This window comes from Callorhinchus milii, unplaced genomic scaffold, assembly GCF_018977255.1.
Source record: "Callorhinchus milii isolate IMCB2004 unplaced genomic scaffold, IMCB_Cmil_1.0 Scaffold4, whole genome shotgun sequence".
In the NCBI taxonomy this organism is placed as follows: Eukaryota; Metazoa; Chordata; class Chondrichthyes; order Chimaeriformes; family Callorhinchidae; genus Callorhinchus; species Callorhinchus milii.
The window spans coordinates 2,958,128-3,092,556 of NW_024704745.1; the positions used below are offsets into that span (position 1 = coordinate 2,958,128).

At 49.0% G+C, this 134,429-nt stretch overlaps 6 protein-coding genes and 1 non-coding gene across 7 annotated transcripts in view; 4 read left to right on the forward strand and 3 right to left on the reverse strand.

Annotated features, from left to right (window-relative positions):
- gabpa (GA binding protein transcription factor subunit alpha) overlaps positions 1–1,829 on the forward strand; it is a gene marked incomplete at its 5' end in the record, with an annotated part of 11,463 nt that extends 9,634 nt beyond the window's left edge. The window contains 2 exon segments of the mRNA NM_001292531.1: positions 1–70; positions 1,136–1,829. The exon segment at positions 1–70 is cut by the window's left edge and continues 123 nt beyond it. Of these exon segments, the coding sequence (NP_001279460.1) occupies positions 1–70; positions 1,136–1,364 (299 nt within the window). The 3' untranslated portion in view covers positions 1,365–1,829.
- A 16,127-nt stretch (positions 1,830–17,956) lies between these two features.
- Positions 17,957–30,964, reverse strand: LOC103188600 (microtubule-associated protein 6 homolog). The gene is given in 6 exon segments (XM_042333989.1): positions 17,957–18,043; positions 18,046–18,159; positions 19,013–19,247; positions 23,254–23,558; positions 23,561–23,632; positions 30,608–30,964. Coding segments are annotated over 6 exon segments (1,008 nt in total). The 5' UTR covers positions 30,803–30,964.
- A 5,222-nt stretch (positions 30,965–36,186) lies between these two features.
- On the forward strand, positions 36,187–57,768 carry LOC103188599 (2-acylglycerol O-acyltransferase 2-A). The gene is given in 7 exon segments (XM_007908634.2): positions 36,187–36,416; positions 44,015–44,193; positions 54,336–54,540; positions 55,104–55,278; positions 56,116–56,177; positions 56,180–56,314; positions 57,516–57,768. Coding segments are annotated over 7 exon segments (1,005 nt in total). The 5' UTR covers positions 36,187–36,322; the 3' UTR covers positions 57,671–57,768.
- A 3,184-nt stretch (positions 57,769–60,952) lies between these two features.
- On the forward strand, positions 60,953–84,309 carry dgat2 (diacylglycerol O-acyltransferase 2). Its single transcript, XM_007908633.2, has 8 exons — positions 60,953–61,170; positions 66,633–66,761; positions 67,723–67,830; positions 68,223–68,293; positions 78,132–78,336; positions 81,893–82,067; positions 83,211–83,413; positions 83,867–84,309. The coding sequence occupies exons 1-8, from the start codon at positions 61,131–61,133 to the stop codon at positions 84,019–84,021; spliced, it is 1,086 nt and encodes a 361-aa protein (XP_007906824.1). The 5' UTR covers positions 60,953–61,130; the 3' UTR covers positions 84,022–84,309.
- Positions 84,310–93,633: 9,324 nt separating this feature from the next.
- Positions 93,634–121,658, reverse strand: LOC103188608 (remodeling and spacing factor 1). The gene is made up of 16 exons (XM_042333990.1): positions 121,437–121,658; positions 110,723–110,814; positions 110,126–110,218; positions 108,504–108,709; positions 106,844–106,998; positions 103,931–105,900; positions 102,673–102,852; positions 100,983–101,087; positions 100,316–100,395; positions 99,718–99,772; positions 98,106–98,191; positions 97,238–97,305; positions 96,232–96,439; positions 95,409–95,623; positions 94,693–94,878; positions 93,634–94,230 (listed from the first exon to the last, which is right to left on the reverse strand). The coding sequence occupies exons 1-16, from the start codon at positions 121,597–121,599 to the stop codon at positions 93,644–93,646; spliced, it is 4,449 nt and encodes a 1,482-aa protein (XP_042189924.1). The 5' UTR covers positions 121,600–121,658; the 3' UTR covers positions 93,634–93,643.
- On the reverse strand, positions 103,621–103,694 carry trnat-cgu. The gene has a single exon. It is a non-coding gene; the product is annotated as a tRNA-Thr (tRNA).
- Positions 121,659–129,931: 8,273 nt separating the features above from the next.
- LOC103188606 (protocadherin-16) overlaps positions 129,932–134,429 on the forward strand; it is a 40,678-nt gene continuing 36,180 nt past the window's right edge. The window contains 4 exon segments of the mRNA XM_042333991.1: positions 129,932–129,988; positions 130,594–130,680; positions 131,926–132,114; positions 132,526–132,757. Of these exon segments, the coding sequence (XP_042189925.1) occupies positions 129,932–129,988; positions 130,594–130,680; positions 131,926–132,114; positions 132,526–132,757 (565 nt within the window).

The following is a 134,429-nucleotide window of genomic DNA, read 5'->3' on the forward strand; positions in this document are numbered from 1 at the left end:
TGGCCCAGAAATGGGGCCAACGCAAAAACAAACCCACCATGAACTACGAGAAGCTGAGCCGGGCACTTCGGTGAGTGAAGCTGTTTATTTATCACAGGTTATGTCTGTGTGGGGATGAGCCCATTCCACGGACCCACTCAACACTTCCCGACAGCTCCCCAGTTGCAGAGACCAATAGAGCCCACCAGTGTAACACTGAACAGTACAGTACAATACAAAATGACACTTGTACAGCGCCTTTCACGTTGGGAGGACATCCCATTGTGCTGAAAAGGTTGAGTATAGAATGGAAGGTTGCAGGTTTGATCACCAGTCTACGCCAAGTTAACTGTTCACAACCACAGCTGGGAGGTGGGGGGGTGGGGGGTGTGGTTATATTGGCTTCAGTGCTACCTGGGTTAAGGAGGAGAAATGTGAGCTGATCATAGAATCATAGAATATTACAGCACAGAAGGAGGCCGTTGGGCCCCTCGTACCTCTTTGGAAGAGCTGTCCAATTATTCCCACTGCCCCCGCACGTACCTCACAGCCTTGCAAATGTTTCCTTTTCAAATACCTATCGAATTCCCTTTTGAAAGTTGATATTGAATCTGCTTCCACCATCCTTTCAGGCAGTGCATTCCAGACTGTAACAACTCTCTGTGTAAAAAAAAAAAAATTATCTTCATCTCCCCTCTGGTTCTTTTGCCAATTATCTTAAATCTATGTCCCCTAGTTACCGACCCACCCGCCCGCCAGTGGAAAAAGTTTCTCCCTGTCTACTCTATCAAAACCCCTTGTAATTTTGAACACCTCTATTAGATCTCCCCTTAACCTTCTCTGCTCTAAGGAGAACAATTCCAGTTTCTCTAGTCTGGTGATGTGTGTGTGGGTGTGTATATATATATACACACACACATATATCAGAGCGGGATTGGATTGGACTGAACCACAATGCTGCATGCGATCAGTTCATCTGCTGAGTCAACATTTTTTATTCAATAATAAAGGTTAATTGTCAGGGAGGAAGGGCAGCTCAGGGGGCTTTGGGGGATAGAGATGTGATTGAGTTTCTAACACGCAATGGGTGACTCTTGTTTCACTCCTGCCCCCCACAACCCCCCTCCCCCCGCCCGCCCCCCACTCACGACTCCAGATACTATTACGACGGCGACATGATCTGCAAAGTCCAGGGGAAAAGGTTTGTCTACAAGTTTGTGTGCGACCTGAAGACGCTGATCGGCTATAGCGCGGCCGAGCTAAACCGCCTGGTCACGGAGTGCGAACAGAAGAAGATGGCCAAGATGCAGATCCACAGCATGGGCGGGCAGCCTGTCACCACAGTAACGCTGGCAGCAGCTTCGATACAGGAGAAAGACGGGTGAAGAAACATGGCCCCACGCACACATATACACACATACACACACACACCCTCCCCCCTGAGTTTGCGGAGGGAGGCGTTGCATATAAATATATATATGTACATATATATATAAAAAAAAACACTTGTTATGTGCAGACCGACGAGGGACAACTTATTTTCTGGTGTCCTGGTCGGGTCAGAACAGGCTTTCCTCTTCTTTTCACTTCTGAACTGTGTGACCAGCGTACGCCTCATGAGTTGCCCCAGAGGCGAGGCAAAGGCAGATCAGGGACTCTACGCAGACCGAAGGGTGATTTCGACAACCCTACATCGGCAGCGAAATTGGAGCCAGCTTTTCCGCAGACTTCGTGGTATGTTAAGGGAAAAAAAAGTGTACCTGCTTCACCTTCTTCTCTATCAAATTTTGAGTTATTTTTGCAGATATTTTTACCCCTTATGTGAATTTTCAATAAAAAAGGTATACTCCAGCCTTGAAGTGTGATTGATTGATTGATTGATTGATTGATTGATTGATTGATTGATTGATTGATTGATTGATTGATTGATTGATTGATTGATTGATTGATTGATTGATTGATTGATTGATTGATTGATTGATGAATGATACACCTCTTGGTCACAGAGGGAGAAGGGAAATCTCGATCAGAATACTGAGCTGAACATTGTCCACTTGTGTTTGTCATCTAAAATAGCCAAAATGACTCCCTCCGAACTCAGTGACCTGCTGTAGCCTATTATCATCCTGTCCCCTCCCTCTGCTCAGCGGGCTCCAGCCTGCTCCACATCCCCCACCTCAGTGGTCGGGCCTTCAGCCTCTGTGCCCCCACCCTCTGGACCTCCATCCCACAGTCCCTTCACTTCGCCTCCTCCCTTGCCTCCTTCAAAGGCGCATCTCAAGACTCTCCTCAGCAGCCCTCCTACCCCTTGCCCTCCAATCCTCCTGAGCCCAATCCCCAGCTCGGGCCCAAATCCCTGACTGTCCAGCACCTTGGGACATCCTGCGCTGTGTAAATGTAATTTTGTATTGTGTCTGTCTGTCCCGAAATCAAATGTGGGTTCCTGTAGTGTAGCGGTTAGGGCGCTTGCCTCACGAACGAGAGCATCCGGGTTTGATTCCCAGGCGAAGCAAAACCTCAGGCATCTTTCCTTACTCCACACGCCTGTGTTCATCTAGCAGTAAATAGGATCCCTGTTGTTCGTGGATGGCAGAAATGATCCAATTTCCTTTAAGAATCTTTTTATGGATTCTATAGGTTGGATATTCTCCACTTCTAGGCAACCCTGTGCATGCGTTTTGTTTTTTAGATCACTTAATTTATTCTTTGTACTGTACTTGCTCAGTAAAGCTTCGCTGCCCTCTTACAACCGGAAGGCAAATGTGTCTATGTTACCCACAGCACTCAAGATTTTTTTCATATTATGATGGTGGGCTGCAAATGTTTGCTCTTTAAACACTAGGTTTAAATGGAGTCCTGTAAGTCAGTGGTTAGAGCACTCACCGCAAGTAAGAGACCTGGGTTTGATTCCCGGACGGGCGGGGCGAAATGTTGGGCAAGTTTCCTTACTCCACACACACGCCTCTGTTTACCTACCAGTAAGTAGGAACCTGGTTGTTTGTCAATTGGTGGATCGCTTTTCCAGGGGTAATCCTTCAAATAAATAAAAATAAATAATAAATTGGTCAGTCCATCTTGTGTGTGGGACGCTGCTGCGTTTCACCCACTAAATACACAATTAATTCACAGTATATTCTGTGAAGCACTTTGGGACGTCTGAAAGATGTGATAAGGCGCTATATCGAGTGCAATGATTATTATTATTTTTATTAGGTTGGTGGAAAGCCAACAGACCACATTTTCTCATTTGACCAGCCTTTGCAGGCCTCTCGTTAAACCATCGGGGCATCGGATAGCTGTTGGAATACATTTTCTGAATGGCCTGGTTGTTGAGATCAGCAAACTCTGTGCAGACTGGTCAATGGAACCTGGGAAGCTCAGTGAACTGTGCCAAGTCCCTTGCACTGCTTGCCCACTGAGCAAACGGGGCGGGGGCAATATCGTCCGTACATTGTACTGGACATTTGATGCGCTGTATGCCTTGTGGCTTAGCGATTAGAGCAAGCGGGAGAACCTGGGTGCGATTCCCGAGCCGGGCGAAGCCTCGGGCAAGTTTCCTTACTCCACATGTGGTCACTCGTGTGAACGGTTTGTGGGACGCTGCTGTGCACAATTAGCTTCCAGGTTTCGCCCACAACATATACACTCGATTCACTTTCCCAGTATATTCATTCCGTGAAGCGCTTTGAGACACCTCGAAGATGTGAAAAGGCGCTATATCAAATGCAAGGATTATTATTATAACATGCTGACACCTGAGGATCTGTGGGATATTATAATCTTTGGTCGCTTTATAATGTAGGTCATGCTTGACCAACCTCATTGAATTCTTTGAAGGGGTATCAGAAAGAATAGCAAGGGTCATGCGGTAGATGTAATATATTTAGATTTCTAAAAGGAGTTCGATAAGGTACCACACAATAGACTAATGAATAAGGTCAGAGCAACAACAGCAACAACATGTGGAATTAGAGGGAAAATAGCAAAATGGTACAGCGGATTACAAAACAGAACAGAGTAGGGGTAAAGGGTAGCTACTCAGACTGGCAGGGGGTGGACAGTAGACAGTTAATACAGAGGAGACTGCAACAAATTACAGCAAGACATTCATAAACTTGCTGAATGGGCATTTAAATGGCAAAGGTATTTCAATGTAGAAAAGTCTGAGGTGGGACATTTTGGTAAAGGAATAAGGAAGTCACATACTTCCTGGAAAATAAAAACCTAAATGGGGTAGAGGAGCAAAGGGACCTAGGGGTACTGACTTTTGAATTCTATGCCCCTATTTATAAAACCCGTATGCTTTTTTAACAGCTTTATCTGTCCTGCCAGCTTCAGAGATTTGCTTATGTGGACCCCCAGGTCTCTCTGTTCATTGGCCCCCTTTAAGATTGTATCATCTAGGTAAGGGGTGACCTGATAGAGGTCTTTAAAATGATGAAAGGTTTTGATAGGGTAGACATAGGGAAGATGTTTCCACTTGTGGGGGAGACCAAAACCAGTGGCCATCAATACAAAGTAGTCACAAATAGGTCAAATAGGGACGTTACACAGAGAGTAATGGGAATGTGGAACGTACTACCACAAGGAGTTGTTGAGGCAAATAGCATAGATGTATTTAAGGGGAAGCTAGAGAGGTACATGAGGGAGAAAGGATAGAAGGTTATGCTTGAAGGCTTAGTTGAGGAAGGGCAGAAGGGGGCTCATGTAGAGCATAAACACTGCCATAGACCAGTTTCTGTGCTGTATATTCTAATGGATTCTAATGTAGTCCTGTAGTTCAGTGGTTAGAGCACTCGCTTTGCAAGCGAGAGACCTGGGTTCGATTTCCGGCAGGGAGAAATCTTGGGCAAGTTTCCTTACTTCACGCACCTGATAATCCCTCAAATAAAACCAATAATAAATTGGTCATTTCAATTCACGACTGTTTGCGGGACACTGCTGTGCGCAATTGGCTGCCGCATTTCGCCCACAAATATACAGTCAATTCACTTTACAGTATATTCTATGAAGCGCTTTGAGACGTCGAGAAGCTGTGAAAAGCGCTATATCAAGTGCAAGGATTATTATTATTATTATGTATAAGATGTTCCTGATTTATACACTTACCGATCGCTGCATTAGAAAGCATAGCTTTGAAATGGTTTGCTGTGAAGGCAAAGCCGGCAGCAAATCTGTGCCAGCAACACCCCACACTCACACTCACAAACACTCACAAACACACACAGACACTCACAGACACAAACACACAGACACACACATAGAGACACAAACACATACAGATACACGCAAACACGCACATAGAGATACTCACACACAGACACACACAAAGAGACACAAACACATACTCACAGACACACACAAACACACACAGACACACATAGAGATACAAACGCACACAGACACATACTCGCAGACACACACACAGAGGCACTCACAGACACACACAGACACATATAGACCCACACATAGAGACACTCACAAACAACAGACACACTTACACACACAGACATACACTCACACACACACACTCTCACAGGCACATACAGACACACACACAGAGACACGCACACACTCACACAGACACACCCACACAGATACACACTCACACAGCGAGAGAGAGACAGACAATCTCATCAGCGGCGGCTCCGAGTGAAGCCCATTTCCCGCTTGCGCCGCTCCACGCATGCCCGTCCGGAGCCCTCCCCCCACCCACCCACCCACCCACCCACAGTGACGTCAGATAAACAGCGAGTGGCCCGTGGGCCAGGAACCTGGTGTTTAGCGGGTTTGCAGTGGGTTCCGTGAGGAAAGTGCGGCCGCCCTTTTCTATTGACCCGGGACATGAGGTAAGAGGCTGATCTGGTTTTACTGGTGAATTGGGAACAAATTCCTTGTTCAGCTTTAATGTCTAACTGAACAGGTGCAATGATGGGCAGGTGGCAGGTCCAAACCTCTGACCGTATGCTGGGTGCCAGCTCATGTGCTAGTTTGGCCCTTGAAGACCTTACTCCAGCAACCGACCCACTCCTTGGGAGGTCTTTCTGAAGCGAAATGCAGTTTGTTGATGTTCTTATCAACTCTCCTTTCCTCCCCACATCCGCTCCACGACCCGCTCTGCCTTCCCCCACCTCCGCAACGTTGCCCGGCTCCGCCACTGTCTCACACCGCAGGCCCCCGAGACCCTCACACACGCCTTCATAGCGTCCAGGCTCGACTACGCAAACTCATTGCTTGTCGGCCTCCCCAACTCCTCCCACCCCAGGCTGTGGATCATCCAGAACTCTGCAACCCATGTCCTCTCCCGCACCAGTGCTCCGTGACCCTATCAGCCCCACCCTCGCCCGACTCCACTGGCTCCCCATCACACGGAGGATACAGTTCAAGATCCTGGTCCTCACCATCAAAGCCCTACATTGCCTTGCTCCCCCCCCTACCTCTCCGACCTCCAAAACCCCCTACTATCCTGCCTGCTCCCTTCGCTCAGCGGGCTCTGGCCTGCTTCAATCCCTCCTCGCCCGCCCCACCATTGGGCGGGAGGGCCTTCTGCCACTCTGCCGCCAACCTCTGGAACTCCATCCCGTAGTCCCTCCGCCTCGCCCCCTCCCTCGCCTCCTTCAAGACCCATCTCAAGACCCTCCTATTCTACTGTGCCTTCGAGCACCATCCTACCCCCCTCACTACCCTCCCCGATCCCCACCCCCAGCTCGGGTGCGAAACACTGATTGTCCAGCGCCTTGTCCGCCCGATGGGAAAGGCGCTTTATGCATGTAATTTCGTTGTTGTCGAATTGTTTTTTTAGAGAGTCCACACAGTTGGCCAAAATGCTTTCTGCGCTGATGAAATTTTCTGTTCCTGCATAGGGGGTGTGGCGTGGGCGGGTGAGGGTGGTGGGGGCGGTGGGTGGGTTTAAGTACAAAGCCCTCTATACACTTGTAGGTATTCCGGCAATTTTAATTTATATAAGTTAATGGAAGGCAGCCAAGAATTGTAGAAGCTAATGATTACTAGAATTTTGGACTGATGGCCGATTGATCGCAGCTGTTTTGACTCCCCCAATCGCCTGGCTCATATGGTAGCACTCTCATCGCTCGAGTCCCTGAGTCAAAGGGTTTGGGGTTCAAAGACCCATGTTGGGGCTTGGAATTCATACAGAGTGGTCTAACCTTTTGGCTGCTGTGGGCTGGATTCATTATTTGAGGGGGAAGGGCGGGGAGAGAGAGGATTTAGATGGGGAGCGAGAGGAGATTAGCGGGCGGGAAGGAGAGAGAGAAGGGGATGGAGTGGGGGAGAGGAGAGGGAGAGAGGTGGGGAGAGAGATGGGAGGAGGGGCGGGGGAGACAGAGAAGGGAGATAGAGGAGAGAGGGTACTTGTGTGAGAGAGGGAGCAGATGATGATTCGGGTGATAGAGGCTGTGGAGACAGCGATGGGGGAGAGGGGGGAACGCAGTTTTCTGGTGTCGATTGACCGGTATAAATTGATTACAATAAAGGCTCCTGGAAGTTGGGTCAAACAACTTCTGGTTACAACAATCTGCCCCTCGGTCGTTAACCCATTCACTCCCTCACTTCCCCTACTCGCTCCGTCCCACTTTCCCTCAACCCACACTCCCTTCATCCTGTACTGTAGTGGTTAGCGCCCTCGCCTCACAAGCAAGAGGACTCTGGTCCGATCCCCGGGCGGGACAAGTTTTCCTACTCCGCGTCCACGCCTCTGTTTACCTCGCAGTAAATAGGAACCCGGTTGTTAGTCGATTGGCGGATCGCTTTCTGGCCGGTAATCCTTAAAAAAATAGTTTGGTCACTCATTCCTCGACTGTTTGTGGAACACTGCCGTGCGCGATTGGCTGACGTGTGTTGCCCACAAGGTACACAGTCACTACACTTTACAGCATATTCTGTGAAACACTTTGAGAGTTTTCTACGGCGTGATAAGGCAAGGATAAGTCAAATGCAAGGATTATTATATTATAGCGAGCTCCAGTGGGGGAGTAAGCACCAGCACAGACACGATGGGGTGTGATTGGGTAACCTTAGGTATCTGAGGAGGTTGTTCCATGGTGTGGCCACACAGTGGCGGTGTTTACCGCAATAATAATAATAATAGTAATAATCCTTGCATTTGATACAACGCTTTTCACGTCTTCTCGACATCTCAAAGCGCTTCACAGAATATGCTGCAACGTGAATTGACCGTATATTTGTGGGCACAGCAGTTTCCCACAAACAGTCATGGATTGAAATAAATGACCAATTTATTATTCTTTTGTTTTTTGAAGGGATTATTATTAGACGTGTGGAGTAAGGAAACTTGCCCAAGGTTTCGCCCTCTGCCTGGGGGAGAAAGGACCAACAGCAACCAACCTCCCTGAACATAATTATATATTTAATTGGTCAGCCGGCTGTCTGACACATGCAGATGGCAATCCAGAAAGCAATCTGCCAATTGACTAACAACCGGGTTCCTACTCACTGCAGGGTAATCAGAGGCGCGTGTGTGGAATAAGGAAACTTGTCTAATGTTTTGCCCTGTGCCAGGAATTGAACCCTGGTCCTCTCATTTGCGAGACGAACGCTCAAACTATTAGGCTATGGGACTCCTGAATCTTCTGTCTCAGCGTCGAGAGTGTGAGTGAACAGGCCAGAGAGACATCTGTGCTAACACCTGGTAAATGAGTGGGCTCATGAATAAATACAACACCCACCCCTCACACACAATGCAATCTCTTCTCAGATTAGTCCCATAGCATAGTGGCTAGCGCCCTCGCCTTGCAAGCGAGAGGACCCGGGTTCGATTCCAGGGCGAGGCGAAACCTTCGGTAAGTTTTCTTTCTCCACATGCCTCTGTTTCCCAGGTAATCGTCTGTTAGTCGATCGGCGAATCACTTTCCAGGGGTAATAATTCCTCAAAAACCAGTCTGGTCACTTAATCCACGACTGTCTGTAGGACTGGGACACCGCTGTGTGCAATTGGCTGTCGCGTTTCGCCCACAAAGTACACAGTTACTCCACTTTACACCTTATTGTGCGAAGCGCTTTAAATGCATCTCGACGATGTTATAAGGCGCTATATTATGCAAGGATTCTTATTCTATTAATATAATAATAATAATAATCCTTGCATTTGATATAGCGCTTTTCACATTGGGAGGAACGTCCCAAAGCGCTTCATAGAATATACTGTAAAGTGAATTGATACGAATTTTATACGAACGCGGCAGCCAATTGCGCACAGCAATGTCCCACAAACAGTCGTAGATTGAAGATGACCAATTTATTATTGTTTTTGGTTTTGGAGGGATTATTATTAGGCTCTGTGTGGAGTAAGGAAACTTGCCCAAGGTTTCGCCCTCTGCCTGGAATTGAACTCAGGTCTCTCACTTGCAAAGCGAGTGCTCTAACCACTAAGCCACAGGACTCCACATATATATAATATAATATTCGGCGTACAGTTTCTCCCCTCTATTCCTCATCTCACGGTGTCAATGGTAAATATTTGCTGCCGAAACCATTTGTCTGCCCTGGAGCCATCTGCTGTTCTTCCTTCATCCTTTAATCCTGTTTCCTTTCATGTCTCTCCCCAGAGAAATGGCCTCAGCCTCCAACCAGTGACTCCAGAGTAGAGTCAGATATCTGCGCTATATTCCCAGTGTGGGTGGGAATGAAAATAGTGTGGAAACACAGGTCACTCTGCCTTTGTGATCCTGTGCGTCTCTGACTCTCTATCTCTGTAATTCTGTGTATCTGCCTCTTTAAGAGGAATAATAATCCTTGTGTTTGATATGACACCTTATCACATCATTGAGACGTCTCAAGCTGCTTCACAGAATATACTGTAAAGTGAATTGACTGTACATTTTGTGGGTAAATCACGGCAGCCAATTGTGCACAGCAGTGTCCCACATACAGTCGTGGATTGAGTGACCGTATTATTATTATTTATTATTACCCCTGGAAAAAGCGATCCGCCAATCGACTAACAACTGGGTTCCCAATTACAGCTAGGTATACAGAGGCGTGTGGAGTAAAGAAACTTGCGCAACGTCTCGCTCTGCCAGGGAATCAAACCCAGGGCCCCTCGCTTGCAAGGCGAGTGCCCTAACCACTGAGCTACAGGACTCCACGAAGTTGGTCCAAAGAAAGAGAGAGAAAATTGAGGTTGAATGGGAAGGCTGGAGATGGACACTGAGGACCCATCTGCCTGATGGACTTCACCATCCTTCAAATCACAGAACATTACAACACAAAAGGAGGCCATTCGGCTCGTCGTGCCTGTGCTGGCTCTTTGGAAGAGCTGTCCAATCAGTCCCTACTCCCCCGCTTTTTTTTCCCCCCCATGTTCTCGCAAATTTTTCCTATTCAAGTCCCTATCCAATTCCCTTTTGAAAGTTGTTATTGAATCTGCTTCCACCGGCCTTTCAGGCAGCGCATTCCAGACCGTAACAACTCTCTGTGTGTAAAAAAATTATCTTCATCTCCCTTCTGGTTCCTTTGCCAATTATCTTAAATCTATGTCCTTTGATTACCGATCCGCCCACAAGAGGAAACAGTTTCTTCTCTCTATATTAAAACCCCTCCAAATTTTGAACACCTCTATTAAATCTCTCCTTAAACTTCTCTGCTCTAACGATAGGTTCTCTAGTCTCTACTCTACATAACTGAAGTCCCTCATCCCTGGTACCATTCTGGTAAATCTCCTCTGCGCCCTCTCCAAGGCCTCAATATCCTTCCGAAAGATGAAACATTAAACCGTCAGTGCCTCTTCAGATGGACGTTCAAGATCTCCCGCGGTGATGTTGGAAAAGAGAAAGGAGTTTCTCTCTCTCTCGCGGTGTCTTGGCCAACAACGCCCCAAATAAAATCAGTCATTCACTTCACTACTATTTGTGGATTTGCAAATTGGATGCTGCATATGGCCACAAATACACAGTCACTACACTTTACAGTAAAATCGTGAAGTGCTGTAGGTTATTGGTTAGAGCACTGACCTTGGAAGTGAGAGGACTCGGGTTTAATTCCCGGGCAGGGCGAAACCTTAGTGCAAGTTTCCTTACCGCACACGCTTCTTTTTACCCTGGTTGTTAGTCGATTGGCGGATTTCCGGGGGTAATAATCCCTCCGAAAGAAAAAGAATCAGTCCACGACTTGTTTGTGGGGAACGCTGCTGTGCGCAATTGGCTGCCGCGTTTCACCCACAAAATATACGGTCCATTCACTTTACAGTAGAACCTGTGAACAGCGCTCTGAGACGTCTCGAAGACGTGATAAGGCGCTGTATCAGATGCAAGGATTATTATTATTAAAACTCAGTGAGCTGCCCTCCCTCCTCCCTGTTGGGGACTGCAGTGTGTCTGGCTGTTTGCATTTATCACACACAGTGAGCCCCTCGGAGACACACCCTTCTTGCCTCAGTCACTGCGCGCAACAATAGTGATTAAATCAATCTGTCCAGGCAGACGGGGAAACTCAACCAAAACCTGGTTTGGACTGAAGCATCCCAACAGGATTAGGATTGAATAAAGGGAGCCAGGCTTTATCCCATCGTCGAGACGTCTCGAAGCGCTTCTCGGGATACACTGAGAATGGAGTCCTGTAGCTCAGGGGTCAGAGCCCTCGCCTCGCAAGCGAGAGGACCTGGGTTCGATTCCCGGGCAGGGAGAAACATTGGGTAAGTTTCCTTACTCCACACACACGCCTCTGTTTACCCAGCAGTAAGTAGGAGCCCGGTTGTTACTCGCTTGGTGGATCGCTTTTCCGGGGGGGTAACAATCCCTTCAAAAAAAAATGCGGTCACTCAATCCACGACTGTTTGTGGGATACTGCTGTGCGCAATTGGCTGCTGTGCTTCACCCACAAAATACACAGTCACTTCACAGAGTAACATGTGAAGCGCTCTATCAAATGCAAGGATTATTATTATTACAGCACCGCAAGAGGTCTCTTTCACGTCCACCTGCACAGACGGGAGCTCGGTTTAACATCTCATCCGCAGGACTGCATCTCTGACAATGCAGCGCGCTCTCCCCCCAGCACTACCGACCTGCGTAGCCCCCATTCCCCCACCCGCTGCCTCCGCTCGACTGGCTCCGTCTTCCTGTTCGTCCCTTGTCCTCTCCGCTCCACCATCGGTGGCTGTGCCTTCAGTCACTATGCCCCGCAACTCTGGAACTCTCTTCTCCCAGTCCCTCCGCCTTGCCCTCTCCCTCTCTCCCCACTTTCAAATCCCGCCTAAAGACCTTCCTGTGTGATCGTGTCTCCTGTATAAATATAAATATGTGTTGTAACTATAGTAATATTGATCATTTAGACGTCTCCGTCAATACCTCTCCCCAAAAGCCGCTGAAACCCTGGTCCACGCCTTTGTCACCTCTCGGCTGGACTACTCTAACGCCCTCCTCGCCGGTCTCCCATCCACTACCATCCACAAAATTCAGATCATTAAAAACTCTGCCGCCCACATTCTCACCCGCATCAAACTCTGCTCCCCGATCACCTCAGTCCTCGCCAGACTGCACTGACTGCCTATCCCAGAGAGGATCGACTTCAAGATCCTCACCCTTGTGTTCAAGTCCCTGCACTCCTCTGCACCCCCCAACCTCTCTGACCTCCTCTCTCCTCAAAACAGTACCCGTTGCCTTCGTTCCTCCGGGTCTGGCCTCCTCCTCGTCCCTCGAGTCCTCCGCTCCACCCTCGGCGGCCGTGCCTTCAGCCACTATGCCCCGAGGCTCTGGAACCGCCTCCCTCACTTCCTTCGCCTCGCTCCCTCTCTTCCTATTTTCATGTCTCTGCTGAAGACCTTTCTTTTCGACCGCGCCTTTGGTCACCTTCCTCCCCCTCCCCCTCCCCCTCCCCCCGGCTCGGCCCCGGGATCCGTTACTGTGAAGCGCTCTGAGACGCCCTTGGATATAAATCCTTGGATTGTTGTTGTTGGGGAAATCCCTGCCACTTAAAAAGGGTTTGAGTTTCTAAAAGGACAAACAGCTCTTATTTAGTTTAGCAGAGGCATCTTTGGAGGCATTGAGTCTGGGATCTGCTTAGATAGACATTTACATTCTTTCCTGCCTGAACACAACAGAACATGTGTTGTATAGGATGGAAAAACCCACACTGATACTTTATTTGAAGGGATGAGCCAGATGGCTTACCTCGAGGACGCTATCTTTTTGCCCAACAATCGTTGAATGCCTGAACTTGTGGGAGACGACCTCCAAGTCAAGATTGTTTTTATTATTCTTCACTAACCTTAGTGATCGCTGACAGTTATCATAGATCCGCGGGTGAATTTTAGTCTGTCTCTTTCCAACGTTGTGCTTATTCTGAATCATTGTGGCCTGGAAGTGAGTTAGTAAGACATCCACACAGCTGTCCATAGTTAATAAACATCAGTTTATACTGTCTTTGAGTCTCTGTTATAGTATCCTTAGGCGGGGAGGTAGAGAAAAAACACACTAAAGCAAGTAGTTGTTGTACTTAGTGACCTGGTAGTGCGATAAAGCACTTGGGGAAATATTTCGATCACGGGGGCAGTAAGAGAATTGGGAATACCTGTTGTTGTGTGGCTCCAAATAGTCAAATTCCTCAAGGTCAGGCATTTGCGCTCACGGAGAGTTAGGAGTTAGTACAGAGGCCGCTTGATACACCTTGTGTTGCTGACATTCACAGAGGTGTCACAATCGCGCTTATGGTCACCTTTCCCCCCCACCCGCCCGCCCTCCCTCTCCCACCGGCTCGGAGTCAGACTTCGCCACTGGGCGCTACCCCAAGTGAAGGGCGCTATGTAAATGCAAGTTGTTGTTGTTGTTGCCGGGCACTGGAGCTTCGGCCTAGACTGTCAGCGTTTCACCCACAAAATATACGATCATTTCACTTGACAGTGTATCCTGTGAAGCGCTTTGAGACGTCTCGGTGACGTGATAAGGCGCTGTATTAAATGCGAGGATTATTGCATACAGTAAATTGTATTGTGGTGAAGATAGGAGACTCCGCAGTGATCAGTCTGAGGCTAGTTTAATGCTTCGCCGGGTGGGAAGGTTACAGTGTGGAGGTGAGTGTGTTATCGCGGTCGTACGCGCACTCGACATCTCTTCCACATCTCTTTCTTCCTCTCCCCTGCACGCAAAGTGCTTTCAGCCTGTGAATAATTCACCGCTGTCTATTTCAGGCCGAACGTCATGGATTAAACATGAGGTTATCTCCTCACCACACTCCCCATCTGAGGTGTATTGTCTCCCACTGATTGCACAGTCTCCCTGCAGAGAGAGAGGGAGAGAGAGAGGCAGAGAGAGAGAGAGAATGAGAGACACACAGAGGAAGACACACGCACACGCACACAGAGACACACACACACACACACACACGCGCGCACACAAGAGAAAGACACACGCACACAAGGACAGAGAGGCAGAGAGAATAAGAGACACCAAGAAAGACACATGCACACAGACAGAGAGACACACACACAGACAGAGAGACAGAGACCGAGAATGATAGACACAGAGAGACATACACGCAGACAGAGACAGAGAGAGGGAGATGCAGAGAGAGAATGAGAGATACCGAGAGACACACACCGACCGAGAGAGAGAGAGAGAGAGAGACGCACACAGATAGACAGAGACAGACAGACAGAGTCAGAGAATGATAGACACACTGAGAGCGACAGACAGAGAGAGAGACAGAGACACAGAGAGAGCGAAAGCAACAGAGAGGACACACACAGAATGAAAGACAGCCACACAAACACGCACACGCACACGCACACAAAGTAAGACGGAGATATAAAGGGAAACAGAGAGAGAGAGAGAGAGCGAGAGAGAGAGGGGCACGACTGAGATTTAGAAAATTTGTACACATAACGCATGGGACTGGCAATGGGGAGTGGCAGTGTGGGCTGGATATGACGAGTGGCAGCACACCAGGCTCCGTGACCTTATCACTCCCACCCTTGCCCTCGCCCTGCCTGGCTCCCCATCCCCCCCAGAGGATTGAGTTCAAAATCCTCGTCGTCACCTTCAAGGCCCTCCGCGGCCTTGCCCCTCCCTCCCTACCTCTGCGACCAGCTAACTCCATATCGACCTGTCCGCTCCCTCCGCTCGGCGGGCTCCAGCCTGTTCTACGTCCCCCCCGCCCGCTATTATTTGGAAACTCCACAAATTTCACCCCTGCCTGCTGGATCTCCCTCCCTAAATCACTGTCCACCACACCCCCCCCCACCCCCCACACACCCCCACCGAAAATGCGTCTTAAAAACCTGCCACTTGGGACGATGACTTCAGCCACCCCCTCCCACCACTTCCAACTCTCCAGCTCCCCTCCCTCCCACCCACCCCCCCCCACCCCTAACCTCAGTCCTCACTGACATTGACGGTTGTATAATAATAATAATCCTTGCATTTGATATCGCGCCATATCACATCTTCAAGTCATCTCAAAGCGCTTCACAATATACTGTAAATTGGAGTGACTGTATTTTGTGGGCGAAACGCAGACAGTCGTGGGTTGAGTGATCAGATTATTTTTTACATTTTGTGTTGAAGGGTTCATTTACCCCCGAAAGGTAATCCGCCAATCAATCGACTAACAACAACCGGGTAAACAGAGGCGTGTGTGTGGAGTAAGGAAACTCCCCCAAACATTTTGCCCCCACCCGGGAATCGAACTCAGGTCCTCTCGTTTGCGAGGCGACTGCTCTAACCACTGAGCTGCGGGGCTCCACGAACTCAGGTTTTGCAGCTATTCTGCGCCGCTCTCTGGAACTCCATTTCGGAGTCCCTTCCTCTCACCCCCTCCCCGGCCCCCCCCCACCCACCACCCACCCCACCAACCCTCCCTCGCCCCTCCACGCACAGAGAGACATGGTCAAGTGGAGCTGTTTGCAGTTTGCTTTTATTGATAAATAAGAGCAAGCGAAAGGTCACGAGCACGTCACAATGCTGAGGGTCTGTGCCCCCGCCACCCACCCCCTCCCCGACTACCCCTCCCTCACTCCCCCAACCGCCCCTCCAACCAGCGGGGGTGGAGTTGTTAGCACCAGGTGTGGTAAGCGCAGAGCAAAAAGGCAACAGTTCGGGTGGGGGGAGGTCAGCCAGGCTGTTGAGTGTGTGTGTGTGAATGTGTACGTGTGAGAGGGGGTGTGTGAGTGTGAATAAGTCCGCGTGTCTCTGAACGTGAGAGGCTGAGGGTGTGTGTGTATGTCAGTGTGTGTGTATAAGAGTGAGGGAGTCTATGAATGTGTGATTGTGTGTGTGAGTGATTGTGTGTGGGAGTGTGTGTGAATGCGCGTTTGTGTGTGTGTGTATGTGTGTGTGTGTGTGAGATGGTGTGTTTGAGCGTGAGAATGTGTGTGGGAGTGTGTTTGTGACTGTGAGTGGTGTAGGGCTTGAGCGTGAGAATGTGAGTGTGAGAGTGTATGAGTGTGACAGTGTTAGTGTGATGGGGAGATATAGCGGAGGAGTGATAGAACATGAGAGATAGAGGGAGAGAGATAGCGGGGGAGAGATAGCGTAATCTATACTGAGAGCATGTTATAGGCTGGAATATTAATCCAGGGGGTTGGGGGTTATATAGAGAGTAATGTGGTATTGTTAGGGTTGCAATAACTGCTGTGTATGTGTGAGTGAGGGGGTGATGTGTGTGTGTAGGCAGGGATGATGTGTGTGTGAGGGGGGCTGATGTATGTGTGTGTGTGGGGGGGGGGATGGTGATGTGTGTGAGGGGGAGGTGACGTATGCGTGTGTGCATGTGTCTGTGTGGGGGTGTGATGTGTGTGTGTATGTGTCTGTGGGTATGTGTGGGTGATGTGTGTGTCGTGGGAGGTGGGGAGAGAGGGGTATGTGTGCGCGCGTGTGTGTGTGTGTGGGTGGGTGGGTGGGGTGTGGGGGGCGGGGAATGTGTGCTCTTTCCCTTTCCCTGGAGAGAGGGAAGGAGAGAGGAAGAAATTTGAAATTGAGGTACAGATCAACCGTGATCTAATAGGATGGTGGAACAGGCTCGAGTGGCTGAATGGCCTCCTCCAGTTCCTATGAAAGGGAAGGAGGGAGGGAGAGAGTAGAAACCCGCTGCTTATCTGTGACCCGCTCGCTCCCTCACTCTGCAGGGATGCAATTTTTAGAGTCAGGTGAAACGTCATAATTGAGAAGAATAACAGCAATGGGTTCAACGGGTTCAACTGGTGTCTTTCTCCTCTCTCTCTCTCTCTCCCTCCCTTTCTCTCCCTCCCTCCCTCCCTTCACTCCCTCTCGCTCTCCGCCTTCATTCCCCCTACGCTTCCCCCTCTCCCTCCTTCTCTCTCCCTCCCCCTCCCGCTCCCCCACTCCACCCGTCCAGGCAGACCCCCTTCCCCCAAATCTCCCGCACCGAGGTGGTGAATGAGAGCGCGTGATGGAGCGAGTGACTGGGGGAGAAGAGGGAAAGGGAGGGAGCGAGAAAAAGAGAGGGAGGAAGAGTGTGTGTGAGAGAGAGAGAGAGAGAGAGAGAGAGATGGAAAGGAAGAGAGGGAGAGAAGGGGCAGAGAGAGGGAGGGAGGGAAGGAGGGAGAGGGGGAAATGGAGAAAGAGATTCTCCGCTCGGGAGAGAGGATGAGAGAGAATGATAGAGTGTAGGTGTGGGGGGAGGGAGAGGGTGAGAGGGAGAAGGTGAGAGAGGGAGGGAGTGAAAAAGGGAGTGAGAACGGGAGTGAGGGGGAGGAAGGGAGTGAGAGAGGGAGGAAGTGAAAGAACGAGAGAGGGAAAGAGTGAGAGAGGGAGGGAGTGAGAGAAGCAGGGAGAGGGAGAGAGGGGCAGGGAGGGAGGGAGAGTGCGAGAGAGGGAGAGAGGGGGAGGGGGGAGTGAGAGAGAGTGAGTGAGGGAGAGAGAGAGAGAGAGAGAATGAGGGAATGAGTGAGAGAGAGTGTGGGCGGGTGGGAGAGAGAGAGGGAGTGAGGGAGGGAGTGCGTGTGATGGAGCCCGGTGACCTGGAGTACAGGTTACTCTTGTAGCTGTTACTCTTTCGCTTCGGCTAGTTTGTTGTTGATCTCGGGGGTCTTGACGGGCTCCTGGGGTGGGGGGTCCGGGTTCACTGACTCCCCCCGGCCTTTTTCTTGGCCGCTCTGCCTCCCCCCACCGGCTTGTCCTTGGCTTTCCGTGGGGCTTTGTGGCTGGAGGCCTTTTTTGGTTTGGAACTCGTCACGGTGGGCTTGTCTGGCTGTGGGAGAGAGAGGGTGGGAGGGGAGAGAGGGGGAACGGGGAGAGAGGGGACAGATAGAATGGGAGGGGGATGGGGGGGGAGAGAGGGAGGGGGCGAGAAGGGAACAGGAAAGAGGGAGGGGAGAGAGGGAGGGAGAGGGAGGGGGAGAGAAGGAGTGGTGGGAGAGGAAGGGGGAGAGAGAGTGGGAGGGGGATGGGGCGTGAAGATGGAGGGGAGAGAGAGGGGAAGTGAGGGGAGATAGAGGGTGGACAGGAGAGAGGGAGGGGAGAGAGGGAGGGGGGAGAGAGGGAGGGGCATTGGGAGGGAGACGGCGAGATAGATAGGGAGGGGGAGAGAGGAGGAGGGGAGAGAGGAGGAGAGACAGAGAAAGAGAGGGAAAGAAAAACCGTGACAATAATATTAATCCTGACATTGAATACAGCGACTTTCTTTCACACCAGGAGGACAACAACAATAAATGTACATGACGGGAGGACGTCCCAAGGCGCTGGAAAGTCAGGGATTTGGACCCGAGCTGGGGGTGCGGGGGGTTGGGATCAGGAGGCGTGCAGGTCAGGGAGGGTAAGGGTAGGAGGGTGACAAAGGTGTGGTCGAAGAGGAGGGTCGTAGACGTGCCTCGAAGGAGGCAACGGAGGGAGCAAGGTGAAGGGAATGTAGGATGCAGTTCCAAAGAGTGGGGGCAGAGAGGCTGTTGGCCCGATCGCCAACCGCATGGAGCAGGTTGAGGGAGCGGACAGGTTGATATGGGGTCAGCAGGTCGCAGAGGTAGGAAGGAACAAGGCCGTGGAGGGCCTTGAAGGCAAATAAACAAACAAACAATGATTTATTGGAGTAAGCCTCCAGTTGGTACCCTGCTAGGCTCTATATACGCCTCCCTGTAGAGACTGCGCATCCTCCTTCTCTCGGAGACCTTGTTGTCGGCAAGGCCAGGGCGGATGATTTCGGCACGTTTGCTGAACTGCCCCCTGAAGGTGGTGTTGTAGCTGGTTTCGTGAGCGACCTTGTCCTTGGGCGGGTGGTACAGCTGCTTGGCTTTGGTCACCTTGCTGGATTTGATGTCTGCCGTCCAGGGCTTGAACTCGTTTCTGGTGGTGGGTGGGGGGGGAGGAGAGGGGTGGGTGGATCACACCAGGCAGACCATGAGCAACACAGCAACACGCGCACACGCGCACATTGCACACACAACACACACGTGTGCACACACACGCGCGCAATACACACACAGATGAAACAAAGAGCTATAACATCATCAACATCAAGAATAATAAGAATAATAATCCTCACGGTTGATACAGCGCCTTATCACATCGTCGAGACGTCTCAAAGCGCTTCACAGAACGTACTAAAAACTGAATTGACTGTATGTTTTGCGGGCGAAATGTAGCAGCCAATTGCTCACTGCAGCGTCCACAAACAGTTGTGGATTGAGTGCCCACAGTTTTTTAAATGTATTTTTGCTTTGAAGGGATTATTACCCCCAGAAAGCGATCCACTAATCGACTAACAAACGAGGTAAACAGAGGCGTGCGTGTGGAGGTAAGGAAACTTGCCCAACATTTTGCCCTGCCCGGGAATCAAACCCAGGTCTTCTCGCTTGCGAATCGAGGGCTCTCACCACTGAGCTCCGGGGCTCCATTATCAACATCAATTGCTATGCGCAATTGGCTGCCGTGTTTCGCCCACAAAATACATACGGTATATTCTATGAAGCGCTTTGAGACGTCTCAAAAGACGTTATAAAGTGCTGTATCAAATGCAAGGATTATTATTATTATTATCAACATCAACAGTTACAACATAAGTAACATCATCATCAACAATATCAAGGATGATAATAATATTATTAGACAGTGCCCTTCACGTGGGGTAGCCTCTTGGAGCGCTTGACAGTGGCGAGGTTCCCGACACCGAGCCAAGGGGAGAGGGAGAGGGCGGGGGTCGGGACCGTAAGCACGATCAAAAAGGAAGGTCTTTAGATGGGATTTGAAGGAGGGGAAGAAGGGAGGGCGGGGGCAAGGCGGAGGGATTGAAGGAGACATTTTGGGACGTAGTGGCTGATGGCACGGCCACCGATGGTGGAACAGAGGAGGGCACGAGGGACAAACAGGAGGCCGGAGCCAACCAAGCGGAGGTGGTGGGTGATGGAGTGGGCGGGGGGATGGTAAGCAGGTCGGAGAGGTAGGGAGGTGCGATGGCATGAAGGGATTTGAACACGAGTGAGAGGATCTTGACATCGGTCGGTTCGGTGATTGGGAGCCAGTGGAGCCTGGCGAGGACTGTTGCGATGGGGCGACAAAGTTTTGTGCAGGTCAGAATCCGGGCAGCAGCGATTTGAGTGAGTTGAATTTTGTGTGAGGTGGAGCTGGGGAGACCAGCGAGGAGGGCATCGGAATAGTCCAGTCGGGAAGTGACGAAGGCGTGGACAGAGGGTTTCGGCTGCTGTGGGTGTGTGGTACAGACGGAGGTGGGCAAAGTGACGGAGGTGGAAGAAAATGCGGAGCACCAGCAAAGGCATGATGGAGAGAGAGAGAGAGCAGGGGAATGGGGTTAGAGTAGGGAACTCCAGGAGAGGAGAAAGCACCAGCCTCCCTGAACAGCAGTGCCCTGGAGTAAAGCAACAACAACAACAACAAGATTCCATTTATTGAGCGCCTTTCACGTCGGGAGGACGTCCCAAGGCGCTGTACAGTTGGGTCAGGACCCGAGCCTTGGGGGGAAATGGTCAGGGTGAGGGGAGGGAAGGGAGGGAGCGAGGAGGTGGGAGATGGTCGGGGTGAGGGGAGGGGAGGGACGGAGCGAGAAGGGGGGAAATGGTCAGGGTGAGGGGAGGGAAGGGAGGGAGCGAGGAGGGGGTAGAGAGTCGAGAGGGGAGCTGAAGGCACAGACGGTCAAAGAGAAAGGTCTTGAGACCGGCCTTGAAGGAGGAAAGGGAGGAGGCGAGGCGAAGGCACTGGGGGATAGAGTTCCAAAGCATCTTAAATCTGACAATAATTGCTGTATTGGCTGGCATTTTGTATCCAGATCACACGTTTATGAATCTCTAGGCTGCACCCCTCCTCTCACAATTCCTCTCCCCCTCACCCCATCGCAGCTCGCACCCCCCCCCCCCCCAATAGAAAGAGAAGCCAGCTTTCCTTACAGCTCTGCCTCTTTCGCTCCATGACTAATGGAGACGGGAAGAATTTGCTGTCTTAATTAAATTCAGGGGAAACGCTTTATTTAATTTGTCTACCAAAGCACAGGGCTGTTCCTGTTGTCTTGTCTTTCGGGAGTGTTTCCAGGTCTAATTTACCAACTTGATCCAATAAAAGACCAACCACGCTGAGACGTTAAACCGAACTCCTGCCTGTGCTCACAGTCCAGGCTGATGCTCCAATACAGCGCTGGGGGGGAGGGGGAGAGAGAGAGCACCAACTTGTCAGAGACGCCATCCTTCAGAGGGTTATTAAACCTCACTCCCTGACTATGCCCTGTTCAGGTGGATGTTAAAGATCTCCCGCAGCCTTATTGGGAAAAACAGAAGGGAGTCTCTCTCTCTCTCTCTCTCTCTCTCTCTCCCGGTGTCCTGCCCAACAATCTCCCCCAGATAAAATCACTCGTTCACTTCACAACTGTTTGTGGGACGTCGCTGTACGCAAATTGGCTGTGTGACAAAACACACAGTCACTGCACTTTACAGTAAATCCTGTGAAGCACTTTGAGACGCCCTCCCAGTCATATCTTTGAGATCTCAAAGCGCTTCACAGAATAGAGCTTAAAGCGGAGTGACTTTTTTTTGTGTGGGTGAAACGCAGCAGCCAATTGCGTACAGCAGTGTCCCACAAACAGTCATGGATTGAGTGACCAAATTATTATTATTACTTTTGAAGGTATTATTAACCCCGGAAAACGAACCTCCAGTAGACTAACAACTGGGTTCCTACTTACTGCTGGGTAAACAGAGGCGTGTGGAGTAAGGAAACTTACCAAAGGTTTCACCCTGCCCGGGAATCAAACCCGGGTCCTCTTTCTTGCGAGGCGAGAGCTCTAACCAATACGCTACAGGACTCTACAATTAATTAAACCTCACTTTGACTGTGCCCTGTTCAGGCAGATGTTAAAGATCTCCTGTGGAGCTATTGGAAAAGAGAAGGGAGTTTCTTTCTCCCCGGTTGCCTGGCCAACAATCCCCCAGATAAAATCATTCGCACACTTCATGGCTGTTTGTGAAACATTGGCTGCTGCATCTGCCCACAAAATACACAGTCACTACACTTTACAGTACAACAGCAACAAAAACAACTTGCATTTATACAGTCTCTTCACCCGGGTTAGCATCCCGGAGCTCTTGACAGTGGCGGAGTCTGACCTCGAGCCAGGGGGGAGAGGGAGGTAACCGTAAGCACTATCAAAAAGGAAGGTCTTTAGCTGGGATCTGAAAGTGGAGAGGGAGGGGCAAGTCGGAGGGATTGAGGGAGAGAGTCACAGAGCTTCGGGGTGTAGTGGCTGAAGACGCGGCCACCGATGGTGAAGCGGAGGGGACAAGGAACAAACAGGAGGCTGGAGCCAGCGGAGCTGAGGCAGTGGGTGGTGGAGTGGGGGCTAAGCAAATCGGAGAGGTAAGGAGGTGCGAGGGCATGAAGGGATTTGAAAACCAGGAGCCAGTGGAGCCTGGCAAGGGCTGGAATGATGGGGGCACAGAGTTTTGTGCGGGTGAGAATCTGGGCAGCGGAGTTCTGGGGTGGTTGTGGTAGGTTTAAGAGAGAACCCGAACCGATTAGGCGCAACCTTAAAGTATACCAGCGGAAACATAAACCAAAGTATAATAGGTCTAACTCCATTGGTGGGAGATAAGGAAACTAATATTGCTCATAAAGCAAAAGGGAAAGGTAACGAACAATGGAGCTGTGGTCGCATTAATGCAAGACGTCTGGCCAACAGATGAGCAACCTGGAAGGTCTTGCAAGAGGTGACAGATTGGACATTGTTAGCGTCACAGAGCCACGGTGGAATGATTCCAATCCTGAATCTGAAGGATGAATCTGGACATGAATCTGGAAGGATTCAATGATGCTACACAAGCTGCAGAAGTATTAAATTAGTTTTCTTTACCTGTAGGAGGTGCCGGTCCCGGTCTCTTGTTTGATCTGCCGGTTTAAGGCGTCCGCTGCTTTGCCCTTTGCAGGGGGGGTTGGAGCAGGGATTGGGGTGCCCTCCTCCCCCCCAGGCACATGGCCCTGGGCTCCCCGCTCTGGCTTGGGGATCCAGGGGTGATCTCTTTTGGGGATGGGCCAGGCTTTAAAATCCTTCTTGTACTGGCTCTCCTTCTCCAGGGGAATGTCGGCTGGGGTGTACTCCTGCTTGGGTTTACAGCTGGGCTCCGGACGCACCTTCCAAGCCCTGTAATCGTGTCTCATCACAGACTCCCTCCTCGAGCCGGGCGAGAGTCAGCCAGCGATGGGGGGACCTCCCCTGTGGCCTCGGAGCCAGCCTGTAACCCAACAACCACAGCAGCCATCAACCGGCTTCCTCACACCAACAACAACACCAACAACAAACCAACAACAACAACAATTTGAACGTGCTTATGCAGCGTCTTCCACGCAGGGCCAGCGTCTCAGAGCGCATAACAGTGGTGGAGCCTGACTCCGAGCCAGGGGGGGGAAGGGGGAAAATGGCCATAAACAAGGTCGAAGAGGAAGGTTTTCAGGCGGGACGTGAAAAAGGGCAGAGAGGGGGCAAGGCGGAGGGATTGAGGGAGAGCGTTCCAGAGTTTCGGGGCATAGTGGCTGAAAGCGCGACCTCTGATGGTGGGGTGGAGGGCGCGAGGGACGAGCAGAAGGCCGGGGCCAGTCGGCACAGCAACAACAGCAACAACAACTAACCACACACCAACTACAACAACTAACAACACACCAACAACAGCAACTAACAACACACCAACAACAGCAACTAACAACACCCCAACAACAGCAACTAACAACACCCCAACAACAGCAACTAACAACACCCCAACAACAGCAATAACACACCAACAGCAACAACACACCAAGAACAGCAACAACAAACAACGGCAGATAACAACACACCAACAACAGCAACTAACGACACATCAACAACAGCAACAACAACAAAAATTAGTATTAAAATTCTTGCATTTGGTATAACGCTTTATCACATCTTCGAGACATCTGAAAGGGCTTCGCAATATACTGTCAATTGAATTCACTGTATATTTTGTAGGCGAAACACAGCAGCCAATTGCACACAGCAGCGACCCACAAAACAGTCGTGGATTGAGTGACCAAATTATTATTATTATTTTAATTCACACCAATAACAACAACAACTTGCGCCCTTTATACAGCGCCCTTCACCCGGGGTAGCTCCTTGAATGCTTGACAGTGGTGGAGTCCGACCCCGAGCCAGGGGAAGAGGGAGCACGATCAAAAAGGAAGGTCTTTAGTTGGGATTTGAAAGTGGGTGAGGGATGAAGGGTCTGAGGCAGAGAGTTCCAGGGTTTCGGGGTGTAGTGGCTGAAGGCACGGTCACCGATGGTGGAACGGAGGGGACAAGGGACAATTAGGAGGCTGGAACCGGCCGAACGAAGGCAGCAGGTGGTGGAGTGGTGGGGTAAGCAAATTGGAGAGGTAGGGAGACGTGAGGGAATTAAGTGACTTGAATACGAATGAGAGGATCTAAAATTGATCCGTTTGGTGATTGGGAGCCCGCAATAACAAAGAAAAGGCAAAATACCGCAGATGCTGGAAATCTGAAATAAAAAGAAGTCGCTGGGAACACTGAACGCTGGGAACCTAAAACATTAACTCACTTTCCTCTGCGGTGCGAGGCAGTGGCAGAGCCGGGCGACGTTGCGGAGCTGAGGGAAGCCAGAGCGGGTCATGGAGCAGATGTGGGGTAGAAAGGAGGGTCAAACAAGACCCCAAGGTTCCGGACTGGCTTAGCAAGATGGAGTGTGCAACCATGGATGGTGATACTGTCAGCACCTGAGGTGTGGAGGCGCTGACGGGAGCCAATCAGGAGCACCTTGGTCTGGTTGACGTTCAACCAAAGAAAGTTAGCTGTCATCCAGGACTTGATGTCTGACAGTGGTCCTGGAGTCAAGGGTGGAGGTGGAGAGATACAGTTGGGTATCAACCGCAACCATGTAGAAGTTGAGGAACAGCACACGAGATGTTGCGGGGGCTAGAGGAGAAACCATTTGTGAGATGAAATGGAGGCGGTGTGAGGTGTACGCTCTGAACCAGTCAAGGACAGAATCATGAAGGTGAGAGGAGAGGTGGTGGATAGAGTGGTCAATGGTTTCGAAAGCAGCAGAGAGGTCAAGGAGTACAAGGAGTCAGAGGGATCCCTGGTCGCAAATGGAGAGAATGTCATTTGTCACTTTGACCAGGGCTGTTTCTGTGCTGTCAGTGGCACAGAAACCCGATTGGAGGGGTTCGTGAAGGGAGTGGCGAGAGACAAAGGAGCGAAGCAACAACTTATTCCAGGACCTTGGAGAGGAAAAGGAGGTTGGAGATGGGGCGGTAGTTTGAGAGCAGCGATGGGTCCAGGGAAGATTTTTTCAGAATAGTAGTGATGACAGCCATTTTTAAAGGGTGGAAACAATACCAGTGGATAGGGAGAGGTTTATGATGTCTGGGAGTAGAGGGGCAAGGAAGTCAAGCTGAGAGGTAAGGAGATGGGTAAGGATGGGGTCAAGGGAGCAGGTGGTCGGTTTCATGCGGGTTATTGTGGTGATGAGAGACAAGTTTAAAGGAGTGGAGGGAGGGATGGGTAGGGGCCAGGGTGAAAGGGGGAGATGGGGAGGGGGTAGCAGACGGATGGGCAGAGACAGCTGAGTGGATCCCCTCGACTCTTGGATTTGAGGAAGTCCAGCATCGCCTCACAGTTAGCATTTGAGGTGAGGATGAGTGAGGCATGAGAGGATAGGCGGAGGAGTTGGTTGGGTTGGAGAAGAGGAGCCTGGGGTTGTCCTCGGCCTCCAAGGTTGTCTTGGAGTAGAACGACGATTTGACAGAGGCGAGGGCGGAGCCGTAAGATTTGATAAGGTCCAGCCAGATCTGCCAATGGACTGTTAGGTTCGATTTAAGCCAAGTTAATTCAGTGGCATGCACCACAGAGGCACGTAGAGTAAGGAAACATGCCTAAGGTTTATCCCTGTCCGGAAATTGAACCAGGGTCCTCTCTCTTGTGTGGCGAGCATGCTAACCACTAGGCTACAGCACTCCCAACAACTGCTAACAGTACAGCAGCAACAACAACTTGCATTTATAATAATTTCTCCCTATTGACGCTATCAACCCCCTCCTCATTTTAAAACCTCTATGTGGTCACTCCCCACATTTATCTACAAATGCACAGTCACTACGCTTTACTGTAGCATATTAGTTAGAGCACTCGCAAGCAAAAGGACCCGGGTTCGATTCCCGGGTGAGGCAAAACCTCAGGCAAGTTTCCTTACTCCGGTAAGTAGGAACCTGGTAGTTAGTTGAATGGCCGATTGCTTTCTGGGAGGTCATAACCAAGGCAAAAGATATATATATTTTTGTGTTCGTCATTCAATAAAAACTGTTTGTGCGACACTGCTTGTGGCAATTGGTTGTTGTGTTTCGCCCACAAAATATACAGTCAATTCACTTTACAGGACATTCTGTGCAGTGCCTTGAAACATCTCAACAATATGAAGACCTTCATCACATGAAAGGATTATTATGATTATTATTACACAGCGCCTTTCACATCAGGAGGACATCCCAAGGATGTCAGGGATTTGGACCCGAGCTGGGGATTGGGATCAGGAGGGATGGAGGGCAGGGAGGGTGGGGGTAGGAAGGTGGACGAAGGCTCAGTCAAAAAGGAATGTCTTGATACAGGCCTTGAAGGCAAGGGGGCAAAGCGAAGAGACTGTGGGATGGAGTTCCAGAGGGGGTAACATTTATCCAGCGCCCTTTGCGCAGGTTAGCCGTGGGGCGGGGGGGGGGAAGCACAGTCAAAGGGAGGGGGCAAGGTGGAGGGATAGAGGAAGAGAGTTCCAGAGTTTCGGGGCGTACTGGCTGAAAGCACGGGGACCGATGGTGGAAAGGAGGAGACGAGGGACATGGAGGAGGCCGGAGCCAGCCGAGCGGAGGAGTGTGGTGGGGGTGTGGGGGGTAAGCAGGTCGGAGAGGTACTGAGGTGCCGGGGTGTGAAGGGATTTGTAGACGAGTGAAAGGATCTTGAAATACCAGCACCAGTTACTGAGGCTTCAGTCAGCAAACTCGGCCACACCACACCCTCAGTAGGAGCTGAGGAGAGCCACGGTTTGTCTAATAAAAACTGGCTCCATTATACAGACTGCAGACAGCTATTAGTTTTCATAGAGCGACCCTTCTCCCCCCACCCAGTAATATTTTATTTTATTCCAGTGACTGAGGGGGAGAGCTGCTAAATTCTTCCTGTTTTGAATAAAGAAAAATCCCACATTCCAAACAAAGGTAAAATCAATGATCAATTATTTATCCTGGTTTATTCATCAATCCCCCCCTCCCCCCACCCGGGTGTCTGTCTGTCTGTCTGTCTGTGGGGATGACTGTCTGGATGGGATTTTTCTGTGTGTGTGAGAGAGAGACAGTGAGATACAATGTGTGTGTGTGTGTGTGTGTGAGAGAGAGAGAGAAAGATAGTGAGATAGTGTGTGTATGAGAGATAGTGAAATACAGTGTGTGTGAGAGACAGGGAGATACAGTGCGTGTGTGTGAGAGATAGTGAGATACAGTGCGTGTGAGAAAGATAGTGAGATACCGTGTGTGTGTGTGTGTGTGAGAGAGATAATGATACAGTGTGGGTGTGTGTGAGAGATCGTGAGATATTGTGTGTGTGAGAGAGATCGTGAGATACAGTGTGTGTGAGAGATAGTGAGATAGTGAGTGTGAGAAATAGTGAGATATAGTGTGGGTGCGTGTGAGAGAGATAATGAGATACAGTGTGTGTGAGAAAGATAGTGAGATACCGTGTGTGTGAGAGAGAGATCATGATACAGTGTGGGTGTGTGTGAGAGATCGTGAGATATTGTGTGAGAGAGATCGTGAGATACAGTATGTGTGTGCGAGATAGTGAGATAGTGAGTGTGAGAAATAGTGAGATATAATGTGTGTGTGTGAGAGAGAGGTAGTGAGATACAGTGTGTGTGAGAGATAGTGAGATACAGTGTGTGTGAGAGATAGTGAGATACAGTGTGTGTGAGAGAGATAGTGAGATATAGTGTGTGTGAGAGATAGTGAGATACAATGTGTGTGTGTGAGAGAGATCATGATACAGTGTGGGTGTATGTGAGAGATCGTGAGATATTATGTGTGTGAGAGAGATCATGAGATACAGTGTGTGGTAGAAATAGTGAGATACAGTGTGTGTGAGAGAGATAATGAGATATAGTGTGCGTGAGAGAGAGATAGATAGTCTGTGTGTGAGAGATAGTGAGATACAGTGTGTGTGAGTGAGAGAGATTATGAGATACAGTGTGTGTGTGTGAGAGATAGCGAGATACGGTGTGTGTGAGAGATAGTGAGATATAGTGTGTGTGAGAGAGATAGTGAGATAGTGTGTGTGAGAGATAGTGAATAGTGTGTGTGAGAGAGATAGCGAGATACAGTGTGTGTGAGAGAGATAGTGAGATACAGTGTGTGTGAGAGATAGTGAGATACAGTGTGTGTGAGAGAGATAGTGAGATACAGTGTGTGTGAGAGAGATAGTGAGATACAGTGTGTGTGAGAGATAGTGAGATACAGTGTGTGTGAGAGAGATAGTGAGATACAGTGTGTGTGAGAGAGATAGTGAGATACAATGTGTGTGAGAGAGATAGTGAGATACAGTGTGTGTGAGAGAGATAGTGAGATACAGTGTGTGTGAGAGAGATAGTGAGATACAATGTGTGTGAGAGAGATAGTGAGATACAGTGTGTGTGAGAGAGATAGTGAGATACAATATGCGAGAGAGAGAAAAAGAGAGATACAGTGTGTGTGACAGACAGTGAGATACTGTGTGTGAGAGAGACAGGGATATACCCAGGTTTGTGTATGATAATGAGATGCACTATGTGTGTGTGTGTGTGTGTGTGTGAATGTGTCTGCGGGGTGTGGGGCAATTAAGCTGCTATTGTTCAGGACTGGAATCCAAACTGTGGTGGTTTCCTCTCTGTCTCATTCTCTCTGCCTATTGCAGGGAACAGGTAGAGATGGGGAGAGTGAGAGAGACAGAGGGGATGCAGGAGAGAAGGGAAACATGTAATAATAATATAACAATAATCCTTGCGTTCGATATAGCGCCTTATCATGTCTTTGAGACGTCTCAAAGCTCTTCACAGAATGCACTGTCAAGTGAATTGATTGTATATGTTTTAGGCGAAACGTCAAACATTAATAAATGCAAGAAGGGTGTGGGGAGAGAGAGAGAGAGAGGGAGAGAGAGGGAGGGGAGGCGAGGCTAGACAGACGCCCAGAAACACGTCTGCCAAAGCCATGACCCAAAGGAATTAGAACAGAAAAGACATCCTTAAATGTGCATTTACGTTTTCAGTGTGTGAATCCTACAATGGACAGATTGCATTATTGGAGGGTGTGGGGTTCTGTATACGAGTGTGTCTGTGTGCTGGGAGGTGGGGGTGCGGGAGAAGAGAGCTTTAATTAAAGACTGAGGCGATTATATCGCCTTGATAGAAAATTCCCAGTCCATTCATCACACGAACCAGGGTGTGCATTCTGGGGGAGGGGTGTGTGTGTGTAACAAATGGTATTTACACACACACACACACAAGAGTTCTAACCAGGAAAGTCAGTCTCCTTTTTAATTCTGTGGGTTTTGGTTTTTTTTGTTTGGGGTGAAAGAGAGAGAAAGAAACGCCTTTGCAAAACAAAATATATTTCCTAAACATAATATATACAAATATACAGACTATACACGCACAATATATATGTATTGATGCAACAATATGTATTATATATAAACACACATACAATATATACATACACTATATATAAACATGCAATTATAAATGTGTGTATCATATATGTATTTAATGCGTGTGTGTATACATACACAATAAGCACATACATATACACAAGATAGGCAAGATGTATATAAATGTAATATATATATATACACACAAGTTATGTATTGTATATGCAGATATCTATACACACACAATGTATAAATATGCACTATATATTTATATGTTTAAATGATAATATAAACATGAAGATATATACTTAAGAGGAACATATATACACAGACACATATAACATGCATCTACATATACATATACACACACATACAATATGTATCTACATACCCACGTGATATGTATCTACATACAGATACACATACAACATGCATTTATACATAAGATGTATCTCTCTATATATATATTCACACATACATACACACACTATAAAAAGACATAAAACGGTACCTCGGTCGCCTTGGCAACAGCATCCTGGCTGGCTCTGCTGGGATGTGTGTCAGCGCCTGGGGGCCGGGGCTGAGGCGGGGGCTCGGTCACGTCCGAGTACTTGGTGTAGACCAAAGGCACAGCGATGTCCGCCTTGTCCAACTGGCTCCAGAAGCGAGCGATGCAGCAAGCTCGACTGATACATGGCCAAGCCATGGTCCCAGCCCAGCCTTGAGCACCCCAACCTCAAGCTCAACCTCGCCCTCTTACACCCAACCCCCAACCACTGGCCAATAAAACCCAGCACTGTCCTAGGATGAGCAATACTCTATCACACCTCTTTCTCCCTCCCTCCCTCTCTCTCTCTTTTTTTCTTTCTGTGATACAGATTTCTCTCTTCCCCCCCCCCTCCCCCCCACCACCCCCTTCTCTCCTTTCCTCTCCTCGCCCCCCCCCCCAAAAAAAAAAAAAATATGCCCTGAATCAGTGAGAGCTTCTCCTGTTCACCAGACGAGACGAGACAAAAAGAGGGAGGGGGAAGAGGGAGAAGTGGCTGATGAGAGGGAGAAGGTGGAGAAGGAAATGGACTAGAAAATGATTGAGGTCGTCATTGTTTGCCACCTGCAAATCCACCCTCAACCCCCCCCCACACACCCTAACCCCCCCCCCACCCCCCCAAACACACACACACACACACAAAGCCTCCCGCACGCAACACCAGCGTCTTAAGGATGGGTTAGATGCAGATATATTTGTAAATCTCTGTGACTGTCTATCCGTCTCCTCCCCTCTCTCCCTCGCTTTCACCCCCAATGTCCTTTCCCAGACTTGTCACCACGCCGGCGTGTAAAACTGCAGAGGGCGGGTGGGTGGTGGGGGGGGGGGAAACAGGCTGTGTCGTTAACTGTTTCATTGCTGGAGCCACATAACTGCAAATCCGCCTCTCTATTCCCCACAAACCCTTTAAATCATTCATCCAGCCATTACTCCTCATTGGGTGAAATTCCGGTCAGCCTCAGCCCCGCTCACACATGTACAAGACACAGTCACTCGACTTTACTGCACTATATTACAGAAGTCCTGAAGATCAGTCCTGTAGTGCGCTCGCCTCGCAAGTGAGAGGACCCGGGTTCGATTCCCGGGCAGGGCGAAACCTTAGGCAAGTTTCCTTACTCCACACATCTGTTTACCTGGCAGTAAGTAGGAAACCGGTTGTTTGTCGATTGGCAGATCGCTCTGTTGGAAAAATTAAGGGAGTTTCTCTCTCTCTCTCTCCCAGTGTCCTGGCTGCTAATTCCCCAGATACAACCCATCATTCACTTCACAGCTGTTTGTGGGGATGTTGCTGTGTGCAGACAGGTTGCCAGATTCATCTACGCACAGTCACTACACTTAATAGTTCACTGTTCGGATAAAGTGATGGAACAGGTTTCAGAGGCTGAAAGGGCTCCTTCTCATCCTTTGTTTTGATGCTGATATTGCCCAGGATTACTGCGGTCCCACCACTGGTTCCTGAGCCAGGCAGGGCCGTCGTATTCCAGGGCACTCACTGCTGATGACAGGACAGGACAGCCCGGCCTGGCTCATCGGCAGGACCTGGAAGGGCAGACCAGTAACTGGGGGCAGGAAGTCATCCCAATCGGCTCCTATTAACCCTGCAAACCGAAGCCCTAATGGGTAGGGTGGTCCTAGCTGGACAAGCATTCCATTCCCACAATCTATCTCTGGGATAACTATGTGTAGGTGGGACGTATGGAATTCTCAGTGTGGTTTGGAGACTCTTAAGCACGGTGATGGGTTTCCGCATGTGTCATAGACACTCGGTCGACTAACAAGAAATCACGCTCCTACCTCTACCCTCCCTGCCCACCATCCCTCTTGATTCTAACCCCCAGCTCGGCTGCCAAACCCTTGACTATCCAGCACCTTGGGGGTCCTCCCGACGTGAAAAGTGCTGCGTGAATGTAATTTGTTGCTGGTGAAATTGAGGAGCTGAGCGCCAGGATGTGATTGACGTGGTTTTCCCATCGGTCCAGCCCGGAATTGGCATTTATTGGGAAAAGGGAATAATGTGAATGGAATTTCAGTCAGGTTATGAATTATTGAAAGTAATTGATTTCACCTTTTGCAGATGGCTAGTCTTAAAAGGGCAGGCCCGCCATACACGCTGAGTGCAATCTGCGTCTGGAGTGAACACTGGGTGAGTGGATCTCACTTAAATCCCGGCAGAACTCGAAGACGGGCTCAGTCTTTCAGCCTCTCTCCTCTGAGTCAGGAGATTGTGGGTTCGAACCCCCCCCATCCCAACTCCTCCTCCCAAAGGGGAGTCTGAGCTCACAGTCCAGGCTGATGACCCAGCGCAGCGCTGGGGGGAGAGAAAGCGCCACATTTTCAGAGACGTCGTTCTTCGGATGAGACGTTAAACCTGTCTGTGCCCTGTGGAGGTGGATGTTAAAGATCTGTTTCCCCAGCAGTAAGTAGGAACCCGGTTGTTAGTTGATCGGCAGATCACTTTTTCGGGGGTAATAATTCCTTCAAAACAAATAATAATAAATCGGTCACTCAATCCACAGCTGTTTGTGGGGACGCTGCTGTGCACAATTGGCTGCCGCGTTTTGCCCACAAAAATGCACAGTCAATTCACTTTACAGTATATCCTGTGAAGCGCTTTGAGACGTCTCGAAGACATGATAAGGTGCTGTATGAAATGCAAGGATTATTATTTATTATTATCTCGCTGTCGGGAAAAGAGAAGGGAGTTTCTCTCTCCCTCCTGGTGTCCTGGCCAACAATCCGCAGATAAAAATCACTGGCTGCTGTGTTTGCTCACAAAATACACAGTCACTACATCTGACAGTAAAATCCTACAAAGCACTTTGAGATGACTCGACAAATTTATCAATAAATAATTAATTTGTTCCATATTGAAGTGAAGGCAGTGGGGGTGGGCGGGTTATAATGATGATGGTGTTCCTAGCGCCTTATCACGACTTTGTGACATCTCTAAGAGCTTCACCAAATATACTGTAAAGCGAATTGACTGTGCATTTTTGTGGGCAAAACGCAGCAGACAATTGCGCACAGCAGCGTCCCACAAACGGTCGTGGTTGAGTGACCAAAATTGAGTGGGTTGTTCAGGAATAAAACAAGCCCTCGGTAATGGAGGGTGTGCTGGAGGGGAGAGCAGGGGAGGGGTCGATGGGGGAGTGGGGCGGGGCTCAGGCAATGGTGGAGTGGGGGTATCAGGTAATCGGGGAGTGGGGGGGGGTCAGGCAGTGGGGCAGTAGGGGCTCAGGCAGTGGGGCAGTGGGGGGGGTCAGGTGATGGGCGAGTGGGAGTGTCAGGCGATGGGGGAGGGGGGGGGTCAGGTGTTGGGCAGTTGGTGGTTCAGGTGATGGAGAAGTGGCAGGGTCAGCCGATGGGGGAGTTGGAAGGGGGGGGTCAGGCGATGGAGGAGTTGGAAGGGGTCAGGCGATCGGGGAGTTGGAGGCGGTCAGGCGATGGTGGAGGGGAGCGATCAGGCAATGGGGCAGTGGGGTGGGTCAGGCGATGGTGGAGGGGAGGGTTAGCAAGCGATGTGGGAGTGAGAGAGGTCAGGCGATGGTGTAGGGGTGTCAGTTAGTGAGGACCCCCAGGCTGGGTGTCATCGCATGGCTCACACTGAGCTGTCACCCCTGGCAACCTGTACTCACCATTAGTCCCACATATAACTAATTCCCACTTAATGATTGGTTTCCATCTGGTGGGGAATGGGAGCAGCTGTGTTTTCTTTGCTAATGGAGAAATAGCATCTCTTTTTCACTCCCTCCTTCCTTCCCCTCCTCTCTATTCCTTTTTTTCTCTCTATCCCCTCTCCCTTCCCCTGCTCTCTTTCCCTCTTCCTCCTTCCCCTCTCTTTTTTCTATTCCTCTTTCTCTCTATCCTCTCTCTTTTCTCTTTCTCTCTCTCCGTTCCCTCTATTTCTCACTTTCTATTCCTCTCTTTCTCATCCTCTCGCTCATATCCCTCTCTCTTTTTCTCTATACCATCTCTTGCTCTCTCTATCCTCTCTTTTCCTCCTCTCTCCCTCTTTCTCTCCCCGTTCCCACTTTTTCTCTTTTTATTCCTCTTTCTCCTACTCTCCCTTCCTTCACTCATCCTCTCTTTTTTCTTTATACTCTTTCTCGATCCTGCCCTCCGCAACCCCCCCTCTTTATCTGTCTGTTCTGTCTGTCTAGCTAGATAGCTAGAGAGAGAGTGTGTTGGGGGTGACAGAGGGATGGAGTGTTTGAAGTTAACACCAACCGAGGGAGAGAGGGGAGCGATCCCTCCCCCCAAAAAATTGGTCACTCAATCAACGACTGTGTGTGGGACACAGCTGTGCGCAATTGGTTACCACGTTTCACCCACAAAATACAGTCATTACAGTATATTCTGTGAAGCGCTTTGAGACGTCTCATAGACATAATAAGGCACTCTATCAAATGGAAGGATGATTATTATTGTCACCCTCCCCTCAAACCACTGAACTCAGGCTCAGTGATCCAGGATTACTGTTGATTACACCACAGGCCCTTAAGTCTTTCCTCATTGATCGTCCTTCAGTAAGGGAGCATCTCAAAACCTACCGCCCCGACCCCCAACGTGAAATGTCCAGGCTGGCACCCGATGTACTGTGGGGTGAGCAACGGTTAATCCGGGGTCGGTGGTGTTGGGGGGGGGGGGTGGGGGGGAGAAGAAGAAGAATCTTTGCACTTGACACAGTGCCTTTTACGTCAGGAGGACGTCTCAAAGCGCTTCACACGATTCTCTGTAACGTGTAGTGACTGTGCGATTTGCACAAGGACATAGTAGTCAATTTGCGCACAGCAACGTCCCCGCAAGCAGCCATGAAGTGAACGAGTGATTTTATCTGGGGGATTGTCGGCCAAGACACCGGGAGAGAGAGAAACTCCCTTCTCCTTTCCAACAGCAATGCAGAGAATAGGGCACAGACAGCAGGGAGTGAGGCTTAATGTCTCATTTACAGTTTAAGAACTTGCAAACGTCAGGACTTGGAATCATACAGTCTAAGCTGATCCTCCAGTACAGCACTGGGAGGGAAGTGTTGCATTGTCAGAGGAGCCTTATTGGGAGTTAAAGTCTATGTGTGTGTAGGAATATGTGGGTTTATGCGCGCGTGTGTGTGTATGTGTGTGTCCGTGAGTGTGTTTGTGCATGTTTTTTTTGGGTCAGCCGGGTGTCTGACACGTGCGGAAACCTATTATACTTAAGAATCTCCAAACCAAACTGACAATCCTACGCATCCCACTTACACATGGAAATCTCAGAGATAGATTGTTGAAATACAATGAACACTCTCTCTCTGAAGGGACGCCTCCTGCTTACTTAATTCCGGAAAGTATTTGGCGCAGTGAATTATGAAATTATTATGAAAGCATTATGAGTGAATGTGTGTGTGAGGGAATGTGTAAGTGTGTGTGTGAGTATGTGTGTGAGTGAATGAATATGTAAGTGAGTGTGAGAGTCAGTGTGTGCATGTGGGTGTCAGTGAGTGAATATGTGTATGTGTGTGTAAGTGTGTGTGAGTGAATGAGTGTATGTATGTGATTGAGTTAATGTGTGTGTGTGGGGGGGATGTTGCCACATTTCCTTAAGCCGGTTGCTGGAGACTTTGCCCTATGAAATATGAGTGAGTGAGAGAGTGAAAGAGTGTCTCATTCAGTCACTGAGCTCAGTGCTGAGAGCTTGTCCACGATGTGCATCGAGTTTGCTCCCCTCAGGTTGCCCTTGGCTCGGAGAATCCAGACCTTGGCCGTTCTACAATGGGTCTTCTCCTTCCTCGGTCTGGGTGAGACAATCCTCTTAGTCTTCCCCCTCCTCCCCACCTCTCTCTCCGACCTCCCTCTCTCCACCGCCCCCCCCCCCCCCCCCCACTTCCCTAATTGAGATCTCCCTGTGGAGTCACGTAAGCGTAGTGGTTAGCGCGCTCACCTCACAAGCGAGAGGATTCGGGTTCGATTTCCAGGCGGGAAAGGGCAAGTTTCCTTACTCCACACGCCTCTCCACTTGAGCTAGCAGTGAGTAGGAACCCGGTTGCTAGTCGATTGGGAGATCGTTTTTCCGTGAGTAATAATCCTTTTAAAAAAAACAATCTTAAGAATAATAAATTGGTCACTCAACCCCTGACTGTTTCTGGGACACTGCTGTGTGCAATTGGCTGCCATGTTGTGCCTACAAAATACACAGCCACTCCATTCTACGGTATATCCTGTGAAGCGCTTTGAAACGTCTCAAAGACATGATAAGGCGCTGTATCAAATGCAAGATTATTATGTGGACGAGATGTTGTAAACACAAGGTAAAGGGGGGGGTGGGTAAGGGCCTGATCTTAACGACAGGTCCAGTATGGTGAGATGTAATTGAGGCTCCAGTGCAGGGATGGGTTGGGGGTGGGTGGGGGGAGAGAGATAGCGTCACATTGTCAGAGACGTCATCATTCAGGTTAGACATTAAACCTCAGTCCCCATCAGTGCCCTGTTCAGGTGGACGTTAAAGATCTCCCGTGGCGCTGTTTGAGAAGAGAAGAGAGTAACTAACACCGCACTTTATAGTAATAATCATTACGTTCGACCTTTCTCAAAGCACTTTGCAGGATTCACTGCACAGTGTCGTGACTTTGTGTTTTGTGGGTCATGTAAGGTTTGCCGTGATGTAAGGAACTGATGGAGTGGAACAGGCTGGATGGGCTGAATGTCCTCCTCCCCACCCTGTCCTCCTCTCTCTCTCTCTACAAAGGAGTGATTTAGTTGTCGCAAACTTCCTGTCTCGATGACACAGCTTAAAACACACCCGATTCATCACTTCTGCAAAACCTGTAGCCTAGTGGTTAGAGCACTCGCCTCACAAGCGAGAGGACTTGGGTTTGATTCCCAGCGAGGCGAAACCTTAGGCAAGTTTCCTTACTGCACACACCTCTGTTTTACCGAGCAGTAAGTAGGAACCTGGTTCTTAGTTGATTATAGTTCACTTTGAGGGGTTAATAATCCCTTTGCAAAATTTTTTTTTAAAAAACGGTGATTTGGTCACTCAATCCACGACTGTTTGTGGGACGCTGCTGTGCGCAATTGGCTGCCGCATTTCACCCACAAAATATACAGTCACTTCACTTTACGGTATATTCTGTGAAGGGCTTTGAGACGTCTCGGTGACGTGATAAGGCACTGTAACAAATACGAGGATTATTATTATTGTTGTGATCATTTCACTGAACCGATCAGCTGTTATTCCAAAGGCCCATCTCTCTCACAGGCTTTAACAGAGGGAGAAATCAACGAACATCTCGAAATTCACCCCAGTCTCAACCCCGAGACCATTCCAACAATCTATTCTGGGATTTTCAATGTGTAGGTGGGATGCATGAAATTCTCAGCTTTGTTTAGAGACTCTTAAGCACGGCGATGGGTTTCCGTGTGTCAAACACCCGGTTGACCAAAAAAAAATGTCGAGGTCGTTGATGATAATGACGATGTTGATTTTGAAGATGTTTTTGATGATGTTGTTGCTGTTGTTGAAGATTTTCTTAGTGTTTCAGAGAGTTTAGACGTTTGGCAAATTCTTAAAACACACTCTTAATCTTGAAGTCGTTCATCTGTTAAAAGTTTCTATTAAGGAATAACAGAAAAAAGACCAAAGTGAAAGTTAAGACTCAATTCAATGATTTGCCAAACACTGAAATACCACATAAATAAATCTAGACGCTGGTGTGATTTCTCTCCAGGAGTTGTCCTGCCTTCCGCACCTTATATTGTAATCAAACAAACCATTACTACTTTTATCTGATACAGAGGGAGTGTGGGAGGGTTTGGTTCTGAGCTCAGGAGAGGCAGGTGAACAGACAGTTCAGATTGAATGACTTTCCCCAAAGACTGTAGTGATAGTGTGGGGAACTGAGGCAGATTGCATTTGCTGTGTGTGCTTCTTATTGCTGACCTGGGAGTGTGGACATACAGTGTAGATGGAGCTTCACTGCATCTCTAACCCTGACCTGGGAGTGTGGATGTACAGTGTAGAGGAAGCGTTACTGTGTCTCTAACCCTGACCTGGGAGTGTGGACACACAGTCTAGAGGGAGCTTTACTGTATCTCTAACCCTAACCTGGAAGTGCGGACGCACTTGCCTAAGGTTTCGCCCTGACCCGAAGAGTTGCGAGGAAGAAATTTAGAATTATTATTATTTGTATGTCAGCCTGGCTCAGTCTCTCACACTCTTACATCTGAATCAGAAGATTGTTGGCCCAAACCTCACAATGGGGGTTTTGAGATCACTGTCACAAGCAGCTGGAAAGCTTGCCAGACAGCGCTATCAATGGCAGGCTATGTGGTTTCAGCTGGATAGACTCCAGCAGTTATCCCAACACAAACTCTGGGGTCCATCAACAAGTCTTGGCTCTTGCCAACCTGCACCTAATACTTTCCGGAATTAGATAAGCAGCATGTGTCCCACCAGGGAGAGAGAGTGTGTGTATATTCTATTCCAAAAATCTATCTCTGGGATTTCCATGTGTAGGTGGGATGCAGGGAATTCTCAGCTTGGTTTGGAGACTCTTAAATATGGTGGTGGGTTTCCACGTCTGTCAGCGGCTGACCGAATAAAAAATGAGACGTTAAACTGAGCTCCTGTCTGCGCCCCGTTCCGGTGGACATTAAAGATCTCCTGCGGTGCTATTGGGAAAGAGGAGTTTCTCTCTCTCTCTCTCTCTCTCTCCCCTGGTATCCTGCCAAAACAAATGCCCTACAACCCTTGAGATAAAACTCACTCTAGGCTGTAGGTGTTATGTTGATTGAGAAGTGAAATTGCTGAGACAGCATTTTAGACGGACCTGTGAGACCCTTGAGATTGCCTGACTCAGTCATTGATAACACAGGGAGAGCTATTGTAGATAGGGTAGAGCAGTCAGTGGTTAGAGCACTCGCCTCGCAAGCGAGAGGACCTGGGTTCGATTCCTGGGCAGGGCAAAACGTTGGGCGAGTTTTCTTACTTCACACACCTGTTTACCCAGCAGTAAGTAGGAACCCCGATTGTTAGTTGATTGATGAATTGTTTTTTCGGGGGTAATATCCCCTTTGAAAAAAATTATAAATTGGTCATTTCAATCCACGACTGTTTAGTGGGACACCAATTGGCTGCAAATTCACTTTACGGTATATTCTGTGAAGTGCTTTGAGATGTCTCAATGACGTGATAAAGGCACAATATCAAATACAAGGATTATTATTATTATTCTGTGTGTGTGCGCCTCTCTCCCTGGGAGATAAGGAGCTCAGCAATGTGGGCTGTGAAGGAGGAGGGCTTAGGTTAAGGAGAGAAAAGATTCTGTCACAGAACACAGTGTGAGGCCTTCTTGTTGTATGTCAGCGGTGCTCAGCTCTTTACTCTATTCACATTAATTTGTGCCATGTTTACAGCTTCTCAATACGTCAATGCTTAATTAATTATTATTATTTTGAACAATAATGATAACCTTTGCATTCGGTAGAGCGTATTATCAAATCAAAACACCTCAAAGTCCTTAATGGGTCTGATAAAGCAGAGGTCTAACCAGCTAAAACCGCATAACACTGTCTGGCCAAGCTTTCCCCAGCGAGGACCATGCTATCCGTTAGGGCTTTGTTAGGGCAGGAGCTGAGTGGGTGGATTCCCTGTCCCCAGTGACTGGTCTGCCCTTCCAGGTCCTGCCGATGTGCCAGGCTGGGATGCGCTGTCATCAGCGGTGAGTGCCCTGGAATACTGAGGACCTGCCTGGCTCATGAGCCGGACAAGAGACCGCCACAGAGGGCTGGCTCCATTCCGACATTCCTTCGCCAGGCATGTCACCTCGGAGCCAGTTCAGCTCCACTTAGCTCCCTCTCCCGAGTCCGTCCTTCATGGGATACGCTGTAAATTGTAATGACTGTGTTTTCTTGTAGGTGAACCCGGCAGCCAATTTGCACATAGCGGCGTCCCCACAAACAGCCATGAAGTGACCAAAACAATTGTATTTGGGGGATTGTCGGCCAGGACACTGGGAGAGAAAGAGAAACTCCCTTCTCTTTTCCTGACAGTGCCACGGGAGATCTTTAACATCCACCTGGGCGAGGCGCAGCTCGGTTTAATATTGAAAGACGGCGTCTCTGATAATGGCCTGTCACCCCCAGCAACGCACTGGAGGTTCACCCTGGCTTCCTGCCATGAGTTTTGTGATAAACACGAAACAAGAGGATAATAGTTTCAAGCACCAAGTAGAAAATCCCAAATAAAAACCTCTCCTCACAATGCATATCCCCCCAAAAAATGGTGGCGCTGGGATTTGATAACAACAACAACAACAACAACAACAAGATTCCATTTATAGAGCGCCTTTCACGTCAGGAGGACGTCCCAAGGCGCTGCACAGTTGGGTCATGACCCGAGCAGGGGGGAAATGGTCAGGGTGAGGGGAGGGAAGGGAGGGAGAGAGGAGGGGGAAATGGTCAGGGTGAGGGGAGGGAAGGGAGGGAGCGAGGAGGAGGAAGAGAGTCGAGAGGGGAGCTGAAGGCACGGTCAAAGAGAAAGGTTTTGAGACCGGCCTTGAAGGAGGAAAGGGAGGAAGCAAGGCGAAGGCACTGGGGGATGGAGTTCCAGAGCCTGGGGGCTGAGAGGCTGAAGGCCCGACCACCGATGGTAGGGCGGTTGGGGCGGGGGACGTGGAGCAGACCGGAGCCAGAGGAACGGAGGGTACGGGCAGGTAGGTAGGGGGATAGTAGGTTGGAGAGGTAGGAGGGAGCAAGGCCGTGAATGGCCTTGTAGGTGAGGATGAGGATCTTGAAATCAATCCTCTGGGGGATGGGGAGCCAGTGGAGGCGAGCGAGGGCGAGGGGGAGGGTGAGGGCGAGGGTGGGAGTGATGTGATCGCGAAGCCTGGTGCGGGACAGTACACGAGCTGCAGAGTTCTGAATGACCTGCAGCTTGTGGAGGGAGGTGGCGGGAAGGCCGGCGAGGAGAGAGTTCCCATAGTCCAGCCTTGAGGTGACAAAGGCGTGAACCAGGGTTTCAGCAGCGTGAGGGGTGAGGTAGTGCCGTAATCTGGCGATATTCCGGAGGTGATGGAAGGCGGTGCCAGTTGTGGTGCGGATGTGAGGGAGAAAGGACAGCTCAGGGTCGAACAAAACGCCGAGGTTCCTGACTGGCTTTGAGAGGTGGAGAGTGCAGCCTTGGATGCTGATGGTGTCAGCGCCTGAGGTGCGGAGGCGCTGACGTGAGCCAATCAGGAGGGCCTCGGTTTTTCGCACGTTGAGCTGAAGAAAGTTGTCTCTCGTCCAGGACTCGATGTCGGACAGGCAGGCTGTCAGGACATCGGTGGTCGTGGAGTTGAGAGTAGAGGAGGAAAGGTAGAGTTGGGTGTCATCCGCATACATGTGGAAGTTAACCCCATGTTTGCGGATGATGTCACCAAGGGGGAGCATATAGAGGGTGAAGAGGAGGGGACCGAGGACAGAGCCCTGAGGGACACCACATGAGACAGTACGGGGGGTGGAGGAGAAGCCATTCGTTGAGACGAAGTGAAGACGGTGGGAAAGGTAAGAGCTAAACCATTCAAGGACAGTGCCTTGAAGGTTGAGGTGGGAGGACAAGCGGTGGAGTAGGATAGCGTGGTCGACCGTATCGAATGCTGCCGATAGGTCGAGGAGGACGAGGAGACAGAGGGAGCCCTGGTCACAGATGGTCAGGATATCATTGGTGACCTTGACCAGGGCAGTTTCTGTGCTATGGGCAGCACGGAAACCTGACTGAAGGGGTTCAAAAAGAGAATGGGTGGAAGGAAAGAGCGCAGTTGGGAGGCGACAACTCTTTCCAAGACCTTGGAGAGAAAGGGGAGGTTGGAGATGGGCCGGTAGCTTGATAGCTGCGACGCATCAAGGGAGGGTTTTTTCAGGATAAGAAACAATAACAACAAATTACCTTCTGCGGTGCCTTTCATGCGGGGAGGCGCTGGACAGTCAGGGATTTGGAGCCAAGCTGGGGGTTGGGATGGGGGGGGGAATAGAAAGAAAAAGTGGGAGGGTGGGGTTCAGCACTATTGTCGTCGTTGTTGTTCCTCATCAAATCCCATCATCGCCAATTTTGTTTTCACTCTTTGTGATAATTGTTACATAACATACCGTATGACCCCCTCTCCTCCCCTCCCGCCCCTCTCCTCCCCCTCGCCCACCTCTTCCCCCTCTCCTCCCCCTCCTTTCCTCCCCCTCGCCCACCTCTGCCCAGCCTCCTCTCTCCCCCACCTTTACCCCTCTCCCACTCCCCCGTCTACACCTCCCTCCAGAACCCCTTCTCCCCCCGTCTCCGCAGCTCCCTCTCCCCAGCCCCCTCTCTCCCCCACTCCCGACTCTCCCACCCTCCCCGTCTCCCCCCTTCTCCAGCCCCCTCTCTCTCCCCCCCCCTCCCCAGCACCCCCTCTCCCCTCCTCCACCCCCCTTCTCGCCCCCCCATCTCCCCTCCATCTCTTCCCCTCCCATCCCTCCCTCTCTCCCCTCCCTGGTGTGAGGTTGCGTTTTGTACGTTATGTTATATAGGTCATTCAGAACTCTGCAGCTCGTGTACTGTCCCGCACCAGGCTTCACGCCCACATCAGTCCCACCCTCGCTCGCCTCCACTGCTCCCTATCCCCCAGAGAATCCAATTCAAGATCCTCCTCCTCACCTACAAGGCCATTCACGGCCTCGCTCCCTCCTACCTCTCCGACCTACTATCCCCCCACATACCTGCCCGTACCCTCCATTCCTCTGGCTCCAGTCTGCTCCACATCCCCCGCCCCAACCGCCCTACCATCGGTGGCCGGGCCTTCAGCCTCTCAGCCCCGAGGCTCTGGAACTCCATCCCCAGTGCCTTTGCCACTTCCTCCATTTCCTCCTTCAAGGCCGGTCTCAAGACCTTTCTCTTTGACCATGCCTTCAGCTCCCCTCTCGACTCTCTACCCCCTCCTCGCTCCCTCCCTTCCCTCCCTCCCCTCACCCTGACCATTTCCCCCCAATGCTCGGGTCCTGACCCAACTGTCCAGCGCCTTGGGACGTCCTCCCGACGTGAAAGGCGCTCTATACATGCAATCTTGTTGTTGTTGTTGATGCTGTATGTTAATTTTATGCTTTGTTTTTCCCTCCCCCTCCCTCCAAAACTCCTCCCCCTCCCTCCAAAACCCCTCCCCCTCCAAAACCCCTCCCCCTCCTAAAACCCCTCCCCTCCCAAACCCCTCCCCCTCCTAAACCCCTCCCCCTCCAAAACCCCTCCCCCTCCAAAACTCCTCCCCCTCCAAAACCCCTCACCCTCCTAAATCCCGTCCCCTTAATAAACCCTACCCCTCCGAATCCCCCATTCGCTAAACCTCTCCCCCTGTAACCCCTCCCCCCCAACCCACCACCACCACCCCTCCCCCAGCTCAGTGCTGTGTGGTCCTGTTTGCGGCGTTGCTGTTCACACGGTTGTGGCCGCTGGGGTTACTGTATGTGACCTGGTGGTTTCTGGACCGGGAGACACCGTGTCGGGGAGGCCGGCGATCGCTCTTCCTCCGCAGCCTGAGAATATGGACCCACTTCAGAGACTACTTCCCCATCCATGTGAGTCTGACGCGGTTTTGAATCCTGCCACCACACGTCCATATTATATGGAATAATCTTCAAAAGAAATAATCAATAATTTGAGCTCGTGGCAGGGAAAAAACCTGACGGATTATTTGGGATAATAAATCATATTATTCCCGTAGCGTAGTGGTTAGTGCGCTCACCTAGCAAGCAAGAGGACTCAAGTTCGATTCCCAAGCAGGGCAATATCGAACCTTATCACGCCTTTGAGATGTCTCAAAGCGCTTCACAGAATATCCTGTAAAGTGAATTGACTGTGTATTTTGTGGGCAAAACGAGGCAGCCAATTGCGCACAGCAGCGTCCCACAAACAGTCATGGATTGAGTGACCAAATTATCATTGTTTTTTGAAGGTATTATTACTACCCCTGGAAAAGCGATCTGCCAATCCACTCACAACCGGGTCCCAACTTACTGCTAGGTAAACAGAGGCACGTGGAGTAAGGAATCTTGCCTAAGGTTTCGTCCCGCCTGGGAATCAAACTCAAGTCCTCTCGATCGCCAGGCGAGTGCTCTAACCACTGAGCTGCAGGACTCCACAAATCATCTTAAAAAAATGAAACGATTGAGGAAAGCTAGAAACACACCAATAAGTTTAAATAACACAAAACTCCTTTTGCAATACATCCATTTGAGAGTCAATGGGAGTGGAACAGGTTTGGTTGGCTGCAGCCTGACCTCTCGTAGCTACATGTAGGCAATGCAATGTGTTTGTTGTGTCTGGAGAAAGGATGCTCAATGCTTCCCCTTGTGGCTCAACCCACTCATAATAATACTGTAATAATAATAATAATCCTTTCATTTGATACAGCGCCTTTTAACGGGTTGGGGGTGAGGCAGGGAACGGAGGCAAAAAAATAATAAGAAGAATGTGGTTACTCAATCCACGACTGTTTGTGGGGTGGCTGCTGTGCACAATTGGCTGCTGAGTTTCGCCCACAAAGTGGAGTCAATTCACTTTACAGTGTATTGTGTAAAGCGCTTCGAGACATCTCAACGACTTGCGTTCCACCATCAGTGGCCGTGCTGTCAGGCCACTACGCCCCGAAACTCTGGAACGCTCTCCCTCTGGTCCCTCCGCCTTGCCCACTTCCTTCCCCATCTTCAGGTAGGTCCCGCCTGAAGACCTTCCTCTTCGACCCGGTTTACGGTCACCTCCTCCATCCTCTGCCCGGCTCGACGTCCGCTATTGTCCAGCGCTCTAGGACGCAACCCTGCATGAGGGGTGCTGTGTATGTTGTTATTGTTGTGATAAGGCGCTCTTATCAAATGCAGAGATTATTATAAGTTGTTGCATCACGTCCCCTTAACCTTGTTTTGGATCCCTCAGCCAGAGGGAAAAGCTTCCCCCCTTACCCCTCCTCACATTTTCTCACCCCACTCCCTCTATCTCACTCAGGGTGTCTCTCCCTCCCTCTGAAAGCTCCAACCTTCCAATCATCATCCCACCCCCACCCTCCCCCTCTGCACTGCACTCTGTTGTCTTTCAGTCAACAGACTATGTTTTGATTTAGAAATAACCCTGACTCTTTAGTGATCTAAACCACCCCCCACCGCCCCCTCAGAAATTTTGTTTTTGACTTTTCCCCTTCGCTCCCTCCTCTCCGCTCCCTCTGTCCCAGATCACTGACAGTTGATAGATCCAAGGTAATTGAGTGAAGTTTGATATATCACACAACTCTCTCTCTCTCGCTCCCTCTCTTTCGCTCCCCCTCTCTCTCTCTCTCTCTCTAAAGTCAGCGATGCCGTTTCGCAATACCACAGGGAAGCCACCAAGTGCAGTGACTGTGTGTTTTGTAGGGAGGCAGCTCCTCGACCACAATATTAGTCACCCTCCTACCCCCACCATCCCTGCTCTCCACCCCTCCTCCTTCCCTGCCCTCCACCCATCCTGATCGCAACCCCCCCCCCCAGCTCAGGTCCAAATCCCTGACAGGTCCAGCGCCTTGGGACATCTTCCCAATGTGAAAGGCGGGGTGCAAATGTTGTTGTTGCTGTGGTCATGGTTGACAACTTTCAGGAAATCAATGGGAAATTGAGACATTTCAGAACAGTTAGTGCAAGGCATGTCATAACACAGGCGCAGTGTTGTGAAAAAACAACATTTTTCCCCTGAAAATGGGACGTGTGTTCACTGGAATCACAGAACACGATTGATCTGAGCGTCACAGAGTCCGCACTCCACCGAACGCTCTGCCTGGCAAGGTGCCCACTTCCCGTTCACAGGCACCGTCTTGCTCCATTCAGTAGGGACCAAAACTCCACCTAGTCTCAGCCTGTAAGATCATATTTGTCTCGCAACTTTGTGGGGGGCTCTGAACCACACGGAAACCCGTTACCGTGATCAGCCAGTGATCAATGTGTGTTGTAGGGGCAGGTTAAATAGCTGGAAGTGTCAGCCTGGCTCAGTTGATAGCACTCCTGCTATGACCCGCTCTGCCTTCCCCCACCTCCGCAACATTGCCCGGCTCTGCCACTGCCTCACTCCTCGGGCCACCGAAACCCTCGTACGTGCATTCGTCACCTCATGGCTCGACTACGGAAACTCCCTCCTTACCAGCCTCCCCAAGTCTTGCCTCCACAAGCTGCAGATCATCCAGAACTCTGCAGCCCGTGTCCTCTCCCGCACCAGTGCTCCGTGACCCCATCACCCCCATCCTCGCCCGCTTCCACTGGCTCCCCATCCCTCAGAGGATAGAATTCAAAATCCTCGTCCTCACTTTCAAAGCCCTCCACACTCTTGCCCCTTCCTACATCTCTGACCCGCTGACGCCCTATCAACCTGTCCACTCACTCGGCTCAGCAGGCTCCAGCCCTGCTCCAGCTTTCCCGCCCGACCTGCCCTATCTTCGGCGGCTGAGCTTTCAGCCTCTCTGCCCCCACAATCCCTTTGCCTTGGTCCCTCTCTTGCCTCCTTCAAGACACAACTCAAGACCGTCTTATTCAACCGTGCCTTCAGCCGGCCTCCTACCTCTCTGCCCTCCCTCATCCCAACCCTGGCCCCCCACACTCGAGTTTTGAACTCCAATTGTTCAACGGCTTGGGATGTCCTCCTGACATGAAAGGCCCTTTAAAAATGTAATTTTGTTGTTGTTGTTATTTCTGTTTCTTCAACAACAACAACAACAACAAGATTACATTTGTGTAGCGCCTTTCACGTCGGGAGGACGTCCCAAGGCGCTGACAGCATTTCAGACTCGAGCTGGGGTCAGGGGGAGAGAAGGGAGGGGAAGGGGTGTGGCTGATATCAGGATCGAAGAGGAGGGTCTTGAGGCGGGACTTGAAGGAGGCGGAGTGATTAGGGGATGGAATTCCAGAGGTTGGGGGCAGAGTGGCTGAAGGCTTTCCCGCCAATGGTGGGGCGGGTGAGTCGGAGGATGTGGAACAGGCCGGAGCCGGCTGAGCGGAGGGAATGGACGGGCTGATAGGGGTTAGGAGGTAGCAGAGGTAGGGTGGGGGCAAGGCCATGGAGGGCTTTTTGGATGAGGACCAGGATTTTGAACTGAAGGATAGGAAGCCAATGGAGTCTGGCGAGAATGGGGGAGATGGGGTCACGGAGTTTGTTGCGGGAGAGGACACGGGCTGCAGAGTTCTGGATTATGTGCACTGTGGGGAGAGGAGTTGGGAAGGCCGACAAGCGGGGCATTTGCTTGGTCGAACCTGGAGGTGATGAAGGCATGAACAAGAGTTTCAGCGGCCTGAGGGGTGAGGTAGTGGCGGAATGTTACGGAGAAAGGAGGTGAGGAGAAATGTTTTCACACAGCGAGTTGTTTGGATCTGGAATGCATTGCCTGAAACATTTAAGAGCGAAGTAGATAATTATTTGGGGAGGACAAGTTTGCAGGGCTATGGGGAGAGAACGGGGGAGTGGGACTGAATTGGATAGCTCTTTTCAAACAGCCGGCACCAGACACGAGGGGCCGAATGATCTCCTTCTGTGCTGTATAATTCTATTTTATGATTCTATGATTAGGACTTTGAGCCCCGTGCAGTGCTGGGGGAAAGTTGCATTGCCGGAGATGCCATGCTTTGATTGAGCCATTAAACCGAGGTCATGGCTGATCCAGTTCAAGTGGACATTGTGTTGTATTCTGTTGTGTCAGTGTGGAGTCCTCTAGCGTAATATATAATAATAATGCTTGCATTTGATATAGCACCTTATCACATCATCGAGACGTCTCAAAGAGCTTTACAGAATATACTGCAAAATGAAATGACTGTACATAGCTCATAGCAGTGTTCCCGCAAATAGTCGGGAATTGAACTGACCAAATTTTTCTTATTATTTTTGCTGGAATTATTACCCCTGGAGAAGCGATGCGCCAATCGACTAACAACCAGGTTCCGACTTACCGCTGGGTAAACAGAGGCGCGTGGAGTAAGGAAACTTAACTAAGGTTTCGTGAAAGGCGCGATACAAATGGCATTTTGTTGTTGTTGTTGTAAGGTTTCGTCCTGCCCCACTACACTCACCAGCGTAGTGTTTAGCGTGCTCACCTCGCGAGCGACCAAATGCTAATTCAATTCCCGGCAGGTCGAAACCTTATGCAAGTTTCCTTACTCCACACTCCCCCCCCCCCCACCCCCACTCTGCTTACCTAGCAATAAGTAGGAACCGGTTATTAGTCAATTGGTGAATCGCTTTATGGGGTAATAATTGCTCCAAAAAAATGTGGTCACTCAATCCACGACACTGCAGGCGCAATTAGATCCAATTAGCTGCTGCGTTTCGCCCACGCAATACACAGTCACTCCATTTTGCAGTGTATCCTGTGAGGTACTTTGAGATGTCTCCACGATGTGAAAAGGCACTGTTTCAAATGCAAGGATTAATATTGTATATTATTGTGTTGTGTTGATTGCTGCCTGTGTGTGGGACGTAACTGGCAGAGATCAGCTGCCATCAGGACAGAGTAACTGATTGCACTTTGAGACACTGCGAGGTGATAAGGCGCATGTATCAAAGGCTAGGATTATAATTAGACACAGCAACACTAGCTGTATCAGCAAGGACCAAAGGGCATCCAACCCTTCAAAGACAGATTTGTAGTTTGTCAACAAAGAGCACAGTCACTACGCCTTCCCGTGTATCCTCGTAAGCGCTTTCAGACTTCAGCCCCCACTGTGTCTACCCCCACAGTCCCTCTGCCTCACTCCCTCTCTCGCTTCCTTCAAGGCCCATCTCAAGACCCTCCTCGACCGCACCTCCAGTCACCCTCCTGCCCCCACCCTCCTTGCCCTCCGCCCCTCCTGATCCCAATCCCCCTCGGGTCCACATCCCTGACTGTCCAGCACCTTTGGACGTCCTCCTGTCGTGAAAGGCGCCGTGCAAATGCAATTTGTTGTTATATTTGTGAAAGGCGCTGTATCAAACGCAAAACTTATTATTTATCCTGCAAGTTTATCTATCCCTCTCCACTCTCTGTCAGAAGCATGTCAGCCTGGCTCAGTCACTCACACTCTCACCTCAGAGTCACTCCCATCACCTCCACCCAGGGACTCTGAGCTCACAGTCCAGGCTGATGCTTCAGCGCAGTGCTGGGGGGAGAGAGAGAGCCCCATATTGTGGGAGGTATCGTCCTTTGGATGAGATGTAATTGAAGGCGAAATTGGCAGCCAATTTTTGCGCACAGGAATGTCCTGCAAACAGCCATGAAGCGATTTTATCTGGAGGATTGGCAGCCAGGACACCAGGGAGAGAAACTCTCTTTCTGACAATGTAACGTATATTAGACACCCGGCTGATCACGGTGATGGATTTCCGTGTGTGTGTGTGAGACACCCGGCTGATCACGGTAATTCACTTTGAGACTGTCACGGGTGAAAGCTCGCTGTGTAAGTGTTATACGACATTGTTGGAACGGGACTGGGAGTTTCTCCCAGTCTCCAGGGCGACAATGTGGCAGATTTAAAGCTAAATCGGTCATTCACCTCCAGAGCAGCTTGTGGGACTTGGCTGTGCGCAAATAGTTCTCTTGAGTCTGCCCACAATAAACATTCTCCCCGACACAGAATAATTACTTGTGAAGCCTTTTGAGTGGATTGACGTGATATTATAAAACTACCCTTATAATAATAATCATCCTTGCATTTGATATAGCGCCTTACCATGTTGTTGAGACGCTTCAAAGCACTTCACAGAATATACTTTAAAGTGGATTGACTGTGTATTTCATGGGTGAAACATGGCAGCCAATTGGGCACAGCATTGTCCCACAAACAATCGTGGATTGAGTGACCAAATTATTGTTATTATTTTCCTTTGAGAGATTATTACCCCCGGAAAGCGATCCATCAATCGACTAACAACCGGGTTCCTACTTACTGCTAGGTAAACAGAGGTGTGTGGAGTAAGGAAACTTGCCTAAGGTTTTGCCCTGCCCGGGAATCGAACCCAGGTCCTCTCGCTTGCAAGGCGAGCACTCTAACCACTGCGCTACAGGTCAGAGCTCACAGAGAGGAAGGAGTGGGTGAGTTGGTAGGGTTTTAGAAGGTCACAGAGGTAGGAAGGAGGAAGACCATGGAGGGCTTTAAAAGCGAGGACAAGGATCTTGAACTCAATCCTCTGGGGTTGGGGAGGGGATGGGTAGCGTGAAGCGAGAGAGGACACAAGCTGCAGAGATCTGGATGGTCTGTAGCTTGTGGAGGGAAGAGTTGGAAAGGCCTCTGTCTTTCACATAGTGAGGACAATCTCAGAGTCTCCCACTCAGATGAACGGACTAGCTGTGACTGAAGACACAGTCAAAAGGATTGTTTTTTGCTCACAGCCGGGCGTCTGACACTTGTGGAAACCCATCACCGTGCTTATGAGTCTTCAAACCAGACTGAGAATTCATAGCATTCATAGCAACATAGGAACCTCAAGCCTGTTCCACCATTGTATAAGATCATGGCTGATCAGTACCTCAAGTCCAATTCCACCCATATATTTTTTCCACCAAAAAAAATAATAATTTGGTCACTCAATCCACGACTGTTTGCGGGACACTGCTGTGCTGCGTTTCGTCCACAAAAGTATAAAGTCAATTTACTTTACAGTATATTCTGTGAAGCGCTTTGAGACATCTCGAAGACGTGCTAAGGGGTAATATCAAATGCATGGATTATTATTATTATTAATAAATTGCGGAGCGAGCGAGGAAGAGAGAGAGCAAGGGGAGGGAGAGAGGGGTGGGGGGGAGAAATAGAGAGGGGGGGGGGAGAAAAAGAGAGAGAAAAAAAGACAGAGAGAGAACAGAGGGTGGGAGAGAGCGAGAGAGGGAGAGAGCGAGCAAGGGAGAAAGGGAGGGACAGAGAGAGAGAAAGAAAGAGTGAGGTAAACACAGCTCCAGAGGGCAGGGGTGGGTGTGGTGGTTGAGATCTCCTCCATCATGGCAGAGCAAGGGTTAAACAGCGACAGCCTGCTTGAACGGCTGAAAAACAGGCAGCGCATGTTACCATGGCTCCCAGTTTGACAGAGAGAGGTCCCAGCCTGGTAAACACGGGGACACAGAGATGGTTCACATAGAGAGGAACAAAAGAGAATTATTAACTGCTGCGTAATCCAGGGATCCTCTATATGCTGCTGTGAGGCAGCTCCTTCCCTCCCTTCTCTCTCCCTACCCTCCATCCCTCCCTCACTCCCTCCCTCCCTTGCTCCGAGTATGGTTAGGGTGGTCCTAGCTGGATAAGCAGTGGGAAAGCTTGCCAGACAGGGCTCCCAATGGCAAACTAAGTGGTTTTAGCTGGTTAGATGCCTGCAGTTACCCCAACGCACACTCTAGGGTCCCCCAAGCCTTGGCTCTCGCCAACCTGATGAAAGGTACCCAGCCGGCATTGTCAAACACTTTTTGGGATTGCCTCCTGATGAGAAAGGCACCGCGTAAATATAAATGATATATTAATCTGGGGGGGTGAGATGAGATGGGCCGAAGGGCCTTCTTCATCCAAACCCAATCTTGAGATCATCTGAAGGACTTTGTGCTGCTCCCACCCTTTGGAACTCACTCCCACAGTCCCTCCGCCTCACTCCTTCCCTTGCCTCCTTCAAGGCGCATCTCAAGACAACAACAACGTCGGGAGGACGTCCCAAGACCCTCCTCTTCGAACTCAAATTGGGTCACGCTGGTAACCCCACCCTCTCTGCCTTCCACCCCCGCTGATCCCAACCCCCAACTCGGGTCCAAATCCAGCACCTTGGGACGTTCTCCTGGTGTGAAAGGTGCTGTGTAAATGCAATTTATCGTCGTTGTTGTTGCCACCTAGTGATCATGTTTGTGGTAAACACTTTTGTGTTCAAATCCTACCTACGCCACAAAGCTTATCTTTGTGTTAATTAACATCACCTATCGCTGTCAAGCGGCATAACTGTATTTTGTAGCCAGTTGCACATAGGGCAGTGTCTCACAAACTGCGACAAAGTGAACGAGCGATTTATTTGCCAACCTGTACCGAATATTCGTCGGAACTTGGTGAGAAGGGGTGGAGGGAAGAGAGAGAGAGAGAGAGAGAGGGAGCACTTTCCATTCCCAAATCACAGAGAAATCTCCGCGTGTAGGTGTCCTGGCCAACAATCCCCCAAAATAAAATTGGTCGCTCACTCCATGACTGTCTGCGGGACACTGCTGTGTGCAAACTGGCTGGTACATTTCGCCCACAAAATATACAGTCAATTCAGTTTACAATATATTATACTCTGTGAAGTGCTTTGAGACGTCTCAATGACGTGATAAGGCGCTGTATCGAATGCAAGGATTATTATTATGGTTAAACATATGTGGAACTCTCAGCCTGGTTTTGATGCTCTTAAGCACAGTGATGGGTTTCCGTGTGTGTCAGACACCCGGCTGTTCACGGTGACGGGTTTTCCTGTGTGTCAGACACCCGGCTGATCATGGTGACGGGTTTCTGCGTGTGACAGACACCATCTCGTTCTCTATCTCTTGTCTATCGCCCACTGTGAAGGGGCGTATGTTGATGGAATATTAAGCTGTTAAAGATTAATTTATGGCCTTTTGACTCTTGGTATCATTCCAGTCATACCTATCATCTCCATTACATTACTGCCTTCGCCTGTGATTTCTCTTTATGGAGTGGGAGGGGAGGGGAGGGGGGGAAATCGATCGTGTTGTTTTTGAGAGGGGAGTTTGGGGCCCATGAGGGGAATGTTGGAATCTGGAAAACTTATTTTGGGGGTGGGGTGATTTTTTCCAGCCCGTCACAAACAAGCTTGTTTTACACAAACAACACACTACAGTGGAGTCTTGTAGATCAGTGGTTAGATCACTCGCCTCGCAAGCGAGAGGACCCGGGTTTGATTCCCGGGCAGGGCAAAACCTCAGGCAAGTTTCCTTACTCCACACGCCTCTATTTACCTCGCAGTCAGTAGGAACCAGGCTGTTAGTCGATTGGCGGATCGCTTTCCGTGGATAATAATTCCTTTAAAAAAATGATAAATTTGTCACTCAACAACAACAACTTGCATTTATATAGCGTAGCATCCCAGAGCGCTCAATCCACGATTGGTTGTGGGACACTGCTGTGCGCAATTGGCTGGCACGTTTCGCCCACAAAATATACAGTCAATTCACTATGAAAACGTGTTAAGGCGCTATATCAACAACAACAAAATTATATTTGTACAGCGCTTTTCACATCAGGAGGACGTCCCAAGGCACTGGACAGCATTTCAGACCCAAGCTGGGGTTGGGGGCGGGGGGGGTGTGTGAAGGGAGGGGGGGGGGAGGGGGGTGGCCGATGACATGGTCGAATAGGAGGGTCTTGAGGTGGGACTTGAAGGAGGCTAAGGAGGGGTCGAGGCGGAGTGATTGGGGAATGGAATTCCAGAGGTTGGGGGTAGAGTGGCTGAAGGCTCTCCCGCCAATGGTGGGGCGGGTGGGTCAGGGGACGTGAGCAGGGCAGAGCCGGCTGAGCGGAGGGAACGGGTGGGTTGGTAGAGGGTTAGGAGTGGGGGAGAGGCCATGTCAAATGCAAGGATTATTATATAATTACACATAGGTAGGTCTGTTTCCCCTCATAGAAAGAGGAGGAGGCCATTCAGCCCCTCGAGCCTGGAATGATTATTATTGTTGTTGTAATATTATTGTGACATTGAATTGTGTTACTGTCTGTTTTGTCAGCTGATTAAGACGGAGGAGTTGACGGCGGAGAGGAACTATATCTTCGGGTTCCACCCTCATGGTGTGCTGGTGGCCGGAGCCTTTGCCAATTTCTGTACTGAGGCCACCGGCTTCAGCCGCCTGTTCCCCGGGCTGACACCTCACATGCTCATGCTGCCGCTCTGGTTCAGAGTGCCCTTCTTCAGAGACTACATCATGTGTGCAGGTAGGAGTCCCTCCCCTCACTCCTGCAGCGTAGTGGGATAGCGCACTCGACTCGCAAGCGCGAGGACCCGGGTTCGATTCCCAGGCGGGTCAGGGCGAAACCTTAGGCAAGTTTCCTTACGATGACGATTATTATTATTGTTGTAATTATTATTATAATAATGTTGAATTGTACACACCTCTGTTTACCTAGCAGTGATTTGGAATCCGGAACCCAGTTCTTAGTCACTTGGCGGATCACTTTTCCGGGGGTAATAATTCCTCAAAACAGAATAATAAATTGGTCACTCAAACCACGACTGTTCGTGGGACACTGCTGTGCGAAATTGGCTGCTGCATTTCGCCCACAAAATATACAATGAATCCACTTTACAGTATATTCAGCCTTCAGCCACTCTGCCCCACTTTGAGATGTCTCAAAGACGCAATAAGGTGCTATATCAACTGCAAGGACAATAATATTATAATAACAACCGGGTTCCTACTTACTGCTTGGTAAACAGAGGCGTGTGGAGTAAGGAAACTTGCCCAATGTTAAAAATAAGTGTATTGATTCTCTTGCAGGCTTGGTTCCCTCAGCCAAGGAGAGCGCCAAGTACTTGTTGAGGCAGGCAGGTGGGGGCAATGTGGCTGTGATCGCCATCGGTGGGGCTCCAGAGGCCCTGGATGCCCGGCCGGGAGCCTACTCTGTGCTCTTGAAGAACAGGAAGGGATTCATCAAACTCGCCCTGCAGTTTGGGTGAGGAACAAAAACACACAGTCGCTACACTTCACTGTTCAACCTGCCACCCACATCCTCCCGCAATAAATCAACAACAACAACTTGCATTTACGCAGCAACCCACCCCATGCAGGGTAGCATCCCAGAGCGCTTGACAGTGGTGGAGCACAACCCGAGCCGGGGGGGAGGGAGGTGACCATGAGCACGGTCAAAGAGGAAGGTCATCAGTGGTGATCTAAATGAGGGGAAGAAGGGCCAAGGCGGACAGATTGAAGCAAAGAGTCCCAGAGTTTCGGGGCGTAGTGGCTGAAAATACGGCCACCGATGGTGGAGGGAATAAGGGACAAGCAGAATGCCGTGCCTTTGGTCAACCTCCTACCCCACCCTCCCTGCCTGCCACTTCTCCTGATCTCAATCCCCAGCTCAAGTCCAAATCCCTGACTGTCCAGAGCCTTTGGATACCCTCCTGACGTGAAAGGCCCTGTGTAAATGTAATCTGGAGTCCTGTAGCTCAGTGGTTAGAGCACTCGCTTTGCAAGCGAGAGACCTGAGTTCAATTCCAGGCAGAGGGCGAAACCTTGGGCAAGTTTCCTTACTCCACACAGAGCCTAATAATAATCCCTCCAAAACCAAAAACAATAATAAATTGGTCATTTTCAATCCACGACTGTTTATGGGACATTGCTGTGCGCAATTGGCTGCCGCGTTCGCCCACAAATATACAGTCAATTCACTTTACAGTGTGTTCTGTGAAGCGCTTTGGGACGTCCGCCCGACGTGAAAAACGCTATATCAAATGCAAGAATTATTATTAATGTGTTGTTGTGTTAAGCGCCTCCTGTGTTGGCATTGCAGGGCTACCCTTGTTCCGGTCTTTTCCTTTGGGGAGAATGAGTTGTTTGACCAGGTGCCCAATCCCAGGGCTCCGTGCTGCGGACTATCCAGGAACGGCTGCAGAAAATGATGGGAATTTCGCTCCCCCTTTTCCACGCTCGTGGTGTGTTCCAGTATAGCTTTGGTCTGATCCCGTACAGGAAGCCCATTTACACTGTAGGTAAGTCCTGTAGTGACGAGTCGTGTAGCGTAGTGGTCAGTACGCTTGCCTCGCAAGCGACAGGACCCGGGTTTGATTCCCCAGCAGGGCAAAACCTCGGGCAAGTTTCTTTACTCCACATGTCTCTGTTTAGCTAGCAACAAGTTGGAACTCAGTTGTTAGTCAACTGGAGGATCGCTTTCCAAGGATAATAATCCCTCCCCACAAAAAATAATAATAATTTGGTCACTCAATCCACGACTGTTTGTGGGACACTACTGTCCGAAATTGGCTGCCGCCCGCAAGTATGCACAGCCACTCCACTTTACAATATAATTTGAAACGTCTTAACGACACGATAAGGTGCTACGTCAAACATAAGGATGTGTATCCAATTATTATTGGATTCACGGCAAAGTTGTTTGACTGTATATATTGTGGGTGAAACGCGGCAGCCAGTTGGTGTACAGTAATGTCCCACAAGCATTGAGTGAGTCTGTTTACGTAATCTTTGATTTCTCGTTCAAAAATAAATTAAGTTTGTTTACCCAAGGCTGCCAAAACCTGTGCCAAATCCTCTCTATGTAGAGAAAGTACACGTTCCATTCAAGACAAACAGAAACCACACATTGTGGAATTCTCAGTACTTTGGGTTTGGAGACACACAGCTGATCATGGTGATGGGTTTCTGAGTGGGTCAGACACGCGGCTGATCATGGTGATGGGTTTCTGCGTGGGTCAGACACGCGGCTGATCATGGTGATGGGTTTCTACGTGGGTCAGACACACGGCTGATCATGGTGATGGGTTTCTGCGTGGGTCAGACACCCGGCTGATCATGGTGATGGGTTTCTGCGTGGGTCAGACACGCGGCTGATCATGGTGATGGGTTTCTACGTGGGTCAGACACCCGGTTGATCACGGTGATGGGTTTCTGCGTGGGTCAGACACGCGGCTGATCACGGTGATGGGTTTCTGCGTGGGTCAGACACCCGGCTGATCATGGTGATGGGTTTCTGCGTGGGTCAGACACCCGGCTGATCACGGTGATGGGTTTTCGCGTGTGTCAGACACCCGGCTGGTGACAGGAATGGGCTGTGGACCCTCCTGGACCTCTCATTGAGAAACCCGCTCTGAAATCCTCTCTCTCTCTCTCTCTCTCCTCCTCCTCGCTCTCTGTCTCTCCTCTCTCTCTCTCTCTCTCCTCTCTCTCTGTTCCCAGTTGGAAAGGCGATAGAAGTGGAAAAGAAGGAAAGCCCAACACAGGAAGACATTGATACATTGCACCAGAAATACATGGAGGAGCTTTTCAGACTCTTCGAGGATCACAAAACAAAATACAACGTCACGGAAGAGAAACAGCTGACTTTTATATGAACCTCTTCACTTCTTCATCTTTTTACCTCTTCATCTCTTCACCCCTTCACCTCGTGGAGTCCTATAGCTTAATGGTTAGGCCTGGGTTTGATTCCCTGCAAGGCGAAACCTTAGACAAGTTTCCTTACTACCCACCTACCCTCTGTTTATCTAACAGAAAGTAACCGGTTGTTAGTCGGTTGGTGGATTGCTTTTCCGGGGGTAATACAACAACAACAACAACAAAATCACATTTATAGAGCGCCTTTCACTTCGGGAGGACATCCCAAAGTGCTGAACAGTCAGATGTCGGGGCCCGAGCATGGGGGAGGGGTGTTTTAGGGGTGAGGGAAGGCAGAGAGGTGGGAGGGAGACCAAAGGCACGGTCGAACAGAAGGGTCTTGAGACCGGCCTTGAAGGAGGCGAGGGAGGAAGACCGGGTGTCAGCCGTGGGATGGAATACCAGAGTGTGGGGGCAGAGAGGCTGAAAGTCTGGCCATCGATGGTAGGGCGGGTTGGGTGGGAGACATGGAGCAGGCTGGAGCCTGATGAACAGAGGGAGCGGGCAGGTTGGTAGGGAGTCAGCAGGTCATCCCTCCTAAACAAAAATAAATTTTAAAAGATTATAATAATTTGGTCACTCAATCCACAACTGCTTTGTGGGACACTGCTGTACGCAATTGGCTGCTGTGTTTCGCCCACAAAATATGCAGTCGATTCACTTTACAATATATTCTGTGAAGCGCTTTGAGAATTCTCATCGCTGTGGTAAGGCGCTGTGTCAAATACACGGATTATTATATTTATTATTTCACCCTCACCTCTTCACTCTTTACGCTTCAAGCCTTCAATATACTAAATGCAAGGATTATTATTATAAATATTATTATAAACCAACCTGTCCGTTCCCTCTGGTCAGCGGGCTCTGGTCTGCTTCACATCCCGCACCGTGCCCACCCCACCATTGACAGATGAGCCTTCAGTCTCTCTGCCCCCACCCTCTGGAACTCCATCCAGCAGTCCCTCTGCCGTGCTTCCTCCCTTGTCTCATTCAAGACCCTCCTCTTCGACTGTGCCTTTAGTCATAACCCTACCCTCCCCGCCCTCCACCCCTCCTGATCTCAACCACCAGCTCGGGTGCAGATCCCTGACTGTCCAGTGCCTTGGGACATCCTCCCAACATGAAAGGCGCTGTGTAAATGTAATGTGTTGTTGTTGCTCAAACCATTACCTCTTTATCCCTTCACCCCTTCACCCCTTCATCTCTTTAGCGCTTCACCCCTTCACCTCTCTCTTCATCCGTTCAACTTTCTTCTTCACCTCTCGAGTCCTGTGTTGGGTTGAGCGCAATAAAAGGAAACATGGGTACAAGGAGAGGAAAAAGCTTTTATCTTTAACACCTCACCACACCGAACCCCAGGTTTAGTGTTTGCTAACAATTGGCCGGCTCAACTACCAAATACACACGACAATATACATTTACATTGACATGAACACAGCACTTTTCACATCAGGAGTCCCACAGCATAATGGGATCACTTTCTGAGGGTAATAATCCCTTCAAAATAAATTTGGGTGCTCAATCCATGACTGAGTGACCCACATCTAGGCTTGACTACGCCAACTCCCTACTTGTCAGCCTTCCCAACTCTTCCCTTCAAAAGCTGCAGATCATCCAGGACTCTGCAGCTCATGTCCCCTCCCACACCAGGCTCCGTGCCCCCATTACCCCCACCCTCGCCCGGTTCCACTGGCTTCCCATCCCCCAGAAGACAGTTCAAAATATTCGGCCTCAGCTTAAAACCCTCCAAACCTCTGTGACCTGCTTACTCCATACCAACCTGTCCACTTCCTCCGTTCAGTGGGCTCCGGCCTGCTCCATGTCCCCCACCCAGCCTGCCCCACCATCGGTGGCCAGGCCTTCAACCTCTCTGCCCCCACCCTTTGGAACTCCATCCCACAGTTCCTTCGCTTGCTTCCTCCCTTGCCTCACTGAAAGACTGTCCTCTTGAACCACCTTCAGCCACCCTCCTACCCCTACCCTATCTGCCCTCCACCCCTCTTGATCCCAACCCCCTGCTCAAGTCCAAATCTCTGACTGTCCTACGTTTTGAGATGTTCCCACTGAGAGCTTTTTCATCTAGAATGTATTCCTACTTCCACATTTGTGCTTCCAAAATGAACATTAAACTCCATTTGCCATAAATCTGTCCACTCTTCCACTGCTGTCGTCACACCTCACCACACCTCCCAATTTATTATCATCTGCAGACATGGATAGAATCCCTTCTATGCCTTGATCCAGATATATAGAGTAAAAAACTGGGGCTATGACACAGTTCCCTGAGGAACACTTGTGGGGGGAGGTCGGGGCTGAGGTTTGGGGGCCAGGAGTGTAGCTCAGTGAAGGGCGTGTGTGTATGCGGCGTTGAGGGTGGTGGAGTTGGGGGGGTTGGAGCACTTGCCTCGCAAGCGAAGAGGACCTGGGTTTGATTCCTGAGCGGGGCAAAACCTTAGGCAAGTTTCCTTCCCCCACACGCCTCTGTTTACCCAGCAATAAGTAGGAACCCAGTTGTTAGTCGATCGGCGGGTTCACTTTCCGGGAGTAATAATCCCTGTCGCGAAAAACGTGGCGATTGATTCCACGACTGGGAACGTGGGACGCTGCTGTGCGCAACAGTCGCCTGCCGCGTTTCGCCCACAGAATACGCAGTCAACTACACTTTGCAATATGTTCTGAGAAGCGTTTCGAGACGTCTCGACCACGTGATAACAAGGACTTGCAGCTACATCGCGCCGCTCACCCAAGCGTCCCGAGCCAACGCATCAAATGCAAGGCTTGCTATTGTGGTCCTCATGAACGTTGGGGTGCGGGGGGAACGGAGGGGGTGGGGAATGGAGGGGTGGGGAATGGAGGGGTGTGGGGGAGAGAGAGGGTTTGGGACAAGGGCTTCCTCGAGTGGGGGAAAAAAAGTGGGAGAACAGGAACGTACCAACGGGGGGGGGGGGGGGTGGGGGGGGAGAGACTTTGGCAGCAAACACACACACACACACACACAGGTCTCTGAAGCCACAAAAAAACAGAGAGAGGGAAGGGAATCATGTGGCAAAGCAAAAAAGAAAAAAAAAGAGAGAGAAAAAGTTGTGGGTGGCCTGTGAAGTCTGTGGGTCTGTGGTGTGGGGTGGTGGGTGCTGTTTTGTTATTGGTGGGTCCCACCACCCCTCTCCCTGTGTGGGGCTAATGGTATCGCCTGTAGGTATTAAAGGTCCGTCTCACCTGCAGCTCAGTGCAGTTCCTGAGTCAGGAGCTGCCGCTGAGAGGAGGGGGTTACGCACTGAGCGGTGCCTAATAACCACCTCAAGCCCCACTTCCACCATCTCTCTCTCTCTTTCTTTCTCTCTCATTCTCTCTTTCTCTCTCTCTCCACACACACAATAACAACAATTTTGTGCGAAGCCTCACATCGAATAAAACCAAGCCATGAAGACCATCATCTCAGCATATTCCGGGGCATTGCGAGGTAAGTGTCCCCTATTCCTTCCTTTACTTTTCTCTCTTCCCCCTCCACCCCATGGGGTTGTTTTTTTTCTCTTCCCCCCAAATATAAACGCCAATCATATTTTTTTAAGATTATTTGCACATCTTGTGTTCTCCCCTCACACACATTCACTCACTCACTCATTCACTCACTCATTCACTCACTCAGGGAAAATGCTTTTTTTTTAAGGCTTCTTATATGTCTCTTCCTCTCCTCGTTTTGAAGGATTTCTCCCTTTCTACACATGTACTGTGCAACTTTTTTCATTTAATGCAAAAACCTGTGAATTTGGTGGATGCGTTTGTCTGCTACTCCTAGGATAAAATACTATGAGAGAATCGAATCAGCAAAATATAAGATAAAATAGAGAATAAAATCTCTTTCTCTATATATGTGTATATATATATAAAGAGAGAGGGAAGAGATTTTAGTCGTTTATTATCTTATATTTATATAATATCTATAGTAACCCTTGCATTTGATATAGTGCCTTATCGTGTTGTTGAGATGTCTCAAAGCACTTCACAGAATGTACTGTAAGGTGAATTGACTGTGAAAGGCGACAGCCAGTTTGTGCACAGCAGCGTCCCACAAGCAGCCATGGAGATGGTGATTCATTTTTTTATTTGGAGGATTGTTGTGCAGGACACCAGGAGAGAGAGAGAGCATGAGAGAAACTGCCTTCACTTACAACAGTTACTAGCTGTTTTGAAATGTGGCGCTTTGAGGTGCTATGATGGTATGATAATTGCTGTGTCAAATGCGAGGGGTATCGTTTGCGATTATTTTATAGAGCGAGAAATGGCAAGTGGTAAATGCCTAGGATGGATTTCTGTTATCTTTACATATAAAAAGTTGTTAAATTACAGGAAACTCCCGGTGACTCGTCACTCCAAGGCAAAAGGGGTTCAGTGACTAGTTATCAGGAGTGGCGAGTTAGCCGGAGGTAAGTTATCATTAGTTTTACTGTACTGTAAATCACACTTGCTATTATTCGTTTTAAAAAAACACTCCACACGCCTCTGTTCACCTTGCAGTAAATAGGAACCCAGTTGTTAATCAATTGCTGGATCACTTTCCAGGGATAATAATCTTCAAAAAATAAGCAAATAATAATAATTTGGTCACTCAATCCACGACTATTTGTAGGACGCTACTGTGCACAACTGTCTGCCACATTTCGCCCACAAAATAGTCAATTCACTTTACAATATATTCTGTGAACCGCTTTGAGATGGCACAATTTATGTGATAAGGCACTATATCAAATGCAATTATTATGATTTACGTTAAGTGTTAGATGTCTGGATCACCTTTTGTGTTCCAAATGGTTTGAAGTGCATTTCAGAAATAGGAAGGGTAGAGGGAGAAAAGAGAGAAAATGAGAGGGAGTTTTTTAAACTAAGAAATCAAATTGTTTGCTTTTTAAAACGTCAGTGACGGAACTGATTTTAAATATTAGTAAATTCTTTTTTCCCTCTTTCACTTCTTTTCTCCTTTTTTTTCTCTCTTTCTCTCTCCCTCCTGCATTTTCTCTTTCTTGTTTAATCTCGCTCTTTCTTGCTCCCTATCTCTCTCTCCTCATCTTGTCTCTCGTTTTCTCTCTCTTCGTTTTCTCTCTTCTCTTGCTCTCTTTCTTGTTTTCTCTCTTTCCTTTCGCGCTCTCCCTCTCTCTCTCTCTCATTTCCCCTCTTCAGTTGTTCTCCCTCCCTCCAATTTTCTCTCTTGGTTTCTGTCTGATAAAATTGGTCACTCGCTCCATGGCTGTTTGTGGGACGCTGCTGTGTGCAAACTGACTGCTGCATTTTGCTCACGAATTATACAGTCAATTCACTTTACAGTATATTCTGTGAAGCGCTTTGAGACGTCTTGACAACGTGATAAGGTGCAACAACAACAACTTGCATTTATATAGCACACTTCATACGGGGTAGCGTCCCGGAGCGCTTGACAGTGGCGGAGTCTGGCCCCAAGCCAGGGAGAGAGGGAGGGGGGAAGGTGACCGTAAGCGCGATCAAAAAAGAAGGTCTTTATGCGGGATTTGAAAGTGGGAAAGGAGGGGATAAGGCGGAGGGATTGAGAGAGAGAGTTTCAGGGCATAGCGGCTAAAGGCAGAGCCACCAATGGTGGAGCGGAGAGTGCGAGGGACGGACAGAAGGCCGGAGCCAGCCGAGCGGAGGCAGCGGGGGGGTGGAGAGGGAACGGGAGAACTGTACTGAATGCAAGGATGATTATAATTAATGACTGTAACCCTGTAGCGTGGATAGTAGTTCAATGGTTAGCACGTTCTCTTTGCAAGCGAGAGGACCTGTATTAGATTCCCGGGCAGGGAGACACGTTGGGCAAGTTTCCTTACTCCACATGCCTCTGTTTACCAAGCAGTAAGTAGGAACCTGGTGGTTTGTTGATTGGAATCCAGGGGTAATAATCCCTCCAAAAATAAGTAAATAATTTGGTTACTTAATTCATGACCGTTTGTGGGACGCTGCTGTGCACAATTGACTCCCACGTTTCGCCCACAAAATATACAGTCAATTCACTTTACAGTGTATCCTGTGAAATGCTTTGAGACGTCTCAATGACAAAGATGAACTGTGCAGTGTCGTGACTGTTTTGCAGTTGTCCGGTTGTTACTAATTTCACTGCTGCTTGTGGTATGTTTTGGGCGCAGATTAGTTGCTGCGTTTTCCATACCGTCAGATTCTGCACTTGAAAGTAACTCGCTGTGTGAAACAATTTTGCTGGTGCCTGGCAATATCTCCTTCACATTCCCACCCTAATTACTGGTGGGCTTTCTGCCCCTACTCTTTTGGACTCCATCCCAGAGTTCCTCCGGCTCCCTCCCTCCCTCCCTCCGTTCACCTCTTCAAAGTCCATGACCTTTGATTGCACTTTTTGTCATCTTTCCCCACCCCTATCCTCGGTGCCCAGCCTGTCCTATTGAGTGATTTCGGACATTTCTCCCAACGAGAAAGGTGCTTTGAAAATGTAAAGTGGAGTCCTGTAGCTCAGTGGTTTGAGCACTCGCTCCGCAAGCGAGAGGACCTGGGTTTGATTCTCCGGCAGGGCGAAACATTCAGCAAGTTTACTTACTCCACACACACGCCTCTGTTTACCTAGCAGTAAGTAGGAAACCCACTTGTCAGTCAAATGACGGATCGCTTTTCAGGGGTAATAATCCCCTTTTGAAAAAAGCATAACTTGGTCACTCAATCCGCAACTGTTTGTGGAACGTTGCTGTGTGCAATTGCCTGCCGTGTTTTGTCCACAAAAGAGAGTCACTTCACAGTATATTCTGTGAAGCATGTTGAGATTTCTCAATGAGTTGATAAGGCACTATATCAAATATAATTATTATTTAATTAATAATACTATTATTAATATAATAATAATAATTGTTGCGTTTGATATAGTGCCTTATCACGTCTTTGAGACATCTTATTGTTATAAATGTAAATTTGCATCGCATCAAATACAAATGTCATACTTGTTAACGTTACTCGATCTTCTCTTTGTAAATGTGCAAAAACACGGGCAATCTATAGCAGTCCTTCCACTGAGTCAAAATTGTTGGGACTTTGAGCTCACAGTCCAGGTTGATATAAAAGTCCCATGACGCTATTCAAAAAGAGTTTCTCTCTCCTGGCCAACAGTCCCCAGATAAACAAAACATTGCTCATTTATTTTATGGCTGTTTGTTTGGTATTTTGCTATGCAGATAGCTATGCAGAAAGGACAATGCAGCAGAGCAGCAACAACGACAACTTGAAATCACACAGTGCCCTTTACGTAGGCCAGTGTCTCGGAGCGCTTAACAGTGGCAGAGTTTGACGCCGAGCCAGGGAGAGGGGGAGGTGCCCGTAAGCACGGTTGACGAGGAAGGTCTTCAGTCGTGATGTGAAAGAAGGGAGGGTGGGGGCAAGGCGGAGGGATTGAGGGAGAGAGTTCCAGAGTTTCGGGGCCAGAAGCTGAAGGCACGGCCAGCAACCAATGGTGGATCAGGGAGAAGGGACGAGGGACAAGCTCCTGCTTAAGTGGCTAGAGCCAGCCAAGTGGAGTCAGTGGGTAGTGGAGTGGGGAGAGAGGAGGTCAGAAAAGTAGGGAGGCGTCAGGGTGTGAAGGGACACGATGGGGAGAGAGCAGGGAATGGGATTAGGGTAGAGAGCTCCAGTGGGGGAAGTGAGCACCAGCCCAGCCATGAGGCATTTAATTTTATGTGCGCTAGAAATTCATGCTTTGTAGGATGAATCGATAAAAGAGTCAGATGTAGTCTCATGTCTGAGCATCTCAAATCTATTAACACGCTGCATAAAGCGCTTCCTCTCACACATCATTGACTTTTCTCGGGTGATTTGGATATGCACTTTTATCCATTATCCTTCATTCCACCCCCACCACCCCCAAAGCTTATTGCCTAACGGTAACAACACAAGATACCACTGTCTCTATCTGCCCCGTCACAGATTAATGGAACTAACCGTGATGAACAGAAGCCCCCTGAATAAAAGGAAGCTTTTTTCTCTCTTTTTATTCCATCATTCATGGTCTCAGCCTGGTCTCAGGTGATCGTGCTCTTGCTTCTGAGTCAGAAGGTTGTGGGTTTGAGTCCTAAGTCAGGGAATCTGAGGTCACCGTCCAGGCTGACGCTCCAGCCCAGCATTGGGACGGGGAGACACAGAGAGATAGAGAGCACCGCATTGTCAGAGATGCCGTCCTTCAGATGAGACATTAATCCGAGCTCCAGTCTGTCTGTGACCTGTTCAGGTGGATGTTACAGATCTCCCACAGCGCTGTTGGAAAAGGAAAACGAGTTTCTCTCTCTCCTGGTGTCCTGACCAATTCCCCAGATAAAATCGATTACTAGCTTCATAGCTGTTTGAGGGACATTGCTATAATTTATGATTTCATTGATGCCCAAAATATTTGGCATAAACGTCATTAATCGACCAAAGCTCTGTAAAGGGAATTAATGTGTGCAGTGACTGAAGTAGTAGCAAAATGAGCCCATTGTTCCAAGTTTGGATGATAATAATCCTTGCATTTGATATCATGCCTTATCACATCATTGGGACAGTCAAAGTGCTTCACAGAATATACTGTAAAGTGGGTTGACTGTGGGAAAACACAGCAGCCAATTAGGCACAGCAGTGTTCCACAAACAGTCGTGGATTGAGTGAGCCAATTTATTTATCTTTTTATCTTTTTGAAGGCATTATTATCCCCAGAAAACGATCTGCAAATGTGGAGTAAGGAAACTTGTCTAAAATCTCGCCCTGCTCGGGAATCGAACCTGAGTCCTCGCGCTTGTGAGGTGATCGCTCTAACTACTGAGCTACAGGATTCCACGTTGTTTGCAGTGAAGGGGGAGGGAAGGGGGTGCAGTCTGTCAGTGTTTGGGCGCTGGACAGTCACTCTGTTACTCTGTCTATCTGTGCTTGTTGTAGGGACGGGAGCCACGGTGCTATCTGCTCTGAGTGACCTGCTCTCGCTGCCCTGGTCATTTAGCTCCAAAATTGAGCAACAGCTACAGATCCTGTCGGTCCTCCAGTGGGTGATCAGCTTCCTGATCCTGGGTAAGGTTCTCTGTTTTACCTTCAATAGCCTACAACATCAACAAGACCGAGGATCTCCTGATTGGCTTTCCGTCAGCGCCTCCACGCCTTAGGCACTGGCAGCACCCCCATCCATGGATGCACACTCCACCTTAACCAAGCCAGTCCGAAACCTTGGGGTCTTGTTTGACCCTCAACTGAACTTTCTCCCCCACATCCGTGCCATAGCCCTGCCTTCTCCCACCTCTGCAACATCACCCAGCTCCGCCACAGCCTCACCCCTCAGGCCGTCGAAATCCTCACCCACGCATTCATCACATCTAGGCCTGACTCCACCAACAACCTGCTTGTCGGCCTTCCCAACTCTTCCCTCCACAAGCTGCAGCTCATCCAGAACACTGCAGCTCGTGTCCTCTCCCGCACCAGGCTCCGTGACCCCATCACCCCCACCCTTACCCGGCTCCACTGCTCCCCATCCCCCAGAAGATAGAGTTCAAAATCCTCGTATTTGCCTTCAAAGCCCTACATGGCCTTGCTCCTCCTCTGTGACCTGCTAACCCCATATCAACCTGCCCGCTCACTCCTCTCAGCAGGCTCTGGCTTTCTCCCCGTCCCCCGCCCGGCCCATCCCATCTCACCATCAGCGATTGGGCCTTCAGCCTCTCTGCTCCCTCCCTTTGGAACTCCATCCCACATTCCCTTCGCCTCGCTCCCTCCCTTGTCTCCTTCAAGGCACTTCTCAAGTCCTCCACTTCTCCCCATCTCCACTTGTTTCTTCCACACTCTCCTTTTCTCCCGCTCTCCCTCACCCCATCTCTCTCTCTCTCTGTGTGCCACCCACCCTCTCTCTTTTTCATCTACTCTCGCCCCCTCCTCTCCCAGCTCTGTCACTCCCCCCACCCGATCGCTCTCCCCAGCCCCGCACGTCCCTTTCTCCCCATCAGTGTATCCCGCTATCTCATTCTTTCTCTCTCTCTGGTAGGGGTCAGTTGCACGCTAATCATGTTGTACACCTTCTTCACTGACTGTTGGCCGCTGGCGGCTGTGTACGCGTCCTGGCTCGTACTCGACTGGAACACACCCAGACAAGGTGAGCACGGACTCCGAGCGAGAACTCTTCCCTTGATCCCTCTTTGAGATGAACATTAAACCTCCTCTTCGACCGCACCTTCGGTCACCCACGGCTGTTTGTGGGACACTGCTGTGCACAATTGGCCGTCACATTTCATCCACAAAACAGTCAATTCACCTTACAGTGTTTTCTGTGAAGCGCTTTGAGACGTCTCGATGACCTGATAAGACACTGTATCCAATACAAGGATTATTATCAAATCCTGCCTTAAAAACTGTGCCTACAGCAATCTCCTCTGTTGCCTGTTGCTGTGAGGGGCTCAGACACTGCGCTACATGATGTGACTGTGGGTGGGGGGAGGATAAATGTCGGTTGTTAACCCCTTTCCCCCCCTGGTGTTTTTTTTCCAGGAGGCCGAAGATCTGAGTGGGTTCGGAATTGGGCCACGTGGAGGTATTTCCGGGATTACTTCCCTGTGCGAGTGAGTACAGAATCTGGCAACATATTCCACAAGCTTTCTCCATAGGTGTGATCTGACTTTTCTTGGTTAGCCAGGTGTCTGACCAGCCTGGAAACTCATCGTAGTGAAGTTCTGTAGCTCATTGGTTAGAGCACTCGCTTTGCAAGCGAGAGACCCGAGTTCAATTCCAGGCAGAGGGCGAAACCTTGGGCAAGTTTCCTTGCTCCACACAGAGCCTAATAATAATCCCTCCAAAGCCAAAAACAATAATAAATTGGTCATTTTCAATCTACGACTGTTTGTGGGATATTGCTGTGAACAATTGGCTGCCGCGTTCGCCCACAAATATACAGTCAATTCACTTTACAGTGTGTTCTGTGAAGCGCTTTGGGACATCCTCCCGACGTGAAAAGCGCTATATCAAATGCAAGGATTATTATTACTCCACACGCCACTGTTTACGTAGCAGTAAGTAGGAATCTGGTTGTTAGTCAATTGGCGAATCGCTTTCCAGGGCTAATAATCCCTTCATAAATAAATAATTGGTCTCATTCCACGAATGTTTGTGGGACACTGCTGTACACAATTGGCTCTCGTGTTTCACCCTCTAAATGAGGGTGGTTGGAGAAGAGAGTTGGAGAGTTCACATTCATTCCTGTTTCAGTGGCATACATTTGTGGGGCTCGGTCTGGTTTGGACTCTTAACACAGTGATGGGTTTCCTCGTGTGTCAGACACCCGGCTGATCACGGTGACAAGTTTCCGTGTGTATCAGATCCCCCAAAAAGTAGCGAGACAAATATGATCTTACAGGCTGAGAGGAGGTGGAGTTTGGGTCCCAGTGACTGGTTTTCACGTACGTGTGGTGTGTATGTGTGTGTGTCAGACACCCGGCTGATCACGGTGATGGGTTTCCGCATGTGTGTGTTAGTTTGTCCGGGGACCAGGCTGTGTGTGGGTGACTTTGGGCCTTTGTCTCTGGTTTCTTTGAAATCTCTCGTGTTTATCTGAGCTCCTCTGCTCAGAGTTCGGTCCTCATTGCTGACTCAATCACTGCGTTATATTACAGAGCTCCGTATTTCTATCAATCATTTGCAGCCACACGTAGCTGTGGGCTTTTTTGGGTCGTTTATCATATTCATTTCTTTGGCTTGCCCAGAATCCTCGCGCTCAGCTCCTGTTCAGCCTGCAAGCCAGAGCCGTAACGGGTAGGGTTGTCCTAGCTGGACAAAGCAGCAGGAAAGCTTGCCAGACAGTGCTCTCAATGTGTTTTAGCTGGTTAGACTCTAGCAGTTACCCCAACGCACACTCTGGGCTCCACCATGCCTTGGCTCTTGCCTAATACTTTCTAGAATTAGGTAAGCAGGATGCATCCCTCCAGAGAGCGAGAGTACACACTCCATTCCAACAACCTATCTCTGGGATTTCCATGTGGAGGTGGGAGACGTGGAATTCTCGTTTTGGTTTGTAGACACGTAAGCATGTGAGACACTACTCTGCATGAGGGGATCTGTATAAATGACACTCGGCTGACCAAAACAACACTCACACACACACAGGTAAACCAGGCTGATCTTTCGCCAGCCCTGGCCAAGGCTGTCATCCCCGCCAACACCACCACCACCCGTAACATTGACCTGTCGGCTCCCTCCACTCAGCAGGTTCCTGCCTGCTCCACGTACCCCGCCTGGCCCACCACACCATTAGTGATTAGGTCATCAGCTTCTCTGCCTCCACCCTTTGGAACCCCAGTCTCTTCGTCTTGCTTTCCCCCCACCACCCCACCTCCTCTCTTTACTCCTTCAAAGCATGTCTCAAGACTCTCTCCTTCGACCACGCCTTCAGTCACTCTCCTACCCCCACCCTCCCTGCCCTCCACCCCTCTTGATCCCAACCCCCAGCTTGGGTCGAAATCCGTGCCTGTCCAGCGCCTTGGGACGTCCTCACCACATAAACAACATCTTGTATTGACACAGCGACCTTCACGCAGGGCAGTGTCTCAGAGCCCTTAAAAATGGCAGAACTCGACGCTGAACCAGGGGGAGGGGGGGGAGGTGACCGTAAGGACGGTCGAAGAGGAAAGTCTTCAGGTGCGGACTGAAAGTGGGGAAGGAGGGGGCAAGGTGGAGCGATTGAGGGAGAGAGTTCCAGAGACTAGGGGTGCAGTGGCTGAATCGAATAATGGAATTTTTGGATTTTTTTAGAAAAAAGATAAGTAAATGATGTGCTGAGCTCAACTGGTTCATGTACTCTGAGCCCAGATACTGATTGACACACACACTACACTCTCCAATCTGCATTTCCTATTACAATGTTAACTAAGCTCTTGAGTTAATAGCTGTGGGATTGCTGACCACATGAGCAGCTGCTGCACTTTCACCTGAATCGATCCTGCTGAGCGATCGCATGCTTGTTCCAAAAATTGTTGCGTTCTGTACCTTTAATGGAGTCCTGCAGCATAGTGGTTAGCTCGCTCGCCTTGGAAGCGAGAGGACCCAGGTTCGATTCCCGGGTAAGACGAAACATTAGGCAACAAACCCCATCCCAATAGGAGGGATGAGGCTGATGTGGAATAACATAATGTGGGGAGGATGTCTCCCTCCAAGCACTTTGTAGGGTAAACTGTACAGTGTAGTGACTGTGCTTTTTTATAGGCAAACATAGCAGCCAATTTGCCCACGGCAATGACTATTCTTTAATAATCTGGGAGATTGTCGGCCAGGACACCAGAGAGGAGAGAAATTCCCTTCTCTTTTCCTGATAGCGCCACGGGATCCTTAACATCCACCTGAGGAGGGCACAGACTGGACCTCGGTTGGTCTCATCTGTAGGATGGTGTCTGTCAATGCAGGTCTCGTTACCCCTGTGCTTTGGAGTCCTGTTGGTTGTTGCCAAAGGACCCGGGTTCGATTCCCGGGCGGGATCAGGTAGGCAAGTTGCCTTACTCTACCCATATGCCTCTGTCTACCTGGTTGTTAGTCAATTGGCGGATCGCTTTAATCCCTACCAAAAAAAAAAATGGCTGTTTGTGGGACACTGCTGTGCGCGATTGGCTACTGTTTCTCCTACAAATACAGTCAATCCAATTTACTATATATTCTGTGAAGTGGTGTGCAACATCTCAACGACATAAGGTGCTATATCAAATGCAAGGATTATTATAACCCACAACCTCTTGTTTCAGAGGTGAGAGTGTGCGAGGCTGAGCTGGGCTGAGACTCTTGTGCCAATATTTTTTGCATTGTTCCAGTAAAATGATAATAATAATCCTTGCATTTGGTATAGCACCTTATGTCGTTGAGACGTCTCAAAGTTCTTCACAGAATATACTGTAAAGAGAATTGATGAATTGACTGTATTCTGTGGTGATGTGGAATATGACTGCAGTATCCCACAAACAGTTGTGGATTCAGTGACCAAATTCTTATTATTTATTTAGGTTTATTTTTTGAAGGGATTATTACCCCCAGAAAACTGATCCACCAACCAGGTTCCTACTTACTGCTAGGTAAACAGAGGCTAATGTGTGGAGTAAAGGAAACTTGCCTAAGGTCTCGCCTCAACCAGGAATCAAACCGCATTCCCCTCGTTTGCGAGGTGAGTGCTCTAACCACTGAGTTACAGGACTCCACGGGCCTGAAATGTGACTAGCAGAGGCTGTGAACGTGGACAGTGAGTGTTCAGCCTTGTTGATACAGTGAAATCAATCCACAGATCTGACCTCCGCACTAAATGCAAACGGCTGGTTCTCAGCTTTTATTGACTGAAGAGTATTTTGTCACAAGGGAAGAGATTGGGCTACAGAGAGAGACTTACACAATTGGTGAGTGAGCCAGTAACCTTCTGGGTTTCGACCACTAGGTTCTGAGAGTGAGAAAGTGAAGCAGCTCTATATTGGAGAAACAGCTCTGTGGAAAGAAATGTGTTTGTTTTTTGTGTTACCTGTCACAACCGAACAGAAAGGACTTTCTCTCTCGCTGTTGATCTTCTCTCTCTCTCTCGCTCTCTCCTGGTGTCCTTGTTCCAAATCGAATTGGTCGTTCATTTCACGACTGTTTGCAGGATGTCAGCTTGCGCAAATAGGCTGCCGCCTTCGCTCACAATGCACACAGTCGCTACACGTTACAGTATAACATGTGAAGCGCTTTGAAACGTCCTCCTGAAGTGAAAGGTGCTGTGTCAAAGGTAAAGGTTATTAATCCTTGCATTTGTGGAGTCCCATAGCATAGTGGTTAGCGTGTTCGCCTCTCCTGAGCTCGATTCCTGGGCAGGACGAAACCTAAGGCAAGCTTCCTTATTCCACACGCTTCTGGTTACCTACCTAGCAGTAAGTAGGAACCTGGTTGTTCGTCGATTGCCGTATCACTTTCTGGGGGTAATAATGCCTCAAAAAAAATTGGTCACTCAAACCACGACTGTTTGTGGTGACAGTGATGTGCATAATCGGCTGCCGGGTTTCACCCCCAAATTACAGACAATGCACTTTATAATATATTCTGTGAAGCACTTTGAGACATCTCAACAACATGATATATCAAAAGCAAGGATTATTATTATTATCATTGCCACTGGTCGGGGCGTCAGTAACGAGAGGCCATCAATGTAAGATAGTTAGTAAATGAGCAACAGTTAGGAGAGGTTAGTAGAGATGTTCTCACACACAGAGTGATTTGGGTGTGGAATGTCAACATTCCCATTGTGCACAGATACAATGGGCTTCTTCTGGTCTGTCTCTGTGTCTGTCTGTCTGTCTCTCGCACACAGCAATGTCCCACAAACAGCTGTGAGGTGAACAAGCAATTTTATCTGAGGGATTGTCAGCCAGGAGAGAGAGAGAGAAAAACTCCCTTCTCTATCTCCAACAGCACCGCGGGAGATCTTTAACATCCACCTGAACAGGACACAGATGGGACCTCGGATAACACGTCATCCAAAGGACGGCTCCTCCGACAATAATAATAATCCTTGCATTTGCTATAGTCCCTTATCACATCGTTGAGACATCTCAAAGCGCTTCACAAAGTATACCGTAAAGTGAATTGACCGAGCAAAGGGATTATTATCCCCAGAAAGCGATCCACCAATCGACTAACAACAAGGTTCCTACTTGCTGCTGGGTAAATGTAAACATAGGCGTGAGGAGTAAGGAAACTTGCCTAAGATTTACCCTGCCTGGGAATTGAACCAAGGTCCTCTCACTTGCGAGGCGACTTTTCTAACCATTACGCTACAGCACTCCAATTTATGCACTCTCTTTGTATCTTCCCCCCCCCCCCCCCCCACAACACTGCACTTGAGCAACAGTCGAGACTGTGAGCTTTAACCAGCCACCCCCGCCCTCATAAGACAGGTCAGAGGCTGTTGGCATATGAGTGTTTGCACAGACAGTACAGTAACTATTTACAGTAGGGTTTGTTTGAAAATTCCCTTATTCATCACTTTGGTAATGCTAACTAAATAATAGAAGTTGCATTATATTTTTACAGAAAATAAAACCTTGAAAGATCGCCAAATGAGTGAGTGCCAGCCTGACTCAGTTAGCAGCTCTCTCTACTCGGGACACTGCTTTGCATCATGGGGTCCTGTAGCTCAGTGGTTAGAGCGCTCGCCTCGCAAGCGAGAGGTTCTGGGTTTGATTCCCCGGGCAGAGCAAAACATTGGGCACGTTTCCTTACTCCACACCCACGCCTCTGTTTACCCAGCAGTAAGTAGAAATCCGGTTGTTAGTCGATTGGCAGATTGCTTTTCCAGGGATAATAATCCCTTCAAAAACAAAATAATAATACATGAGTTGGTCACTCAATGCATGACTGTTTGGGGGACGCTGCTGTGCGCAATTGGTTGCTGCGTTTCGTCCCCAAAATATACAGTCAATTCACTTTACAGTAAATTCTGTGAAGCCCTTTTAGACGACTTGATGCTGTGATATGGGAAATTTGCAAAGAGAAATATTAACGTGGGGAGAGGTGGGGGAAGAATTCATATGATAAAATGCATATACACATGCATCAATACACTCAGAAATCCGTCACTGTGATCAGCTTGCAGAGCTTTCAAACCAGATAGGTATGGTGATGGTTCCAACATATGTATCCCACCTAAACATGGAAATCTCCCCGAATCTGGAATGGAATGCGCACTCTCTCCCTGGAGGGACCCATCCTACTGACCTAATTCCAGAGAGTATTAGGCACAGGTTGGCAAGAGCCAAGGCTTGGGGACCCCAGAGTGTGCACTGGGGAAACTGCTGGAATCTAACCAGCTAAATGTAATTTTGTTGTTGTTGTTAAACCGCATAGCTTGCCATTGATATTGCTGTCCGGCGAGGTTTCCTGCTGCTTGTCCTGCTATTGCCACCGTTCCCATTAGGGCTTTGGCTTGCAGGGTTAACAAAAGCCGAGTGGGAGAATTCCCTGTCCCAGTGACTGGTCTGCCCTTCCAGGCCCTGCCGAGAGGCTGGGTTGTGGTATCAGCAGTGCCCTGGAATACTGCGGACCCATCTGGTTCCTCGTGGATATTTACACTTGATACAGCACCTTCATACATCTTCAACATCTCAAAGTGCTTTACACGATTTACTGCAAAGTGTAGTGACTGTACATTTTGCAGGTGAATGCAACAGCCAATTTACGCACAGCAACAACCCACAAACAGCCATGAAGTGAATGAACAATTGTTATCCGGGGAATTGAAAAGAGAGAGAGAGACCAAGAAACTCCTTTCTCTTTTCAAATAGCAATGCGGGATGTTTAAACGTCCACAAAAATATTTACTCCACAAAATGTAAGGTCAATTCTCTTTACAGTATATTCTGTGAAGCACCTTGACACCGTGCCTTCAGCTCCCCTCTTGACTCTCTACCCCCTTCTCGCTCCCTCCCTTCCCTCACCCTGACCGTCTCCCCCCTGCTCGGGTCCCGACCCAACTGTCCAGCTCCTTGGGACGTCCTCCCAATGTAAAAGGCGCTCCATAAATGCAATCTTGTTGTTGTTTGGATGATGTGATAAGGCGCTATATCAAATGCAAGGATTATTATTATCCACCTGAACAAGCCCAGACCTCTGTTTAACCAAAACAGAAGCCGCTGGGAACACTCAGCGGATCAGGCAGCATCTATGGAGAAAGGAAAGTGAGTCAACATTTCGGGTCCATGACCCTTCATCAAAACTGGGGGCATGTTCGGAGAGAGAGGCTTAAACATCTCCTGCAGCGCTGTTGGAAAAGAGGAGTTTCTCTCTCTCTCTCTCTCTCTCCCAGTTTCCTGGCCGACAATCCCATACAGATAAAATTGATCATTGATTTTACAGCTGTCTGGGGAGTGTATATGAGCGCGTGTGTGACTCTAACCTCTCTCTGTGTTTCTGATGATGATAAATTAATAATGATAATAATAATCCTTACATTTGATATACTGCCTGATCACGTTGATGAGATGCCTTCAAGCGCTTCACTGAATGTATTGAAAAGTGGATTGACTGCGTATTTTGTGGGCAAATGTGGCAGCCAATTGCTCACCGTAGTGTCCCACAAACAGTCGTGGTTTGAGTGACCAATTTCTTCCATTACCCCTGGAAAGCGATCTGCCAAACCACTCACAGCTGGGTTCCTGTTTACTGCCAGGTTAACAGGTGTGTGCGGAGTAAGGAAACTTGCCTGCTCGGGAATCGAACCTGTGCTCTCACGCTTGCAAGGCGAGCGCACTGACCACTGAGTTACAGAGCTCCGCAAGTCCTCTGGTAACTAATCACTGACCATGGCCAATAGTCTCTTCCTGTTTTACCTTCTCCACCCCCACCCCGGCAATTCAATGCTGGGCTCTTGCCAAAGCACGTCTGTCTTTGTCCTCGGAATCCCTTGTGGGAGGGTGGGTGTCACTGTGTGTTTGTGTTGGAGACGGGGTAAGAGATTGGCTGTGTGTGTGTGTTGGGGATAGTTTGGCTGTGTGTGTGTGTGTGTGTGTGATGGGGGGGAGCTTGGTTATGTGTTTGTGTGTTCGGGGGAGTTTGGCTGTGTGTTGGGGGGAGTTTGGCTGTGTGTGTTGGGTGGGGGGAGAGTTTGGCTGTGTGTGTTGGGTGGGTGGGGGGGGGAGTTTGGTTGTGTGTGTTGGGTGGGGGGGGGGAGTTTGGCTGTGTGTGTGGGGTGCGGGGGGAGTTTGGCTGTGTGTGTGGGGTGGGGGGGAGTTTGGCTGTGTGTGTGTGTTGGGGGGAGTTTGGCTGTGTGTGTGTTGGGGGGGAGTTTGGCTGTGTGTGTGGGGTGGGGGGAGAGTTTGGCTGTGTGTGTTGGGTGGGTGGGGGGGGAGTTTGGCTGTGTGTGTGGGGTGCGGGGGGTAGTTTGGCTGTGTGTGTGTTGGGGGGCTGGGGGGGTTACTGTGCGAGCTGTCTCGCACATCCAGACGTGGTGGAGAAATCTTTGGCTGGAGTGAATGTCGCTGCTGCGCACGATATCAGGGATTGTACCAAATAATCAGATAATCAATTGAGTCAAGTACCAGGTTCACACAGTCTGCTCACATCAGCGGATCTGTGTGCCAGCTCCCTCTCTCCCTGCACTCGCACTCCTTCCTGCTCTCTCTCCCACTTTCCTTCTCTCTCTCTCTCTCTCTCTCTCCCTCCGTTCTCTTTCTCCCACAGCCTCCTTCCTTCTCTCCCTCCCTCCTTCTTGTTATTTCACCTTCTTGCTATCCCTCCTTGCTATCTTTCCTTCCATCCCTCTCCCTCCTCTCTCCTCTCCCTCCCTCCTTTCTTCTCTCTATCCCTCTTTCTTGCTATCTCTCCTTCTGTCTCACTCTCGCTCTTATCTCCCTCTCCTCTCTCTTGCCATCACTCCTCTCTCTTGCCATCACTCCTCTCTCCCTCCTTCGTTCTCTCTCTCCCTCTGTCTTTCTCTCTCTCCTTTCTTATCACTCCCTCCTCCCTCTCTCCACTCTCTTGCCATCCTTCCTTCTCTCTCCCTCCCTCTCTCCTTTCTTATCTCTCTCTCTCTCTCTCCACTCTCTTGCCATCCTTCCTTCTCTCTCGCTCCGTCTTTCTCACTTTTCTTATCTCTCTCCCTGCTCTCTCTCTCTCCTTCACTCTCTTGCCATCCATCCCTCCTCTCTCCCTCCTTCATTCTCTTCCCTCCCTCCTTCTCTAGCTCCCTCTTTCTCTCTCCTTCCTTCTTGCCTTCTCTCACTCTTCTGTTTTCCTCTCTGTCTTGAGTTACCCAGATGATCTTGGGGATGAATACTTTGGCCTATGAGCATCGACTGGAGAAACTGGGACTTTTCCCACTGTAACAGAGGGGGTTGAGGGATGACCTGATCAAAGTCTTGAAAATTATGAGGATTCTGATAGTTATTGGGGAGAGGGTGTTGCATTGTCAGGGACACTGTCCTGCGAATGAGTCGTTAAACCGAGCTTCCCGTCTGTCCGCTCAGGTGGATGCTATAGTTTCTCTCTCTGCCGATGTCCAGGCCAACAATCCCCCAAATAAAATTGGTCGCTCACTCCATGGCTGTTTGTGGGACTCTGCTGTGTGCAATTGGCTGCCGGGTTTCGCCCACAAAATACACAAAAACAACAACTTGCACTTCCACACAGGGCAGAGTCTCGAAGGGCTTAACAATGGCGCGGAGCCTGACTCGAGCCGAGGGTGGGAAGGAGACCATGAGCACGGTAGAAAAGGAAAGTTTTAAGGCGGGACTTGAAAAAGGGGAGGGGGAAAGGTGGAGGGCTTGAGGGAGACGCAGTATATTCTGTGAAGCGCTTTGAGACGTCTCGAAGATGTGATATGGCGCGATATCAAATGCAAGGATTATTATATCAAATGCAAGAATGATGATTATTATTGTTCTTTCACTCTGTGCCACTGGTTTATTGCAGTTGGTGAAGACCCACAATCTGCTGCCATCAAGGAATTACATCTTTGGTTACCACCCGCACGGCATCTTCTGCTTCGGAGCTTTCTGTAACTTCGGCACAGAGGCCACCGGCTTCTCCACCAAATTCCCCGGCATTCGCCCATCTTTGGCCACGCTGGCCGGAAATTTCCGGATGCCCATTTTGCGGGAATATTTAATGAGCGGAGGTGAGTCCAACATAGCAAAGCGCTCCAGGGCGCTATCCTGCATGAAGGGCGCTATATAAATGCAAGTTGTTGCTGTTGATTATTCTGTTGTTGTTGTTGCTCCATTTCTAACCCCGACCCACTCCACCATTGGCGATCGAGCCTTCAGTCTCTCTGCCCCCAACCTCCAGCTCCACCCCACAGTCCCTCCGCCTCGCCCCTCTCTTTCCTCCTTCAAGTCCCATCTCAAGACCCTCCTCTTCGACCGTGCCTTCAGTCACCCTCCTACCCTCCCTGCCCTCCACCCTTCCTGATCCCAACCCCCAGTTCAGGACCAAATCCCTGACCGTTCAACTCCCTCCCAACCTGAAAGGCGCTGTGTAAATGCAAGTCGATCTTGTTGTTGTTGCGGATTTTTTTTGAGAGCCAAAGTTGGGATCCCTGTTACAGAGCAGTTTACAGCTGCTTGTGTTTACACAGTGTCCTTCACATGGGTCAGTGTCTCGGAGTGCTTAATAGTAGCGGAGGTGAGGGAGGAGGTGACCGTAAGTACGGTCGAAGAGGAAGGTCTTCAGTCATGATCTAAAAGAGGGGTAGGAGGGGGCAAGGCGAAGGGATTGAGGGAGACAGTTCCAGAGTATTAGGGTATAGTGGCTGAACAGAGGGCTCAAGGGATAATCAGGCGCCCAGAGGCAGCAGGTAGTGGGTTGGGGAGAAAGCACATTTGGCCCATCTTGTCTGTGTTGGTGCTCGCTCCTCCCCTGGAGCTCTCTACTCTTATACCATTCCCTGCTCTCTCCCCATCATGTGGTGCTCACTCCGCCACATTGACCGACTCTGTGAGTCTGTCTGTCAGGGTGTGTAAGTGTGTCTCTGCTCGCATCTGTCTGTGTGTTGGTGTAAACCTCAAGCTCTGTGACCGTTTGAAACCTATTGCTGATCATCTTATTGTTTTATTCCCTGTAACTCAGCCTCTCCAAGGACAGGCTTGTGCCCTTAATTACACATCCCCAACTCAATGACCTCCCCACCCCTCCCCACCAAACACAAGTTACCAGTAGCTGATTGACTCTTCAAATTTTTTTTAATCAGCCGAGTGTCTGACCCATCTCCACTCCTCCCCGTTTCCAATAATAACCCTTATATCTGACACGGCACCTTTCAAGGCAAGAGGACAACAACAACAACAAGATTAAATTTGTATAGCGCCTTTCACGTCAGGAGGACGTCCCAGATTTCAGACCCGAGCTGGGGTCAGGGGGGAGAGGGGAGGGGAGGGGAAGGGGGGTGGCCGATGGCTGGTTCAAGAGGGAGGTCTTGAGGTGGGATTTGAAGGAGGCTGAGGAGGGGGTGAGGTGGAGTGATTGGGGGACGGATTTCCAGAGGTTTGGGCCAGAGTGGCTGAAGGCTCTCCCGCTAATGGTGGGGCAGTTGGGTCGGGGGATGTGGAGCAGGCCAGAGCTGGACATCTTGAAATGCTTCACAGGATTTTACTGGAGTCCTGTAGCTCAGTGGTTAGAGCATTCACCTTCCAAGCGAGTGGATCCGAGTTCAATTCCCAGGCATGGCAAAACCTTCGGCAAGTTTCCTTACTCCACACGGCTCTGTTTACCGAGCAGGAAGTAGGAACCCAGTTGTAAGTCGATTGGTAGCTCACTTTCCAGTGGTAATAATCCCTCAATTTGTTGTTGTTATTGAGGCAGAGCTGAGATGCGCCTGACTGACCCAGGCTGACAATCTACTGAGAGTTATACATGTATTCCAGTAACCATTTATTCGGTATGGAGTGTGCACTCTCATCCCTCTTTCCCCCTCCACCCCCCCCCCCCCCCCCCCGCCCCCCAAGGGAAGTACCCTGCTCACGTAATCCCAGTGAGAATCAGGGACAGGTCAGCAAGAGCCAAGCCTTGGGGCTTGAGGGAGAACCCATAGCGTACGTTGGAGTAACTGCTACAGTTTAAACCCATAACTTGCCATTGAGACTGCTGTCCAAGGGAGATGAGGAGGAGCAAGACGGTGGATGAACTTTAACATGTTCAGAATAATATAATAATAATCCTTGCATTTATATAGAATCTTATCAGGTCATTAAGACATCTTAAAGCGCTTCACTGAATAACAGCAACTTGCATTTATATAGCGCTCCTCATGCAGCGTAGCGTCCAGAGCACTTACTGTAAATAAACTGTAAAGTGAATTGACTGTATTTTGTGGGTGAAACACGGCAACCAATTGCACACAGCAGTGTCCCACAAACAGTCGTGGATTGAGTGGCCAAATAATTATTTTTGTTTGTTTGGGAGGGATTATTACACCTGAAAAGTTGGTGTTGGTGTCGTGAGGGTTGGTGGCAATGTTGGTGGTGTTGGTGTCGATGTGTTCATGGTGACGCTGGTGTTGCTGATGGCGCTGGTGTTGGTGTCGATGGTGGTAGTGTTGATGGTGATGATGTTGGTGTTGATGATGTTGGTGTCGATGTTGTTGATGTTTCCTGTGTGTATGGTGCTGGGCGAGTGCATGGCCCCTCCCATCCCCCACCCCCAACCCTCGCTGCTGTTTCAGTGTCCTCAGGTTTGCTGTCAGCGTGTATCTTCTGTACTTTAAACACAACGTGTTTAAATATCCCCAATCCCCTTCGGATCGACCAAGGTTCAGCCTGAATAACTCTTTATTAGGGCCATAGAATGCAAGGTGTGAACATTTCTGAGTGAAAGGCCGCTTTCAGAGCTCATCAATATCGCACACGCCTTTTATGAGTTAATGAACAGCGTGGGCGTAGGGCTGCAAACGGTGGAATCCCCTCGCGTGGTGGTTAGAGCACTCGCTTCACAAGCGAGAGGACCCGGGTTTGATTCCCAGGCGGAGCGAAACCTTAGGCAAGTTTTCTCACTCCGCAGGCCTTACCTAGCAATAAGTGGCAACCCGGTTGTTAGTCAATTGGCGGAACGGTTTCCGGACAGTGCTCTCAAAGGCAATCTATGCAGGTTTAGCTGTTCAGATCCCAGCGGTTACCTCAGCGCGCACTCAGGGGAACAGCAACAACAACTTGCATTCGCACAGCGCCCCTCACGCAAGGTAGTGTCCCAGAGCGCTTGATGGTAGCCTGATGCTGAGCCGGGGGGTGGGGCGGGGGGGTGTGTGGGGGAGGTGACCGTAGGCACGGTCGAAGAGGGAGGTCTTCAGGTGCATCTTGAAGATGGGGAAGGAAGGGGCAAGGCAGAGGGATAGAGAAAGAGTAAGCCAACTTGTGCCTCTAATACTCTTTGGAATTAGAATCAGGGTGTGTCCCGCCGCGTATGAGGGGAGGGGGGAGGAGAGAGAGAGAGAGTGCACATACCATTCCAGACACGGGGAGATACATAAGTTGGACTCTCGGTTTTGTTTTGGAGACTTTCAACCATGATAATGGGTTTCCATGTGTGTCAGACACCCAACTTGGCTGTTCAATAGAAACGTCGGCAGGTGAGGGGGGTGTTTGTTGCCCCCCAGTGGCCGTTAGTTTAACAACGGCAATCATTCTGCCTTCATCCAATGAGGTGAATTTTTCCTGTTTTCTCTCCCGTCGTTTGTGGCTCAGGGATTTTCCCCGTGACGCGTGAAGCCATTGACTTCATGCTGTCCAGGAATGGGAGCGGGAACGCTGTGGTCATCGTTATCGGAGGAGCGGCGGAGTCGCTGGAATGCTCGCCCGGGAATCACGTGGTCAACCTCAAACACCGGAAGGGCTTTGTGCGGATCGCGCTGCAGAACGGGTGAGCAAACTACGGCACTGGCGTTCCCATAGTGCTGCAACGTCTCAAAGCCACGGGGAGAGGAGCAGTCTAATAATTACTATTAATAATAAAACTGTTAGTGCAGGATTCCAATAGCATACTGGTTAGCGCACTCGCCTCGCAAGCGAGAGGACCCCAGGTTCGATTCCCGGCCGGGCAGGGCAAAACGTTGGGCAAGTTTCCTTACTCCACACACACGCCTCTAGCAGTCAGTAGGAACCCGGTTATTAAGTTGATTGGTGGATCGCTTTTCCAGAGGTAATAATCCCTTCAAAAAAATAATAATATAATTTGGTCACTCAATCCATGACTGTTTGTGGGACACTGTGGTGCGCAATTGGCTGCTGCGTTTCGCCCGCAAAATTTACCGTATCTTTTGTGAAGCGCTTTGAGACGTCTCCAAAAATTATTATTATCATTCTTGCATTTGATATAAGAGCATAAGAATTTGCTGGACAACGGAAGACTTCCATCCTAGCAGTCACTTGCACATGTCGTGTCCCAAACTATATACTGTTTATAGCTCGGTTTAACGTTTCTCTCTCCTGGAGTTTCTCGCTTGGCCAACAATCCCCCAGAAAAAATATAACGCCTTATCACATTGTTGAGATGTCTCTGAGCGTTTCACATAATATATTGTAAAGCGAAGTGACTGTGTATTTTGTGATTGAAAAGTGGCAGCCAATAACAGTTGTGGATTGAGTCACCAAATATTTTTTTTAGAGGGATTATTAGCTCCGGAAAGCGATCCCTCAATCAACTAACAACCGTGTTCCTACTCACTGCTAGGTCAACAACAACAACTTATTATTATTTATAATTTATATAGCGCCCTTCACACCTCCACAACAGAGGTGTGTGGAGTAAGGAAACTTGCCTAAGGTTTCGCCCTGCCTGGGAATCAAAGTCCTCGAGCCATTCAGCCCCTCGAGCCTATTCCACCTCTCTGTTACATCATGGCATTATTTTTATTATTTCACCAACAAAATACAGTCAATCCGCTTTACACTGAAGCGCTTTGAGACGTCTCGAAGACATTTTAAGGCGCTAAATCAAATGCAAGGATTATTATTATTACCAATATTTATTATCCCTCTCTCTTTCTCTCTCTCTCTTGCTCAGGGCTGACTTGGTGCCTGTTTATTCCTTTGGGGAGAACGAGGTTTATAAGCAGATCATCTTTAGCGAGGACGGTTTGCTGCGAGCCGTGCAGAGAAAGTTCCAGAAGTTGATCGGGTTCGCTCCGTGCCTATTCAGGGGCCGTGGCTTTTTCTCCGATGACTCATGGGGTTTGGTGCCGTACGGTAAACCCATCAACACCGTGGGTACGTCACCCTCATCATCACCATCACTGCGAGCATGACACAGCGCAGACACACTTTACAGATAAGACCAGAGGACACGGCCTGCGATTGAAGGGGAGGGTAAATTCAGAACAAATCTGCGGAAACACTACTTCAGCGAGCGAGTGGTAAACTCATGGAACAGGCTCCCTCGGGAGACAAACAGTGGAAGCAGAACATGTCATTTGTTTCAAGAACAAATTAGATAGATTTTTTACGCTAGAAAATAATATCTCAGGATAACATCGTATATAGTTTGAGACCTGACCTGTCAAGCGACAGCCAGGATGATGGAAGGCCAAACTAGATGGACCTCGGTCTTCTTTCGCCTTGCAAATTCTTAGGTTTCTATATTCTTATAAGATGTTAAAGATCCCATAATAATAATTATTGTTATTATTATCGTTGTAATTTATTATTGTTGTTATTGTACAGTTGGGGAGCCCATCACCGTTCCGAAGATTGAGAATCCCAGCCAGGAAGAGGTTGACATTTATCACGGCATGTACATCCAATCCCTCATCAAACTGTTTGATCGATACAAGACCAAGTTTGGCTATGCGGACACTGAGTGCCTGGCGGTGATGTGATGAGAGACACAGCCAGAGGACAGCCAGCACGTCCTCTCGGGGAGTGGCCATCAGGACAATTTGCCAGATTTAATTTGCCTTTGATCTTTATAGCATTGTTTAAACAAGCCCATGATTTATATACATCCAGTGAGGGGTATGTAGGTGTGTGTTTGAGTGTGGGTGTGTGTGTCTGTATGGGTGTCAGTCAGTGTCAGTGTCTGCATGGGCCTGTATGTGCGAAGGGAGTGTATGAAGGCTGTGTGTCTGTATATGTTCTTGTGTAGGTACCTGGGTGTTTTTGTGTGTGATGATCGTGCCTTCAGTCGTCCTTCCACCTCTCTGCCTTCCCTCACCCCTACCCCACCCTCCCCCCATGCTCGGGTCCTGAACCCTGACTGTCTAACAACAACAACAAAATTACATTTGTATAGTGCCTTTCACGTCGGGAGGATGTCCCAAGGTGCTGGACAGACAGTTTCGGACCCAAGCTGAGGTTTAGGGTGGGGAGAGGGGAGAGCAGGGTGAGATGCAGGGAGATCGAAAGCACGATCAAAGAGGAGGGTCTTCAGGTGGGTCTTGAACTGTATCCTCTGTGTGATGGGAAGCCAGTGGAATCGGGCGAGGATGGGGGCGATAGGGTCACGGAGCTTGGTGCATGAGAGGACATGGGCTGCAGAGTTCTGGATGAACTGCAGCCTGTGGAGGGAGGAGTTGCAGAGGCCGACAAGCAGTGAGTTTGTGTAGTCGAGCCTCAAAGTAATGAAGACATCTATGAGGGTTTCAGCGGCCTGCGGTGTGATACAGTGCTGGAGCCGGGTGACATTGAGGAGGTGGGGGAAGGCAGAGCGGGTCATGGCGCGAATGTGGGGTAGTTGAGGGTCGAACAAGACCCCAAGGTTCTGGACTGGCTTAGCAATGTTGAGTGTGCAACCATGGATGGTAATGCTGTTAGCGCCTGAGGTGAGAAGGCGCTGATAGGAGCCTCGGTCTTGTTGATGTTCAACTGAAGAAGGTTAGCTCTCATCCAGGACTTGATGTCTGACAGACATTTTGTCAGGACCGCAGTGGTCCTGGAGTTGAGGGTGGAGGCAGAGAGGTACAGTTGGGTGTCATCCGCATACATGTGGAAGTTGACCCCATGTCACCAAGGGGGAGCATATAGATGTTGAAGAGGAGGGGACCAAGGACAGAGCCTTGAGGAACGTCGCACGAGACGGTTCGGGGGCTAGCGAAGAAGCCATTTGAGGAGATGAAGTGCAGGCGGTGTGAGAGATCCCATCTGAACCAATCAAGGACAGTGCCATGGAGGTTGAGGTGAGAGAGGCAGTGGATAAGGATAGAGTGGTCGACGGTGTCGAAAGCAGCAGAGAGGTCAAGGAGGACAAAGAAAGGAGGTGGTGAGAGGCGCTCTATAAATGTAATTTTGTTGTTTGGGTGGCTGTATGTGTGAAGGTTGTGTGTGCGTGTGGGCGTTTGTATATAAGCGTCAGTGTATGTTTATGGGCGTGTATGAGGATGGGTGTATGTGAAGGGTTTGTGTGTGTATGGGTGTGAGTGTCAGAGTGTGTGTGGGCGTCAGTGTATGTTGGGGCTAAGAAATTTTATCTATCGAGTTATTGAGGTATTGAAAAGCCGTTTTTTTGTAAACAGGACAGGGTTTGTACCATGATCATCCCGGATTATTTTTATGAAAAAAATATAAAGTTGGAAATAGATGGGTTTGATAAAGAGTGTCTCTTTGTGTGTGTGTGTGTGTGTGTATAATTTTGTGTGTGTGCGGCCTGAGCCAGGTGGGTTCGCGGTATTCCAGCCTGGCTCATCGGCAGGACCTGGAAGGGCAGACCAGTCACTGGCGGGGGAGGGAATCATCCCACTCAGCTCCTGTTAACCCTGCGGGCCAAGGTCCTAACAATTAGCGTGGTCCCAGCTGGACACGCAGTTCGAAAGTTTGCCAGAATCCAAGTTGTGCTTCGGCTGTGGAGCAATACCCACTCGTGCCCCAAGAGGTCCCTCATTCTCAGCTAATCCGTTCCTTACAACAATATGTTGATGTAGTGCCTAATCATATCATTGAGACGTCTGTAAGGGCTTCACAGGATATACTGCAAAGTGCAGTGACTACGTACTTTGTGGGCGAAATTTGGCGACCATTTTGCACGATCAGCCGTGGGGCGAATGATTAATTTTATTTGGGGGGGCTGTTGGCCAGGACACCAGGAGAGAGAAACTCCTTTCTCTTTTTGAATAGTGCCATGCGAGCTTTAATGTCCAGCTCAACAGTTTAACGTCTCATCCAAAAGACGACAAGGCAACAAACACCCCCAGCGCCGTATTGGACCGTCAGCATGGACTATGCGATTCTAAGTCCCAACTTGGGGCTTGAACCCACAACCTTCTGACTCAGAAGCGAGAGCAAGCGCTACCACCTGAGCCAGGCTGACACTCTTCTCTCAACACTGTCAATAACAACAACATGCACTTAAATTGTGCCCTTCGCATGGGCCAGTGTCTTGGAGCAGTTGTCCTCAATCTTCACCAAATCACACAGCAAATATCCTGCTTACACTGGTCTGTTCCCCTCCCTCCCAGTTAATTTTCTTCCACAATTCCCCCCACTCCACCCTCTTTCTCGTTCGTTTACTCTCACTCTCTTTCTCTCCTGCACTTTCATTTTCATTCTCTCTCTTGCCCTAACTGGTATCTGCCCGCAAAACACACAACCAGTCACACAACAGTAAATCCGGTGAAGCACTTTTTTTTACCCAGATGGTAATTAACAATTCGAACAGGAAGGGGGGTTGAGGCCAGGGCATTGGGTCTTGTTTAAACAGCAGCTCGATGGCCTGGGATAGTGGGCTGGGATTCTGGAAGGAGGAGATCAGAAGGGGGGTCAAAGGGGCTTCTTCATCTGACCTGATCATGGGATCTTATGAACCGTCTTGGCAATGTGATACAGCAAATCCAATTCAATATATTATTATTTTATTATAATCCTTGCATTTTATATCATCGTCATGTCTTTGAAACGTTTCAATGCGCTTCACAGAATACGCTGTAAAACGGATTGAAATGCGGCAGCCAATTGCGCACAGCAACAGTCTTAAGGTTTGCACCCAACCAGGGGGGTGGGGGGGGAAGATGGCTGAAAGCGCAGTGGTAGAGGAAGGTCTTGAAGCGGAATTTAAGGCTGAGAGCGCGAGACAAGTGAATCAGAGAGAGAGCAGAGACTTTTTCCTAAAACAAACAAGTTATCTTCAACAAATTTTATGACAAATTTACACAGATTTATATCAAACAATAATATGGCAAGTAATGTAAACACTTTTCGTACCAAAAAAAAGGATATTACAGATAATTAATAATTCTTACATTTGATGTTGTGCCTTATCACGTCAGTGAGACGTCCAAAAGTTCTTTGCGGAATCAATTTTAAAGTGGATTGACTCCTTGTTATTGTGGGTGAAAGGCGGCAGTCAATTGCGCACAGCAGTGTCCCACAAACAGCCGTGGAGTGAGTGCCCAAGTTTTTCTTAGAGAGGGATTACTACTCCCCGGAAAGTGATCGGCCAATCCACTAAATACCGAGTTCCAATTTACTGCTGGGTAAACAGAGGCGTGTGCGTGGAACAAGGAAACTTGCCTGAGGTTTCACCCGGGAATCGAACCCGGGACCTCTCGCTTGCGAGGCGACACGGAGCCTCTATACACAGGAACTCGCAGTGAGAGCACATAAGAGTCTCTGGTCGGCAGGGGAATGGATAGCATTGGCACAAATTGACAGTTTTCATGTAACGAAGCAGGCTGTCACCCCTCCAGTACCAGCTCATGACAACTCAGACGATGATGTAGCAACTATGATAACTGGCATCAAGTGTTGTGAGTGACTTGTGTGATTTGTGAGCGAAAACAGCAGCCAATTTTGCACCCTGCAACGTCCTGCTAACAGCCAAGAAGTCATTGATTTGTCAGAAAGTCTTTTTATTCTTTCCTCTCGCTCTCTCTCTCCCCGCCTGTGCCCTGTTAAGATGGACATTAAAGATCCCTCAACACCTTGGGGTGGGAGGAGTGGGTGGTTTGAAGATGAGAATGAGGGGCAGAAGGAGGGAGTACCAGAGAATGGAGGCATAGTGAGAGTCAGTGAGAGACATCGCACACTGACACTACCCCTCCACTTACAATATATCAAAGCGATTCCCAATCAATCGAGAAAAAGTGGGAACAGGAAAACATGGGATGTTGAGAAGTCTCAAAGCGCGGCATAGGATATATTGTAAAGTGGGGTGACGGAGTAGTTTGTGGTCGAAACAAGGCAGCCCGTTGCACACAGCAGTTGTAGATGTACATGAAGGACAGAGGCTTTGGCAGTGTTTTTTTTGGTCTGATACAAGCGGAAACCCATCATTGTGCTTAAGAGTCTCCCAACCTGACAGCGTTCCACTACATATACAAACTAAACATGGAAAGTTTGCTCTGTCTGGAATGGAATGCGTACTCTTGACTTTCTCTCCCTGGTGGGACCCATTCTGCTTACCTAATTCCGGAAAATGGAGTCCTGCAGCTCAGTGCTTAGAGCGCTCACCTCGCAAGCGAGAGGACCTGGGTTCGATTGCCGGGCAGAGCGAAACGCTGGGCAAGTTTCCTTACTCCACACACACACACGAGCCTCTGTTTACCTAACAGTAAGTAGGAACCCGGTAGTTAGTCAATTGGCGGATCGCTTTTCCCGGGGGTAATAATTCCTTCAATATAAATAAAAATAATTTGGTCACCCTTTTTGTTACCCTGAAGGGAAGTAATATTCTTGTGTAAAGATCAAGCCCTAAATAGGACTCCCAAGTTATTTTTTGTGTTGAGAGGTTTATTTCACAGTGCTGATTTACCCTCGGGGTGGGGTGGTGGGGGGAGGTGGAAGGAAGACAGGGTAGGAGGGAGGAAATTACCTCCTTTGCAAAACTTTTATCCACCATCCACTCTGGACCAACCCGCTCAGTCAATGAGATTCATCTTTTTCATTTGGATCGCTTGCCGGGGGTAATAATCCCTCAACTCCCCCAACCCAAAAATACGGTCATTTAATCGCCGACTTATTTGTGGGACGCTGCTGTGCACAATTGGCTGCTGGGTTTCACCCACAAAATATACAGTCAATTCACTTTACATTATATTCTGTGAAGCGCTTTGAGACGTCTCAACGATATGATAAGGCGCTGTATCACATAATAATAATCCTTGCATTTGATATAGCGCCTTATCACCTCTTCGAGACGTCTCAAAGCGCTTCAAAGAATGTAATGTAAAGTGAATTCACTGTAATTATTTGGGCAAAATACAAGGATTATTATTATTTTTTGCCCAGGCAGGTCTATCCTGAAATATCTAACAAAAGAGGTCAGAGGCTTAAGAAGAAAATTTCCCCCCTCAGATAAACAAAAAATGGCAGAACTGGAGAATGGAATCAACCGGGGTGGAGGGGGGGAAGGATTTTTACCCCGGGATCAAATAAGGAAATGTTATCCAGCCTTATGCTAGCACTTCTGAACAATTCTAATTGCGAGATTAAAGGAGATTAATTGATCTTCTTTCGTCAGCCAGATGTCGGAAACCCATACTTTAGGGTCTCCTAATTCCATGCATCCCAGCTATAAGTGGAAATCCCAGAGCTAGATTGTTCAAATGGCATGCACACTACCCCTCTCTCTCTGTCTGGAGGGGTAATGCATCCCTCTGGAATAATTTCTAATAAAAGTATATTTCCCTTTGGAACCTCCCACTGCCCCTTCGTCTCACTCCCTCCCCTGCCACCTTCCAAGGTCCTTCTCTTCAACCACGTTCGGTCACCCACCTTCCCCCACCCTCCCTGCCCTGCACCCATCCTGATCCCGATTCCCAGCTCGGGTCCAAAACCCTGACTGTCCAGCGCCTTGGGACGTGTTCCCAATATGAAAGGCACTGTGTAAATGTAATTTGTTGTTGTATTTGCTGCAGGTTGGCAAATCTGGAATGCACTGCCTGAAAGGTTGGCCGAAACAGATTCAATAACAACTTCCCAAAGGGAAGTAGATAGGAACTTGAAAGGATAAAATTTGCAGAGGTATGGAGAAAGAGCAGGGGTAGCTCTTCCAAAGAGCCGGCACAGGAATGATGGACTGAATGGCCTCCTTCTGTGCTGTAAAATTCTATAATTGTATCAACACTCACCAGAATTTGGTAAGCAGCGTGCGTCCCTCCCAAAAGGTGGTGAGAGAGAGAGCGCACATTCCATTCCGGACGTGGGGAAATTTCCATGTGTAAGTGAGATACTCAGAACTCAGTTGGGTTGGGAGACACTTGAACATGTAACAGGTATCCACAATGTGTCAGATACCCGGCAGACCAAAAACAAAAGCCAAGGCGGTCGATCTCAAGAAAGGCAAAGCTAATGGGAGTATTTTTTTTGGGGGGGAAGGTATTTCACACTTCTGGCCGTAAATCCTGTAGCTTAGTGGATAGCGATAGGTCCTGGGTTCGATTCCTGGGCAGGGCGAAACCTTAGGCCAGTTTTCCTACTACAAATGCCTGTGTTTACCGAGCAATAAGTAGGAACCCGGTCGTTAGTTGATTGGCAGATCGCTTTTCAGGGAGGCACAATCCCGTCAAAATAATCATAATAATTCGGTCACTTAATTCACAACTGTTTGTGGGACACTGCTGTGCACAATAGGCTGCCACATTTCGCCACAAACTCTACAGTCACTACTGTTTACAATATATTCTGTGAAGCACTTTGAGACATTTCCACAACGTGATAAGGCGCTGTATCAAATGCAAGGATTATTATTACTATAATTAGAATTATAAGGATGAATTGATGGATTGGCGACGAGACTGTTAGGCTGCCTGCAAAATGCGCGCAAAAAAAATGCAGACAGGACAAAAGTGGACAGATCATCAGGGAAATAATCTCCAGTTTGACAATAAAAACGTGTATTTTACAGGGATTACATTTCTTAAAAAATACAGAAGTGGATTAAAGTAGCTTGTACACAGGGTGGAACAGAGTTTTAACTGGACTCTTATCACCTGGCATCTACACGAGTGGTCTAAACTCTTAAAGGGAATCGCTCTCACTCCCTGCACTTGCCAAGCTGCTTGGAAAGAGAGGGGTCTTTTTTTGAATAGAAAGCACAGCGATTGAGGGAGTGAGTGAATGAGCGAGAGAGGAGGGAGAGCCCGCAAAAGAACAAACAGACGAACAGAGAAGTGAACGAGCTCGTGTACTTGGAGAACAGATTGGAATTACTTCTGTGTTATGACAATTGTCGTCAATGAACTTCTGACTAAACCTCTCTCTCATATATTATATAAAGCCTCAGACCACGGCTACGTTTAAAGTAAAGGTAAATCTACAAAGTCATTTCTTTGCAGCTTTCTCCTCTCTCAAAAATTTGCGACTCCCTTCTCCCTCCCCGACAAAATTATACAAACCCTTTGAATTTTTGAACAGATAGACGCAAGAGATGTGCACAATGGGAGGTAGAAAGAAGAGGTTAACTGTCAGAAAAGCAACCAAGTGTTGTTTTCGTAATAATCAGACCCTGCGGTTACTGTGTTCATAATAAGGTCCCCAAATTATAACCGTGAGAGCGAACAATAGATCAGGGGGTGGTGGGGGAGAGAGATGGGGGCAGGGACTTACATCCAAGATGCTCCTGGAGGAATTCCCTCCTCTATTCCCATCAGGCATCTTCAATCCCCACCCCAAGACAGGGCAGAATTGTAGTTTACATCGGAGTGCACACTCTTACTCTCCCGGCTTGCCTAGTTCCAGAGAGTATCAGGCACAGATTGGCAAGAGCCAAGGCTTGGGGGGGACCCCAGAGTGTGTGTTGGGGTAACTGCTGGAGTCTAACCGGCTAAAACCGCATAGCTTGCCATTGAGAGCGCTGCCTGACAAGCTTTCCCATTGCTTGTCCAGCTAGGACCACGGTACCTGTTAGGGCTTTAGTTTGCTGGATAAACAGGAGCTGAGTCCTTCCAAGTCCTGTGCTGTGGACCCGCCTGGCGCAGGATCTGGACTACCAAGGAGTAGATTCCAACATTCCGTTGCCAAGCACGTCAACTTAGAGCCAGTTCAGCTCCAAGGAGACCCCAATTACCTCTCCCCCTCCCCAGTTGATCATTTGACATCCATTGCACTGGTACTTTCAGAATGTTTGGGTGGGGGAGAGAACCTGTAGTCTTTGATGCCAAAGTGCCTTCTTGCCCAAATTAAATGAACCAAGATTGGAACACAAGGTGACAGCCACACTGACTGAGATGAAATAGGGGAGTCAATTTTAGAGGGCACTTGTGCTGGTGGGGGCTCGCTCTATCCTAAAACTTGCTTTAGGAGTTATAGGGGGGTGGGGATGTGGTGTTCCAATGACTTCTCTCTGTATCCCCACCCCCACACACAGACACGCTCCCCACCCCAAATTGGCTTTGGTGTTTTTTTTTGGTTCTTTTGTGTTTCTCTCAGGGTGGAGGGAGGAGAGGTTGAGTAGCAGCAATAGAAGAGAGGTGAGGTTAAGAGTGGTGAGTGGCAGATGGAATGGGAAGAGAGAGATAGAAAGATATATAACCCTTGCATTTGATAAAGAGCCTCAACACGTCAGTGTGACGTCACAAAGCGCTTCACAGAATATACTGTACAACAACAACTTGCACGGTAAAGTGAATTGACTGAATGCTTTGTGTGTGAAACGCAGAAGCCAATTGCACACAGCAGTGTCCCCACACAGTCGTAGATTGAGAATGGGAAGGGAGAGAGAGAGATGAAATTGGAAGGGAGAGTAACGGGGAGTTGGGAGAAGAGAGAGAGGAAGGGTGTGGGGCAGGAGAGAAAGAGTGACTCTGGACACGATACCAAAACACCCTCTTCACCTCTCTCCTTTCTATATCATCGACCGAACGGTGGGAGCTGGCAGCTATTTTTGTTAAAAATAAATCATTTGTTTAAAAAAAATTACAATTTTTTTTTAAAAAAGGAAACTTCATGTTTAGAGTGGTCACGAGCATCTTTCCCACACAAGGAATATTTTCACTTCCTCCCTCCTGCTATCCATCTCTCTCTCTCCCCCTCTCCCCCACCCTCATTCACTCCCATCTCCCTCCGCTCCTCATTCACTCCCTTCATCCCTCAGAACCTGCGCCTGTTTGGGAAAACCGTCAGGACTATCCAAAGTTACATTTGTATTTTTAATTAATCAATGGATGAATTCATTACTAGTTTTAAAAAAGAATGAATATTTCAGACTGGGGAAGTGAGCACACAACAGATATATATAAAAAGAGAAATGAAGATGGGGGTGTGGAGGTGGGGTGGGGTGGGGGGGGCGGGAGGGAAACTAAAGAGAAAAACTGCCAGTACTTAAGTCACTTCAAAATTGGTCATTTCATGACGAGAGAGAGAGAAAGAGGAGAATCTCCCTCTCCTTCTTTCATTCTGTCTCTCTCTCACTTGGGTGTAGTGAATAAAGGAAAAAGAACTCCCCCCACCCCACTTCACTTCCACAACCCCCCCACCCCCATCAACACACTCGCGCACACACAAAAGAAAATCACCATAACTGGTTCAATTTACATAGCTACCGTGGAATAAATTAACTAGCGTTAAAAAGTCTTATACTTGTTCATTGTTACAAACGTATTCTACAAGGTCAGTAACTCCCAACAGGTCGTCCTCGTCCTCCTCCCCCCCTGCCCCCGCACCCCCCTCGGCTGGCGTGGCGGCGGCTGGCCCCCCCGGGGGAGCGCTGGGCTCCAGGGGGACACACTCTCGAGCCCCGTTCACTGCGGGGTTCTGGGGGGCCGCACTTGGGTCCTTGTTGGCCAGCCCCTTTTCGCTGGCCTGGCTGATCGCGCTCTCAGGGGCCTTGTCGGGACTCTGTCCATTGGTGGGGGGCAACTTTTTGTCCAGGGGCGTCACAGCCCCCTTTGGTGTGGCCACCTCCACCTCCATCTCTTCTTCATCATCGTCCTCTTCCTCCTCCTCGCTGGTCAGGCAGAAGGTGGTCTTTCTGCTGCTCTCCCGCTGACCCTTGTCTGCCCCCGCCTCCTCGGCACCTTCATCGTCATCACCACCACCACCATCATCATCATCATCATCATCATCGTCGTCATCGTCCTCGTCCTCGATCCTGTTGAGGCGTTTCCGGAATGGTATCTCCCTCCCCTGATCTTCCTCTGAGCTTTTGTTCCCGGAACTCTCTGGAAAACAAATGCGGAATGTTTTTCCTTCACACCAAGGAGTCAGCCTGTATGTGGTTCAAGCACCACCCCCAAAAAGAGTCCTGTAGCTCAGTGGTTAGAGCACTCGTCCCGCAAGTGAGAGGACCTGGGTTTGATTCCTGGGCAGGGCAAAACCTTAGGCAAGTTTCCTTATTCCACACATACACCTCCGTTTACCTAGCAGTAAATAGGAACCTGCTTGTTAGTCAATTGGCGGATCGCTTTTCAGTGGTAATAAACCATCAAAAAAAAAATAATAATAGCTTGGTCACTCAATCCATGACTGTGTGTGGGACAGTAGTCTCTCCCACAAACAGTTGTGGGGTGGGTGACCAGATTATATACAAAGAGACAGAAAGAGAGCGAGAGAGAGTTTGGGCACAGACAGACACGTATGAAGAAGATTAAAGCCCAGTTGGCGAGTGTTAACAAATACCTTACCATCGCTCTCTGAAATATACAGCAGGCGTTTGTGTCCTCGCTGAAGCTGCTTTTTGCCAGCACCGCTCTTCAAGGACTTCTCCGAGCCCGAGTCCTCTCGGTAATCCACTTTCTTAGCCTGGTTGCGTTTGGACCTTCTCCTCCGCATGTCCAACAGGTCACTGTAACAGCTGGAGCCCTCGCTCCCTGCTCAACGCAATCACAAGCCAGGCTGAACACAGCAATTCCCCAACCCCCAGACACACACACACGCTGAGCCAGGCTGACACACACACACACACACACACACATGCTGAGCCGGGCTGTCACACACGCACACATCCATGAGCCAGGCTGACACACACACAGACACACATCCATGAGCCAGGCTGACACACACATCCATGAGCCAGGCTGACGCACACATCCATGAACCAGGCTGACACACACATCCATGAACCAGGCTGACACACACATCCATGAGCCAGGCTGACACACACGGACACACCCATGAGCCAGGCTGACACACACGGACACACCCATTAGCCAGGCTGACACACACGGACACACCCATGAGCCAGGCTGACACACACGGACACAGAGCTCACATACGCGCACACAGAGGCAGGCTCTCTCTCACACACTCACACCCTCCCCGCCACACCGAGCCGGGCTGATATACACACACACAATTCAGTGGAGAAGGACAAGTGAAGAACAAACGAGACATTTCTTACCCTCGTTTCCTTCATCATCAACCTCTTCCCCCTCCTCTTCCTCATCTTCATCAGAGTATTTCCTCTTGGCCTCTCTCCCCCTTAACCTGCGGCTGCGTCTCATGGGCTCCGCGAACCTCCTCCGCCGTCTGCTCCCCCCCACCTCGAAGGTCTCGTCATCCTGGTTGGAGCCGGCCTCTCCCTCGCTGTGTTCAGACATCTCAAACTCCTCCTCACTGTCAGCCCAGAGCAGAACAGTCAGCCCAGGGCCACAGGGAACATCACAGCGCAGCACAGGCCCTGCCCAGGTTTACGCACTACACGTGTTCACCCGTTCCTCACTCCCACCCCCTTTCTCCTCTCTCCCCACTATCTTTCTCTATCCTCACTCACCCCCCTCTCTCTATCCTCACTCCCCCTTTCTCTCTATCCTCACTCTCCCCCCTCTCTCTCTATCCTCACCCTCCCTGCGCTCTCTCTAGCCTCACTCCCCCATCTCTCTCTCTCTCTGTTCTCTACGCTATAGGACTCTCCTCACTTCCCTCTCCTTCTCTCTCTTCACTCCCTTCCCCCTCTCTCAATCCACGCTCCCCTCATGGCTGTCAGAACCCTCACCGTTCCCTGTCAACACTTCAATAAGAGTTAACTAATAACCATGACCAGCACCCGGCCCGTTTGCATGCCAAATACGCCCCCCTCACCCCAAGTAACCTCCAGCCCCCACCCCCAACCCCCAACTAATCTCCAGACTGAAGACAGCCTGGCCATCAGTATGTTTGATACAGTGCCTTATCACATTAGTGAGATGTTTCAAACACTTTACAGAAGATACTGGCTGCCGTACCTCTCACTGATGCGGAACTCGTCCTCGCTCTCCTCGCTCTCAGCCGTGCTCTCGCTGTCCAGGTCGTTCAGTCGTCGCCGTTTCTTACGCCTGCAGGCGGCCGCTCGGGAGGGCCTCTTGCTTTCCTTGGCCTCCGCCAGGATGGTGGAGATATCCTTCCCCAGAGACTGCCCCGTGATGTTGGACATGTCCTTGCCTTTGCCAGCGCCTGTTCAAACATCATTCAAAATCACCATTACATTTTACATTACAATGTGGAAAGAGTCCTGTAGCGTAGAGGTTAGAGCACTCGCCTCATCAGCGAGAGAACCCGGGTTCAATTCCTGGGCGAGACAGGGCGAAACCTTAGGCAAGTTTCCTTACTCCACACTTCTCTATTTACTTATCAGTAAGTAAGAACCTGGTTGTTAGTCGATTGACAGATCACTTTACCGGGGGAAATCCCTTCAAAACAAAACTAAATAATAATTTGGTCACTCAATCCACGACTGTTTGTGGGACGCTGCTGTGCGCAATTAGCTGCCGCATTCCATCCACAAAATAGTCAATTCACTTTACAGTATATTCTGTGAAGCACTTTGAGCCATCTCAAAGACGTCTCAAATCAGATGCAAGGATTATTATCGCATTTGATTATAGTGCAGAACCCACAAACTTCTGATTCAGATACAAGAATGCTACCAACTAAGCCTAGCTGACACACACATTTGCTATACCAGGAGGATGCTAATACAATACAGACACACTAATACACTACAGGACTCGTGGAGTGGTAGTGTTCACCTCACAAGCGAACCAGTTTGATTCCCGAACAGGGAGAAACCTGATGATTGCTAGGATGGTAGAAGGCAAACTGGATGCACCTTGGTTTCTTTCATCTAGCATTACTTATGTAACCCGAGGCAAGATTCATTACCCCACACATCTCTGTTTAGTTAGCCTACTGGGAGGAACATGGTTGTGGGGGGAGGATAAACCAAAGTGAGTTCTCCTGCCGGCCACTGACCTTTGCCCTCCGCCTCTTGCAGATCCTCTTGTATTGCTTCATCAATCGCTTCATCAAAGTCATCAAACCTAGAACAGGGCAAAGGGTTAGTTGTCCCCATAGCTTTACGTGTCGATTACACAGAAAATCCCACAGCACAAATACAGTCATTCAGAGAAAGAAGCTAAGAAGCTTCAGAATTTTCTTTTTTGGTCAGATGGGTGTCTGATATAGGAACAGGAGGAGGTCATTCAGCCCATCAAGCCTGTTCCTCCATTCTTTAAAATCATGGCTAATCTGTACCTCAACTTCAATTACCCACCTTTGCCCCATGTTACTTGATACCCTGACCTAACAAACATCTATCCACAGGCTTTTGGGCGAAGATTTCCAAATTTCCACTATCCTTTGTGTGAAAAATTGCCTCTTGATTTCACTCCTAAATGGCCTGGCTCCAATTTTAAGATGATGCCCCCACCTGTTCTGGACTCCCACACCAGAAGAAATATCTTTATTATTTTAAAAAGCTCAATTAAATCAGCCCCCAAACTTCTAAACTCCAGGGGAAATACTGACTCGGGTAGAAACCCGCCACCATAATCAGGCTGGTGTCTGACCCACACGGAAACCCATCACCGTGATTAGCTGGGTGTCTGGCACACAAGGAAACCCGTCACTATGATCAGTCAGGTATCTGACAAACGTGGAAACCCAATATTATATCACCTTAATATAACTCGATAGTGCACTGTTTGTACGCCTCAACTACCACCTCCCATAGAAATGGGAGTAGGCCATTCAGCCCCTTGAGTCTGTTATAGGAACATAGCCTATTCTGTGAGATCATGGCTGATGTGTACCTCAGCAGTGTGAGCAGTGATTGCCTTACCTATAATTGATGGATCTCCGGGCTCTTCCTGATCTCCTTTCCAATAATTTGACATCTTTAATTTCTGGCTCTTCAGGTATTTCATCCTGGGGGTTGGGGAGGAAATCAGGAACATTAGCAAAATTATAAGCGAAAATCCAAATTTTCGCTTCTCATGCTCTATCCGATACTTCCCCGGGGTATATAGACTGGCAGCTGCCTTGGTCTAGACTTCACAGTAAAGTCAATCACTACACTTTACAGTGATGTCTCGACGACGTGATAAGGCGTTATATCAAATCCATCAATTATTATTATTATGCACGTAAAGTTATCACGGTTGGAAAATTAGCGCACAAGATATATCACCTGCAATACTTAATGTTCACCTCTAATGGTTGGTACCCAGTATTGCAGCAGCAACAACTTGCATTTATATTGTGCCTCTCCCGCAGTGTAGCATCCCAGATCGCCTGAAATACCACTTTGCTCAACAGTACCACTTTGCTGAACTATGTACTAGTCTCAGCCATAACGACATTGTCTTAAAATATCAGCAATTTTCAAAATGTCTGGCATGACCTGAAAGCTGATGTAATGTCTTTTATGCTGTTATATCAAAGGATATAATAAAACTTGTATTTGATATAGAGCCTTATTGCAACACCGAGACACCTCAAAGTGGTTCACAGGATATACTGTAAAGTGGAGTGACTGTATTTTGTGGGTGAAACGCGGCAGCCAATTTTGCCCACAGCAGTGTTCCACAAACGGTTCTGGAGTGAGTGACCAGTTTTATTTGGGGAATTTATCGGCCAGGAAACCGAGAGAGAAACTCCCTTATCCTTTCAAATAGAGCCATAGGATCTTTAACGGCCACCTGAACAGGCAGACGGGGCCCGGTTTAACGTCTCACCAAAGTATGGCACCTCCGACAATGCAACACCCTCCCAGCACTGATTGACCACTGAGCCAGGCTGACACACTGTAAAGTGGAGTGACTGTGTACATAGTTGGTGAATGCGGCAGTCAATTTGTGCACAGCAAAGTCCCATAAACAGCCATGAAGTGATTGACCAATTGTATGTGGGGGATTGTCAGGCAGGACAGAGAGAGTGAGAGAAACCCAGGCCTTTATGTGGGCTATGTGGGAGTGAGACCAGTGTGGTTTGTGCTCACTGTGATAATTATCTACAAGGTACAGTTACTGCATTTACAGTATATTCTGCAAAGTAGTTTGAGACATCCTCTTGATGTGAAAGGCTCTATACAAAATGTAAGAATTATTACTGTGCATGCACAAATTTCACCTCAACAACAAATTACATTTGTATAGCGCCTTTCACCAGGAGGACGTCCCGAGGTGCTGACCTCACTTTAACATCTCAACTGAAGAACGGTATCTCCGACAATGCAGCACTCCCCTAGTGCTGTACTGGAGTGTCAGCCTAGACTGAGCTCAAGCTCCCAGTATTGGGGCTTGAGCACACAACCTTCAGATTCGGAGTGAGACTGAGACTGAGCCAGGCTGAGGTTTAAACCAGTGTGGGGTTTAGTTTTGCTCAGATGCTCTGTAAACAGTATGACTAATCTTACCAGCTAACGTATCACCCCGGGTTTAAAGTCCACTTACTTTTGGAGTTATGATATTTTCAATGTTAATGCCCACGAACGCCAACCTCTCTTTCCTGGAAAGAGAGACAGAGAAAGAGACAGAGAGACAGACAGAGAGACAGACAGAGAGAGAGACAGACAGAGAGACAGACAGACAGTGGCCGACAGACCGACCGACAGACAGTGGCCGACAGACAGTGGCCGACAGAGACAAGAGTAAGAGAGAGAGAGATAGACATAAAGAGACAAAAAGATGATGAAGGAGGGAGAGAGAATCTGCTGGTTACTACCGGCGTTATAAAGCACATTATCTCCCAACCATGCACAGCCGCCCTGCCCGTCCTCACAATACAAGCAACCTCAGTCCCTCCCACATGTGCATAATCACCCATCCTCATGCCACGCATACAGCAAACAGCCACACACAGCTCCCCCCACCCCACCTGTGCACCGATCCAATCATGCATCCCCTCTATCACCCATGCACTACTGGGTTCCTCCCATAGGGAGGCATGCAGCCCTACGTATACCACGCCTCTCCTCCCCCGCCACATACATGCGCACGCCCACAGCTTGTGAAAGCAGTTCAGCTTCAGACTTTTGCTCAGGTTCCTCACCTCCTCTCGGCTCTTTCCTTCTTTTTTATCATCACGTCCAGGTTCTGCAGTTGTTCCTCCAGTTTCTCGCACAGAAATTTCTGCCGACAACATCAGAATTAAAAAGCGTTCAGGATTTTAAAACTTTTCTTTAAATAAAAACTGCGGGGCTGAAACCTGACTCATCTCATCAGTGACTAAATACAGTAAAACACACATCAGTTGGGATCATAACATTTAATATGACTTACAACTGTCTAAGTTGCAGGCAAGACTGTACAAGTTGTATGAAATCCGATTTAATCAACAATCTACACTGCGCATGGGTAATTCACTGCATCCAGTAAGTGCACATGCAGTGACAGGTAAATAATAAAAATCCTTGCATTTGATAAAGCGCCTTATTACAACTGCGAGACGTCTCAAGGCCCTTCACAGAATATACTGTGAAGTGAATTGACTGCATATTTTGTGGGCGAAACGCGGCAGCCAATTGCGCTTAGACTGAAGGCACAGAGGGTCTTGAGTGTGCCACAAACAGTCGTGGATTGAGTGACCAAATTATTAATTTTTTAAAGGAATTATTACCCCCTGGAGAAGCGATCCACCAATCAACAAACAACAGTTAGATTCCTACTTACTGCTAGGTAAACAGAGACGTAGTCTAATGAAGAAAAAGAGAGCTTACATGCTGACAGGGCGGACAAAACCATTCTCCGTCTGGGATGGTCATGAGTGGAGGGCGTAGGCACGCTGTGTGATAGCCACTGTCACAGGAGTCACACAACAGGATCTAGAGAAAGGTTTGATATCATGAAAACCACAACACAACAACTACGTATTACATTTACACAACGACTTTCACGTCCAAAGGCACTGGACAGTAAAGGGCTTGAATCCCAGCTGGCGGTTGGGACCAAGAGTGAAGAGCAGGTGTGGATCAGGAGGAGTGGAGGGCTGGGGGTTGAAATCAGGAAGAGTGGTAGGAGGGTGACTGAAGGCACGGAGGGTCTTGAGTCGTGCCTTGAACAAAGCACAATAGGAATTGAGGCAAAGAAACTGTGGGATGAAGTTCCAGAGGGTGGGGCCAGAGAGGCTGAAAACCCAACTGCCGATGGTATGGTGGGCTGGTCGGAGAACGTGGAGCAGGCCGCAGAGCGGAGGGTGAGTACAGTTGACATTGAGTTAGAAGGTCACAGAGGTAGGCCTGTTCCGAACAGGGAGAGAAACTTTCACTGACAGGAAAATCCTGTAAAGGACTTTGAGGTGTCCTCCTAACGTCAATAGAATTATACACCCAGAAGGAGGCCATTCAACCCATGGTGTCTGTGCCGGCTCTTTTAAAAGAGCTATCCAAATCAATCCCACTCCCCCGCTCACTCCAGCCCTGCAAACTTGTCCTCCTCAAATAATTATCTGCTTCTCTCTTAAAAGTTGTTATCGAATCGGCTTCCACCATCGTTTCATGCCAGATCCGGACAACTCGCCATGTGTAAACATTTCTCCTCACCTCCCCTCTGTTTCTTTTAACAACTATTTAAAATCGGTGTCCCCGGGTTACCGACCCACCCGCCAGTGGAAACAGTTTCTCTTTTTTTCATCCTATCGAATTTCCTCATAATTTTGAAAACTTCTATTAAGTCTCCTCTTAACCTTCTATGCTCCAAGGAGAGCTATATTAATCCATGCAAATTGTACTGTATAATAATACAAAATTGTACTGTATCGATTAAAGATAATTTCAAGACAAAAAAGGGAGTTGTTTTTCAAAGATATATAGAATAGGAAAGCCTGCATTTGATATAGCGCCTTTTCATGTCTTCCAGACATCTTAAAGCGCTTCACAGGATGTCCTGTGTATATTTTGTGGGCGAAAAGCGCCTGTCAATTGCACACAGCAGTGACCCAGAAACAGTTGTGAATTGAGTGACCAAATTATTATTACTAATTTTTTTGTAGGGATGGTTTTCCCTGGAAAAGTGATCCACCAATCGACTAACAACCAGGTTCTCACTTAATGTTAGGTGAACAAAGGTGTGTGGAGTAAGGAAACTTGCCCAATGTTTCGTCCTGCCCAGGAATCAAACCCAGGTCCTCTCACTTGTGAGGCGAGTGCTTTAACCACTGAGTTACAGGACTTGACAATGCAGCATATAAAAAAACACGACTGTCAGAATGTCTTGCCAAGACATTGACACTGTATGTAAAGAGCTCCAATGGGGCATTGAGCACCAGTGCATACACGATAGGGAGAGAGTAGGAAATGGGATTAGAGAGCTCCAGTGGGAGAGCGAGCACCAGCACAGACATGATGAGGAGAGAGAGAGAGAACAGGGGATGGGGATCAGTGCGATGATTCCCTGCCCCCAGTGACTCACCAGTTCAGGGTGGTTGGAGAGGCCACACTTTTTACAGGGCTCGTCATCCTCTGCTGCTTCTTCCTGCTCATTTTCCTCTTCCTCCTCTTCCTCGCTCTCGCTCTCCTCGCTGGATTCCTGCCGTCGGCGCCTGCTTCTGGATTTGGTCCACCTCGCTCTCCTCCTGCCTTTCGTCTTACGCTGGTGATGAACAGTTCAGATTGTGAGGTCAGGCTGATTCCAATCCCCTCCCCGAACACACTCCAGTGGTCATAATAATACAGTAATCAACCACTTGCATTTATGCAGCGCCCGTCACACGAGGTGGTGTCCCGAAGTGCTTCACAGTGGTGGAATGTGACCCTGAGCCAGGGGGAGAGGGAGGCGGGAAGTGATTGAAGGCACGATAAAAAAAAGGAAGGTCTTTAGGCGGGATTTGAAGGTGGGAAGAGAGGGAAGGAGACAAGGCGGGGGGATGGGCGAAGAGAGTTCCAGAGTTCTCGATAGCTTGACCCTGGCTTAACTTCTCACTACCACTTAAATCATCATGCTGCCAATATCGCGGAAATCAACTTGTATCTCTTAAATATTTGGAATGATCATCTTGCGGGGGGGGGGGGGGGTAAAAAAAACGGAATGTAGCAAATTATTCGATAAATGAGTTGCTTTATAATAATAATCCTTACATTTGATGTAGTCCTTGCGCTTTGCATTTGAAATACAGGTCAACGACTTATCAAGTCGTTGAGATGTCGCAAAGCACTTCACATAATATGGTAGAGAATTGACTGCGGATTTTATGGGCGAAACGCGACAGCCAATTGCACACAATAGTGTGCAACTAACAGTCTGGATTGAGCAACCAAATTATGTTTTTTTTCAAGAAGGAATTATGACTGGATCTGTTATTCGACTAACAACCAGGTCCCTACTTACTGCTAGGTAAACAGAGGCATGTGGAGTAATGTTTCGCCCTGCGCAGGAATCAAACCCGGGTCCTCTCGCTTACGAGGCGAGTGCTCTAACCACTGAGCTACAGGACTCCGTAATACTGTAAACTCCTTATAAATCGACCCTACCTTAATTTGTGTCTACCAATTAATTTGGGCACAACATATACAGTCAATTAACTTTACAGAATATTCTGTGAAGTACTTTCAGAAGTCTCGAAGATGTGATAAGGCGCTATATCAAATGCAAGGATTATTATTAATATTAATACAAGCAGCAGTGCAGAGCTGACAGTTTATGCTCTGTATCAATCGTGTTGGTGGCTTACCTTGGTTCCTCGAGACGTGGGTATCTCTTTCTCCCCCTTCCTTAGTTCCTCACCCTTGTCCGAGGGGCTGGGCGGCACGGAGTCCTCACCAGCCTTCCTGCCACCTCTCTTCTCCTGATTCTCTGTCACCTTGACCGTGGGTTTAGAGATCCGCACAGACCTCCGCAAGCACCTTCCCTCGCTGGGCTCGGACTCTGGCCTCTCCTCGCCCCGCTGGCTGACCTCTACCTCCGAGTCCCGCTCCTGAACCCGCGGCCTCAGCGAGGCCCTCGTTCTCCTGGCCGAGATCCTGACCTCACTTTCCTTCACATCTTTGGCCTCAGTTTCTTTCTGTTGCTCGGATGCCACGCTGACGCAGGGCGTGAGTTCTGCGGAGCTCTTTGGCGAGTCTTCCTGGTCGTGTTTTGCAAAAGCTTCTTTACTTGGCCCATCCTGGTCCAGAACAGCCTCAACCTGGTCCTTCTGCGGGTCTGCAAAACCTTTGTCCTGACCCGAGACACCTTTGGCCTGGTCTGAATCACTCTTGGCCTCATCTGTACCTTCTTTGGCCTGACTCTTGACCTGGTCTATATCACCCTCAACTTCACCCTTGACCAGCTCCAATTCACTCCTGGCTTGATCCTTCACCTGGTCTGAATGATCCTTGTTCTGACTTTTGACCTCATCTGAATCACTTTTGTCCTGACCCTTGGCGTGAGTTGAACCTTCCTTGACCTGGTCCGAATCATCCTCCCCAGGCCCAGAGACCCGCTCCCCGGGCCCAGAGACCCGCTCCCCGGGCCCAGAGACCCGCTCCCCGGGCCCAGAGACCCGCTCCCCGGGCCCAGAGACCCGCTCCCCGGGCCCAGAGACCCGCTCCCCGGGCCCAGAGACCCGCTCCCCGGGCCCAGAGACCCGCTCCCCGGGCCCAGAGACCCGCTCCCCGGGCCCAGAGACCCGCTCCCCGGGCCCAGAGACCCGCTCCCCGGGCCCAGAGACCCGCTCCCCGGGCCCAGAGACCCGCTCCCCGGGCCCAGAGACCCGCTCCCCGAGCCCAGAGACCCGCTCCCCGGGCCCAGAGACCCGCTCCCCGGGCCCAGAGACCCGCTCCCCGGGCCCAGAGACCCGCTCCCCGGGCCCAGAGACCGCCTCGTCCTTACCCGCACAGTTCTCAACGGTCTGATTTTGCCCCAGAGCGAGCGCGAGGGGGAGTGAACCCTCACCAGCCGACACATCAATGCCATTTTCCTCTTCTCTTGGTGGGCCGGCAAGTGGTGGGCACACGGTGCCCGGATCTTGCCTGGGGTCGTTCTTCCATTCAGCCTTCCCCGCCAGCGGAACCTCCGCCTGGATTTTCCCACGGTTTATGATTTGTGGGGCAGGGGGGGTCTCGCCGTTCACCAGCTGCTTCTCGGGGGCCGGTTTCTCTGCGGCTGCTGCTGGCTGCACCCCCTCGGTTTTTGGCCTCTCTCTGACCGGGGCTCTGGTGCCCGGAGGCGGGGGGCTGTCGAAATCCTCCGTTAGTTTAATCTCCCTCTTCTTAACGGGGAGTTTGGCTTGCTTGACGTTCTTCAGAGCTCGCTCCAACTCTTCAGGGGTCTGCTTCACCTCGTCAGGAGGCTCCACCTTGATGCTGATTTCCAGCTTATCACCCTCAGACGCCCTCGGGCACTCAGTGTTTCCAAAACCCTTCACGCTCGGCCACTCTACCACCTCCTCCTGCTTCACTCCTAGAGTGGCTTTGTCCTTCTCAGCACTCTCCACTTTGGGCTGCCCCAATCTCCTGTCCTCCTGGCTCTCAGACGGAGGCCCTTCTGTCTTGACCTCCTGCTCCAGCCTGGAGCCCCCTTCACCCTCCGCCTTCGTTGCCCGTCCTGCTTCACTTCCTTCAGGAGAGGTGGAGGTCGGAGGATCTGCTGGTTTGTACTCCACCTCCATTTCTAGTCCTTCTTTCTTCTCCTCTGGGTCCTTATTCTCAATCTTTATATCCCCTGTTCAGTTTTTTTAAAAAAACAAGATTATTTAATAATTCTTAAAACAAAAATTGCATTTGCACAGCGTCAAGCGTCAGGGGAGCGCCCCAGAGCGCTTGACAGTGGAGTACTGCAGATGGCCTGGCTCATGAACCGGACTAGAGACCACCACAGAGGGCTGGATCGATTCTGACATTCTGCAGCCAAGACAGCCCCTACATACAGTAAGGAAACATTCACCTTTTAGCTACCTGCAGTTATACGGGGGTAAACTCCATCCCAAGTTACCCTACGCAAGAAGGAAAGTTTTGAACAGCATTTTATTATATAGCGCCCCGGGACGCTACCCCGCTTGAAATTGTTGTTGTTTTATTGCTGGCATCTTTCCTCTTGATGCGGATAAGCGAGCATATTGGCGTGCTGATAACAATAATAATAAATAATCCCCGCATTTTTTATAGCGCCTTTCATATCAGGAGGACGTTTCAAAGCGCTTCACAAAATATACTGTGGATTGCCTGTATATTTTGTGGGCAAAACACACCAGCCAATTGCGCACATCAGGTTCCCGTAAACCGTCATCGAAAGAGTGACCATATTTTGGGGGGTGGGGGGGGGAATTATTACCCCACAAATCCTACTCACTGCTAGCTAAACAGAAGTGTGTGGAATAAGGAAACTTGCCTAAATTTAACCGCATAGCAATTACACTTAACCTTTGAAGCGTTTTGAGACGTCTCAAAGACATGATAAGGTGCTATATCAAATGTGAGGATTATCATTATTATTAAGGTTTCGCCCCGCCCAGGAATCAAACTTGGGTCGTCTCACTCGCGAGGCGGGAGCGCTAACCACTATGTCGAAGGACTCTTTAAAGCGTGGTGACGGCAGGTTATGCAGAGTGGAGGGAGGGACCATGGTTCTGCTGGAACGTCATGCGAGAGAGTTTATTCTGAGTTACCTTCGAGGGCCTCCTCCATCACTTTCTTTTGCTCTTCGTCGTCGGAGGTGGGGCTGGTTCGGGAGGACCCGTCCTCCTGCACGAGCTTGGTGAGCAGCGCAGGGTCGATCTGGGCTTTCAGCAGCTGAAGCATTTCAGCCAACTCATTCCGGTCCCTGGAGAGGAAAAATGCAGGCAACTCATTCACACACACAGAGCCGCAATTACTAGCTCATGCCATCGGATAATCATCTCAAGACATTTTACATCAATCGAGGTGGAGCCTGATAGCAGGCAGGTGGCCTACAGCGCAGTCAGTCCCCAACACCTGGCTTGAATTCACATAATAATCCTTGCATTTGATATACAACAACTTGCACTTATACAGCGCCCTTCACCCAGGGTAGCATCCCGGAGTGATTCACAGTGGCAGAGTCTGACAATGAGCCAGGGGGACAGGGAGGTGAACATCATAGCTGTTTTTAAGGGCATGAGAGAAATGGTGATCGAAGATGACTTGTCTGTGATTATGATATCTGAGACACTGAGGCCCTGGGTGAACACCAGGTCGAGTGGGTGGCCATTAAAGTGGGTGGCAGAGTGGATGTGGAGGGAGAGGTTGTGAGAGGAGAGGGAGAGAGGAGAGGTCCGAGGAGACAGAGCAGGAGGAGTGAAGTGAAGGTTGAAGTCGCCGAGGATGAGGGGGCGTGCAGAACAGAGGCAGAGGGAAGCTAGGAGGGTGGAGACATTAGAGATGAAGGTGAGAGAGGTTTTGGGGAGGTGCAAATGAGAATTTTGAGGGAAAGATTGAAAGGATGGTAGAGTGTAAGGTGCCCGAATGCGGGTAATAATAATAACCCTTGCATTTGATATAGCGCTTTTCACGTCTTCTAGACGTCCCAAAGCGCTTCACAGCATATACTGTAAAGTGAATTGACTATATTTGTGGGCAAACGCGGCAGCCAATGAGGTCCTGGAGACGAGGGCCACACCACCACCACGGAGGTTGGTACGTGGTGTGGCTTCAGTGAGGGGGAAGGTGTCACCTGGGGTGATCCAGGTTTCAGTGAGGGCCATGATGTTGATATTTTCGTCAACAATGAGTTCATTGATGGTCAGAGCCTTGTTACTGAGGGAGAGAACATTTTATAGGACAACAAATTAAATTTATATAGCTGCTCTCATGTCAGGACGACGTCCCAAGCCACTGGAGAGTTAAGGATTTGGATAAATCCACTTGAACAGGTGTAAACAGAACCAAGGTCTGATGTCTCAGCTGAAGCACAGCGACTCTGACAATGCAACCCCACCAAGCACAGTATTGGAGCATCACCTAGAGACTATGTGAGTTCAAAGTCTTGAAGTACATAGGAACCTGAACGTACGGAGGTGAGTGCTACCAACTGAGCCAGCACCCTGCATGAGGCAGAGAAAACCACCAGCGCAGTATTAGAGGTGTCCTGTAGTGTAGTGGTTAGCTTGTTCGCCTCGCAAGCGAGATGACCTGGGTTCGATTCCCGAGCAGGAGAAACCGTAGCCAAATTTCCTTACTCCACACACACGCCTAGCAGTAAGTAGGGACCTGGTTGTTAGTCGATTGGCAGATCGCTTTCAGGGTGCAATAAGCCATTCCAAAAAAATTAAATCAATTAATTATTATTAAATAAACACATAACTGTACCTGACAATGAGACTCCAGGAAGCACTATCTTGATCGTCTTGTTCCTCTGTGTACACCCGCACGTTATACTCCTGATCCAGCTGATACCAGTACATCAAGCCATCCTTGTCACGCCCAATGGGAAGAACCCGCATGGCGTCCGGCTCCTCATCATTCAACGCAGTCTTGAACTTCATGTTATCGTCAAACTGGCACTCGCACAGATACTGCACCAAACAGAGCACGGCAGGGTTAGAGAAGGCACTGTACAGGCATCTCACCCACAAAATACAGCCAATTCACTTTACAGCATATTCTGTGCAGCATCTTGATATGTCTTGAAGATGTGATAAGGAGCTATATCAAATGCAAGGATTATTATTATTTACTATCTCAGTGTAATTTCTCATCGAGGCACAAGTAAGTAGGAGCGCGGTTGTTCATCAATTGGTGAATCGCTTTACGGGGCTAAAAATCCCTCCAAAAAAAGAAAAAATGCGGTCACTCAATCCATGACCGTTTGTGGGACACTTCTGTCCGCAATTGGCTAACCACGTGTAGCCCTCAAATATATTATGTGTCTAATTCTCCAGGATAGGGTAAATCGATTAGGCACGAGAGAGAGAGAGAGAGAGAGAGTGCATTCATTCCAGACGTGGGAATTTTTACTTGTAGGCGGCATACACATGGAGATTTGTCAGTCTCGTTTGCATACTCTTAAAAATGGTGATTTGTTCCCACGAGTGTCAGACACACAGCTGACCGTTAAAAACGGCTCGGAACTTGGCTTTGACATCTCATTTGTCATAATGCATTCTAATAACAACAATAAGCGAGAGGACCCAGGTTCGATTCTTGAGCGTGGTGAAACCTTAGGCAAGTTTCCTTACTCCACACCTGTTTACCTAGCAGTAAGTAGAAACCTGGTTGTTAGTCGATTGGTAGATTGCTTTCCAGGAGTAATAATTTGGTCACTCAACCCATGACTGTTAATTGGCTGCCGCGTTTCTCCCACTTCACAATATATTCGTTGTGCTTTGAGATGTCGCGACGACATGATAAGGCGCCAGCTTAAATGCAAGTATGATTATTATTATATTATTATTATTCTAAAACACTAGACGAGGTTTGAGACTGCTGCTGGGGAACAATCTGCCCACGGCAATGTCCCACAAACAGCCATTGGAGTGAGTGACCACTTTTATTTGGGGAAGACTGTCAACCAGGACATGAGGAGAGAGAGACTCCCTCTTCTTTTCGAATAGCTCCACAGGATCGCAGTAAGGTTATAATAACAATTCTTCCATTTGATACAGTGCCTCATCACGTCATCAAGATGTCTCAAAGCGCTTCAGGGAAGATATTATAAAGTGCATTTGTACACGAAACACAGCAGCCAATTGTGCACAGCAGTATGCTACAAACAGCTGTAGTTGAGCGAACAAATTTAGAAGGTAACTTGCCTAAGGTTTCGCCACATCTGGGAATCAAACCCGGGTTCTCTCGATTGTGAGACGAATATGCTAAAAACTATGTTACAGGTCTGCACATCTGCAGCGTTACCATGAACAGCATACAAAGGACTTCAGTTGAATGTCTGATCACAATGCCTATAAGAGAAGCTCCAATAGCTTGCAAGTTACCTTTAAAAGACCAAGTTTGCATTCGGCATCCATCTCTGTGTATCCAATTTTCTCCATCTCCCAGGCCCACGTACTGTTGTACTCCTGACAAATCTAGCAAAGAAAATATATACTTAGGCATTTCACAAACAAATTTGTTTAGTCTTACAAGTTTCCACTGAAGCCACAATAGTCTGTTCAGCGATATTGGCCCAGCCCATCAATAATGATAATAATCACTGCATTTGACATAGCGCCTTATTACATCTTCGAGATTGTCTCAAGGTGCTTCACAGAATATGCTGTGCGTAACTGGATGCTGCGTTTCACTCACAAAATACGGTCACTCCACTTAACTGTACATTCTGTGAAGCGACTTGAGATGTCTCGACGATGTAATAAGGCACTACAACAAAATGCAAGAATTATATATATTATCAGAGTTAAACTGATTGATAGATTTTGTTTAATGAATTTTTCTTTCAAGAATTTCATATCTTTCAATAACCCTCTGCCCACACAACAACTTGCATTTATATAGCATCCTTTACGCGGGGCAGCTTCCTGGAGCACTTGTGCAAGCAACTTGAACCTTCTCAGCATTAATAAGCCTCTCACCTTGAGGAGGTATTTTTCCCAGCGGTCGATGCTCACAGACTTGCCAATCTTCCTCATCAACTTCAAGTGAAGATCCATCAGGGCTTGGGGAACTGTGGGGAAAAAAGGTGGTGTGAATTCAGAGTGAGTTTGATTTTGTTAAATAAAAAGGAACAGTGCAGAGCAGGCTCACGAATCCTGTGGGTTAAGGAATCCTTGTATTTGATACCCTTTGGAACTCCATTCCACAGTCACTTTGTCTCGTCCACTCCCTTGCCTTCTTCAAGACCTTCCTCTTCGACTGAGCCTTCAATCACCCTCTCACCCGCACCCTCCCTGCCCTCCACCCTTCCTGATCCCAAACCTCAGCTCGGTGCAAATCCCTGACTGTCCAGCGCTTTGGCACTGCATAAAGGCACTGCTGCGTAAATGTACTTTGTTGTTGTTTTTGACACAATGCCACAGCAGGAGGACACCTCAAAGCGTTCCACAGGATTCAGCAAAAAATGCCTTTTGCAGGTGAACGCAGCAGCGTCCTGCAAACAGCCAGGAGTGATTTTGAGAGATAAAATTCTCTTTTCAAATAATGTCATGGGACCTTCAGACCCTGCTCCAGAGACTTTGAGTTCATGATGGTGATGCTCCAGGGTAGTAGGAACATAGGCACAGGAGGCCATTCAGCCCCTCAAGCCTGTTCCACCATTCTATTACCGATTACCCACCTTTGCCCGATATCACTTAAAGATAATAATCCTTGCATTTGATATAGCACCTTATCACGTGTTCAAGACGCTTCACAGAATATAGCGGAAAGTGAATTGACTGTATACTCTGACCTAACAAAAATCTATCCACCTCAGTCTTGAAAATGTGAATGGATGCAGCATTCACAGCCCAGAGCCACTTATACAGCAATTGAGGCAACATTTGGGTGATGACATAAAATTGAGACGACATTAAACATCCTATGATGCAATCACAAAGGAGTTTCTCCGTGTTTCCTGGCCTAAAATCGTCCGGCTATGTGCGGAGGGCCTGGTTGCATGCAAATTGTCAGCCAATGCATTGAGCGGTTGCTGTTTCCAGCTGGTTTTCACTATGGCTGATAGCTCTGGGCATAAGTGAACAAATTAAATCTTTTGCATTTGTGTCAGCCTATGACAGTTTAAAAGCTGATTTCCACTACCCTCTGTGTGAAAAAATGCCTCCTGATTTCACTCCTAAATGGCCTAGTTCTAATTTTAAGATGATGCCATCTTGTTCTGGATTCCCCCACCAGAGAAAATAGTTCCCCTGTAACTACTATATCGAATCCCTTTATTATGTTAAACACCTCAATCAGATCACCCTCAACTTTCTCATCTCATGGGGGAGCGCTGCATTGTTGGATGATGCATCATATGAGGTGCTGTCTCACTGTTCAGATGGACGTTAAAAGATGGACACTGCCCTACTTGACTACAAATACCACCCCTCCAGCACTCAACAGCAATCCCGTGTGATTTTCTGTTACTATAAAATTGCAGCATAAAAAGCCAAGATCGCCTTGCAAGTGAAAGGACCCATGTTCGATTCCCAGGCAGGTCCAAACCTTAGGTAAGTTTGCTTCCCCCACACACACCCCTCTATTTACCTAGCAGCAAGTCAGTAGTCGATTGTGTTAGTCGATTGGCAGATCACTTTCCAGCGGTAATAATTCCTGACCAAATAAAACTATTGGGTCATCCACAACTGTTTTAGGACCCTGCTGTGCGCAATTGGCTGCCACGTTTTGCCGCAAAATATACAGTCAATTCATCTCACAGGATATTCTGTGAAGCGCTTTGAGATGTCTCAACGACGTGATAAGGCACTAACTGTTTTCCAAATGCAAGGAATGTATCAAATGAATGGATTAATATTGTAAATCAAACCATTTATCAAATAATTTACTACATTCTGTCTTCCTGCCCCACCGAGACAATTAATCTAAATATTTAAGAAGTAACAAGTTGATTTAAGTTATGCGATCTTATTTGGTGTTGACTGTGATGTGGGGGGGAGGGGAGAGTGGGGAGGGGGGGNAGAGAGACAGAGAAAAGTCACGCGTTATAAATGTAAATATTGTAGTACAAAATATATCCCACACGTGGTGCCATTACATTGATGAATGAAATGATTTCACAGGCACAAGGGGGCGTTCCAAACAATGCAACAGCCTGAGATTGACTCCCCCTTTAACATGACAGCAGCAGAAATGAAAGAGATTAAATTCTGCCTAAACTGTCTTTCAGTATATTAAGTAAACCTGAGGCGAGTTTCCTTACTCCACACGCCTCTGCTTACCTAGCAGTAAGAAGGAACCCGGTTGTTAGTCGATCGGTGGATCGCTTTCGGGGTAATAATTCCTCAAAAAAAATCTGGTCCTCAATCCATGACTGTTTGTGGGACACTGCTGTGTGTAATTAGCTGCCGCGTTTAGCCCACAAAATACGCAGTCACTCCACTTTAAATATATTCTCCGAAGCCCTTTGTGGCGGTTATACAAATGTAATTTGTTGTTGTCTCAACCATGTGATAAGGCGCTATATCAATGCAAGGATTATCATTATTAAAAACAGTATTCAGATCTGATGAATTAAATCAAGTTTCATTTGATTTGGCAGCAAAACAATCCTTTTTTTTTTAAAATCAGGCTTTGCCAAAAGAAAAATATGATTACAAATCACAAAATAGTCTGTCTTTCTCTTATTCTCTTCCCCTCCTCCCCACTCTCTCTCACTGGGGTCAGGGAGTCATCCCACTCAGCTCTGCAAGCCAAAGCTCTAACGGGTAGGGTGGTCCGAGCTGGACAAGCAGCAGGAAAGCTTGGCAGACAGCCATATCAATGACAAGCTACGCGGCTTTAATATGGAAGGGAAGTGATGCTCCAAGTCAAAGGAAATTGGCAGAGGAAATATGTGTTCAACATCCTCCCCATATCCCCTTTCCTCCTATATCTCCTCTCTTCCCCCCTCCCCGAAAACAAAACTCAATTCAAAATGAGGATTGCTAACAAGGGACAATTCTCTTCAACATAACTTGAAGCTAACAGCATAAGAGAAAGCATTTCATTGCCATCTAGCTGGATGGTGAAAAGCAAATGGAAATGCGCCGAGTTTTGCCGTTGCAAAACCAGCATTTAAAATGTGCAATTTGCTGGCTGTTTTCTCTCTCTCTGTGCCAGAGGCCAGAGCACATCTCGCTGTCAAAGTAAAAGGCCCCTCTTGTTAAGGCATCAGGGATTGTTCATCTTTTGGCAGAGATGGCTAAGGGGAGATTTAATAGAGGGGTTTTGATAATAGATAGGCAGAAACTGTTTCCACTGGTGGGGTGGGTCAGTAACCAGAGTACATAGATTTAAGATAATTGGCAAAAGAACCAGAGGGGTGACAAGGACATTTTTTTTTTCTTTTTTTTTTAAACGCAGAGTTGTTACAGTCTGGAATGCACTGGCTGAACGGGTGGTGCAAGCAGATTCAATAACACATTTCAAAAGGGAACTGGATAGGTAACTAAAAAGGAAAAATTTGCAGGGCTATGGGATAAGAGCGTTGTAGTGGGACTAGTTGGATAGCTTATTCAAAGGGCCAGCACAGATACGATGGGCCGAATGGCCTCCTTCTGTTCTATAATATTCTATAAAACCTCTCCAACAACAACAACTTGCTCCGAGTCAGGGGGAGAGGGAGGGAAGGTAAAAGAGGAAGGTTTTCAGGCAGGAGGGGAGCGGGGGGGGGGGGGGGGGGAAGGTGGAGGAATTGAGGGAGTGTTCCAGAATTTCAGGGTGTAGTGGCTGTAAGAGCAATATCCGATGGTGGGGCAATGGGTGCGAAGGATGAGGAGGCCGGTGTCAGTTGAGCAGAGGTGCCAGATGGTGGATTGGGGAGTGAGGAGGTTGGAGAGGTCGAGAGGTGCCAGAGAGTGAAGGGATTTGAACGCGAGTGTGAGGATCTTGAAGTTGATCCATTCGGTGATGGGGAGACAGTGGAACTTGGCCAGAACTGGTTAGTTGTGGGTACGTAGTTTGGTCTGGCTCAGCATGCGGGCAGCAGAGTTCTGAATGAGCTGGATCTTTTGAATAGTGGAGCTGGGGAGACCGGCGAAGAGCGCGTTTGAGTAATCCAGGCGGGAGGTGATAAACACATGCACAATGATTTCGGCTGCATTTCGGGTAAGGTACAGGCCCGAGGCGCGGAATGTGGCGAAAGTGGAAGAAGGCGGTCCTGGTTAGGGACCGGATGTGGGGAAAAGAAGGATAGCTGGGATCGAACCGGATGCTTGGATTGCGCACTGGTTCGGTGAGCGTGAGGGGAGATCCCAGAGAGGTTGAGGAATTCAGATCCGCAGGAGTGAAGACGTTGATGGGAGTCAAGGTGTATGGCTTCCATCTTGTCCACATTCAGCTGCAGGAAGTTTGCATTCATCCAAGCCTTGATGTCTGCCAAGACAAGCTGGAGTTGGTACTGGGGGAGGCAAAGTAGATTTGTGTGTCATCCGCATACATGTGGAAGTTTACCTGTGGTTGAGGATGACATTGCCCAACGGGAGCACACATATAAGGAAAAGAGAAGGCCAAGGATGGAGCAGGTGACCAGGCGGGGGCGGGAGGAGAAACCATTTGCCAAGAATTCACCCACCCAAGTTAATTTTTTTGGTCAGCTGGGTGCCTGATCCCTGTCACAATGCTTAAGAGTATCCAAACCAAATGCTGTTCCATGCATCCTACCTACATATGGAAATCCTGTTGGTAGATAGTTGGAATGGAACGCACACTCTCTCCCTGCAAAGACGCATCCCATATTACCTAATTAGGCTCAGGTTGGCAAGAGCCAAGGCTTGGGGACCAAGAGTGTGTGTTGGGGTACTACTGGTGTCTAGCCAGCTAAACCCACATAGCTTGCCATTTAGAGCACTGTCTGGCAAGCTTTCCTGCTGCTTGTCCTGAGAGGACCTCCCTACCTGTTAGGGCCTTGGCTTGCAGGTTAACAGGAGATGAGTGGGATGACTCCCTGTCCCCAGTGACTGGTCTGCCCTTCCAGTTCCTGCCGACAAGCCAGGCTGGGCTGTATTCAGCAGTGCCCTGGGGTACTATGGACCCGCCTAGCTCAGGAACTGGGCTAGCCTTCACAGAGGGCTGGTTCAATTGTAATATTCTGTTGCCAATATGTCACCTTGGAGCCAGTTCAGCCCATGGAGGGCCCGTTTACCTCACCCTCTCTCCCACCCACCCCAGGAGTTAATTTACGCAGGTCAGCCACTTGCAGAAACCAATCGCCAAGCCTAGATTATATGAACTGAGCTGAGAGTTCTGCCCATTTATGCTAGCTGCACATGTGACTAGTAAAATAGTAATCTGAAAGAGATACTTCATTCTGCATTTAGTAAAGCTTTTTTTAAAAAAAATAAACCTTCGAATCAGGTTTTCTCAGCAGATATATATATATCAGCACGTACATACACCCACAAGAGATTTGCGGAAACCCACCCCTGAATCTCGTCCCCACCCCCACCCCACCCAGATTTTAAACTGTCATAGGCTGACACAAATGCACAGGGCTATAAGCCATAGTAGACACCAGCTTGAAAGAGTAACCACTCAAAGTATTGGCTGACAATTTGCACGCAGCCAGGCCCTCCGCACATAGTCGGACGATTTTAGGCCAGGACACACTTTGTTAACATCATAGGATTTTTAATGTTGCCACAATTTAATGTCATCACCCAAAGTACATCACAATGTTCCCTGCGATATTGAGCTGACAGTTCACACTGAACCGTGAGCTCAAGAGTCCCGACGTGGGGGTTTCAACCTACAATGTACTATCCAGAGGCCAGAATAATAATCCTCACATTTGATATAGCACCTTATCACATCATTGAGACGTCTCAAAGCAAGACAGAATATACCATAAAGTGAACTTTATGTTTTGTGGGCGAAACATGGCAGCCAATTATGCACAGCAGTGTCACACACACAGTTGTGGATTGAGTGAACAAATTATATTTTCTTTTGAAGGGATTATTACCCCAGCAAACGATCTGCCAATCAACTAACAACCAATTCCGACTTACTGCTCGGTAAATAGAGATGTGGATAAGGAAACTTGTCTAAGGTTTCGCCCCAGCCTGGAATTGAACCATGGTTCTCTCACTTTCTCTAGCCACTACTCTACAGGATTCCAGGAATACCACCAACAGAGCCATTAATTGTCTCATGGTTACTTGTGAGGCCTTGCTTGGCGCAAATTGGCTGCTGCGCTCGTCTACAAAATACAAAAAATATTCTGACTTTCCAGGCACTTTATCAAATACAAGGATTGTGATTCTTTGGGATGAGACTTTTGTTATTCTCTGACAGACGGGCAGAGGGCTATAAAGTAGGACAGTTATTAGGTACATGTTGCTATGGGTGCAGCAGCCGTCTTTTGCTGCCGAACAAACACACAAACATGGATATTTTGTTTGGTTTCTCAAGCAACAGTGGGTCACGAGGAAGTGGTTGATATTCTGTGTTTGGGGACGGGGAGAGGCAATTGCTTGCCCCCAGGTGTGAGTTAACCTGGCTCAGTCAGGAGCACTGTCACCTCGGAGTCAGAAGGTTGTGGGTTCAAGCCCGTTAGGGCTTTGAACTCACCTTGTCTAAAATGACACTCCAATCCAGTGCTGGGGGGGGGGGGGGGAGTGGGGAAGAGGGTTTGCATTATGGAGTGGTAAGAGCCCTCGCTTCGCAAGCGAGAGGACCCAGCTTCGATTCCCGGGCAGGGCGAATCCTTAGGCAAGTTTCCCTATTACATACACACAGGCCTCTGTTTACTTAGCAATAAATTAGGAACCTGGTTGTTCATCGTTTGGTGGATCGCTTTGCTGGAGTAAAAACAAAACAAAAAAAAACTTTATCGTAGAATTAATTGGCTACCCATTGCTGTTCACGAGGTGTTGTTGGCAAGACAGATTTGGTGCCACATATATTAACATCCTTTTCGTATCAATCTTATTTTTGTCAAATACTTATTTTACATGAAAGGTGCTGTATAATTATTATTGCTGTGCTTATGTTAAATAATAATCCTTGCATTTGATATAGTGCCCTGTCACGTCTTCAAGACTTCTCAAAGTGCTTCACAAAATATACTGTCAAGTGAATTGACTGTATATTTTGTGCACAAAGCGCAGCAGCCAATTGTGCACAGCAGCGCCCCACAAACAGTCGTGGATTGAGTGATGAAATTATAATTTTTTATTTTGATGAGATTATTGCATTTGATATAGCGCAAGGATGTTAGTTTCTATACTTGAAGGATGTGACGAGCAAAAGGCACAACATTATTTAATAATGGGCTCTGGGGCACTACCCCGCGTGAAGAGTGCTATATATATGTAAGTTATAATACTTGTATTCAGTACAGAGCCTTTCACATTGGAAAAATTCTCAAAGTGTTTTGAATGTCTCAAAGTGCTTCCCAGGATATACTGTGAAGTGGATAATCGTTTTAGAGTGCGTGTATGGACAAAATCCTCTCTCCCCTCGACCCCACCCATATACAGCGGCAGAGAGACACAACACACCCATACACACGACACACAGAACCACTCCCCTTCACACATGCAGTGAATTCCTAATTGGAGTCCTGTAGCATCGTGGTTAGAGCATTTGCCTTGCAAATGAGACCCACGTTTGATTCCCGGGCAGGGCGAACCTTAGGCAAGTTTCCTTACTCCACACACCTCTAGCAGTGAGTTGGAACCCAGTTGTTAGTCAATTGGAGGATCACTTTTCAGGGGTGAAAAAAAATGTGGTCATTCAATCAACTATTTGTGGGAAGCCGCTGTGCACAACTGACTGCCGCGTTTCACCCAAAAAATTCAGTCAGTACACTTCACAATATCCTATGAAGCACTTTGATATAACGTGATAAAGCGCTGTATCAAATGCAAGAATTATTATAATTACTCAACCCTGACTTAATTTATCACTACTGTACCACTAGTCTTAAATCATAATGCTGTTAATATTCTGACTCATTTATTTACGTATTTATACATAGGCCAAACTCGCCACTCCAGGTAACTCATCACTGAGTCATTTCATCATGGAGTAACGAGTTATCAGGAGTTTACTGTACAAAGCCAGAGAGAGAGAGAAAAACGCACACATGGAGAGAGAGGCAGACAGAGGGAGCAAAAGAGACACAAACACAAAAAAATTAAATTGAAACTGCACAGGTTATAAAGAGGCCTTGAGTAATTTTAAAATCTTACTTCAGAAATATTGTTCAGCTAAAGAACACTACTTATTCTAAGTTCCCACTGTGCAAATAGATCAGTTTGACCAGATAATAAATAATTCCCTGCATTAGGTATAGCTATAACATCAAAGTGTCTCAAAGAGCACTTCACGACTGTTTGTGGGACACTGCTGCGGTTGCCAAGTTTCACCCACAAATTACAGTCAATTAATTCACTTTACAGTATATTCTGTGAAGCAGTTTGAGATGTCTCAGCGATGTGATAAATGCAAGGATAATTATCATTAATAATCATTGTCAAGTTTTGCTGGCAGTTTAAGGTCTTCCATCCCTTCCCTGGAATCAGGCTGATTTAGCCTGAAGGCCCACATTGTGTTGTGTTTGCTGTTAAGGGCTGGATGTACTGAACTCTTCCCCACAGATGTGCTGTGTTTACCAGCTGCTGCCCAGGATTAGGGGTTTGAGTGAGGGAAGAGTTAGCACAACAGGAGATGATGTTGAGGAATTCTCATACTGAAATACAACACACCATCTTCAGGGTCACAACAGAAAGTGATTACTCAAACCATAATGGCCAAACAGACTGAGAAATTTCTATTCTCATCGCTTATACGCAGGGTGGAGGTGGGAATAGCGGTGGAGCTTGCGGGGGGAAATGTGGATGGTAGGAGCTATAGTACAAGGAGGTGGGGGGGAGGGACGAGAGAGGGGGAGGCAAGAAAGAGCATGTGGGCAAGGGGGAAAGAGAGAACCGGGGAATGGAGTGAATGCAAGCTAGGGAGAGGAGCAAGCGAGTCATGGGGAGGGGGAAAAAGAGCGAGTTAGCAAACGGGGGGAGAAAAAGCAGTCGTGGGGGGGAGGGGGAGAGAGAGCACGAACAAGCTGGGAGGAGAGAGAGAGAATAAGTTGGGGGGGGGGGAGAGCGAGTGAACGAGCTGGGGCGGAAGAGCGCAAGCAAGCGGGGTGGAGAGAGAGCAAAAGAGCAAGCAAACGAGGGAGATAGACCAAAGAGGGGGAGAGCGAGCGAGAGCGCGCGTGCATGGGGGAGAGAGAGCAGGTAGAGATGGGCAGAAGAGGGGTATCGAGATTGAGGAGGGGGCACTGGCTGAATGCGAAGTGGGAATGCCGCAGTGCCACCTGCAGCCTGACCCCAGATATGAGCTGGCACCAGGGATAGATGGGCAGGACAGTGGCAGAGAGAGAGAGAGCGAACCGGGTGTGGGAAGCGCAAGCGAGGCACAGACAGGTAGTGCAGGGTGGAGGGGCACAGACAGGTAGTGCAGGGTGGAGGGGCACAGACGGGGGTAGGGACAGGCAGTGTCGGGGGGCGTGGGGGGGGGCAGAAAGTGACAGCTAGCAAATGGCAAAGACGGGTAATTGGAGTTGAGGTACAGATCAGCCATGATCTAATAAAATGTCGGAACAGGCTGAATGGCCTACTCCTGTTCCTATATTGTTGTGAGGAAGCGGGGAGAAAGCAAGCAAGTCACACACAGGCATCAGCAGCGGGGGGTAGAGACAGGCAGACAGAGATGAGGGGCACAGGCGGGCAGAAGCAGAGGGCACATGTGGGCAGAGAATAACAACAGCGCATTTATATAGTTGTCCACACACGGGATAGTGTCTCGGAGGTCTTAAAGGGCAGGTTTAAAGGGTCGGAGGGCAGCAGAGGTGAGTGAGAGGAGATGACTGGGGGGTAAATGGGAGGTGACTGGGGTGGAAAGAGAGAGTGACCCCCATTTTTGAGTTGGCACCGTGCAACAGCAGCAGGGGGCAGACACTGGAGCACAGGCTGGCAGAGCAAAGGAGGTGGCAGAGGCGAGAACAACTTGCATTTATATAACACTCCTCACGCGGGGCAGCATCTCGGAGTGCATAACGCGCAGCAGAGGTGGGTAAGAGGAGGCTGGATGGGGGAAAGGGGCACAGGAGGGCAGTGGATATGTTTGAATGGGGGTAAATGGGGATGGGAGGTTGAGTGGATGAATGGGGGGGGGCGGTGAATTGAAGAGGTGAGAGTGGGTGAAAGGGGGGTAAATGGGGATGAGAGGGTGGTGATGGGGTGACTGGCTGTGTGGGAGGGGGGGTGGGGTGAAGGGGTGAATAGGGAGCAAGCCCAGGGGGCCAGCAGGAGTGGGTGAACGGAGGGTGAATGAGGGTAAATAAGGGGTAGGAGTGGGGAGAGAATAGGGGGGTAAATGGGAGGGTCAGAGAGTGGTGAATGGGGGGGGGGGGGAGGAGAGAGGGCACAGGCGGGCGGCAGAGGGGGTTGAATGAGAGGGTTAGGAATGGGGGCAGCACCTCCCCCGGGTCTTGCCCTCAGCCCCCACGCTGGAGTTGGTGCCAGCCCGGGGGGGGGGGGCAGATGGGCACATGTTTACCCCCCAAAACGCGCGCAAAAATAAACACCCCCAAAACACCTCCCCCTCCCACCCCACCGCCCGCCACAGCGCGGCCGCTCCCTCTACCTGTCTTCTTGTTCTCCAGCGCCTGCTCCAGCTCGGGGAAGGTGAAGTCGGGCAGCTCCAGCCAGCCGCCATAGCGCTCCAGGAACGAGCAGACGACGGCGAAGTCAGGCTTGCTGGCCACCGCCGCCATTTTGGGTGTCGGGAGGACCTCCCCTCCCCCCATCTGACGAGTCCTCCACGATCCCGGTGTGCAACGCTCGCTTTTTTTTTCCCGCCGGCCGACAGGCCGATGTCAACAAACGCAGCCGCGCACGCGCGCTCGTGCGGCTCGCTTGTGCGTGCGTGCGTGCGCGCGCGAGCGTGGAAGGCTGCGCCACGACGCACGCCCTTTCGCTTGTGTGTCCGAGCGTACGTAGGCGCACGTTCGTTTGTGCGCGCGCGCGCGTGTGTGTGTGTGTAAGTTGGTGAGCGTGCGTTCCTGCAGGCACGGGGGGAGGTGATGAGTCCGCCAGTATCCCGGCGTGCTTTGTCGGAGACGCTGCTGCCGGTCGTTGCCCTCCGAGGCAAGTCTGCCAGTATCCCGGCGTGCCTCTCGGGCCGTTGGCAGCGCATGCGCAAGGGATCAACTCCCCCCCCCCACACCGCACCCCGCCCCTTTCCCCGCCCGTTACCCCTAGCAACCGGTCGCCAAGCAGCCAGCATCCTCTTTGGCAACGGGGCATGGCGCAGGGGATGGAGATAATTATATAACGCATCATGTAGTCCTTGCATTTGATAGGGCGCCTTATCGCGCGAGTTGACTGTAATATTTTGCGGGTGAAAGGCGGCAGCCAACAGGGGTGTCCCACAGGCAGCTGTAAGTGCAGGGCGCACAGAGCCCGCCTCCCCTCCGACCGTACCTCACTCACGCCCAACGCAGCGGATACCGCCCCCCCACACCCCCCCCGTCCAGGTTTTCAACGATTTCCCCTCCTCGCGCTCTCCCCATCTCCGCAAACTCCCAACTCACCCAGAACTCGTATCCTCGCCCGCTCTAACCAACAATAGCGATATTACATTTGTATGGCGCCTCTCACGTCGGCAGGACGTTTCCGAGGCGCTGGAGGATCAGCGTTTCGGACCCGAGCTTGGGGATTTGGGGAGGGTGGAGGGCGCGGGCCGGGCGGTGGGTGGCAACGGAGGATGATCGAAAGCATGGTCGAAAAGGAGGGTCTTGAGATGGGTCTTGAAGGAGGCAAGGGAGGGGGCGAGGCTTTGTCAGCCCCATCATTCCCCAGTCCTTGTCAGACTCCACTGGCTCCCGATCACAGAACACATTGAGCTCAAGATCCTCTCGCTCATCTGCAGATCCCTTCATGCCCTGGTACCTCCCTACCTCTCTGACCTGCTTTCTCCCCACTCCACCATCCACTGCCTCCACTCAGCCTTCTCCGACCTCCTGTTTGTCCCTCGTCCACTCTGCTCTGCCATCTTCGGCCAGCCATTACAACCCGAAAATCTGGAACATTCTTCTCAATCCCGCCGCCAGGCCCCCTCCTTCTCTTAGATCACGCCTGAAGACCTTACTCTTTGATTGTGTTTACAGTCACCTCCTCCCCGACTTGGCGTCAGGCTCCGCCACTGTTAAGCGAGACACTGCATGATGTAAAGGGGGACTATGTAAATCCAAGTTGTTTTTCTTGTTGTTATTGGAACTTGTTTACTTCTAATAACTAATTAATGACTGATAGTTCATGCCTTCAGCTCCCTGCCCTCTACCCCTCTTGATTCAAACCCCCAGCTCCTCCAGCTTATCGCTTTCCAGGCCTGGGCATCTCATTATTATTTCACCGTAAAGCAGATTATTTTTTATTTGTGCATTATAGGCCCTGCTGGCATATCACAAAGTACTTTTTCTCTTGTTAAAAAGACTGTTTTCCCCAGCATTGTCCTGGAGGGAAGCATCAAAATCCATGGCTCGAGCGCACACATGCTCTCCGTGGGCCCAAATCAATCAGATTATACTTTTTGTCTGTTAGCAATGTACCTAATCGCTGAAAGTTAATCTGAACCTTCCTTGGTTGATCACCCCAAATAAACTCCAATAACCTGAACCCTACTGTATTACTGAATTCCTGTAGCTCAGTGGTTAGAGCGATCCCTCACGAGCGAGAGGACCAGAGTTCAATTCCCAGATGGGGTGAAACAGGCAAGTTTCCTTACTCCACACTCAAGCCTATTTACCTAGCAATAAGTAGGAAGCCAATTGTTAGTCGTTTGGTGGATCACTCTCTGGGGAAATAATCACTCCTGCAAAAAAATTTGGTCACTCAACCCACGACTGTTGGTGGGACACTGCTGCGTGCAATTGCTCACCGCGTTTCGCCCACAAAATGTACAGTCAATTCACTTTACAGTATATTCTGTGAAGTACCTTCATATGTCTCGAAGACGTGATAAGGCGTCATATCAAACGTAAAGATTATTATTATTGCTTGCTGCACACTAGTTTGACAGATAAAGCGTGGTGGGTTCTGACTTGCTCTTATCAGTGTGGGTTACTTTGTGCATTGAGGTATTTCGCCCACAAATATTCAGTCAATTCACTTTAACATATTTTGTGAAGCGCTTTAAGAAGTCGAGAAGGCGTGAAAAGCGCTATATTAAATGCAAAGATTATTATTACTATATTTCTTCCTCATGTGCAGGAATATTTCCTAGATTTATTGCAGTCCGGAGAATTAATGCAGTCAGGTTCTGCCCCTGTTAAGTGCTCCGAAGGGAGCTGTGTAAATGCAAATTATTGTGCAGGTGAGTAAGCAGAGAAAGCAGGACAGATAGACGATGCATTAGCCTTGTTGCTCAGGTCTGGACGCACTGCGCTGCACCAGGCAACCATTGAACCCACTTTCCTTTTATACTTTCCTGAACCAGTCCACGGTGGTTGTCCATTGATTGTTGTTAGCTCTTAAAGGGAACTCGCCACAGCATTTGAAAAAGAACCCACTTTACCTGAAGCGAGGGGTGCTGCCACCTACTGGTGGAAGGAAGCCAGCATAACTATGTCAACTTAACGATATCCTGCTGCCTCTATTTCTAATGTGATTCTAAAAATATTAATAATAACTTGAATTTTTAAGGTCTGTGCCCTATCCAGGCAGATGTTAAAGATCGCTTGATGCTATTCGAAAATAGAAGCAAGTTTCTTCCAGTGTCCTGGCCAACAATCTCCTCGGAAAAAAATGGTCATTCACCTCGTGGGACCTTGATGCTGTGCCAAAATTTGCTGCCGCATTTGCACACAGAAACACAGTCTAGACGGTGCTCTCAATGGCAAGCTATGCGGTTTCTGCCGGTTGGACTCCAGCAGATACTGCAACACAGACTCTGGGGTCCCCAAGCCTTGCCTCTTGAAACACAAAACAGCCCCCCTCCGCCTTACCACAACAACAACAAGATTCCATTTATAGAGCGCCTTTCACGTCGGGAGGACGTCCCAAGGCGCTGGACAGTTGGGTCAGGACCCAAGCAAGGGGGAAATGGTCAGGGTGAGGGGAGGGAAGGGAGGAGCGAGGAGGGGGTAGAGAGTTGAGAGGGGAGCTGAAGGCACGGTCAAAGAGAAAGGTCTTGAGACCAGCCTTGTAGGAGGAAAGGGAGGAAGCAAGGCTAAGGCACTGGGGGATAGAGTTCCAGAGCCTGGCGGCTGAGAGGCTGAAGGCCCGGCCACCGATGGTAGGGCGGTTGGGGCGAGGGATGTGGAGCAGACCAGAGCCAGAAGAATGGAGGGTATGGGCAGGTAAGTAGGGGGATAGTAGGTCGGAGAGGGAGGAGGGAGCAAGGCCGTGAATGGCCTTGTAGGTGAGGATGAGGATCTTGAATTCGATCCTCTGGGAGATGGGGAGCCAGTGGAGGCGAGCGAGGGTGGGAGTGATGTGGTCCCGAAGCCTGGTGCGGGACAGTACATGAGCTGCAGAGTTCTGAATGACCTACAGCTTGTGGAGGGAGGTGCCGGGAAGGCCGACGAGGAGAGAGTTCCCATAGTCCAGCCTTGAGGTGATGAAGGCATGGACCAGTGTTTCAGCAGCGTGAGGGGTATCCGTAATCCGTAGTCTGGCGATGTTTCGGATGGAAGGCGGTGCCAGTTGTGGCGCGGATATGAGGAAGAAAGGACAGCTCAGGGTCAAACAGAACCCCGAGGTTCCTGACTGGCTTTGAGAGGTGGAGAGTGCAGCCTTGGATGCTAATGCTGTCAGCGCCTGAGGTGCGGAGGCGCTGACGCGAGCCAATCAGGAGGGCCTCCTCAACCTAAAAAACATGAACACCCCTCCTCCCCCCCACCCCACCCAGAGAGTCCAGCAGTGTGAAGAGGTAACAGAGTATAGAGGTAACAGCCTGAGGAGGTAACAGTGAGGAGGTAACAGAGTGAGGTGGAACAGAGTGGGAATTCTGTGCGGGAATTTGGTGAGAGTGGGAATTCTGTGCATCAATTTGATGAGAGTGGGAATTCTGTGCAGAAATTTAGTGAGAGCAGGAATTCGTAAGATCACCACCTTTGAGATGCTACTCTTTAGCTTGTTCCCTAACTTCTGATACTCTCCCTGTAGGTTTTAAACCCTTTTTTTCCCTAGGTCATGAATCCCAACATGGACCACAATTTCTGGATGTTCCCCTTCCCCTATAGAATGTTTTGCACGCATTCCGTGATATCTTTAACCCTGGCACCAGGGAGGCAACACACCAGGTAGAAGTCACATTTTTGGTGGCAGGAACGTCTGTCTACTCCTTTCACCGTTGTGTCCACAATGACAATTGCACTGACATTCTTCCCTGGGTCCCGTTGTGCATCCATTTGGTTTTAACTCTTCTCCCCACCCTCACTGGTACTCAGTACAGAGAACTGGTTAGTGAGTGCTACGCTCTCAGGGGATTTCTGCACTGCCGTCCCATCTTCCTACAATGCCGGGTGGTCACCCACTCAATCGCCTCATGAACTCTCTGTGGCTGTAGGGTAAACACCTCCTGGAACGTTCCATCCATTAACCTTTCAGCCCCCATATGATCCATAGTGACACCAGCCTCTCCTCGAACTCAGAAACCCTAGGTCAAGCTCGACCAGTTGGAGGCGCTTCCTACACACGTGTTTGTCCAGGGCACACAAAGCATCCTGGAGATCGCACATTGTGCGTGCAACCCATCTCAGCTGCCCTGCCATATTCCCACACATATTTTATATTATTTTAGTATAATTATGATATATTTTACAATTATGCACCTATTTCGCACTCTGCATCAAATTCCCATTCTCACCAAATTCCATAACAGAATTCTCACTCTGTTCCACCTCACTCAATTCCCACTCTTACCAAATTCCTTAGCAGTATTCTCATTGTGTTTCACCTCATTCAATTCCCACCCTCACCAAATTCCGTAACAGAATTCTCACTCTGTTCCATCTCTCTCAATTCCCACTCTCACCAAATTCCTTAAAATAATTCTCATTCTGTTGCACCTCACTCAGTTCCCACTCTCACCAAATTCCTTAGCAGAATACTCACCCTGGTCCACCTCATTCAATTCTCATTCTCACCAATTTCCTTAACACAATTCTCATTCTGTTCAACCGCTCTTAATTCCCACTTTCACCAACATAATTTTAAAAAATTCACTCAATTCCACGTTACTCAATTCCCACACTTACCAAATTCCTTAACAAAATTTCTGATTCTGTTCCATCTCACTAAATTACCACTCTAACCGGATTCCTGAGCAAAATTCTAACTCTGTTCAACCTCACTCAATTCCCACTTTCATAAAATTCTTCAACAGAACTCTCACTCTCTTCCACCTCACTTAATTCCCACTCTCACCAAATTCCTTAACAGAATACTCAGTCTGTTCCATCTCATTCGATTCCCACTCTCACCAAATTCCTCAACAAAATGCTCATTCTGTTCAACCTCAATAAAATTCCCACTTTCACCAATTTCCTTAACGGAATTGTCACTCTGTTACTCCTCACTTAATTCCCATTCTCGCCAAAATCCTTAACAGAATGCTCACTCTGTTCCACCTCATTCAATTCCCACTCTCAGAAAATTCCGTATCAAGATTCATAATCTGTTCCACCTCATTCAATTCCGGTTCTCACCAAATTTCTTAACAGTATTCTCACGTTGTTCCACCTCAATCAATTCCCACTCTCACCAAATTCCTTAAAACGTTTCTCATTCTGTTCCACTTCACTCAATTCCCACCCTCAGCAAATTCCGAAACAGAATGCTCACTCTGTCCCACCTTTCTAAATTCTCCAACCAAATTCCTTAGCAGAATTCTCAACTTTTCCTCCTCACTCAATTCCCATTCTCACCCAAATCCTAAACAGAATGCTCCCTCTGTTCCACCTCACTCATTCCCACTCTCACCAAATTCCCTAACATTATTCTCATTCTTTTCCACCTCACTCAATTCCCACTCTCGCTAATTTCCTTAGCAGAATTCTCACTCTGTTACTCCTCACTCAGTTCCCACACTCACCAAATTCCTTAACGCAATTCTCACTCTCTTCCACCTCATTCAATTCCCACTCTGGCCAAGTTCCTTGACAAAATCCCACCTTTTTCCACCTCACTCAATTCCCAAGCTCACCAAATTATTAACAGTATTCTCACGCTGGTACACCTCACTAAATTCCCACTACCACCAAATTCCTAAACAGAATTCTCACTCGGTTCCACCTCACTCAATTACCACTCTCACCAAATTCCTTAGCAGAGTTCTCTCTGTGTTCCACTTCACTCAATTCCCATTTTCACAAAATTCCTCGACAGAGTTCTCATTATGTTCCACTTCACTCAATTCCCACTCTCACCAAATTCCTTAACATTATTCTCATTCTTTTCCACCTCACTCAATTCCCCCTCTCGCCAATTTCCTTAGCAGAATTCTCACTCTGTTACTCCTCACTCAGTTCCCACTCTCACCAAATTCCTTAATGGAATTATCTTCGTTCCACTTGATTCATTTCCCATTCTCACCAAATTCGTTAACAGAATTCTCACTCTATTACTAGTCACTCAATTCTCACTCTCACCTAATCCCTTAACGCAATTCTCACTTTCTTCCACCTCATTCAATTCCCACTCTGGCCAAGTTCCTTGACAAAATCTCACTTTTTTNCCACCTCACTCAATTCCCAAGCTCACCAAATACTTAACGGAATTCTCATTCTGTTCCATCTCACTCAATTACCACTCGTTAATTTCCTTATCAGTATTCTCACGCTGTTCCACATCACTAAATTCCCACTATCACCAACATCCTAAACAGAATGCTCAATCTGTTCCTCCTCACTAAATTTCCACTCTCATCAAATTCCTTAGCAGAATTCTCACTCTGTTCCACCTCTCTCAATTCCCACTCTCACCAAATTCCTTAACAGTATTCTCACTCTGTTCCACCTCTTCAATTCCCCTCTCACCAAATTCCTTTAACAGTATCTCATTCTGTTCCACCTCACTCAATTCCCACTCTCGTCAATTTCCTTAGCAGAATTCTCATTCTGTTCTACCTCACTCAATTTAAACTCTCTCCAAATTGCTTAATGGAATTCTCATTCTATTCCACCTCACTAAATTCCCACTCTAACCAAATTCCTTAGCAGAATTCTCACTCTCTTCCACCTCACTCAATTCCACTCTCACCAAATTCCTTAACAGTATTCTCATTCTGTTCCACCTCACTCAATTACACTCTCGCCAATTTCCTTAACAGAATTCTCACTCTGTTGCACCTCACTCAATTCCCACCCTCACCAAATCCCTAAACAGAATGCTCACTCTGTCCCACCTTTCTAAATTCCCACTCTAACCAAATTCCTTAGCAGAATTCTCAACTTTTCCACCTCACTCAATTTCCCCTCTCGCCAATTTCCTTAGCAGAATTCTCACTCTGTTACTCCTCACTCCGTCCCCATTCTCACCAAATTCCTAAAAGGAATTATCTTTGTTCCACTTCATTCATTTCCCATTCTCACTAAATTCCTTAACGGAATTCTCACTCTGACCTAATCCCTTAACGCAATTCTCACTCTCTTCCACCTCATTCAATTCCCACTCTGGCCAAGTTTGACAAAATCTCACTTTTTTCCACCTAACTCAATTCCCAAGCTCACCAAATTCTTAACAAAATTCTCATTCTGTTCCACCTCACTCAATTCCCACTCTCGTTAATTTCCTTATCAGTATTCTCACGCTGTTCCACGTCACTAAATTCCCACTATCACCAAAATCCTAAAGAGAATGCTCAATCTGTTCCTCCTCACTCAATTCCCACTCTCACCAAATTCCTTAACGCAATTCTCACTCTCTTCCACCTCATTCAATTCCCACTCTGGCCAAGTTCCTTGACAAAATCCCACCTTTTTCCACCTCACTCAATTCCCAAGCTCACCAAATTATTAACAGTATTCTCACGCTGGTACACCTCACTAAATTCCCACTATCACCAAATTCCTAAACAGAATTCTCACTCGGTTCCACCTCACTCAATTACCACTCTCACCAAATTCCTTAGCAGAGATGGAGGCCAGGACATCAGCCAATAACTCCCTCTACGCTGTCCGTCTACAGTCCCAGGTCAGGGTTAGAGACACAGTAACGCTCCCTCTACACTGTTCGTCCACATTCCCAAGTCAGGGTTAGAGACACAATAAAGCTCTCTCCCTTCTTCCCACATCACGGAATCTGAGCTCACAGTCCATGCTGACGCCCCAGCACATTGTTAGAGAAGCTGTTTGTCAGGATGCCGGCCGACATGTTCTCTAGATCTAAAACACCAGACAACGTGCGCACGGCAACGCCTCTGTGAGGTGAGCGAGGGATGTTATCTGGGAGGATTGTCAGCAAGGGAGAGAGAGAGAGAGAGAGAGAAAAATTCCCTTCTCTTGTTTAACACGTGACTGAAAAGACACAGACTGGATCTCGGTTGAACGTCTCACGTGAAGGATGGCGTCTCTGACAATGCGGCACACTCTCTCTTTCTCTCTCCCCCCAGCGCTGCGCTGGAGCATCAGCCTGGACTGTGAGCTCAAAGTCCCCGATATGTGGGGTTCAAACCCACAAGTCCTGACCCCAGGGGGAGAGCAGTACTGACTGAGTCACTCCTGGTGTGAGAAGTAACGGTGGGGAGTGAGGGCTGGACAGCTTTGCAAGTTGTCTGCTCTTTAGTTGACTTGTTGCAGATGTTGCAGTGGAGAAGTCTGGCAGATGTGGCAGGACACATAACATCTGTACAGCTGGAGCCTGAGCCCAGTGTGACTCACACCGAGGTCAGAGCTGAGAAGCCTGAACAGCCCAGCCTCGGTCACAGCCGACCACAATGCTCACTCCGCACCCATCACTCCCCCACTTCACTGCCACTCATCACTCCTCCCCTCACGCCCACTCCTCACTCCCACCACTCACTCCCACTCCTCAATCCCCCCTCACTCCCACCCCTCACTCATCCCCTCACTTCCCCTCCCTCACTCTCCCTTACTCATCCCCTCACACCCCTCGCTCACTCTGCCCCTTACTCCCCCCTCCTCACTCCACCCCTCACTCATCCCCTCACTCCCCCGAATTCCCACCCCTCACTCATCCCCTCACTCCCCCCAAATTCCCACCCCTCATTCATCCCCTCACGCCCCCCTCACTCACCCCATTCACTCTGCCTCCCTCCTCGTCTACCCACCCCCGAGTCCTTATTGTTTCTTATTTTAAAGTGCTTTAAGAGTAATAATAATAATAGTCCTTGCATTTGATACAACGCCTTGTCATGTCATTGAGAAGTCTCAAAGCGCTTCACAGAATATATTGTAAAGTGTAGTGACTGTGTAGTTTGTGGGCGAAACCCGGCAGCCAATTGCCCACAGCGGCGTCCCACAAACAGTCGTGGATTGAGTGACCAGATTTCTTTGGTACAGATTATTATCCCACGGAAAGTGATCCGCCAACAACCGGGTTCTTACTTATTGGTAGGTAAACCATGGCGTATAGAGAAAAGAAACTTTCCTAAGGTTTCGCCCTGCCCGGGAATTGAACCCAGATCCTTTCGCTTGCGAGGCGAGCGATAATAATAATAATAATAATAATAATAATAATCTTGCATTTGATATAGCGCTTTTCACGTCGGGATGACGTCTCAAAGCGCTTCACAGAACACACTGTAAAGTGAATTGACTGTATATTTGTGGGCGAACGCGGCAGCCAATTGCGCACGCTGTCCCACAAACAGTCGTGGATTGAAGGTGACCAATTTATTATTGTTTTTGGTTTTGGAGGGATTATTATTAGGCTCTGTGTGGAGTAAGGAAACTTGCCCAAGGTTTCGCCCTCTTCCTGGAATTGAACTCAGGTCTCTCACTTGCAAAGCGAGTGCTCTAACCACTGAGCTACAGGACTCCACGATCTAACAACTAGGACTCTAAAAGTGGGCCGAAAGGTCTTCTTCATCCAGACTGATAGCTGTGAGGCACTGCGTGAGATGTACGGTGTGTGTTAATATTAATCCCCGCTCTCCTCTCCTCTGGCAGGTCTTGGCTAGCGATGCTGACAGTGGTGGTTACGGTGAGGTGCGGTACTCTCTGAGCTCGGGGCCGGGGGGGCTGAGCCCCACGCAGTTCAGCATTGATGAGAGGACGGGGGAGATCTGCACCACGCGCAGCCTGGACAGGGACGAGGAGACCAGCGTATACCATCTCACCGTCACCGCCGTGGACGGGGTGAGACGTGCCGCCACAGCACACATCGGCACTTACAGAACATTCCGGCATGCCAACACCCCGTCCAACACATCCAAAGGCACACAGAGCAGAGAGCCTTTGGACGGACAGTGTAGAGGGAGCTTTACTGCGTCTCTAACCCTGACCTGCGAGTGTGGACGGAGACTGTAGAGGGAGCTTTACTGTGCCTTTAACCCTGACCTGGAATGTGGAAGAACAGGGTAGAGGGAGCTTTACTGTGTCTTTAACCTTGACCTGGGAGTGTGGACGGATAGTGTAGAGGGAGCTTTACCGCGTCTCTAACCCTGACCTGGGAATGTGGACGGACAGTGTAGAGGGAGCTTTACATGTCTCTGACGCATGAGGGAGTGGGTTGCAGTGTGAGTGTGTCTCTGAACGCTATCTTGACAGGGTGGGCTGAGGTCCGAGGCCTCTGTGAAGGTGTACGTGGACGACGTGAATGATAACCGGCCAATCTTCTACCCTCTGGGGTACGCGGTTAGCCTGAGCACGCAGAGCCTGCCAGGCACCGCCGTGCTAACCGTCACCGCACAGGACAAGGACGGCGGCAACAACGGCAGAGTCACGTACCGCATCGTGACCGGCAACGATCCCCCGCTCTTCACCCTCAACCCAAACACCGGTAAGTCTCGCTCCCACCTCCTACGTGGTCTCCCGTCCAGCTCAGCGCTCGCGCTGACTCATCTTCTGTGCTCTGTTCAGGTAGATGTTAAAGATCCCGCAGTGCTGTCAGGAAAAGAGAAGGGAGTTTCTCTCAGCCTTGCTGGGCTCCTGTCTCTATCACTGTGATCAGCCTCACTGCTCTCCTCTGTCTCCTATCACTGTGATCAGCTTCACTGCTCTCCTCTGTCTCCTATCACTGTGATCAGCTTCACTGCTCTCCTCTGTCTCTAACACTGTAATCAGCCTCACTGCTCTCCTCTGTCTCTAACACTGTAATCAGCCTCACTGCTCTCCTCTGTCTCTAACACTGTAATCAGCCTCACTGTCTCCTCTGTCGCTAACACTGGGATCAGCCTCACTGGCTCCTCTGTCTCTAACACTGGGATCAGCCTCACTGCTCTCCTCTGTCTCTAACACTGGGATCAGCCTCACTGCTCTCCTCTGTCTCTAACACTGTAATCAGCCTCACTGCTCTCCTCTGTCTCTAACACTGGGATCAGCCTCACTGCTCTCCTCTGTCTCTAACACTGTAATCAGCCTCACTGCTCTCCTCTGTCTCTAACACTGGGATCAGCCTCACTGCTCTCCTCTGTCTCTAACACTGGGATCAGCCTCACTGCTCTCCTCTGCGCCCTAAACCCAGCGCTCCGAGGCTCTAGGGCGACTCTGCTCCCTGAGGCTGTGACCGCACCCCCATAGAGGTGAGCAGGTTATGATGTGTAGTGAGTGTTGCTTGGATCGAGGGGCACATCCCTTCCAATTGAGCGATGGTTCCACCAGTTGGAGGTGTGGAGTTTAAGCAGCAGCTGCTTATCCTCTCTACAAACCAATCCAGGTCAGTTCCAAACTCTGAATATACGAACATGTGTCACAAACTCAGACTTCAAGTAACACCTTCCAGCAGCTGTCGCCCCAAACCTCAGAGTTTCCTCACAGCTATTTGGCGGACATCTGCCTTCAGGGTGGTGGAAGGACCTTCACAGCACAGCTTGCTATCCCAGCCACCTTGATGTTCTCAAGGTCCAAATGCATTGCTGGTACCCAGGTTTATTCAGCACCAGCTTCTTTACCAGCCATAGCCTTGTGTATACACAGCGCCCACATAGGGTTACTCAGCACCAGCTGCTGAATTTAGGTCCTCATGTGAGGGATCGTGTCTCTCGGTCTTCAAAGGGACACTTCCTATCCCACACAGCCACTTCCTGTATTCATGGCTCCCATCCGGGCCAAGCATTGTTTACAGTGAGCGGCGGAACTGAGTCAACACCACCACCCCCACCCCGCCACCCACACCATGTCACACACATAACATGTCACATACACACACACCATGTCTCACACACACTGTGTCACACAAACACACTATGTCACACACCTCGTGTCTCACACATACACCCGTGTCAGTATCTCACACACACACACACACACAGTGTGTCAGTGTCACAGCCCTCCCCACCCAACAACAACAAATTACATTTATAGAGCGCCTTTCACGTCGGAGGACGTCCCAAAGCGCTTAATAGTCAGGTGTCGGGGCCCGAGCATGGGGAAGGGTTGGGGTAGGGGTGAGGGAAGGCAGAGAGGTGGGATGGAGACCAAAGGCACGATTGAAGAGAAAGGTCTTGAGACCG

What these genes read in the sequence shown, in the direction of transcription:
- dgat2 (XM_007908633.2), top strand. Translation starts at nt 61,131, where the DNA reads ATGAAGACCATCATCTCAGCATATTCCGGGGCATTGCGAG. An exon ending in GATCAGCTTCCTGATCCTGG is followed by an intron (nt 66,762 to 67,722) that starts GTAAGGTTCTCT and finishes TCTCTCTGGTAG; the next exon opens with GGGTCAGTTGCACGCTAATC. An exon ending in CGGATCGCGCTGCAGAACGG is followed by an intron (nt 82,068 to 83,210) that starts GTGAGCAAACTA and finishes TCTCTTGCTCAG; the next exon opens with GGCTGACTTGGTGCCTGTTT.
- LOC103188608 (XM_042333990.1), bottom strand. Translation starts at nt 121,599, where the DNA reads ATGGGGGGAGGGGAGGTCCTCCCGACACCCAAAATGGCGGCGGTGGCC. An exon ending in GGGAAAAATACCTCCTCAAG is followed by an intron (nt 110,219 to 110,722) that starts GTGAGAGGCTTA and finishes TTTCTTTGCTAG; the next exon opens with ATTTGTCAGGAGTACAACAG. An exon ending in GATGGAGGAGGCCCTCGAAG is followed by an intron (nt 105,901 to 106,843) that starts GTAACTCAGAAT and finishes AAAACTGAACAG; the next exon opens with GGGATATAAAGATTGAGAAT.